Genomic DNA, 144179 nt, shown 5'->3' on the forward strand with positions numbered 1-144179 from the left:
TTTACTCTGGGGAGAACTGAATGCTGCCTCTGTACTAACTCTAGAGGGCATACATACCTTTGGTGTAGGGATGTATAGGAGAAACTGACTGAGGCTGCACCCAGTTGGGTACTGCTGTTAAACATAGTGTGAAAAGGGCTTTATTTTCTCCAAGGGCTAATGCTACATCCAGGATGTGCACACAGGCTAAAAAGCAGCTGCACTTACTTTCTTATCTCACTTTTCAATCCTGGACCTTGTCCAGGTTGAACAATAGTCACTTAGTTTGTCTATTTTCTGCCCACCAGAGACAATGGGAGTCAATATTAACAAAGTTACTCCATGTAGATCAAGGACAATTAACAAAAGCAGAAGAGGCCATGTTCAGGAAGCTCCCTTTGCAGAAAGACTGCAAAGACCCATTTACGGCTGGTCTGTCCCCTGCAAATGTCAGTCAGTTACAGCTTCAATACATCAGAAGCACTATATTCTCCTACCCACAGAGCCCACAATTAAAGATGGAACTAGGCAAAATGGTATGTGTGTGTTTTTTGGGGGGGGGGGGGGGTGGAATAATAAATACATTGACTTTGTGGCATGTAATAATAATTAACTCTTTTCAACCAAAGATGCATCCAAACACTTCACAGAGAAGGGGTAGGTATTATCATCTCCATTCCAGGGAGATGCAGAGATTGGGGTGGAAATTTTCACTGCTGCCTAAGAGATCTGGATTCCCAAGTGGCCAAATCCACTGTTCAGCTTTGAAAATCTCAGCCCCGGTGCCCAAAGGGAATGGCACTGCAGCAGGGCTGGAGGTCAGTGGGGGGGAACCTTGCTTGCCAGGCCTGGTACCTTGACTAAGGGTCCTGGTTTTGAAGCAAAGCCTCTGAATTTTAAAATCCGACTGCGACGAGGATCAACTTGCGCCTTGAAACATGCAACTTGCAAGAGTTTCAGCACAACCTGGGAAAGCCGCTTTGCACAGGCAGCCGGCGCTGCGATGGAATCCCGGGGCTGAGAAACAGCCCCCGGGAATGAAACTGCAAAGCTGGCCTGGTGCCAGTCTCTGGGAGCCCCCAGTGCTGTTCTCACGCTCTAACGGGGCGAGTAGGGTGACCCGACGTCCTGATTTTATAGGGACAGTCCTGATATTTGGGGCTTTGTCGTCTATAGGCGCCTATTCCCACCGCCCTCCCCCCCGGATTTTTCACATTTGCTATGTGGTCACCCTAGGGCGAGAGGAGCAGCCAGGCCCGAGCAGAGGCACCTGCATTCAGCCCCGGCGTCAGCCCGGACTCCCTGCAGGGCGGCGCACGGTACCGCTGCGGGCGGGGGCTGGCTGCACCGAGCGGCACGAGCCGCCAGCCTGGCCTTGAACGTCAGCGGGCGGGAGGCCCAGTTCCCAGGCTCGGTTTCTGCGGCAGCATCGCTGGGAGCCGGGCCCTCAAACCCCTCCTCCCTCTCTCCCTGCTTCCTGCCGTGCAAAGATGGCAACCGAGGGGCTGCACGAGAACGAGACCCTGGCGTCCCTGAAGAGCGAGGCGGAGAGCCTGAAGGGCCGGCTGGAGGAGGAGCGGGCCAAGCTGCACGATGTGGAGCGTGAGTCTGGGGAGGGGCGGGGGTGCAGCGCGGGCATCCCGGGGCGCGGTCGGGCCGAGCCGAGCCGAGCGGCGTCCCTAGCCCGGCGCAGGTGCTGGCTCCCGGGTTCCAGCCGGCCCGGCACGCGCTGCGCTGCGCTGCGCTGGTCCCGTGCCCCGCGTGCGGACAATGGGCAAGCGGCGTGAGCGTCCCTTGCACCCCGTTACTCGGCTGAGCGCGCGGGGCCTGAGCCAGTCCCCGGGCGGGAGGGGAAGCTGCTGCCGCGCCGCTGCCGCTGCCTGGTGGGTGCTGTGATTCAGAGCATCACTGGGGCTGACGCTCACGTTGGTCACGGTTGGTGGCGGCCGCCGCCGGAGTGAAATCCCGGGGGATGCACTGAGCCGGCATTTCATCCCGGCGGCGTGGCGCCAAAGGGGACCATTGCCCCCTTCAAAAACCCAAACCTGCCCTAGCGCTGCTTGAAAGCTTCCCAGCAATTCTGTTGGCAAGTCATCTACGTTAATCCAGTGTAACGTCCAGCTCCCTAGTGACTGCAGTGCAGGGACAAAGAAATGGTCCTGCATAATTTTACTCCATCCTCCCCTCTTACTCTGGTTAATACAAAATAATTTAAACTTGTTAACCTGAAATACAAGACGATATTATTATTATTATTATGAATAATAGTAATATTATTTATTATTTACTTCCCATTCCTCCTCCTCCTTTTTTTTTTTTAACAAATATTATAGGTATAAATTGCTACATTTTTCTTGTACTATAGGGTTGATTTTACCAGTAACTTTTGTAGGCATATTACAACTTTGTTCCTCCTGTCTTTGTTTTTGAAGTCGGTGTTGAAAGGGGATACAAACCCATATCTAGTGATTTATGTAATCACTGTTACTGTAGGGGAATGGCAGGAGTGAGTATATATAAATTTCAGATTGTTTAAAAAAAATACACCTGCTGCTTTTCTGTAGTAAATGAGGCATTTTCTTGCCTAAATTTGATTATCATAGGTTTTGTCAATGTCCTTTTAATAGGAATCATTGAATGGAGATGGCCTCCTTACAGAAACATTACCATAACTCAGTACGGTCTTGCAGTATAATTTCTACAGTATTAGCAATGAGGCCTTAATTCAGCAAAACACTTAAGTACGTGCTTAAAACCATCTCTATTTAACAAAGCATATGCTTAACTTTAACTGCGCATACTCTAACTGTAGGTCTCATGATGTTTGCGGAATATACTGCACATGTTTTTGTTCACTTCATAGATCTGTAAATAAATGTTTTCCTGAATTTTGTTTTATTAAGACGGTGTATTTGCCCAGGGTTTGATTTCCATGACAAAATCTGTGACTTTTAACATTTTTCCCATTTAAAAGTAATTATTTTCACCCTAGCGTGCCCACTACTGAGGAAAAACTCCTCCATTATTTTTATAGTTTTATTTTGGTGTTGAAGCTTCTGGTCTCTCTGTGCTTTTAAATTATTTCCAACAGCTATTTCTACTGGGGAAATAAATTAAATAACTTCCTTTTTTGAAATCTAAAATTATGACGGTCACTTTTTGCCATGACAAAATCACGATTTTTCCCATTTCTCCCGAAGACAAACTGCCTGCCTTAATAGCTTTTCTCTTCTTTGTTCAATTATATTTTGAACTGTAGCCTTGTGAAAAAAATGTGAACAAATATCTGAAGTCCTACCCTTTTATTTGACTTGCAGTCTGGAAAACTCTCATGGTTTATTGCACCATTTAAAGGTTCAGATTGAAAATATAAACAATTATTTTGTCTATTTGATTCATAGATTTTAAGGCCAGCAGGGACTGTTATAATCATCTAAACTGACATACCCGCTTTCCTCCCCCTCCCGCACCTCCCCTGCATAACAGGCCAAAGAACTTCACCCAGTAATTTCTGCGTCAAGCCCCATAACTTCTATTTAACTACAGCATACCTTATAGAAAGATATCTAGTCTTATTTTGAATATTATGGGCCCAATCCTTCACCTTTACTCACAGAGGCTACCTCTTGGGAATAGTCCTAGTCAGTGCAGTGGAGCTACTCACCTGAGTAAGGGTTGCAAGGTCAGGTCCCTAGTTTGCAATAGTGTTTTTACAAATATAAATATTTCAGAATTGTTATATGTCTATGAAGGCTGTAGGGATCTGTGTTCTAAGAGAGGTTTCAGAGTAGCAGCCATGTTAGTCTGTATTTGCAAAAAGAAAAGGAATACTTGTGGCACCTTAGAGACTAACAAATTTATTTGAGCATAAGCTTTAGTGAGCTACAGCTCACTTCATCGGATGCATTCAGTTCTAAGAGAGTTATTTATACTAAAACAGCCAGTTCTGCAGAACGTATGTTGCATTAACAGAAAGGAAACATTTAAGCTATTGGCAGTAAAAAGATTTGTTTTATTTGATAAATTCTGGACACAAGAATTTCAGCCTAGTCTTCCAGTTGCCATAACAATCTCCAGCATTAGTGTTTTGACTATGTTGTTTCAGGATCTCAGTAGATCATTTGATTGGCCTCACTTGATGAGAGGTGTGGGGGGAATGTAGTTTTTCAATGAGTTTAGTTGATACGTTTTGGAAAGGCTAGTTTGCTTCTAGCCCCTCATGAAGATCGTTCTATAATGGACGAATTGTCAGGAATAATGGGCGGCAATTTAGCTCACTTGCTATGTGAGGTTTAGTCTCTTATAGGGCAGTGTTTGTAGATAAGAGCATTATTTCTGGCACAGTCAACAAGGCTGATGTGTTCTGAAAGATGATTATTGAACAGCCAATCCATTAGAAATCAATTTCGGACTTAGAGAGGCAGAAATTGCTCCGCTGATTATGAGCCAAAGAGCCATCTTTGTAGGATACGGTTGCCCATCCTTTCGCTGTGACAGCCCTTCCTAGCTCGCATGCTTTCTCATCACTGCTTAAACACAGGACAAAGATTTTAGCTGCGAGTTTTGTGATGCAGGGATCTGTTTACATTCATATAATTGCAATTTAGGGTCTGAGCTACCCAACTTTCATCGATGGCGATTACAATTACCCAGAGCAATCACTCATCGCCACAGGGATTGAACTCAGAGCTCCAGATCCAAATCACTTGAACTAAAAGAGGAAAGTCCAGATACAAAAGTCCTCTGAAGTCAATGGGAGTCTTTCCACTGATTCCAGTGTGTTTAGATCAGGCGCTGTCTCTTCTAGCTGATCACAGTGGCTGATATGGGCAACCCACTAGCGACTAACACACACTGAAGCACTGGATCATTTCAGCATGTCTCTGGATCAGGCCCTTTTTGGTCTCCGGGGCCCGGGCACAAGGTTTTTACAGTACACCACCTCCTAGGCTGGAGTAGCAGCTTCATTCCTCCATACTCCTCCTTGTGAGGTGTTTTAAAGCTGGTAGAGCCACTAGAGCAGGGGTGGGCAAACTACAGGCTGCATCCAGTCTGCCAGCCATTTTAATCCATCCCTTAAGCTCTCGCTGGAGGAGCGGGGTCTGGGGCTTGCCCTGCTCCAGCGCTCTAGCCTCTGAACAGGGTCAGGGACCACTCCGTGTGGCTCCTGGAAGCAGCGGCATGTCCCCCCTATGGCTCCTATGCATAGGGGCAACCGGGGGTTCCACTCCACATGTTGCCCCTGCCCCAAATGCGGCCCCGCAGCTCCCATTGGCTGGAAACCATGGCCAATAGGAGCTGCACGGGTGGTGCCTGCAAACAGCCAGGCAGTTCGGCTGCACGCTGCCCCGTGATTCAGCATAGGACCAGAGTGGGGACATGCTGCTGTTTCTGGGAGCCGCTTGAGGTAAGCGCCACCCAGAGCCTGCACCCCTAAGCAACCCCACCCCCCCCCCACGCTCCAACCCCCTATCCCAGCCCTGATCCTCCTCCCGCCCTCCGAACCCCTCAATCCCAGCCTGGAGCACTCTCTGGCACCCCAAACCCCTCATTCCCAGCCCCACCCCAGAGCCCACACCTCCAGCTGGAACCCTCATCTGCCCTGCATCCCACCCTCCCCGCCCCAGTCTGGAGCCCCCTCCTGGACCCTGAACTCCTCATTTCTGGCCCCAGCTGGAGCCCTCACCCCCTCCAACACCCCAATCCCAATTTCGTGAGCATTCATAGCCTACCATACAACTTCCAGACCCAGATGTGGCCCTCAGGCCAAAAAGTTTGCCCATCCCTGTGGACAGATACGTCTCCTTCTGTTACTCTGGTTATATGGGGCCAACACAGAGTCCTGTTGCTCCTATGTGAAAGGAGACAGCATGCCTCTGCTGAGCCCTTCATAGAATGAACATCACAGGGTCAGAAACAAATTAGTGTTCTCAGCTGATGCCTCCCCTTCCCCCCTGACAGCCTCAGCGTGAGGCTTCAGGGGTGCAAGATGGCTTTGAACTGTGCCAGTTGCAGTGGGGTGGATTTCACACTGAGGTGCCTTTGCACGTTCATTTTTACGGCCATGTCCTGTTGGAAATCTAAGATTATTTATAGAAACAGCAGATGGAAACTCCGCTGAGAAATAACTTAAAACATGGTGAGAACTGGAGGATTTTACTTAGGATTCTTCACAATGAATAGAAACTGTTTCACAGAGTCATATGTTTTAGAAATAAACACTTGCACTTCACTTGACTGGTGTCTGGATAATAGCAAAGGCTTTGTTACACTGATGCAGGTTAATGTCGTAAGATATGATGCTATCACAAGAACTGCTCAGCCACTCAGCTCACACGGGCGCATAACGCCTGCAGTTGGCACACAGACTTCCCATGGCTGCCAGTGGGAATTCTGAGTGCAGATCAAACCTCTTAACAGACTGAAGTCCAGTACCTATAGCACCTTGAGGTCAGAGTTGCCACGTTAAAATGTCATCACATTGCTGGGACTGGAATTATTTAAAAAAAACAAAAACAAAAAAGACTTTTTATAATATTAAAAGCACTTTCTGAGGATTTTAGAACCACAACAATAATTTGAGACAAAACACTGCACTAAAAAGTGAGATCTCCAAAATCTGATGACATTGTACATTATTTTTCAAACCTTTTTAAAATTCTGAACAAACGTAAAAAGTCCTAAATAATGTAGTTGCATTTTTGTAAAATAAACACACACATATAACCCTCTCTTGCCAAACAAACAACACCTGGTATGGTAGATGGTTTGATCTGATGGCATTCTCTAAGGTCTCATCTGTTTCTAATAGCTATGCTTCAGTGAAGAATACTCTAGATGCGATAGTTAGATGTGCTTCAAGTGAATTTAGAGTCTGATCTTGCATTCACTCACCTGACTAACTACTCACCTGAATAGACTCATTGTGCTACCTGGAATTACTCATGTGGGTAAAGTGACTTACGGGCATTAAATGTTTATAGGCCCAGGGCTTTAATATGGAGCAAACGTTTGGTGATTCTCTTTATGGTTAATTCTCCACAGTTCATCAGGTGGCGGAACGTGTGGAAGCCCTAGGTCAGTTTGTGATGAAGACCAGGAGAACTCTGAAAGGCCATGGTAATAAAGTCCTCTGCATGGATTGGTGCAAAGATAAAAGACGAATTGTGAGCTCTTCCCAGGTGAGGAAATATGTAGGCACTATTCGAGGTCAGTGATATCCAGGCACAATTCTGATAGCTACACTGGATAACATTAATTGGAAATGAAATCTATGTTTTTAGTCTAAATGCTTTCATGATGCCTAAAGCATTCTTTTAACAAAATATTTGTTCAGAGAACACTAACCAGACTACTGAATAAAGAATATAATTCAGGTAAGCATCACCATGCCTATTGGAGGTGAGACCCTAAAGACCTCTCATCCATTTTTCATACAGAATTTCAGAGTACTTTAGCACATTACATATACAATATTACAGCAAGCTGGTTTGGGATTAGATGCACCTTATTCTCTCTGGACACTCAGTATGCAGCACTTCACCCCATCATTTGATTTAACATATGAAGAGAAAGAATTGGGATGGAGAGATCTGAAAACATTCTGATTCTACTAGAAAGGTCTCAGTGTGATCTGTGAACATGAAATCTTTCTGTGGTCTGGAAGATGGATGTGGCCTTAAAAAATAAACAACCTCACTTAGCCAGCTAGAACTATTACAAATATTTGGACATTTTGATAAACAGTCATTAAGTCTGTTTGAGATCAGTTTTATGTCACAAAGTTGTACAGGGGAATGGGGGAGGTATTGAGATAAAAGCCTTTCACTTGTAGGTCACTGGTTCACATTCAGAATGGTAATGGCTGGAACTTTTTACATCTGATGGCTGTTCATTGGCCTCTACGAAATGAGTTGCTGGTTTCAATCTACCACTTATAGGATAGAATAGGATATCTGCATCACAAACCACCATGAGAGTTACTGCTGTCTGGCACCATTCTTGGAGGTCTCAGCCAGGAGACCAAAGATTGAACATTTAGTAAGCTATTTTTTGAAGTAGTGAAGTATAAGTATGAAAGCAAAAGAGAGAGGCTTTATTCCACTTTAAAATATGTATCCTGAAAAAACCCACATCCAGTGATTCTGTGAACCAGTCTGGGGTTTCATATATTAGCACTGCGGACACACTGAGGTTTGTTTTCTGTTTGATGGCATGTAGATTGTTTCATTTTCCATTTTTTTTAAACTTCTATTTTAAGAAATTAATTAGCCCAGGGACAATAACAATAGCTGGTTGCAAACAAACAAACAATTCACTCTTCCCAGACTGGAATGCTAAAGGATATTATCCCAGCCAAAGGTAATTGGCATCAACACACATACCAGGTGATTATGTAGCACACTATTGATTGCATGTTCATTCTTGTTAGTAGGTTACTTAGGTGGGCAACTAAAGGTTAAGTAAGAGGAGTAGTAGAAAAAAGGGGAGCAGAGGAAGGGTAGAATGGAAAAAGAGGATAAGCAGAGTGATGGGAAGAGGAGATGTAACTGAGAGGATAATTATGAGCTAGGATAAGTTCATTTGCAGGAGAAAAGGAGAATAAAAATTCATCCAGGTGGTTGTTTCTTGAGAAGATGGTGATCTCCATGATAAGTGGTGAGGACAGCTCTTTCCATTCCCCTAAAGCAGGGATGGGCAAACTTTTTGGCCTGAGGGCCACATCAGGGTTGCAAAACTGTATGGAGGGCCAGGTAGGGAAGGCTGTGCCTCCCCAAACAGCCTGGCCCCCGCCCCCTATCCGCCCCCCCACATCCCACCCCCCTGCTCCCTGTCCCCTGACTGCCTCCCCCCCCCCGGGACCCTGCTCCCTATGCAACCCCCCCTGCTCCCTGTCCCCTGACTGCTCCAACCCCTATCCACATCCCCGCCCCTAACTGCCCCCCCCCGGGACCCCACTCCCTATCCAACCACCCCCTGTCCCGTGACTGCCCCCCCGAACCTCCTGCCCCTTATCCAACCCTGCTCCCTGCCCCCTTACCATGCAGCTCAGAGCAGCGGGAGTGGCGGGCCAGAGCACTGGTGGAACGGCGAGCTGAGGCTGTGGGGAAGGGGGACCGCAGGGAAGAGGCTGGGGGCGAGCCTCCCTGACTGGGAGCTGAAGGGCTGGGCAGGCTGTAGTTTGCCCACCTCTGTCTTAAAGGCTATATCTGCCCTGCGAGCTAGTGTCTGATTCCCCGACTCGCATACTCACGCTAGCGCTCATCGAGCTAGCGTGAGTATAAGTAGCAGTGTAGCCATGGTAGCATGGGTTGGGGCAGTGGAGGCCCGGCTGAGCTGTGTCAAGTACATACCCACCAGTTTCAGGCAGGTGTGTACTGGGAATGGGTAAGCCATGCCGCGGCTACCATTGCCTGTGCTACTGCGTTTACACTACTACTTATCCTCACACTAGCACTCATTGAGCTAGTGCAAGGAGGTGGGTAATACCTAGCTCATAGTGTAGACATTGCCAAAGAGGGAGGGTCTCGCTCTCTCTGTGGGCTAAGGAAAGGTCTGTTAAAGAGGGTCGTAAGTGCTAAGACTGATTTTTTTCAGAGGCACACTGGAACAAAGGGTATCAATCTCCATATAGGCCTTTTAGATTCCATTTGGCCATCAGTGTGAGGGGATGGTTCATTGTCATTTTGCATTTACAGAAATAACTAGCCTAATTAAGCAGAGTCTCTGATTCATAGCGCACTTCACTGTCACTAATAGCAATGTTGTAAAGGTGGTGACATATTGCCTGGGGAAATGGCATGTGGGACAGAAGTTAACAGCAGTGCTCTGGCTGGATCTCTGAAATACGGGAGTGAAAGTACACTTTGAAGCCCCCAATTTCTCTCTCCATTGTGTGTTGAATTTAGGATGGGAAGGTGATAGTGTGGGATTCCTTCACAACCAACAAGGTAAGTGGACTTCTGCAGTTTCTATATATAAAGCCAAATATGGCTGCACTGAGTGGATGTGCTAGAGATAGAAGTGGAAGCCCTTCCCCCTCTTTCTTTCTTCAGTGCACCAGAGCTCTTGGCACCACTGCCTGAGCACTAAGTGCTTGGCAGTGTAAGCTTCCCGCACTCTGCTCTCCAGCTGGAGTGTGAGCATGTCACTACTCTGGGCACTGGCTGGTGCAGAGCAGAGATGGCAAAGTGCAGGCTACACCTATGGAATATCCGTAGTGAGTGCCATGAGTAAGCATGTGCCCTGGCATAGTTTGACCCCTTGTGTTTTCTCCTGGCTTCTTTAGCCATAATGTCCCCAGATGTTCCTGCATGTCCCCCAGATGCTGCTCCCTCCCAGTGTGGCTCAGGTCTGCATAGCCTTAGCAGAAGCTATAGCTAATAAAGAGTGTCATTGGCATTATAAAAACAGGCCACTGTAACTTACCTTTGATCAAATGCTGCAATGACCATCCAAAATGCGGAGAGTTCTAAAGTGGCCCATGCAGGTGCCCAGCATCTTACACAATTGTCCTGGAATAATTCAGAACCAGTCACAAATTTGATTAGCTTTGTGTTGGGAAATAAGGCTAGAGGTACCGAAAAATGCATGACTTGGCAAATGTGGCTTGATTCTCATCCTCATACATCCTCTGGCTTTCACAATGAAAGTTGATCTTGAATTACAGCTTGATTCTGCACTGTTCAGGTTTAGGAGCAAAAATCTGTTAAACATGGGCATGGTCTCTCATCTGTTGTCTATTTTCATTAAATACAGTGAGGAGTCATGACAGCATTTGAGCGATTTCGGCCTCTGCGTGGTTATTTTAAAACCAATTAGTGACATGATAATGCACTCAGAAGTTGATACTTGAGTTGTAAGGAGAATATTATGTTTCAGGAACATGCAGTGACTATGCCATGTACCTGGGTGATGGCATGTGCATATGCCCCATCTGGATGTGCCATTGCTTGTGGGTAAGTAAAAACTCTTGCAACTTCTTGCGACTAGAAGTAAGTAAAAACTCTTGCAACTAGAGGTGACTTTGTGTCCCAAGAAATGTAACTTATGGAGCTGGGGGAAAATTTTAAAATGTTGGCTCTTCCCTTCCCCTCCCCCCCATTTCTTCAAGAATGCTTTAGAAAACAATTTGGAATCCTAGAGAAAAGACCTGATATTTAGTAGTTCTTGCAGAAAAAAGCAACTATCTAACTTAATCAGATGAGTATTATTTTTAAAAAATCTGTATATGTGGCCTTCTTTACCCATCACTGGAATTGTTTGACAGCTTAACAAATATTCACAATGATATCATTTGGATGCTATAAGCATTTAGGAAAGTGTTGCACCCAATGGGCCTGGTTCTGTCCCACGCTGGTTCACACGCGTGTAACTCCATTGACTTCAGTGGAGTTACTTCTGATTTGTACCGCAAGAGAGGAGAAATGGACCCAAAGTAGGGCCTGATCCAAAACCCCTTGGAATGAATGGGAGTCTTTCAGTGGATATTGGATTTGATCTATATTGGATCAGGTGCATTTTGCATGTTTTGATAACCTCATGACTTTGTTCATATGGAGCAGAAATCTCTCCTTGCTTCAAACTTCTGAAAATATCTTAGGACCTCATATTGCTGTTGGCCTATATAAGTAACATTCAAGTTTGAAGCACAGACAGCTAAAGAATTCTGTTCCATTGGAATAAAGTCACATAATAATCAAAACATGCAATATGGGCCTGATCCAATAAGCAATATGGTGTCAAAGGGAGTTTCACAGTATATGCAGATCAAGGGCATGTAGGGCCTTAAGACTGTATTAAGTTATGTGCAAATTTAGTACACAAAGAAATTGAACTGCTGCTTTTGTCAACTCATCATTAGATCATGAAACCTCAAATGTTAAATACTTTATTCCAGATAATTCTTTTTCAGCAACACAGTTAATATTTGCCCTGCCTATTTGCAAGTTATTTTGAAAGTATGATCTTTAAGCCATCAGTTGCTATATTTCTTTTTCCATAGAAGATGTGTCAAATTCAGTAAGTTGGATAAATGATAACATCATGAGAGTAATACTAAAAATGTAATTCAATAGAAAAATGGCAGTTTGACTTTATTCAAAAGATTAACTGCAAGGTTACTACTGTATCACTTGTCAATAAATGTTGGATGGACTGTGGTTCAGTAAAATGCAGTTTATTAATTAAATGCATATAATAAATACTAGGAACTAGGTCCTCAGTCCCACTTCCAGCTGTTCAAGCAGTACAAAATAGCCATACATTTTCCATAAAGAAGCAGCTGGGGATTCCCTTAGCATATGGGAATCCCAGGTGGTGTAATAGAATGGAAATCTATATTTATAAAGATTTGATGATGCAGAATTTTTAGTATATTTCACCCTTACGTTTGTTTCTCATCCCACTTTTTCTTGTTAATGTTTTCTCTGTTTTTTTTTTTTTGTTTTAAATTCTTAACTCTAGTGGCCTGGACAATAAGTGTTCTGTGTATCCACTGACATTTGATAAAAATGAAAATATGGCTGCAAAGAAGAAATCTGTTGCAATGCACACAAACTACCTGTCTGCCTGCAGCTTCACTAACTCAGACATGCAGGTAAATACATTCAGATACAGTATATAATACAAAGCCATGAGCTGGATTTATACTGCTGCTGCAGGGAGATGCAAAGTATTCTTCCTTGCACCAGAGATGGTCATTGTGCCTAGTGGGGTATTCACATTCTGTGCAAGGCAGTGGTTCCTGCTAAGAAGGACAGCGTCCATCTCTGCTGAAAGCTCCATAAAAGCTCTTGCTCAGAGGCTGTAAGTAAGGATCTGCTTATTCAGATTTTGTATATTTATAGATTTCATTTATAAATTTATATATATATATCCATCCATCCATTTTATATCTGGTGAGCTGAAACATAGAGAGACCAAGTAACTTGCCAAAGATCTCACAGGTATCCTATGGCAGAGTGGGGAATAAAACGCTTGTCTTCCGAGTGCCAATCTGGTGCCTTAATCACAAAACCATCCTTCCTATTTAATAAATAAATAAACCCCAGCTCCTGCAAGATCACAAGTCTATGTGGGCATGAAATAATCCAAGATAATCATCTATCCCATTCTGGTTTTAGAATGTAATTGATGTTATGCTTATCATATACTGTTGTAGCAAAATAAATGGGAAGAGGGGTTATTTTCATTGTTATGCAGGCTATGAAGTCTGAATAGAAAAGATATGATTGTTTCCTTAGCTCCAGATATTTACAGCTCTTCCTAAGGAAATATCAGCTAGGATTGCTTCTATTTCAGGACATGAGCTACCCAAGAGTGAGCTGTTGTTTGCCATTATGTGGTTTCAGTAATGATTCTGAGATGCTGATTCAAGTCTATTGCCATGGAAACAGAGGAAAGTCAAGGATCTACCCAGGGTGCTCTTGTGTACTTAATTGTGGCCTTACAATGCAGGAGTCCAGTACAATTAGGGTAGAGTAAACATGAAATCTAAATTAGGTGGAATGTTGTTTGTGAAATACAAAAATAGTGTTTTGCTTTCCTGCTTATACCTGTGTGAACCATGGCTTTTTATTTTTGTAGGTTTTTAGTATGCTCTTCATAATCAAGGAGTGAAAACAGCTGAGTTTTTCTTTTACGTTCATATAGAATACAATAGATATTCTAGATAGATATAGATACAATAGATATTATACTGAATAAATTACTATTTATTATTTGTGTAGCATCAACCATGTACGTAAGTGCTTTAGACAGAGAACTCTGAAGGAGCCCTGACCCAAAGAGCTTAGTCTAGCTATTCAAAGATATTGAGTTGGGGATCAATAGGTGTTTATGTTTTGAGTGATATTTTGTAGGGCCGTTTAAAATACAGCAGTGAAAAGAAGAGAGAAATCAGAAAATCCAGCTCAAGCTGGCCATGCAGCTCTCCTTTGGGATGCTGGTTGTTGTGAAATAGTCTCCATTTATGGTCTAATGACACTGGGATAAAATTTTAAAACAATTAGGCTATGGTGTAAAATGTGCATAAACAGTGCCAAGTTTTCCTCAACACTACTCTTTGGTTAAACATGAGTCATTTGGATGCACTGTGCAGCTCCTTTCCTCCTGGGACATATCTACAATGGACTTACTCCCAGCCATGGAATAACCCCAAACATGAGTGAAAGGCCTCATCCTGCCAGGAGCAGAGTGCCTTATGTTAATAACCAGGAAAGCTGCTCATCAGTTTGTGGGAGACACATAGCACCTTCGCAGGTGCTCTCCTGCAGCTGTGTGAAAACCATGTTGCCCCACTCCAAGCCAGCTGCACATACATTAGTAATATCAGTACTTGGGGATTCTCCAAGTATTTTACATGCAGAGGACAGACAGACAGATGGTAGAAGAGTTGGGAACTGAACTCAAGAACTCCTGAGTCACCGTCTCTTCCTCAAACACCTAGACATGCTCGCACCATTTAATGACTATGAAGCATTTCTAGTCCATTCCAGAGAAAGCAAAATTTTGGAGTCTTCTGTGAGCCCCAAAATATCCTCGCATTTCAGCCTTGGTTTCTATATCGTCTTAGCTAGCACATTTTTATTACTCCAAGGACAGGAATGAATGTGTTTTACCCAAAAGCCTGGTAAAATGCTGCATATTACCACAAGGTGGCAGATGAAGACACTTGATCCAGTGTTTTCAAACTTGCTGGAAGTCTAGAAGACTAAAACATAAGCAAAGTAGATCTTTCACTCAATGTTTTTGTATAAGAATAGTTTCAACTTGAGTTCATAATATTTCCAATCTAACCATGCTTATTATAAAATATAATGAAGAGCTTTGTGTTGAAAATGGATCACACCCTTAAAACTTCTGTCTGTCCCTCCCCCCTGCACATCCTTCTATGCTACTCATTTTGGGTATCAAAATGGGAAATGCTGATAATCTAGCAGATGACAATCTCAAACGTCTCAGCCTGAAAATGTAAATATTCCTCATAATACAAAAATGTATCGCCCTAAATGCAAAAATTACAGGTAATTTAGGATTCTATTCCAGACCCTCAATCACAAAATGTTAGCACATCTCCGCATGCAATGAAGACAGCAGGACTCAAAACAGACTGTCCTGCAATTTTTACAAACCTCTACATGCCCCTATATCTATGGAAGGGTAACCAAATCTGAGCTTTTGCCAAAAATAGTTTGTTTTTAATCCACGTGTAGCCTGGGAAATGATTCTATACTTGCATGATTATTTTTTCCCTTGCAGTGTGATTCATTTTGGCTTCCAATCACAGCTGGGTTCTCTAGCAATTGCTTCACTAAGGGAGAGCCACCTTAGCAATTAACTTGTGATCCTTGTGATTTCTTGTTCTGTGTACAGGACTGAACCATCAGATAACATTTCAGCATACAACATTTGTGATTGTATAAGAGCTGCTGATGGCCACAGGGAAGTTTTGTACAATTGAGGGTCTTCATCGGGATGAGAGTAGCTGTTGGCAATGTTCAGTCATTACATGTCCAAATCCAGTCACACAATGATTTAGGACATGCGATGGACTAGCCAAACAATTGTTGGTCTAAGGTCATGCACGCAAAAGATGTCACATTCAAATTAACTGTAATTTACACGTATTCTGTTGGCTCCAGACCTGGCTGTTTCAGGCAATAGAATAAGAGGAGCTTTAAAATCCACCAACTCTTCAGTTAATCCTTTTTGGATTCCAGTTTCATTAACGTGGACAGGGGCAGACATACCAATCTGGAGCTAAGAACTTCCTGGCAGAAATGGAAATACCAGCAGATCACAAGCTTATGATGCACTAATTGGTGTCCCCTCAAACAACTGAGAACAGAATTAAGTTAATATTTCTGTGTCTATCACAATATTTTGTTCCCCCTTCTCCATGCCCCCGCACTCTGCCACCTTCCTTTTGAGAAAACCATGCTGAGATCCACACTGGTTTACTGAATCTGATCTACTGCACATTAAGTTCAGTAGCATCTCAGAGTTAGAAACACCTTGGGAGTGAAGGTTGTTCACAACTCTGAACAAAATGTTATAGATTCATAGATACTAAGGTCAGAAGGGACCATTCTGATAATCTAGTCCGACCTCCTGCACAGCGCAGGCCACAGAATCTCACCCACCCACTCCTACAAAAAACCTCACCTATGTCTGAGCTATTGAAGTCCTTAAATCATGGTTTAAAGACTTCAAGGAGCAGAGAAGCCTCCCTCAAGTCACCCATGCCCAATGCTACAGAGGAAGGCGAAAAACCTCCAGAGCCTCTCCAATCTGCCCTGGAGGAAAATTCCTTCCCGACCCCAAATATGGCAATCAGCTAAACCCTGAGCATATGGGCAAGATTCACCAGCCAGATACCCAGGAAAGAATTTTCTGTAGTAACTCAGATCCCATCCATCTAATATCCCATCTCAGGGGATTAGTCCTATTTACCCTGAATATTTAAAGATCAGTTACTTACCAAAATCCCATTATCCCATCATACCATCTCCTCCATAAACTTATCGAGTAGAATCTTAAAACCAGATAGATCTTTTGCCCCCACTGCTTCCCTTGGAAGGCTATTCCAAAACTTCACTCCTCTGATGGTTAGAAACCTTCGTCTAATTTCAAGTCTAAACTTCCTGGTGGCCAGTTTATACCCATTTGTTCTTGTGTCCACATTGGTGCTGAGCTGAAATAATTCCTCTCCCTCTCCTGTATTTATCCCTCTGATATATTTATAGAGAGCAATCATATCTCCCCTCAACCTTCTTTTAGTTAGGCTAAAAGAGCCAAGCTCCTTAAGTCTCCTTTCATAAGACAAGTTTTCCATTCCTCGGATCATCCTAGTAGCCCTTCTCTGTACCTGCTCCAGTTTGACTTCATCCTTTTTAAACATGGGAGACCAGAACTGCACACAGTATTCTAGGTGAGGTCTCACCAGTGCCTTGTATAATGGTACTAAAACCTCCTTATCCCTACTAGAAATGCCTCTCCTGATGCATCCCAAAACTGCATTAGCTTTTTTCACAGCCATATCACATTGGCAGCTCATAGTCATCCTATGATCAACCAATACTCCAAGGTCCTTCTCCTCTTCCGTTACTTCTAATTGATGCGTCCCCAACTTATAACTAAAATTCTTGTTATTAATCCCTAAATGCATAACCTTACACTTCTCACTATTAAATTTCATCTTGTTACTATTACTCCAGTTTACAAGGTCATCCAGATCCTCCTGTATAATATCCCGATCCTTCTCTGAATTGGCAATACCTCCCAGCTTTGTATCATCTGCAAACTTTATTAGCACACTCCCACTTTTTGTGCCAAGGTCAGTAATAAAAAGATTAAATAAGATTGGTCCCAAAACCGGTCCCTGAGGAACTCCACTGGTAACCTCCCTCCAACCTGACAGTCCTCCTTTCAGTAGGACCCGTTGCAGTCTCCCCTTTAACCAATTCCTTATCCACCTTTTGATGTTCATATTGATCCCCATCTTCTCCAATTTAACTAATAATTCCCCATGTGGCACAGTATCAAATGCCTTACTGAAATCTAGGTAAACTAGATCCACTGCATTTCCTTTATCTAAAAGATCTGTTACTTTTTCAAAAAAGGAGATTAGGTTGGTTTGGCACGATCTACCTTTTGTAAAACCATGTTGTATTTTGTCCCATTTACCATTGACTTCAATGTCCTTAACTAATTTCTCCTTCAAAATTTTTTCCAGGACCTTGCATACTACAGATGTCAAACTAACTGGCCTGTAGTTACCCGGATCACTTTTTTTTTTTTTCCTTTCTTAAAAATAGGAACTATATTAGCAATTCTCCAATCATTCGGTACTACTCCTGAGTTTACAGATTCATTAAAAATTCTTGCTAATGGGCTTGCAATTTCAGGTGGCAATTCCTTTAATATTCTTGGATGAAGATTATCTGGGCCCCCCGATTTAGTCCCATTAAGCTGTTTGAGTTTCGCTTCTACCTCAGATATGGTAATATCTACCTCCATATCCTCATTCCCATTTGTCATGCTACCATTATCCCTAAGATCCTCTTTAGCCTTATTAAAGACTGAGGCAAAGTATTTGTTTAGATATTGGGCCATGCCTTGATTATCTTTAACCTCCACTCCATCCTCAGTGTTTAGCGGCCCCACTTCTTCTTCCTTAGTTTTCTTCTTATTTATATGGCTATAGAATCTTTTACTATTGGTTTTAATTCCCTTTGCAAGGTCCAACGTCTACTCGACTTTTAGCCTGTCTCACTTTATCCCTACATGTTCTGACCTCAATTAGGTAGCTTTCCTTGCTGATCTCTCCCATCTTCCACTCCCTGTATGCTTTCTGCTTCTTCTTAATCACCTCTCTAAGATGCTTGCTCATCCAGCTTGGTCTACAACTCCTTCCTATGAATTTTTTCCCCTTCCTTGGGATACAGGCTTCCGATAGCTTCTGCAGCTTTGATTTAAAGTAATCCCAGGCCTCCTCTACCTTTAGATCCATAAGTTTTTCAGTCCAATCCACTTCCCTAACTAATTTCCTTAATTTTTGAAAGTCAGCCCTTTTGAAATCAAAAACTCTAGTTATGGTTGTTCTTTCAAAAGTTTACAACTCAACATTGATTTAATACAGCTTTGAAACTTTACTATGCAGGAAAAAAAATGTAGTCCTCTTAATTTACCTTGTCAAATCTTTTTTTAAACTTTCCCCTTATTTTTTTAGTAGTTTACGTTTAACACAGCACTATACTGCATTTTGCCTTTTTTGTCTCTGCTGCTGTGGTGTGTGGTTGACTGATCAGTTTGTAATTTTGGTGTTTGTAACTCTGAGGTTCTATTGTAAAATCCAATTAATTGTGCGTGTGAAGCACAACGGTTTCTGAGTGAACCTGAGGCTTTTACGTGATGTTGTGCTGTTGCCCTTTCATTACCACCGTAGATCCTGACCGCCAGCGGAGATGGAACGTGTGCCCTCTGGGATGTTGAGAGTGGGCAGCTTCTGCAGAGTTTTCATGGGCATGGGGCTGATGTCTTGTGCCTGGATCTGGCTCCTTCTGAAACAGGAAATACGTTTGTGTCTGGGGTAAGTGGGATTTTTATTTTGTGATATAAAACCAAGGAATGAAGGATACGTAGGAAAATAGGAGGTTTGTGACGTTGTTTAAAGAGGAGGGTGGGATACATGTGGAGAGACCATACAGAGCAAGTAGTCCTGTCACTGTAAGCACACTTCTCAAGCTGGAGCAAATTAACACTCTTCCTGCAAGGTCAAACCCAAACCCCATCAGATTGAATGTAGTTCTGCAGCTAAAGTACTTACTTAGCAAATTCCACCCTACATTAAAATAATCCAGCACATGATCAAAAGCTTTCATTGGGAAAGGGAAAGACCAAGAGTTAAAGCAGTAAAAGTTCATAGAGCGGAAGGTAGTGTAGACCTTCCATAGATAGAATTCTGTTACGCTGCACATGGCTTTTCACACTTGCCTCCTTTTCTTCATCCTACTCGTTCCCTACCTGGATTCCTGATCATCAGGGGTACCAGAGCTCTGCTCAATGCACCTGGGTTGGGGAGTAAATGATGCATATGCCACCTTTTTGATAACCCCCTCCCCAGAAGCATGGAGGTAGCTGGGAGGCTGGTTTAGCATCAACACAAGTTAGATCATCCATAGGTATTGTAGAGATGTTGGGCCAGATCTTCACCCCTCACTAAGTGCCCTTTGTCCTTCAGCAGCACTAACAGCACATTCAGCTACTTTAAATAGGCCGTCAAGGATTTATATCACCTGCTCTCCCATCTCCTCAGCCTAGGGGATATCGGAGAAGGGATGGCAGAAATGGGACGGAAGCACACAGTACTTCACCCGATCCTTGGCTGGTTGCTAGGGGACTGCTCCGTCCAGCTGCACAACTGAGTTATGGTGGAGGCTGTTTTGACATCTCATGTCAGGCGGTATATCAGGGAGGCATAAAGATGTCTTAGGGATTGTCTTCACCCACTTCTTTAACTATGGAGTTGTCTTCACTGCAAAGTTAACTTGAATTATAACTTGAGTGTTGCTCCTAACTCAACTCCTGTTCTCACTCACAAACCCTTAACTCTAGTGTGATGGTGCTTTCAACACAAGTTGGCTGGTTCAGGGGGTACAGGCTACAGGTCAAACTAGCACAATTCATCAGCTGCTAATACGATTAGTCTATAGTGTAGATGCAGGCTTGCTCCATTTGAGTGCTGATCGTCTTCCAGTGCCCAGAAAGGACAAACAGGTTCTCTCGCAATTCTTTGAGAATCATAGAATCATAGAATATCAGGGTTGGAAGGGACCCCAGAAGGTCATCTAGTCCAACCCCCTGCTCAAAGCAGGACCAAGTCCCAGTTAAATCATCCTAGCCAGGGCTTTGTCAAGCCTGACCTTAAAAACCTCTAAGGAAGGAGATTCTACCACCTCCCTAGGTAACGCATTCCAGTGTTTCACCACCCTCTTAGTGAAAAAGTTTTTCCTAATATCCAATCTAAACCTCCCCCATTGCAACTTGAGACCATTACTCCTCGTTCTGTCATCTGCTACCATTGAGAACAGTCTAGAGCCATCCTCTTTGAAACCCCCTTTCAGGTAGTTGAAAGCAGCTATCAAATCCCCCCTCATTCTTCTCTTCTGCAGACTAAACAATCCCAGCTCCCTCAGCCTCTCCTCATAAGTCATGTGCTCTAGACCCCTAATCATCTTTGTTGCCCTTCGCTGTACTCTTTCCAATTTATCCACATCCTTCTTGTAGTGTGGGGCCCAAAACTGGACACAGTACTCCAGATGAGGCCTCACCAGTGTCGAATAGAGGGGAACGATCACGTCCCTCGATCTGCTCGCTATGCCCCTACTTATACATCCCAAAATGCCATTGGCCTTCTTGGCAACAAGGGCACACTGCTGACTCATATCCAGCTTCTCGTCCACTGTCACCCCTAGGTCCTTTTCCGCAGAACTGCTGCCGAGCCATTCGGTCCCTAGTCTGTAGCGGTGCATTGGATTCTTCCATCCTAAGTGCAGGACCCTGCACTTATCCTTATTGAACCTCATTAGATTTCTTTTGGCCCAATCTTCCAATTTGTCTAGGTCCTTCTGTATCCTATCCCTCCCCTCCAGCGTATCTACCACTCCTCCCAGTTTAGTATCATCCGCAAATTTGCTGAGAGTGCAATCCACACCATCCTCCAGATCATTTATGAAGATATTGAACAAAACGGGCCCCAGGACCGACCCCTGGGGCACTCCACTTGACACCGGCTGCCAACTAGACATGGAGCCATTGATCACTACCCGTTGAGCCCGACAATCTAGCCAGCTTTCTACCCACCTTATAGTGCATTCATCCAGCCCATACTTCCTTAACTTGCTGACAAGAATGCTGTGGGAGACCGTGTCAAAAGCTTTGCTAAAGTCAAGAAACAATACATCCACTGCTTTCCCTTCATCCACAGAACCAGTAATCTCATCATAAAAGGCGATTAGATTAGTCAGGCATGACCTTCCCTTGGTGAATCCATGCTGACTGTTCCTGATCACTTTCCTCTCCTCTAAGTGCTTCAGGATTGATTCTTTGAGGACCTGCTCCATGATTTTTCCAGGGACTGAGGTGAGGCTGACCGGCCTGTAGTTCCCAGGATCCTCCTTCTTCCCTTTTTTAAAGATGGGCACTACATTAGCCTTTTTCCAGTCATCCGGGACTTCCCCCGTTCGCCACGAGTTTTCAAAGATAATGGCCAAGGGCTCTGCAATCACAGCCGCCAATTCCCTCAGCACTCTCGGATGCAATTCGTCCGGCCCCATGGACTTGTGCACGTCCAGCTTTTCTAAATAGTCCCTAACCACCTCTATCTCTACAGAGGGCTGGCCATCTCTTCCCCATTTTGTGATGCCCAGCACAGCAGTCTGGGAGCTGACCTTGTTAGTGAAAACAGAGGCAAAAAAAGCATTGAGTACATTAGCTTTTTCCACATCCTCTGTCACTAGCTTGCCTCCCTCATTCAGTAAGGGGCCCACACTTTCCTTGGCTTTCTTCTTGTTGCCAACATACCTGAAGAAACCCTTCTTGTTACTCTTGACATCTCTTGCTAGCTGCAGCTCCAGGTGCGATTTGGCCCTCCTGATATCTTTCCTACATGCCCGAGCACTATTTTTATACTCTTCCCTGGTCATATGTCCAACCTTCCACTTCTTGTAAGCTTCTTTTTTATGTTTAAGATCCGCTAAGATTTCACCATTAAGCCAAGCTGGTCGCCTGCCATATTTACTATTCTTTCGACTCATCGGGATGGTTTGTCCCTGTAACCTCAACAGGGATTCCTTGAAATACAGCCAGCTCTCCTGGACTCCCTTCCCTTTCATGTTAGTCCCCCAGGGGATCCTGGCCATCTGTTCCCTGAGGGAGTCAAAGTCTGCTTTCCTGAAGTCCAGGGTCCGTATCCTGCTGCTTACCTTTCTTCCCTGCGTCAGGATCCTGAACTCAACCAACTCATGGTCACTGCCTCCCAGATTCCCATCCACTTTTGCTTCCCCCACTAATTCTACCCGGTTTGTGAGCAGCAGGTCAAGAAAAGCGCTCCCCCTAGTTGGCTCCCCTAGCACTTGCACCAGGAAATTGTCCCCTACGCTTTCCAAAAACTTCCTGGATTGTCTATGCACCGCTGTATTGCTCTCCCAGCAGATATCAGGAAAATTAAAGTCACCCATGAGAATCAGGGCATGCGATCTAGTAGCTTCCGTGAGTTGCCGGAAGAAAGCCTCATCCACCTCATCCCCCTGGTCCGGTGGTCTATAGCAGACTCCCACCATGACATCACTCTTGTTGCACACACTTCTAAACTTAATCCAGAGACACTCAGGTTTTTCCACAGTTTCGTACCGGAGCTCTGAGCAGTCATACTGCTCCCTTACATACAGTGCTACTCCCCCACCTTTTCTGCCCTGCCTGTCCTTCCTGAACAGTTTATAACCATCCATGACTGTACTCCAGTCATGTGAGTTATCCCACCAAGTCTCTGTTATTCCAATCACGTCATAATTCCTTGACATCACCAGGACCTCCAGTTCTCCCTGCTTGTTTCCAAGGCTTTGTGCATTTGTATATAAGCACTTGAGATAACCTGTTGATCGCCCCTCATTCCCAGTATGAGGCAGGAGCCCTCCCCTCACAGACATTCCTGCCTGTGCTTCCTCCCGGTATCCCGCTTTCCCACTTACCTCAGGGCTTTGGTCTCCTTCCCCCGGTGAACCTAGTTTAAAGCCCTCCTCACTAGGTTAGCCAGCCTGCTGGCAAAGATGTTCTTCCCTCTCTTCGTAAGATGGAGCCCGTCTCTGCCCAGCACTCCTCCTTCATGGAACACCATCCCATGGTCAAAGAATCCAAAGCCTTCTCTCCGACACCACCTGCGTAGCCATTCGTTGACCTCCACGATTCGACGGTCCCTACCCAGGCCTTTTCCTTCCACGGGGAGGATGGACGAGAACACCACTTGCGCCTCCAACTCCTTTATCCTTCTTCCCAGAGCCACGTAGTCCGCAGTGATCCGCTCAAGGTCATTCTTGGCAGTATCATTGGTGCCCACGTGGAGAAGCAGGAAGGGGTAGCGATCCGAGGGCTTGATGAGTCTCGGCAGTCTCTCCGTCACATCACGAATCTTAGCCCCTGGCAAGCAGCAGACTTCTCGGTTTTCCCGGTCAGGGCGGCAGATAGATGACTCAGTCCCCCGGAGGAGAGAGTCCCCGACCACCACCACCCGCCTTCTCCTCTTGGGAGTGGTGGTCGTGGAACCCCCAACCTCAGGACATCGCATCTCATGCCTCCCAACCAGCGGAGTCTCCTTCTGCTTTCTCCCCCCAGACATATCATCTGGTCCACTCTCCGCATTGGTACCTGTGGAGAGAACATGAAAGCGGTTAGTTACCTGTGTCTGTGTTACTGGAACCCGGACATTCCGCTTACCTCTTCTGAGAGAATGCCTAGAGCCATTAAGCTCACTGCAGTGCAGAGAACTACAGTATATGACTCCAGAAATCTTCATGCCACACATGAGAGTGTGCAGCCCCAGTGTGGACACAGCAGCTCAAATGTCATTTCACAGTGTGGCTGCTCTCATCTGAGCTAGTCTAACTCCAGTGGAGTAATTCAAGTGCCGGTAAATCAAGTTAACTCTGCAGTGAAGACATACCATATGTTAGTTTGACACTGGTATAGTTAAAGTGGTTAAGCTCACTGCAGTGCAGAGAACTACAGTATATGACTCCAGAAATCTTCATGCCACACATGAGAGTGTGCAGCCCCAGTGTGGACACAGCAGCTCAAATGTCATTTCACAGTGTGGCTGCTCTCATCTGAGCTAGTCTAACTCCAGTGGAGTAATTCAAGTGCCGGTAAATCAAGTTAACTCTGCAGTGAAGACATACCATATGTTAGTTTGACACTGGTATAGTTAAAGTGGTTCAGCCCCCTAGTGTGGGTGCAGTTATTTTGGTGTAAAGGTGCATACACTAGGATAGCTTTTCCCATAAATGTAAGGGATTAAGCTATGCCCATATAATCATATTTACATGGGGGCAACTGCATGCACAGGAAGGGTTGACCAGTTTTAACTATTGAGCTAAAAATCAGTCCCAGAATTGAAATAGTTACATCCGTACAAAAATAGTGTGTAGACCAGGCCTTAGAGTAACCTCTGCCTTTTTCTGCTGAAGTGTGCCCTCAGGATTGAACCCTTGGTTTCTGTACTCAACACCTGTTTAGTTCCATTAAAAATGAATAACCTGCTCCATGCAGGGATTTTGCCCCTTTAAAGAACCGATCTCCACCCAGAGGAATCAGTACAAGAACTGTGTATGTGAAGGACCAGGTTGCGCATTGTTCTTGCATCCCAAACTCCTATAGATGTCAGTGAGAGTGGTGGGCATGCAAGGAACGCAGGGCTGGGCCCTGAATGTGAGTGGGTTTTGAAATCCAAAATGTTCCCTTTCCAATGTAGTTCCTTCTCCGGGCTGAGGATTAATTATCTGGTGCTTTGGTACCAGAAGGAAAGTTCTTCCATTTAAATAATGGCATCATAAGTGAAGAATTGTGATTTAATTTCACAAGGGATTTGAAAGAGAGAGGAATGGCTCACGAGGAGACTGTTTAGTTAAACCAGCAATTATGTCTTCTTAAAAATAAATAATGCATATACTATAGCCTCCTGAGGAGGCATGCACTAACTACGCAGTAACGCATAGCAGGATTGGCCTATAATATGTTCACCACATGCTTCTGGTGACTATGGAGACCTGAACAGAAAGGCAGGCAGAGGGCCTCACGTGCTAAGTCTAGTTATTACCCTCTCTTTCTCATGTTACTGTTTTCATAGTTCTTTAAATATGGTTCCCCCCTCCTCCCAAAAAAATCTGATTTTTTTTTTCTTGTCACTGATTTGCAGATGTTTGTTTCTATTCTTATTTGTATTATTGTAGTGCCTAGAGACCCCACCTGAGATCAAGGCCTGATTATGCTAGGTTTGTACACGCATGCAGTAAGAAATGGTCCCTGGCCTGATGAGCTTAGGCTATGTCTATACTACAAGCTAGGGGTGTGCTTTCCAGCTGGCATACATATACTTATGCTAGTTCAAGTATAAACAGTAGGACAGCCGCTGCCTGGGTAGTGGCGGCAGAGCTTAGCCTTGCTGCGTATGTGAGTGGGTTTGTTCACTGCATGGCTAAACTGGCCCCCCTGCCTGCGCTATCTTGGCTACATCGCTATTTTTACACTATTTATACTAGCTGTTATCGAGCTAGTGCAAGTATGTGTACGTGAGCTGGGAATCACATCACTAGCTTGTAGTGTAGGTGTAGCCTAAGCCCGCAAGACCAACAAAAGCTGGAGAGGAAACAGAGGCAGAGAGAGGTGAAGTGACTTGTCCAAGGTCACACAATAGGTCAGTGGCGAAGACAAGACTCCCAAAAGAAGAACCAGTGTCTTCTCCATGAGACCATTGTGGGCCTGACCCTGTGAGGTGTTGAGCACCTCTTAGGAGTCGTTGGGTGATCTCAGTGAGAGTTGTGAGTGTAGTCAACCCATCCCAAGTCATGCTCTGCACCTTGCAACAGCAGGCCCCAGTTGGAAAATTCTTTACCCTCTTTTTCTTGCAGGTATGTTGAATACCAAACTAGCTATTAAGGACATGGCTTCAGAGCCATGGATGGAGCTATCCCTGGTTGAGATTATTGCAACTGTTTCATTTTCTAGTTAAGGTTATTTGAAGAATGCACCATAAAATTTTAAATATTAAGTAGTAATTTTTTATATCAAACATGTTAAGCGATGAGCGAGTCAGTTAAGGCATGGTGGGTATTGCAGAATACAGCTACAGAAACAGCATTAGGGCAGCAGCCTGGGGCACCAGAAAGTGATTTTTAGTGTTTGATGAGAAGGTGGCACTCAGCATGTACAGCCCTGGGCTATGGCTACTCGAGAGTTGATTTCCAGCCTGTCGCTGCTGCGCTGCATCTCCACCACTGGTAGCAACTGTAGGAGTGCTGGCAAGAAACGGCCATTGGAGATTCAAACATCATGTTGTGTAATCCTCTAATTTTGGCTGCCTCCATTTTGGAGCCTCTGCTATATAAACCTCTACGGCTTGATTGTTTTGGGATATTGACCTTTTGCAGCTCCCATTGAATTCAGCTGGAGGTGTGGGGTGCTCAGCAGCTCAGAAAATCAGGCCTTCTTGCAGAGGTGGGCAAACTTTGGGTTGGGGCATGGGGAGGAGCTCAGGGGTGCAGGTTCCAGGCAGCGCTTACCTCAAGCAGCTCCCAGAAGCAGTGGTACGTCACTTCTCTGGCTCCTACGCAAGGCGTGGCCTGGCGGCTCTGTGCACTGCCCCGTCCACAGGCACTACCCCTGCACCTCCCATTGATTGCAGTTCCCAGCCAATGAGAGCTGCAGGGGCGGCACTTGGGGCAGGGCAGCATGCAGAGCGCTGGTCCCTGACTGCTCCTATGCGTAGCAGCCAGAGGGGAGGGCCATGCCGCTGCTTCTGGGAGCTGTGTGGCGCAGCCCCAGACCCTGGTCCCCAGCTGGAGTGCTGGAAGGGGCCATGCCGCTGCTTATGGGAGCCATGTGGAGTGGCTCCCGAATCTGCTCCCCGGCTGGAGTGCTGCTTCCCTGCTTTCCCCTGGGTGCTCGACATCCCCCTACACCGGACCCCTGGCCCTGCCCCCACTCCACCCCTTCCATGTGACCCCTACCCCAAAGTCCCCACCCCCTCCCTGTCCCTATTCCAACCCCTTCCCCAGCCCCGCCTCTTCCCCTGAGCGCACCACCTTCCTGCTCTTCTCCTTCCCAGTACGCTGTCAAACTGGGGGGCAGGTGGAGGAGCAGGGACGTGGCGCACCCAGCGGGGAGGAGGAGGTGGTGAGGCAGGGGGGAGGGGAGCTTGGCTGTTAGTGGGGGCAGAGCACCCACTTATTTTTCCCCATGGGTGCTCCAGCCTCAGAGCACCCACTGATTCAACGCCTATGAACGGGGCATAGGCCCCAGACCCCACTCCCCAGCGGGAGCTCAAGGGCTGGATTAAAATTGCTGGTAGGCTGGATCCGGCCCATGGGCTGCAGTTTACCCACCCCTACCCTAGTGGTTTCTAAAACTGGGTGCCAAAACTTAGAAGCTACTTCTGAAAATCTGGACCCATGTGGTTTGCCAAAGGCCACGCAACGAGTCGGCATTAGAGCCAAGATTAGAACTCGGAAGGATCCTGACTTTCAGCACTCTGTTCAACCTATGAGTGCTATCCATATAAGAAACAGCAAACCCAATTTCTTATCTGCTGTAGCGCAGTGTAATTAGATAGTCTTGTGCTTCTTCTGATTATTAAACTACTGTTCACAACAAGAGAACATTTCCTGGGGAAGAAAGAAAGGAAATAAATAGGACAAAGGATGAAAAAGATAGAGAAGACAGTGGCTGAGTAGTTTAACTGAACTATTGTTTTGCAGCCTGTAATTCTCTAACAGCTCCTTTTACGTACTGCAAGGGGAGTATTCTACCTATCTATCTAATCATAATGTATTTATTTCAGAAAGTTTCAGAAACAACTGCAAGGTTCTTCTGTACAATCTCACTGCATGTATTTCTGCCAGACACCTATGGGTAAAGTTTCAGGGGTCTGTGGCCCAGTTTCTGTGCTACAACATTTACATGCATAACTGAATTGCAGGTGTAAATGAGTGCTGGTGCGGCCTCCTAATCAATTGCAGGTGCAAAACAGGCAGTAAAAGTGGTGCAAGTACTCAAATTTGTTCCTGCAAATCTTTGTGTGCTCATAAAAAGGCGGACCAAGTTTCAGGCTTTCTGAAAATATACCCTCAGTATCTGGAGCAGCTTTGCTAAAGTGTATCCTTTTAGGAGATGTGAGGTACAGAGCTTAATTGGAATTGAAAGGGGGTGTTTAAGTCTTATGTGGGATTGATTTCACCTGTGAGAATTGGTGTGTGTATAACTGGGGTAATTATTTCTCTTTTTAGGGGTGTGACAAGAAAGCTATGGTTTGGGACATGAGGTCTGGACAGTGTATCCAGTCATTCGAAACTCACGAATCAGATATCAATAGTGTCAGGTCAGTGCGTTTCTGGCCAAACACTTTTACAACAGTGTAATATTAAGCTACATGTTGTTTTTATTTCTGAAAGCCTACTTCATTTGACTAACACATCATTGTACTCTTCCCCCCCCCCCCCCGCACAGATACTACCCAAGTGGGGATGCTTTTGCCTCTGGCTCTGATGATGCCACAGTAAGTTTATTCAAGAATTTCATTTAGAAAAGATTTGTTAAGTCTCATATCATAAATCCCTACAAAGAATGGACCTAATTCACAGCTGACATGAAGTGATTTTATTAGACCCAAGTTGTTATTATGTGGATATAGGGAAATGCTTGCAGAATTCCTAGCTGGCCTTTGGAAGCTTTTGGTTGGGAGGATTTCTGGGTGAGATCTTCCAGCTTCATCCATGCTATCAGATGAGCAGCGTCACTATGGGAGGCATACAACGAGTTTCAAAAAGATTTTTAGGCAAATACTCAAACTCTCTCCATTAATCTGCCTGTAAAATTTGCAGTCACATCTGTTTACACAAGCAAACTAAATTTGTATGTGCTGCTATATGCTCCCCCGAGTTTTGTAGGTACATAAATAGAGTCCAGCTGAAAATTTTCCCTTAAAACCTTCAACTGACTTGCTGCCATTTTAAATTGTGCTCCATTCTTGGGAACTACTAGGAGGGCTAAACTCCTTCCCCTCTGTGGTTGCTCTATGATCTGGCCCAAATCCTCTGGTGAGGCCAGATGATAGAGCAGAAGTCACAAGTGGTTGTGCAAAGGTAGCTTTAAGCTGCTGCTCGGGCCAGTCTGTCAGCACTGTGTCAGTCTAATGTACTCTGGGCTGCAACAATCCTGAAGTCACCAAAACACAAGCAAAGTTTAGCTCTGCGCCAACCTTCTTCTGGAATATAGACTGTCCAACTTCCAAGTGTTCATGTGGAGACTAATTGATGCTGTATCAATATGTGTGTTTGCACTTCACTCAAATTTATGTTCTCACGTCAGAGAGAAATTCTTATAGGAACTAACATCAGCTTTACCCTCTGAAAAGTGGTGAACATATAACAGCCCCATCATGAGGCATCAGCAAAGACAGGATATGGGTTTTTAAGCACCAGCGCACAGTTCTCTATCCCTTGACGTAAGGGAGTAACTCCAGCAGCTAGTTGCATTAGTAGGCCTTTATTCTGTATTTAGTGGTGGATTCTATGACTCTTGAAGACTTCAGGGTAAGATTGGATGTTTTTGTGAAAGGTATGTTTTAGCCACACTCAAGTTAACAGCTCAATACAGGAGAAACTGGATGAAATTCTATGGCCTCCATTATGCAGAAGGCCAGACAAGATGATTTAATGGTTCCTTCTGACCTTCAAATCTATGGATAAGACCCTAGGAAAGGACATGGCACATTAAGTCAGTATATTACATGCAATATACTATTATCCCATAAAAATCCAGTTCTGCAACATGATCCTCGTACGCAGACCCCACTGAAGTCAATGGGTCTCCATATAGGTACAAAAGAATCAGAATCTGGGCTGAAATTTGTCAGACTTCAAAAGGGGATCTTCAGAAGGAATTTGGAGATATTTTCTGTTTGCTCAAGCATTGCCTTTAAGCTTGGGTGGAACGCAAAGTCCTACTGAAGTACTCAGACAATATAACAAATTTTGGGCCTAATCCAGAGCTGATTTAACTCAATGGAAACATTTCTATTTACTTCAATGGGTTGGGATCAGACATTTTGTGCGTTTTTCTGGACAAAATGCATGCTGTTTTTAGAAGCCAAAAGCTCTGTTATAAATTAATATATCTAGCTGAGAGTACAGGGTATCATACTGTAAGCATCTGCGTTGTGGAGGCAATGAAATGGAGAAATTCTCCATCATTAAAATTCATATGAGAACACACTCATTTTTCAAAAGTACCACAAACTATGGCAACTGTGCTATTAGTTTAAAAAAAAAATCTAATCAAATGTGTGTGAATTCCTCCAAACTAATAGAAGAATGGAAAATTCCATCTTCATACGTTGGGGGATGAAGGTGGGTCAGTTCCTCTCACTACTGGGTTTGTTTGTTTTTAAATTAGAAATAGCAAATTGCTGCTTTGAGAATGTTGAGAGCAGCACTGTACGACTTCTTCTGTCACCCAGAAAGAATGGATGGGGATGCTGTGGAACTGAGTGTCCTGACTGATTGATGGGCTGTCATAAATGTATGTTTATATAGGTGTTTTCTCACTTGGAGTGAACTGACCCATTTGTCAGAATTTTCTGACAGAATTATTCATTAGCTCATAGCGCCAGGAAACGCTGACTTCAAATACCTTGCAATTTATAACAGGTCTGTGAATAATATAGTCTCTGCTTTATGCACAGACTTGAATATCAGCCACATTTCATTAGTAAGACTTAATTTTAACAAACCTAGCTAGCCAGTGTTTGCTTAGACTTAACTTATTGAGGCAGGTTAGTTGAAATACAGTTTCAAAAACACATATGATTTCAGGGCTAAGTAAGTGCTGTTCTCCAGGCTGCTGAAATTTTTGGTCTGAATATAGAAGTTTCCATATTAAACAAGTTAAAACGTATTAGCAAATAAATGTACATGTGAAGCCAAAGACTGTAGGGCTGATTGGAAATTTTTCAGCAAAAGGTGTGGGGTTTTTTGTTTGGAAAATGCTGATTCTTCTACATCAAAACCGAAACGTTGTGTGGAAATGTATTGATTGTGGTTAAACTTCCGTTGGGAAGCTTTCTCAGCTCTAGGATGGAATTTTCTAGAATGTCCCTCTGTGGTTTCTTGTGAAAAATTGTGAAAGTTGCTTTTCATCCTGATGCAGAATGAAAACAAATTCTGAAAGCTTCCATTTTTGCGTGAAATGGAATTATTGTTTTCTGGCCAGCCCTAAAAGGCTGTACCTACTCTCCAATTGTAAACGCATCATGAAGCAGGAGGGCATATAGACTGTGGAAGAGCTGTATGTGGATACTCTGAATCCAGGAACCCACAGTTCCTCTCTGTGTCACCATGGAGAGATGATTTGAGGGATGGCCAGCAGATCGCTAAGTTGAGGCCAGTCAACCTTAGGTCATTTAGGTCACAATTTTCTACATGTCTAAACAGCCTGTGCAGTGGTCCCAGGTACTCTGATGGCCCATGGGCAGAAGAGCAGAAGCTGCACAGCCATTCCACATCATGCCCACAGGGTTGGAATTCCTGTCCCCTTTCTCATGCTTTGCACAGGGTGAGGGATTAGCAATTGGGTATAATCCTTAGTGATGAACGTATGTTGTTTTTGCTTTAATTCTAGTGTCGTTTATATGACCTTCGTGCAGATCGAGAAGTAGCAATTTATTCCAAAGAGAGCATCATTTTTGGAGCTTCTAGCGTGGATTTCTCTCTCAGTGGTGAGATTTGAATTTTGGGGGATATGTTGGTTTTTGCTGCGGCGAGGCATTTAGACAGGGATGCAGCTGAGGTTGTAATGTAATACTTTTTTCAGTTTAAATTGAGAATATTTGTTATTAGAAACAAGCTAAATTAAATATGGAGAGAAATTTTCCATCCATTAAAATATCTTTTCTTTGTAAAAGATTTTTTATTAAGTAATGTAATTGGTTATTTTTAAATTTTATCAACAAATAATATGCGGTTATGGGGTAAAATCCTGGCCCTATTGAAGTCAATGGGAGTTTTGCCATTAACTTCAGTGGGACCAGGACTTCACCCATCACTTTTAAATCCACCTCAAATGCAACTAGATATAGAATATTGGTCACTTTTTGTATTTAGGGTATACTATAAATGGTTCATAAAAGTTTAATAAATGATTAATAGATGTTATAAGCATGTTACAGACCTGAGTAGTATATGATATAGGTGGTTATAAGCACATGAGTAGAAGTTGCTGTAGGTGTATATAAGTTGCTGTATATAAGTCATAGTTGTGCTCAAGATATTGAACTGTTGGACTCTATATAACAAGCTATAATTGATTAACCATTTATTAAAACGTCTATTAATCACTTGGTAACCCTTTATAAACAATTTTATAAACATACCCAGAATGTGATCAGAATATTTTTGTCTGATATTAATTGTTAAAGTGCTATATTTGCCTTCAGTCTATATCCCCCTTTTGAATGAATCTTTCATCTGTAACATGTTTTTAATAAGTGCAATCATGGAATTTTTAATACTCTTTTAAATAAGAGGGCTCAAATACCATTACTTTTCAGTTGCAGAAGATGGCCTCTGCTGGTCAGCTATAACTGGCAATCAATATCCATGCAGAGCCACGATATTGACATGTTAAGTGTCATGTACTTACAAAGTAAAATACATTTTCTGTAGCAAAGCGGGCACCCAAAATCTGAGGCTGGACTTGCATGATTTTGCTTTGAAATGCATAAAGAGTAATTTAGTCCAATTTAGAAGGAACATATACACCTTTGTGTTGAAGCAACATCCTATATTGCCCATGAAAGTAGAGTGAGGATGGCCTCATATTTAAGGCATAGGATTGAGTATCAGGAGATCTGACTTCTGTTCCTGACTCTGCGTCAGACTTCTTACCAACACCTTTTGCTTCAGCCAGAAAACCCTCCTTCCTCTCCTTTCATTAACTGTTATTACTTAGAAGTTTAACCATTTAAGCCATTAATCTTCATAAATGTGATTGTTTGCAGGTCGCCTACTATTTGGTGGTTACAATGATTACACCATAAATGTATGGGATGTTCTGAAAGGGTCTCGTGTATCCATTCTGTTTGGTCATGAAAACAGAGTTAGCACCTTACGAGTTTCACCTGATGGAACTGCTTTCTGCTCAGGATCATGGGATCACACTCTACGAGTAAGGGATTTTTCTTGCCAAAAATACAGGGATTTCCATTGGTAAATTCATTATAGAAAATGTCCAGGGGATGGAATATGAAACCAGTTGTTTCCAAAGAAATTAAAGCCCCATGATATCATGGCTACTGCTGCAAACAATAGATAAGGCCTAAATATTTCCCCAGATCAAGAACATATTCACCATTAAAAGAAAGTGTTAGCAGAACATTATCACTAAACAATTAAACACTGGGAAATTATGAAATTATCAGTTAAAGTTACTGCTCCACCCTCAACTCTTTACCATTAACATAATTTACAAGTTCCAAGAAAAGAATTTGGCTCTCTTGCAAATTAACCAGGCTTTTGTAAATCTGTGTGTTTGTATGGAATATAAACTAAAATTCCCTAAAGAATTGTTTGACTTTTATCTCTACAGATCTGGGCATAAGGCACAATGCTGTTTTCAAGTACAAAAGAAGATTGAAACCTTGGGCTACCAAAAAAAAAAATTTCAATCTGCAAATGTGAAATGTCCTTTAGAAAGATGTAGCATTTCTATTGTAGTTTCCATGACTTATTGATGAGATGCAAATCAAAATAAAACAAAAACAAAAAACAAGCTAGGACAACTTGTTAGCCAGGAATTAATTCAGTATATTAGCTACACTATCAAATGTTATTGAAAACACAAATAAACACAACTAGATAGCAAAGATAATCTGCTTTTAACACATCGCAAACATCAATTTGTAGTAAAATAAAATGTTTTTGAGACTACCTTCTTTTATTAGAGATAGTTTAGATCATTCTAAAACCAGACTTTTCTCTGAAATCATCTGTATCATAGAATTTTGTAATCCCGTGCACATTATGTATTTATTATTTGCAAGAATTGATTTTTTTAAAGTAAATTTGCAAAAACCAGACACCTGATTTTATCTGGGAATCATCTATGACTTTTGAAACATTCCGTAGTACTACATTGAATTTTGATGTGAAAAGTTAAAAAGCAAATTTGCTTTCTGATACTTCACTTTATGATGGAGTCACAGATGATTCCACACTGGTGGTAATTAGGGAGCAAAGAATCTAATGTTGAAGATACTAGCTGTCATAAAAAGTATATTTTCTGGTTTAAAAAAAGTCATTTCAATCCCTGTTTGTTCTTGTATCCTTTTAGATGAAATTAACAATTTCATCTCTGTGACCTGAATTTAAAGAATTCAGTTAAACTTATAAAGATAAGCTACAAAGACAAGTAGTATAATTCATGGTTTATATAATCATAAGGCAATATTTTAACCAATAGTTTCATAGAAATTATTAATTGTATCACTTGGTGAATTAATTTTCTTTGAATTAGAGATACTACTTCTAAGCACTAATAATGATACTGATAATAAAATCTTTACAAGTCAGCCATACTCATTCTCTGGTCCGGGCTCTCATTTACATCAAGGCCACTTTATACCATTCTAGCTGTGGAAAGCAGCCTTAACATGCTATCAGGGCAATATATTTCAATGCTAAGGCCCCTTTACAATGTCAGAGCAGCATAAAGTGTCCTTAGTGTAAATGAGAATCAGACTCTCTGAGCTGAATTCCACCGTTTTTCCATTGACAAAGCTCCCACTGAAGGTAATAATATTTTATCCTAGTAGGACTGTAGGATCAGAACCTATATGGAAAATGCACAAAAGTGAAAACTGGGAACATTGTTTAAGGGCCCAATTGTGCCAACACTTGTTACAGCCATACTGCTTACTACAGTGAGTCAAGCCAATGGGACTCCTCATCCAACAATGTCTAGCAGCAAATGTTTGCACAGTCTGGCCCTATGGGTGAAAGTTGTCATGTAATATACAATGGCTGTGCCCATACATATCCAATTATATATCCAAAGCTGTAGCTGTGTTCATATACTGAAAACTATTAAGGACAGACTGAAGGACAGGGCCTTCTTTGCTCATACTGAATGGTACCTTACTGCTAAAATAGTCCCATTGAATTGGAAGGATGTATTTGAGGAGTAAGGTACTACTCATTGTGAGAGAGGGTAGTACAGTCAGGCTTTCAAAATGTAATAAATAAGGTATATCTCTGAAAAGATGAAAGGTAAATTTTATATTTAGATTCGGTCAAGAGTAAACAATTGGCTATTGGGGTTGGTAGTTCATAATTTCATCCAATTTAATAAGTGATTTTCTTTAAAAAAAATTGTGTAGTGTAATTGTACTAGAAACAAAGTCTCCTCATTCATGAAAACATATAGTTCCATAAATCCAGAACTAATTAATTTAGGACATTGACACAATCATTCACTTTACATGGAGAAGATCAGCCTTCACTCCTTGTTGAAATAGTTCACTTGTTCCTGCTTGGAAAAGTCCGCTCCAATGCTTTGCAATATTTGTGGCAAATTATCCCTGTAACAAATTGAATGCATTGTGGAAATTGTAATATGGCATCTGGAGCTCATTGTGCAATATTGAGTTACTACACTGTATGCATTTGTTCAAAAAATTAATATTGTTTAGATAATATTTATTGGTAAGACACTTGTTTTTGAACAGACTGCATTGTGTTGATACTTATGAATGGCCTAAATATAATAAATCATATTTTACATATTGAGAAAATGTGTATTTATAGTCCTCTTGCACTTAAGTTAGATGCTTTTGATTACACTATTGTTTCCACTCCTTGGCATATGCTCATGGTACCAAGGACTTTGCCCTGTAACTAACTGCTCATTTGTCCTATGAAGGACCTGATACAGTCAGAATCTGAATATGCTAGAAAGTATTTGTATCCCTTGCCATGTGGAAAGAGCCATGGTGAGCAAAGGCAATGCTGCGGAGACAGATCTCGCATGATATCTGCTAATTCCTCCATCCCTTCAGTAAGGAAAAAGGAGAGAACTGCTGGAGGATATTAGGTCCCAGAGGACTGCAAAAGGGCAAACATAGTACCTATCTTTAAAAAGGGAGACAGGACATGGGGTATTATAGACCAGTACCTGGAAGGACTCTGGAACAAATGATTAAACAATGAATCTGTGAGCACCTAGAAGATAATAGGAGTTAAAAGGAATAGCCAGCATGGATTTGTTAAGAAGAAAACATGGCAAACCAATCTAACTTCCTTCTTTGATGGGATTACTGGCCTAACCAATGGATGGGGGGGAGGGGAAGCAGTAGATGTGATATATCTTGATTTTTTTGTAAGGTTTTTGACACAATCCTACATGATAGTCTCATAAGCAAACTAAGGAAATGTGATCTAGATGAAATTAGTATAAGAGGAGTGCCCAATGGGCTGAAAGACTGTACTCAAAGACTAGTTAGCAATTTGCTGTCAAACCAGGATGATGTATTTAGTGGGATCCTGCAAGAGTCAGTCCTGGGTCCAGTACTATTCAATATTTTAATTAATAATTTGGATAATGGAGTGGAAAGTCTGCTTATAAAATTTGCAGATGGCACCAAGGTGGTAGGGATTACAAGCACTTTGGAGGACAGTATTAAAATTCAAAATTACTTTGACCAATTGGAGAATTTATCTGAGTTCAACAAGATGAAATTCAATAGAGAAACTGCAAACTACTTAGGAAGGAAAAATCAAATGCACAACTACAAAATGGGGAAACTGGCTAAGAGGAAGTACTGCTGAAAAGACTCTGGCAACTATAGTGGATCACAAATTGAATATGAGTCAACAATGTGATGCTGTTGTGAAAAAGTATATCATTTAATATATAGTATGTATTAGTATATAATTGTGTCTTTACTCTGCACTGGAGAGGCCTCAAATGGAGTACTGTGTCCAGTTCTGGGCACCACACTTTAGGAAAGATGTGGGCAAATTGGAGAGAGTCCAGAGCAGTGCAACAAAAATGATAAAAAGGTTTAGAAAAACTAACCAATGAGGAAAGGCTTAAAAAAAACCTGGGTATGTTTAGTCTTGAGACGAGAAGACTGGTGGGGAGGTGACCTGATAATAGTCTTGAAGTATGTTAAAGGCTATTCTAAAGAGGACTGTGATCAATTGTTTTGTATGTCCACTGAGGATAGAACAAGCAGTAATGAGCTTCATCTGCAGCAAGAGATTAGGTTAAATATTAGGAACAACTTTGTAACTATATATAATACTGCTTAGATCTGTAATAACGTAAGCTGAAGTATCCACCCATGGGGAGCAGTGGTAAATGAGATGCAATGCAGAGGGATTGAACCGACTGACCATAAACATGTTCAAAGTGCTGAGTATAAAAGGGAAGCTACATCAAGGGCCAATTCACTGTCAAACATGCACTGCTTCGTTCTGTTAAACAAAATTAATGTATAAACAGGAAGGGAGGAACAGGAACATGCTAGAGAAGTAGTTACTGGATATCTCTCTTGCCATGGGAAATGCCATAGAAAATTCCTGCTGGAAGATTTACAATTACAGGGAAAAGCTCTGATTTAAACAATTTTATACAGTTGCCCTAGTGAAAAGAAAAAGGTAACGTCCCAGGTTTCTTATCCAAAATTTAACTCATAAACCAAAGTTAAATTTCCCTGGTAAAAAATCAATTACCTTATATGGGGTTGTTGCACTGAGTTTGCCCTGGTGATGAACCCAGGAGAACGGGCCAGTTCTTGATAGTGATCTAACCACAACAAGCTGCAATCGGATTGATTCCAAATATCTATATTTTTAGACTATTTCTGAGTAGATTTGCTGTTCATAAAAAGTAATGTAGTCTTCAAGATAGAAGATTTCCCTTTCGCACAGGACAGGTACAGCAAAGACAGCAACATTAGCTGCCCTGTAATGGGTCTTGATCCTATTCTAAAGGGTTCATCTCTAGGAGTGAGAGGGTACTTCATCGCAGGGTACATCGCAGTTAGTTACTCTTATTGGCCTCTTTGCTGAGATTGACGCTTATCAACAATAGTGGTATTGGACATCTGGACTGCCACCAACTCCATTCTCATGAGCCACCAAAGAGCCAGCTATTTTGGTCATTACCAGCCTGGGCTGGAGTTGAACTCATGACCTCACAGTGAAAGGTACTGAATCCTCCTTCCAATCCTCCAGGAATCCAGTTGCTCTGATTTGAGCATTGGCTAATAAGAATACTTTTGTATATATTGAGTCTTCTCTGCCTCCCTCTCCCCATCCCCATATGCTGCACTGTATAGCCACTAACCCAATGCACTACGTTTATTTTAATCTTGCCTAAAAATAGATACTTGAAAAGCACCTCTGAATTTGGCCCAGCGGCTCTCATAAAAGAAATGACTCTGAGTTCTAAATTTTGTAGGAGCTTTAGCCACAAGCCCATGTAAAAGAAAATGTCATTGTGTTGTTTTGGTAAATGCAAAACCCAGCCAGCTGATTTGAGCATTGGCTAATAAGAATACTTTTGTATATATTGAGTCTTCTCTGCCTCCCTCTCCCCATCCCCATATGCTGCACTGTATAGCCACTAACCCAATGCACTACGTTTATTTTAATCTTGCCTAAAAATAGATACTTGAAAAGCACCTCTGAATTTGGCCCAGCGGCTTCATAAAAGAAATGACTCTGAGCTCTAAATTTTGTAGGAGCTTTAGCCACAAGCCCATGTAAAAGAAAATGTCATTGTGTTGTTTTGGTAAATGCAAAACCCAGCCAGCTGATTTGAGCATTGGCTAATAAGAATACTTTTGTATATATTGAGTCTTCTCTGCCTCCCTCTCCCCATCCCCATATGCTGCACTGTATAGCCACTAACCCAATGCACTACGTTTATTTTAATCTTGCCTAAAAATAGATACTTGAAAAGCACCTCTGAATTTGGCCCAGCGGCTCTCATAAAAGAAATGACTCTGAGCTCTAAATTTTGTAGGACCTTTAGCCACAAGCCCATGTAAAAGAAAATGTCATTTTGTTGTTTTGGTAAATGCAAAACCCAGCCAGCCAATATTCCCTTGTGCACCTGCAATTCCCATGGCTTAAATAGCAGTTTTGGCTGGGCAGGATTGGACCAGTAATGTTTTAATACGTGCCAGAATTTTATTGGTATATCTACAGATTCAAGCCTGGGCTTAACGGTACCACCCCGGATTATTTTTGTGAGACAATTGACCTATACAGTAAATACATCTGGATTGTCTGTGGATCTGGAAATAAATAACAGCCACTTGGAGATTTTCAACCATTAATTTGTTCATAATTCTGGAAACTGTTTTCATCTCCCACTTTTTTTAATGTAATAGTTTTTATCCTACAACTCACAGCTTGTTGACAACACCTGAATGCTTTGATATTTTATATCTTAAGTTGCATCTCTTGCCTCTTTTTTTAAGAGTAAATGCAATTAGTTTACATTGCACATGATTAATTTCACTCTGATATTTGTCTAAAAAGAATCCAGTATATTTTTTGGCATTTATAGGAGTCCAGGTGGATGCTGTGTATTTGGTGTGTTATTTTCCAAAGATGTCAGGCAGGTCAAGAATTTGTAAGTGCAATCACATCCGTTTGGCTTCTAATGAAGGAGAAATATGGAAATGGGTGTGTAACCACATGCAGCGGAAACCCTGTTGTTACCACAAAATTCATCCACATTTCTGAAGTGGATATGTATGTTATTTTTACAGGTCAAATCCTGCTCCCTTCAGTTTTCCTGGGAACAGGATCTGGCTTATAAATAACACTGAAGGTTCAGCAGTGGTGAATTGTGCCTAAGCATACTAATGAAAATATAAGCACCAAGAAACAATGAGCATGGATCCCCTCTTACTCTTGATTTACACGGAGATAAAGTGGGGGCTTGTCTACGCACAAAAACTGAACTGCTTTAACTATACTGGTTTCAAGGCCTGAGTGTGAATGTAGTACCAATATAGCTTATTCCTGTGCAGGAAAGGGAATGCCAATACAAGTGCATCCACCCTAGGGGTTATAATCATGGTAGTTAAAAAAAAAAAAATCACATCCCTAACTAACAAAGTTATACCAGTACAAAAACTGTGTGTACTGTCCTGAGAGAAGACTCTGGCTAGGCTGTTTTTATTAACATGGCAGGAAAGTTACCATGTTTTCTGCCTGATATTTTAGTTTAGAAATCATATTAATAGGACAGAGTATTGTAATAAGCACTGGAAAGGTCCCTTACTATGAGGTGCATGGCGAACATTTATCAAATACAAAGTCATCTCCCTGGCCCTCCCTAGTGCCCGGATACCCTCCTGCTCCACCCCTGGGCAGGACAGAGCCCCCTAGTGCCCGGGTACCCACCCTGGGGTAAAAGGTGGCCCCTAGTGCCTAGGTACCCACCTGCCCCATTCCCAGGGCAGGACACGGCCCCCTAGTGCCTGGGTACCTGCACCCGGGGCAGGATGCAGACTCCCAGATACCCTCCCACGCCCCGGGGCAGGATACAGCCCCCTAGTGCCCGGGTGGACGGCGGCCCCTTAGTGCCCAGGTACCCATCCGCCCCATTCTCCGGACATGGGCGCCCCAGTGCCGAGATCCTCTCCCGACCCGCACCCGGGGCCGGCCACGAACGCCTGGGGCCCAGGTACGCGCCGCCGGGCGGCAGCCGCAGGACGCGGCCCCTAGCGGCCGGCTGTGAGCTGCGGCCTGGCGGGCCGGGCCGGGCCGGGGCGGGGCGGACAATGCCGGGGACACGTGGGCGCGGCGGGGGCAGCGGCTTAGTCCGCGGCGGCGAGGCTGCAGGCTCAGCCATGCCGGGCTCGCTGAAGGAGCAGACGGCGCTGCTGCTGGGCGATTACTTCCAGCACCGCCTGGGGGACCCGGCGCTGCCGCCGCCGCCGCCGCCGCCCAGCCCCGCCGCCGAGACGCTGCGGCGGGCGGCCAGCGAGCTGGAGAGCCGGGAGCGGCCCTTCTTCCGCGCCTGCCGCCCGCTGGCCCTGGACGAGCGGCGGGAGCCGGCGGCGCTGCTGAGCCGGGTGGCGGAGCAGCTGGAGGCGGAGGGCGGCCTGAACTGGGGCCGGGTGCTGGCGCTGGTGGTGTTCGCGGGGAGCCTGGCGGCGGCGCTGGCCGAGCAGGGCAGCCGAGAGGAGGCGGGCCGCTTGGCCGAGGTGCTGGCCGCCTACCTGGCCGAGGAGAAGCGCGAGTGGCTGGAGGCGCACGGCGGCTGGGTAAGGCCGGGCCGGGCCGGTTTGCAGCGGCCGGGCTGGGGACCGTGTAGCCCACGGCACTGGAGCCGCGTGGTCGCGCCCTGGCCGGGGGCTGCCGCCCGCTGGGGGAGGCTCTGACCTGAGCCGGGTACTAACCATAGAAACTCTCCCATTCCGCTGCCCGCTGGAGAGCGCCCCTTTGGCGTGTGGGCCCCTTCCCCAGCGCAGCGCGCTCCGCTCCAAGGGCCTTCCCGGCGGGAGCAGCTGCCCCGCGCGCTCTGGGGTTCCGGGGGAGGGTGACTCGGTCTGCACGCAAGGCTGGGTATTTTTTCCATATATGGGAGCTATGCTGTCCCAGGCCCTGAGGAGGATGCTGTGGCCTGGAGCTTCCCTGACCCCGGTGCGATTCCCCGCTCCCAGTAGAATCCGAGACCCATGCGGTTAGAAGGGACCGCAAGGTCCTCTTGTGTAACCCGCTGCCGAGATGTAGGCGTTGTTGTTTAACCATCCCCTAGTGAAAGAGCTTCCTGACCTCCCTAGGCAGTCCATTTACCAAACCCCTTCTCCCTACCTTGAGGGGGAGAGGGGGCGCCTTTTGTTACTGATAGTCTGGCATATTGTAGTGTAGGGGCCTGCTATGCTTAGTTTCAAACAATGTTATCCAACTAGATCATCTCCCATACAGGCGAGTGGGGGACACTTCCTAGCACAGCTCTATTTAATGCAGACAGGATCTGGGATTTTCAGTCATGTGGGACAACTGATGTCAGGTAGTGCTCTGACAAGCCAGTGTTTGTGTCACTAGCATGGATGGGGTCACTCAGATAAATTTAACACCCATTGCAAGAAAGGACACTAGACACAGCATTGCACTACCTTGTACACACTAATAACTTAATTGTTATTTATCCATAGTGGATGCTCTAATATAGATGAGACTTTAGTAACACTAAAGTTCTTTCCGTGTCTCAGTGCTACTGCTGCTTCCACCAATGGTGAATTACAGCTTCCAAGCTTGTTTCTATAGATGCAGCGTTTGCTAGAATGAGTGTTGAATGCTACAGATCCAGCAGAACCAGGTTTCTGACACTAATTTTAAAATGCTGAAATGTCTTGTCAATGTGGCTGTGCATTATAGTATAGATGGCCACAGTGACCGATAAACTGTGGGATATTTAGAGAACTTGTCACTGTCTAGTCTCATAACTTAATTTGCTTATGCAAACTGGGAGAATGGAGTGTAAAACTTTGCTAACTAAATTCGTAAAATCTCCTGTTTCTTTGTATGGTATTCTTTGTAGTATACACTCTGTGGGTAAGGAGGTCAAGAGGGACAGGCAAACTGAAGTTGTATCTTGGCTAGCTGTGATGAAGCATTAAACAGATTAAAGTGTTGCCCAGTAGACTTGTTACCACTGGGAGTTAAACTGATGGAAGTTATCATGTAGACAAGATTTTGATATCTTTACTACCCTGTTGTTTTAACAGTGAAGTTGAAGCACCATTTAAATTGGTGTCTGGAATTGGTTTGCACTCTATAAACTATGCAATGCATGACATGAAGCCTTTGAAACAAGTATTTGGGCTAAAAATGAGACTCTGTTTATCACTTTAGCAGGACTTCATGGAGACCCTGGATCATAGTCACTGCTCAGGCTCTGCCTGTTTCCACCAGTAGAGATTAGATGATGGAACCCTATTAGTAGGATTGCAGCTGCACAAGCTGTTTGCTCTAATCCGGTTGGAGAGGAGTCAGGACGTATTTAGTATACTCAAGGTGTCTTATTTCAGGCAATTCAGTGGAGGAAGTGTTCCCAAAAGGTGGTCACACACAGTAGCACCACTTCATAATTATTGCTAAATGTGAAAAGATGCATCTAAATTCGTACAAACGTTGCAGTCTGAAACCCAGTCAGACTGTAAAACTAGGTTGGAACAGGGATTAGTTCACATATAATTTTTTTACCTAGGTTAGTTCCTTGCTGCCAAACGTTTTGCAACAAAATATAAATCTGCTACATGTTACTTTTTTTAATACAAGTCTGACACATGGAGACAAAATCCTGGTAGAGAAGATATAATGGAGGTGTTATGTTTCTTACATAAATTAAACTGGGTTGTTTCAAAATAGAACACCCAATGAAATTAAAAAGTAACAGGAAGCAATCTTGTGGAAGTCCATTGCTATGGAGTTGAATCTAAAACTTAGTAGGATTCAAAAATGGAATGCTTCATTTGATAAGAACATCCACTCCTACATTAGATAAGACTTTAAAAAGACTGCCCACCCTCATGCTTCAAGGCATAATTCAGCCACTAAATGATAGGGAAAATTTATTTCCTATCATCATTGGACTTTAATATTAAAATGTGATTACAATATATGGGTATATCTTCACAGAAGAGTTTGCCTGGGCTCTTTCTTGAGTGTTGTCCTCAACCCTCTCCAATCTGCACACAGACCCCTCAACTGAATTTGGTGGTGCTTTCAATCTAGGCTAGCTGATATAACTGGGGTGTGTGGGTTAGAGCCAAGATCTGCTTTTACTTGAGCTGGTAACCAACCCACTTTGCAGTTACTACACAGCCCAAGTGCTGATAGTTTCAGTTCCCTCCCACAATTCTTCCATGTGCCCAGGACAGACAAGTTCTCACAGTTCACTCAGCACAAAGAACCATGGGATATGTCCCCAGAATTCCTAGCAACAGACCTAGGAGAGTGCAGCACCAGCATCAACCTAGGAACTTGGTACCACTTTGTAATGCAGTTACTCGTATCCAAGCATTCAGATCTCCATTTTCAAATAAAACCTAGGAGAGGAACATCTGGGGTTTTTTTTTTCCCTTCAGGCAGAGAGTCTGCTGAAGTCTGATTATATACTGAATGAAAGAATTTGGGCAAGGGTTCCAAGAACATGTCATTTAGTCTCTCTGAATGTTAAGCAATCAACAAACTACATTTCAAAGCCACAATGTAGCTTTAAGTTATTTTTTTCTGTTAACATGCAAACAAGCTTGTGTGCAGTGTGAAGTACTCAAATGCTATGCCCTTCTTTCAATTAAGAGAAGACTCTGTTTGCCTTGTGTTTTAGCAGATACCTTAACCAACAAGTAACATACTAAGGATATGAGGGATATGAAATATGCTAGATGCACTTTCTAGAAGTGTGCTGACATGCTGTTGGGCTAGTCTTGTTTAAAGCTCTCAGAAATCAGTTAAGCAAACGCATTTTGACTTCTAATACCTTTGTATCAAATCCTGTCCTTATTAAGTCCATGAAAATCTTACTGTTGACTTCGCTGGGCCAAGGATTTGGCCCTAGGCTTAACCGAAAAGTAAAGTACAGATGTAGACCAGATTATTTTATTAAGTTCAGCAACACACTTCAAAGTAGGAACACCAAATATTTATAGTCCAGAATTTGCATGCAAGTCTTGAATTTCATTTGTATATCAAGTCACCACTAAGCTATATGCTTGATTCCTTTGAGGTACGCAGTGTTCCCCACTTGCTCCCAAAACTGTCATTGCATTGATGGGGCTCTCTGAGTAAATAATAATTAAAAAAAAAAAAATCTGATCAATTGTATTCCCAAAATCATTGTATATGACTCAAAGCACAGTTTTCTATTGTACTTGGAATACACATCTGGAGAACGGTCAAAATGATTGTGGAATACCAGGCATTTAGTTCAATTTCAGACATTTTAAAAAGAAAAGGAGTACTTGTGGCACCTTAGAGACTAACAAATTTATTAGAGCATGAGCTTTCGTGAGCTACAGCTCACTTCATCGGATGCATCCGATGAAGTGAGCTGTAGCTCACAAAAGCTTATGCTCTAATAAATTTTAGTCTCTAAGGTGCCACAAGTACTCCTTTTCTTTTTGCGAATACAGACTAACACGGCTGCTACTCTGAAACCTGAGACATTTTAAACAATCTCTTAAACATCATTTTAAATAGTACTGATCATTTGATGCTGGTACAAATAAGAATAAAATAAACTTTTCTAAGAGCCTTTGGCTTCATTATTTTGCCTTTTGGAAAAGTTAGTTGTGTGTTTTTTAAGTGATCACTTGCTCACCTGAATGCTAATTGAAATATGACTGTTGGCTAAAATGTAAACTATCATTTACCAAAAAATGCATTAACTGTTTGCACAAATTAAAGTGTAAAGAACAAAGTTCCGGAAGAAATTAAGAGCATAACTTGTTTACATAGATATCTGCCAAACAGAGTTCAAACATGACCATCTGGTGTTGTATTACTGCCACTCTTGATTATCATGAATAAAGATCTGGAAGAGCAGCTGCCAGCTTCATTCTGTCATAGGTCAACTCTGAATTGAGTTACTTGCAGACTTTCCAAGTAGCATGTGTAATCAGAATCGTGCATGGAACTGGGAGAAGGGGCCGCATTAAGACTTCTATCTCAAGTGGAAATTTCCATGCACTGTTTCAAATATTCTCCTAGGCGTGAATGAAGAAAAAATACAACCAGCTCTATTCAGAGACTTGCATAAAAAAGCAAAAATATATTAGTGAAATACTAAATGTCTCCATCTAGGAAGGTGGTTGTTGCACTGTAAACCATGTTTACAGATATCTGTCTTCTAGTAGTGAACAACTGAAATAACCAAAGCATGGTTGTTTTTACTTTACCCCAAGTAGACTCAAATTCTCACTTTCTTTTGCTTTTCTAGGATGGCTTCTGCCATTTCTTCAATGGACATGGCTCTCAACCAACTGACCAGAACAGTACCATAAGCAGTGCGATCATGGCAGCAGCAGGGTTTGGACTAGCAGGATTAGCTGTTCTCTTGGCTGTACGATAGGCTGATCCAGTGGAACTTGCAATGAAAAGTACTCAACAAACTGCCAATTAGATTTCAGTCTATTTTCTATAGGATTGACTCTTTAAGAAGATAGAAGTTTATATTTTTTAACTGGCTTGGAGAATTGTCTTACCACATCCTTGGCTATAAACTGCTTTACTTGCTACCCAGTAACAGCACAAATGAAAATGTGTACCTAAGCCACCATTTGTGCATGTACACGTTGCTTATCGGCTCTGACCATCCTCTGGACCTCTTTCTTTGAAAGATGTAATCTAAATATTGCCATAGTTCATTCATGTACTGTAACTTCAGAGTATTCAATGTTATGCTAGAATAAGCCGTGGCAGTCTTGCAACCAAACCCTTTGTTCAAGATATTTTGTTTAAATGGGAGTAACTTTAGAACACAACTTCAGCTATGCTGTAAGGTGAGCTAACACTAACTGTAATGTAATATGGTTTATAACTCCAAATGTGATGCACTGCACATAATACTGAGAGGCAATTCATTGGTTAGTCTAGAGCAATGAGTACCTATGTTGTAAAGAACATTATGGCTTAATATTAGGGAAATATGACTAAGAATAGTAGTCTACACTACAAATAGGTGAGGACTGATATAAAAGCAGAAATGGCTGCAAAATCTGTTCTTACTGAAAGGAATTTAACTATTGAAAACTTTAATTGGTATATTTGGAAATCCATTGAAGGCTGGAATTTCTCTGGATTTCCCTGTCAAAACCAGAATTTCCATATATCTTAATATATTTTTGAAGTATTTATCACTGTATAATACTTGTAGCCATGACATCTTTATTTTTGTTTGAAATTTCATTTTGAATACAGGTTCTCATGATCTCTCTAGTGTATATCAACCATTGTCTCCCTTGATCTAACAGTGTTAGTCTGTTGTCAACAAGCTGTGTATTTCTTTCTATTGTTTCTAGTAGCTTTTAACTTTCCTGGGTTACTTGTAGCTTGTACAATTTTACTGTGGTGACTTAATATGGTGAATAAATACTATTAAGTATTTTTATTTTAAAGAGTTAAATCTTCCTGGATTTATTCAGATGACCGGCATACCTGTTTGAAGCATGAACGTTAACCGTTTACCTGAATGCGTAACTTACCTCTACCTTTTTTTTGAGTGTTTTGACAGCAAACAAAAGGGAGCTTGTGGCTTTGCAGCAATGTGCAAATCTCTCTTAACAGTTCTATCTGTAACCACTTCCTGCAGCTCGGTTTAGTGAAGGGCCCTTAAGAACCACCCCCACCCCCATCTCTACAGACTAATATTTTTGCAAATAGAGTCTTAAGAAATAAATCAGTGACTGACTACATAGGTGGAAGGATTCAGAAGAATTGTAATTAAAAGTATTCTTCAATACTGGCCTGCATTGCAGCTAGCTATTTGTATTGTCCAGATTCCTGTGCTAAGAGGATAGAGCTCAATTAAGAACAGAAAATGAAAATTATGAAGAAGTGCTGGTAAGTCTTGCATGGAGGTAGAAGCTTATCATTCTTTCTTAAGAACCGTGATACTTCTATTAGGCACTACGTAGAGAGAGACCTGCATTAAAGACAGACCACTTATGTTCTACCCCTTATCTCCCTTTCCTCCCTACTTGGTGGGGTTTACAGTTTTTTAAACCCATCTAAAACTTTATTGGCTTAAATTCTTCAAGGCCTTAGGCTTAGCGTGTTTAAAATATCCCCCAGGCCCCATTCTGTAAAATGCTTGTGGAACTTTCAGGGTTTCTTAAATTGCACACTTATACAGATAAATACACAAATGGTTGCAAAGCACATACTACAAAGGGGTGGCTAATATGAGGCTGGGATGTCTGTCTGTCTGAGACCAGAGTATTGTGTAGCTGAAGACAAAATAAACAAACTGCTGTAATTTTCCTGTTATCCTCCCAGATGAATATACTCTTACCAGCATTTCACACACTGGGTAGTTGTCCCTCTGCCACCCTTGTTCCAAATATTATCTAACATCTCCTCAGTGCTCCCCTCCAAAAAACACAATCCTGTTGCTCCTGGAGTATTGTTTTGCTGTGCAAATGTGAACAAGATTCAAGGTGAAGTTTTGGTAGACATCAGTTAACTTAAAAACTAAGAAGTTGCAATGAACTATTGCAACTGCTCTACCCTTTGCTTCTCTGTTGTTAATGCCAAGGTGTTTGCGTAGGGGTGTAAATGAAGTAATAATGGGGAGAGCGGTTTCCCTGGTGCTACTCTCTCTGGTATTGAGACCCCTGCACTGTAATTTATATCTTATGTAGAACTCCATTGTGCTAATCATGAATAAAAATGCAGGGAAACTAACAAAAGACAATATTATTTATTCAGAGTTGGCAAGTTCCAGAGAGGATGGAGAGAATGTTATCTTCCCCTCAATGCTGTTCATTCAGAATAAAAATGTGTACTTGTTTTCTGTTGTCTAACCCTGCGAATTCAGTGTCAATGGGAGATTCAGGCCTTATTGTTCAAGGCACTGCATCTGCTTATTACAAGGTGTGGTCCCTTCCCTTGGTTCATAATTGAAATAGTTGCTCTATGTGTAAATCTGCCCATCGATCACCTTAAGAGACTTCCTCTGGGGGAGAGGAGTAGTTAGACTTGTGCCAAACCATGTTTATTGGTAACTGCAGTTGTAGTGCCCAAAACAGGTTACTTATCAGTAAGTGAGAATAACACAAGGAAATAATGGTGGTTTCCCAAAATCAGTCACCTGAGTACTTCCCTATGTTTTCTGTAACAGGAATATCATGTGATAGTGACAAAAAGGAATTAAAACTTTAGTTTCTCAAGTAGCTCTATATATACTCAGATTTTTTTGCTTGCAAAATAAGGTTAAATACGTATGGAAATGTGTATATCCTGGCTCCTATCCCTTTTGCTCATATTTCAAGTTGGGCAAAGATAAAATTGTCTCATTCCAGTATGCAGACCAGTGAAGGGTTGTCATTACCTGCCCTGCAACCTGGGCTCCCTCACCGTACTTTGCTGTTGAGTGGCCCAGGGTTGGAGTTACACAAAAAGTAGGCAGGTCATATCCTGAGTGTCTGTCTAGCTGCAGTCCTGGTCCAGCAACTCTGACCCTTGCAACCATAGTTACTACCTGCAGGGTGACCTCAACACACTCCCAATTACAAATTTTCATGTGTGTGTGTTCGTTCTGCACGGGCCTACCCTCTCCTGGACTGTTCAGATATTATAGATCCCTTTGCCCTGTAAGAGGTAAATATCCAACAACCTTCCAAACAGCTCAGTTTAAATACAGCACTGGATTAATTTTAACTATTAAAATTTATGTATACAAATATTTTTAAGTGAGTGCAAGGTATTAAAGTCCAAAATGGTTAAAAGAGAAATAAAGATAAAATTTTCTAAGACCTAAAACTTAGTTCAAGATAAAAACATTTTCACAGCAACATTCCTAACCAAATTTTCATGTCAGGATCCCTCCCAAAGTCAAAAGGCGTGTTTCTTTGTCTTAAGTAAAAAAGATAACCTAGGGTGTTTTTGCCCCTCACCCTCGGGGCTCCATACCCTGCCCCTGCCCCAAGCACCGGTTTTGCACTTCCATTGACCAGGAACCAATAAAGGAGCCAAACCTGCTTCTGCCCCATTCTGGGGCGCAGTATGGTGTCAGAACAAATAAGGACTAGCCTGCCTTAGCTGGGCAGCACCCCTGATGGGACTTTTAACGGCCCGGTCAGCAGAGCTGACCAGAGCTGCCATGACCCAGTGCCTTCCATTCCACGACCTAGTACTGGCTCGTGATCCACAGTTTGAAAACCACTAGGCTAGAGGCATCAGCTTGTCCTTCGTTCTGGAGAAACTAGTTTACCCCCGTTGCTGTCCCCCAGACCCTGTTTATTGCTTATATGTAAACTGAGATAAACACACACTTCTGTGTTTAGGCTAGATCTGTTTAACAACTTCTGCCTAGTTGGGCTTCATGGGTTTGAACATGTGCTAACAGCATCATATGGGGCAATTCATAACTTTACATGTAATATTGCTACGTACATTTCAGCATGATAGTATTGACCAGTGAGTTGTTTTTTTAAAATGATACCTCACAAGGCATATTTTGTACAAAGATTATTATAATAGTGTGTAGGGTGTGAATACAGAGATGCATTTGGTCACAAATATCTTGCACAAAATCTCATGAAATTCTTAATTTTAGATAAGGCAAGACACGCAGACAAAATCATAGAACTTATTTTGCTGATTGCAACAGTAGGGCAGTGGAGAAAAGTAGTAAATGTCTATTATGACCCAGAGTCTGAAAATATCCTTGAATGAAGCCACAACCAGCCTTCACACTAAATTTTTTTCCTTTTAGAAGTGAAGTGTGGCTGATGCTTTGATGTCAGTCTCGTGGAGTATTCTCCATGCACTGTGTTTCAGCACAAAGGATGTTTGTTTATTTGCTGCTAATCCATAGGGGAGTCAAAGGCAAAAATATGAGTTGAGAGCTAGGAAAATGGATATTATTTTGTTTAATCCTACTAGAGCAGCAGAGCTTTGGTGAAGAAGTAGTCAAAGAACAAAAGATGTAATGTGAATATCATTTGGAGGACTATTTTCTTATTACCAAGGTACTGAGAAAGAGAGTACATAGCTATTCTCTTTGCACTACACAGTGCTGTTTTCTCTTTACAACAGCAGCATTGTATAATATAACAAGACTTAATTAGGGACAAAACTTGGGTAGTATAAATCAATGTGGTTCCATCAGCTTCAACTGAGGAGTTGATTCTTAGTTTTAGTCTAAGCATTCACATTGTTTTGTTTTTTAAAGCCAGGGATGAAACAGTGCAGACTAATTGATTAAATCAACTGATGTTTCATGCTCCCTGTTTGCCATCAAAAAATAAAAGGAAGCAAAACCTTGCCTAAAAAAACCCCACACACTTCTCTAAGAAAGGAATGGTAAGTTGATGCTCTCAATAGTAAGCACTCAGATATAACATTCAGGTTTATTTTATGATAAGTGCTTCAGAAATAACAAAGACCCTCATCCCATAAACACTTAACACATCTGTAACTTTGTTCTTATAAATTGACCTAACTGACTTCAGTGGAACTACTCATGAGTATAGTTACACACCTGCTTTAGTGTTTGTAGAATCAGGGCTGTAAATAATACCTGAAATATTTATATTTTTGCTATTAGGATTAACATATGGTAACTGTCATGTAATCCATCTGGAGCACAAACCTACAGACGCTATGAACGGTAACTCATGTAATCCAACTGGAGCACAAACTTGCAGATACTGTGAACAATCAGTTTTTCACAGTGTCTATAGGCATGTGCAAGATTTTGTCATGGGAAAATGTTCTCTTATTCCTATTCTGCTAAAACAAATATACCTCCTTAAACTTCACACCCGGTGAGCAGACACACTGAAGTCAATGGACATACCTCGTGTATGTAAAGTTAAGCACTTATAGGAACCCAGCATGTATCCTACTGAACTGAAACTGAGGTCCATCTAGTCTAGAATCCTGTCTCAGACATTAACCAACACCAGATGCTCCAAGGAAGATGTTAGAACTCCTCACGAGGTAGATATGAGATAATCTGCCCCCCCACATTAGATCTCATCGTGATCTCTAAGAGTTAGATTGGTTTTAGCTCTGAATCATGATATTTAATATCCCTTCCAAAAACCTTTAGCATTTGTTATTAGAATTCTGGATATTCTTGATATCTATATAGAAGTCCAATCCCCTTTTTTATTCTTGCTAAATTTCTTGGCTTCAGTATGCTGTGGCAATGAGTTCTATAGTCTAATTGTGTGGTGGTGTTGTTTTTAAAATCAGCTTTGAATTTGCCACTTTTTAATAAGGTACGTAAGTCTTTGCAGGATTGGGACTGTGGATGGCTGACTTAGAGCTGCACAAAGGAAGCCAATTGAATCACACAGCAAAAAGAAATCTTACTGTGCTATAAACCACTGGAACTATGCTAAATATTCTGGACTGCCATCTAACTATTTTTACATATATACAGACAGCTCCATTAACAGAGTCTTCTATTTTAAATGTATTCCCACCATGGGTTGCTGTTATAGGGCCCAATCCTGTTCCCATTGAAGAATGAGTCATGTCTTTGACTTCAGGGACAGGATAGACACATGGGTAAGAATAATTAAAAAGAGAAATACTCAGGGCTTGTCTACACTTACAGGGTGATCGATGCATGAAGACCTGCTAAATCGACCACAAATCACTCTTCCATCGACTCCTGTACTCCATCTGAACAAGAAGCGCAAGGAGAGTCGATAGGAGAGCATCTCCCATCGACAGAGTGTAGTGTGGATCCCACGGTAAGTAGATCTAAGTACATCAACTTCAGCTACGTTATTCATGTAGCAGAAGTTGCATAACTTAGATTGATCTTCCACCCCCCCCCCCCCCCATAGTGTAGACCAGGCCTCAAAATGTCTGGAGACCTTTCAACACTATATAAGTTTGAAAACATAGGGTAATTTTTATCAGATTACAAAACTTGTGAATGTAACCCCTTTATCCAAGGTGAACAAAAGGAAAGGGGACAAACAAATGACTAAATGGACAAGAAAAATAGTCTGAAACATCACATTTATTTGATGTTGTTTTTAAATTTTCTCTTCCTTTTTCTTACGTTCCAGTCATCTTAGATGATGAAAATAAACTAGCATGGGTTTCACTTTTTCCAGCATGTTTCTAGACTGTTTCACTCTGACAATCTCACACACCACAAAAATGCTATTGTGCTGGGCTAGCACACATTGATGGGAAAGGTCTAAATCCTAACCCAAAATGTAATCCTTGACTTACTGTTAGAGTTCATGAAGATGTTTCTATTAATACCAAATCTTATAAAACTTTTTTTAATATAAAAGAAAACCTTTATTTTAGGCTTTAACTAGCTGTGTGTGTCATATAAATCCCTTTCAAAATGGTGGGGGGGTGGTTTTGGTTGTATTTCAATCATGATTATATTGAAGTCAAATCCGTTCTCTCAAAAATTCTTTTTAGAGTGAAACAATTAGAGTATCCCTCTTGTGAGAGAGTTCCCTGCCTGGGCCCAGTCTAGCTTGCTTTATTCAAATTAGCGAGAGTTTGACCCTCTGTGTTTGTATTTCTTTATTTTCATTGACATTCTTTCTGGTCTTCAAGTTGTCCATTTGTACCCATGTAATTTATGCTCTTATTTCCTGCACTATATCATGTAACCACCATTAGTGGATTGGCTAGCTTGTGGTTTCTGGCTTTTCACCCATTTTAGGTCGTTTTTGAAGTGCATGATCTATTTGCATTGGTTAGGAAATAACCCATTTTAAAAGGGGGGGGGGTTCAGTGAGGGATTGTGCCTAGTATGAGAATCATATAATTTCCTGTAGTAAGTGACTCGGCATTGGAAATTGGAAAGGCATATTTTAAGAGAACCACTGTAAGTACTGTAGACAACTTTTGTTCTCCTCTGCATTTCAACCCTCTAATGATTCTATGTTGACAACTCACTTTGGAGAATTCCTGTGTTTGATTGGACATGCTTTTTTTTTTCTGGACATGGGAGGTGCTTTCAATTGTAAGTCTAGATATAGTGAGTATTGGACGAACTCCATACCCCCATACCCCTTATACGTACTGCTATTTTGATGCTGTCTCCTTTTAAATGTGGTGTGATATCTATGTTAGCCTGTGGGGTCTGAATGGGGTAGGGATGGACCAAATCCTCCACAGGGGTAAATCAGCAGACAGTAGTTTCATTGAAATTCAACTCCACCAATTTACACCAATGGAGGATTTGGTATGGGGTGTGTGTGTGTGTTGCTGTACATAGTACTCCACATTCTGATTGAAAGGCTATGTTTCTTGCAAATGTAGCTGTTTTAATTTTCTATTAAATAGTAGTAGTTAGTGTGCTTTACTTCTTCAAAGTACTGTACAAACAAAAAAGTGTCACCTGCAACATTTTTGTTGGCTTCTTTGTAGTTGCCATTTTCATGTTAAGAAATTAGTTGGCTGGATGATTTCTAAATTTTAGCTGGTCCTTTCCTAAAGATTATCCTGAAAGAATCCCCGCATATTTTAATGACTAGGAACAATGAATTGACACTTACAAACATGTACAGAACTTTTCTTCTTGAGTTTGAAAAGCATCTTACAAATGTGGTAAGTATCGTCATGTCCATTTTCAGATGGGGAAACTGAAGCACGGATTGGTTAAGCGACCCTACCCAAGATCAAACAGCTAGAGGTTGCAGAGCTGGGAATACAACCACCATCTCATTGATTCCCAGTGCAGTGCCCTAGCCTCTGGACCATGCTAAAGTGCAGTGTCTCTATGTTCACAAAGAACAAGGAAGTTCCACTGTGGCATGCTGGATGCTCATTGTTCAGGATGAGATGCGCTCCTTCCTACACAAGCCCTGAGAAAGTGGGTTTTGGGTGGTGATTGGGGATGAAATACATCTCCCATCATGTGGTCAGGCCTCAGAGTAGCAGTTCATGGGCTGGAAGAATGGTTACTACCATTCTGCACGCTTATGTGCCGATTTCTCGGCTTCTAGATATGCCTTCCCTGTAGCTCATCTTGGTAGCCACAAGCAGTTGGAATGCCATTAGTGTCTTTCCCTAGAGCAACACCCTGCCCCACAGCCATTTCAGCTCAAGGGCTGGCCTTTGGGCCTGTTCCTACTTGTAGTTTGCCATAACCTGAGTTTGGTCCCTAAAATAATGTGCAAAGGATCCATGTTCACTCAGGCTGTCTAATCCAGCAGGGACTCCTGAGGGGTTGGCTGATGGTAGGGGAGGGAGATCTAGTTATATTTTCTGGCCAATAGGGATTGACCGTTTTGGTATGTTCCTTTTGAATTCTTGCAGAGATTCGTGTTTGATATGCATTTTCTGAGTATAGAATAAGGCCCGGGGGCCGCATCCGGCCCTTCAGATGTTTTAATCCCGCCCTCGAGCTCCTGCCAGGGAGCAATGTCGAGGGCTTGCCCTGCTCCGCGCAGCTCCCACAAGCAGCAGCATGTCCCCCGTCCAGCTCCTACACGTAGGGGCAGCCAGGGGATTCCGCACGCTGCTCCTGCCCCAAGCACCGCCCCTGCAGCTCCCACTGGCCAGGAATCACGGCCAATGGGAGTTGCGGGGCGGCGCCTGCAGATGGGGCCAGAGGGGGGACATGCCACTGCTTCCAGGAGCTGCTTGAGGTAAGCGCCACCCACAGCCTGCATCCCGGACCCCCCCTATGCCCAAACCCCCTGCCCCAGCCCTGATCCCCCTCCTGCCTTCCAAACACCTCGGTTCCAGCCCAGAGCACCCTCCTGCATCCCCAATCCCTCATGCCCAGGCCCACTCCAGAGCCCACACGCCCAGCTGGAGCCTCACCCCCTCCTGCACTCCAATCCCTAATTTCGTGAGCATTAATGGCGTGCCATACAAATTCCATACCCAGATGTGGCCCTTGGGCCAAAAAGTTTGCCCACCGCTGGAATAAGGGTACCAGAAAGTGTAACCATCCAGAGACAAAAGTGAAACCGCTCAGTTTGTGCATTGTCTGCGCCAAAGCGAAGTGCAAACAGATGACAGTGAAGAGTTAATTACATGTTTGAAAAGTAAGATGTTCAGTGACACAGGTAAGAGCATTTGCCTTTATAAAATATAGTGACTGCACAACCAACCTCTTAGTTCAGATGAGGCTCTAGCTAACAGTCAAGAAAAATTTTCCTGCAAGCTTTAGGTTAAAGTGGTTACTTCAGGTGAGCATTTCCCACTGGAAAGTGGACTATTGCATGATCATGCAAGGCACTGTGCATACCTCCTGGGAGGTGATCAGCACTTTCAATGCAAACTGATCACCTCCCAAGAGGTGCTCAGTAACTTGCAAGTTGGGTATTTTTACTGTACGGGTTCCAATCCTGCTCTCATTGAAGTTCCTGGCTAAACTCTTGCTGACTTCACTGGGAGGTAGCAGGTTTGGGCCTCATGATTTTTAACCAGACTGTGTCCATTTTAAATGCACAATGGCTAAGTAGTGGTTCTCAAACTTTTTTGGGGGGGGACCACATGAAAATTGCTGAGGATCTCGGCGGACCACTTAGTGATCTTTCCAAATGTTGTTTGTACCGTTAGCTAACTGTTGTAAAGTGCTTTGGATAAAAATGCTATACATAAAAAACCCCCGTAATAATAATCATTTTTTGTTCTACAAATAAAAACACACAACTCATATTTTAATATCAGTAGTCTTACCTTTCTAATGTGATGGATGTGCCCTCTCTTCCCTGCCGTGGCAGCCCCTGAGCTGGGGCTGGGAAGGAGGGGGGTCCTTCCCTCTCTCTCCCCCATTGCGGCAGCACCCAAGGTGTGGCTGGGAAGGAGGACCATCTCTTCCCAGTAGCCGCAGCCCTGGACCTGGGGAAAGTCACTGTTTTCTCTGGCCAGCGCAGCCCTGCATGTCCCAAATCCACCCCCCCTTCTCACCCCACTGCCCCCTCCCTGCTTCTCTTTATTCCCCCCAAGGTCACCACCTCACCTTACATGTGCATCTTGTTCAGGGTCCAGGTACCTAATTAGTGGAACCATGCCTGCACGGCTCCACTAATTAGGTAGGTTGCCCTTCATTCTTTTGTGTGCAGCCATCCAGGCACACACCTTAGAGGGAACTATCCACAGACCAACAGTGAATGGACCTCACAGTTGGTCCGCAGTTTGAGAATCTCTGGGCTAAGGAATTCATGTATTGATTTCATCCTTAGCTCACCCCAATATCTGTAGGCATTGCAAATCATGTTCCACTCTGGGCATCTAACAACAGTACTTTGTGCACCTATATAAGCTGCAATACCTAACTGTTGCAGAATTGGGTGACTTATGGGTGAGTCCAACTGCAATTCTGCCTCCCTAGCCTTTTTGTGGGTCTAAGCCAGACTCTTAATGTTGTTTTAACATATCACAGCTTCTGGTGTAGAAGTATGATACCCTCGGGCAACCATTCTGCAGATCAGGGGTGAAATCCTGGCCTCACTGAAGTCAATGGCAAAACTCCCACTGATGTCAATGGGGACAGGGTTTCACCCCAGATTTCCTACTGAAGTCAGTGTAATTGTTGCATATGGAAGGACTGCAAGATAATTGTATGTCCTAATTCTGTAACCCTTATTCGCTTATGACCAGCTGTTCCTTCTGCAGTCTCCTATCACAAATAGAAATTCTAACATGAGTAAGTGCTACTCAGTGTAAAAGGTAAATTATCTGGCTCTTGGCTAGGAAGCATAAGAGACTACATCAGTCCACAAATGTGCCCCTAAATCATTCTCTTTTATATTTCAATTGAATGTTGACCATTTTTCTGATGTTTTCACCCTGATTTTAAAAAAAATCAAAAACGTTTCCTGCAAAATCCTTTTAAAATATCAGCATAAAACAGCCTAAAATCAAACAAAAGTATGGAAATTTCACAGGCTTCATATTTATAGTCCCCTAAATCTCACATACCTTGTAGTACTCCCCATAAAATACTATCTGCCTTGCTAATAATATATGTATTTATCAATGTTTCCAGTAGGCTTTATTAATGTAAGATGTTTCATGGCGGGAAGAGGTTAATCATGTGAATAAATAGGTCAAAAGATTACGTGAAACAAGAAACTCAACACCAATTATTCTACCATCTGTGCTAAATTTGATCCGGTGTTATATATGGATTCCAGTAATCATCCATCTCCCATTGTTGCCACATGCATTGGTGGGACACTTTGAACTCCCAGAAGTTGGCACTGAAGAGCTGGACAGGCTTTGTCTTGGTAACAGGAACTGTCCTTTAGAAGTGCATGAAGTAGCTCTGACTTGGCAACTGGGTGGGAGTTACTCAGCTATCAATCAGTGCAATGGAACTGTAACTGAAAATCCACTCGAGCAACTTCTGAGAAAGACACAAACTTCCAAATGATTGTAGCACAAATACAGCAACTGCCTTGGGGCTGTTGTAATGTGTGACGGTTGGAACAGCACGCCAGTATTCATTCAGCCGGCCCAGGATTGCTGGCACGTCCAGCCATGCCCTCCCCACTCCTGGCACACCCCCAGGACCCCCACAACATTGGTGGCTGGGGGAGGCAGGAGCAAGTGGTGTACAGCTGACATGTCAGCTTTGTGCAAGGGATCCCTCTATGCAAGGGGAATCCCCAGACAGTTGTTTAAGCCAGGTTTCCAGAGTCAGGGCCAGGATCTGGCCCTGTGCCTGGACATTGAGGGTATTATACTGAGATGGAAAGTTCTCTGCTTTTCTTGAAAAGAGAAAAGGAGTACTTGTGGCACCTTAGAGACTAACAAATTTATTAGAGCATAAGCTTTCGTGAGCTACAGCTACAGCTCACTTCATCGGATGCATTACTTTTCTTGAGGAACCCTAAGTATTCCCTGATCCCACTCACAAGGGTCCCTATCTTGGTAACCATCCATGCAGCTGAGGAGGACTTTGGGCTCTCTTGGAGATGTTACTTTAGACTGCAGTGAGCCACGCTCAGCCCTGGTGTAAGTGGGCTTCATTGAGTTATGTCCAATAATGCCAACACTGAATATGGCTGAGGGAGCAGATGTTCCCTCTGCAGCATTCATAGCTGCGGAGGAGAGACTGGGAACAGAATGTGACCTCAGTTACTGTCACTGCTTCTTTAGCAAATCTCTGTTTTGCTCAAGGTCCAGCAACTAAGTCTAGAGACTCCAGAACAATTTTTTTTAACTGTATCCTAGCCTCGCCTGAATGTGTTGACTTGAGCTGATCAGAAAATCTTCTCTTTTCCTCCTATAGGACATTTTAACTTTTTGTTGAGAAATTAAAAATTTATGAGGCGAGCAGACACTTTCCATCAAATGTTTTGTTTAATCAAAAAACCCAGTTTTTCATTTAAAGAAATAAAAAAGGGTTCAGTGGAAAGTTTTTCAGTAGCCCTCGTCTTGACCTTCGGGACTCTCTGTGAGGCCTGCCTGGTTAGGGAGGGCTGAGACAGTGGGGGCAGGGTGCTTTGAAGGGGAGCTTTCAGGATAGGAGATTTTGAATAGTAATATGCTTATTGTCTGGTGGTGGGTGGGAGAGAGAAATGTGCTGCGGTTCTGGATTTGTAATATTGTCACTTAAGTAAAGGCCAGAATGCCTAGAGCCTCTGTTGGGGGATTATTTTATGTTGCTTTAACATAGAAATAAATAAGATATTTTTGTGTCTATTTTCCTCCTTATACTTTAAAACTTGCATTTTTTTTTTCAGAAAAGAGTTCTACATATAATTAACCATCAGGGGGTGGTAGGCAGGGTCTCTGATGATACTCATGTATTAGTTGTTACTGCCATCAGGACTACTCTACATCAACCCATTGAGCACCCTGGGCCATAAAATTGTGTGCCCCCACACTCCTAAAAGCACTCAGTGGGCACAAAGTAATTTGATAGTGAGTGTGCTGAGATTTTTTTTTCTTCCAATGTGTCTCTTAGATCAAGTAGCTTTTGTAATACGCAACCAGGAAGGCTCATATTATAGCAGCATCTGGAGGCTCCAACTGAGTTCAAGGCCCAGTTATGTGGGGCATTGTACATACTCACGGTAAGACACAGAGAATCTACAGTTGAAGGCGTCAATCCTGCTATGGACTGTGTGGACAGATCTTTGTGCCCATGGAGAATCTCACTGGAGCACATCCTTGTGGAGATACCACACTGTGACTTATGGTCCTTGACCTTCCAATAGATAATGTTAACTGACTTCACTTTCTCCTGGCACTGAGGTGTCCGTGGATCCCATGCTCTGCCAGCTTTCCAAAGATGATGTTGGTATTGCAGACTTCACCTTGGAATCATGGTCCTTGCTAGTCTCATGCCAGAAATCCACCAGAGCTTTGGACTCAGCCCCTGGCCAGCTGGCAACCTGCTAAGCCAATATCTTCCTGGCTGCCCCTTTTACACAGAAAGAGCTGTGCAGAACTGCAAACATTGCTACTGGAAGCCAGATATGAATGTGGGGTTTGAAAGCTGAACTGGCCTGTATGAATTGGTAGGTTATCTCTGGCCCAGAAACAAGGAATAGGTGGACAGCAAGAAAAGACTGTCCGGGGGAATTGTGGGAAGGCACCAGTGGACTAGTGACACTGAAAAGTTGTGTTGCAGTGATAGCCAGCATCCACTGTGGTCATAGGAGTAGCTGACGATTGTGCTCACTCCGGCTTTAGCCTCTACCCCCAGCCATGCTAACCGACTCATGGTACTAGCCTCACAGTACGAGTGAAGGGATTTTGAGTGTGGATGGAGGTTGAGTTAACAGGAACAACTCAAGCTATAACGTGAGTGAATTTGGCAGTGAAGACAAGCCAAACGGGGCTCATTGTAGGCAAGGGGACTGTCCTTGTTGTGTGTATTGCAGGACCAGGGGCTAAACACACGAGACAGACTAAAGGTGGGAGAAAGAAGTCTCTTTTTATCCCCATTTGGCAGGTGGAGAGCTGAGGCCCAGAGAGAGGTTTCATGACTTGCCCAGGGTCACAAAGGAAGTCTCTGGCAGAGCCAGGGATTGAGCCCAGACCTCCCGAGTCTCATTCCAGGGCTTACCCACAAGACATCCTCTCTTCAGTAATCAGCTACATATTAACTATCATCCGAACAGACACAGGAGCCCTTGTCTGCAGCAACTAGTTCTTAACATTCCTTTTCTGCTAAAACAAACCCTCCAATGCCTCCAAAATCACAGTGCTCTAGGCCTGGGTCTCACGGCCCTACTGGTTAATACAGCTCTGACTGCTATGGAGTAGTTCAAAAGCCCCAGTGTGCTGTACATTCCAGCAGTGAATTCCTTTCATGAGCAAAACAATGTTGACCCCGACTTGCCTGTATTTGATTTCTGCCTTCATTTTTGTTCTCGGTCTGCTTTTGCTCAGCCGTTGGAGTGTCACATTTTTGCTCAGGAATGTGCCCTTGGCCTCCAGATTATGCACAGACAAAACACTGCTGCCAGCATCTTAGTTTTTCATGAATTTAATCACTGAAAAATGCATTCAAGACGAATGTGGGGGCCTAGTGGGAGCCTTGTGCGCTGGCATATCAGAATAGCCTGATTGCCTGTACCAGGCTCACTCTCCCTGAGCTCAGAGTTCTGCAGGCAACCCACTCAGCACCTGAGAGGGTGGGAAGATATCCACTCCCATCCCCATCAATATCTGTATGTCCTTCTGTCAAACAATTCCACAACACATTCCAGGGAAATCACAATGGAGCCATTAGGATTAAACAGAGCTGTAATACATGTAACTGAAACACGCTGTCCTTCCCTGGATTTGCATGAGCCTGTCCATAGTGCATTGCTTAGTAAAATAAATAGCAAACAAAGGGAATAATTGCATATTATGGATGGAGAATGGCCCACACTCAACCCTCAGAAACATACACCCATAAACCTTGGGAAAGAGCTCAACTGTAGCCAAACTTTCATAGACTGATGCTATCAAGCCCAAAACAAACTCCTGAATCTGAACTTCCCCTAACTTTGGGAACATTTGGCTCTAGCTCTGAACTTTGCAGCTTGGCCTCTTTTCTAATTATGGACTTGGATGTTGTTGTTGTCGTCATCATGGGAAGGGGTCTTACTCTGATTTCCTTTTTTTCATATTCCTGATTAAACTTTTTACTGGCAGGAGCAACAGCTACCTTATTGCCCTCTATTGATGTTTCTTCTTTCTGATTATGCTATTGAGAAGCACCTGGAAGGGAGGGGATGCGGGGGACATTCACCCCAGTGCAGAGGGCCACATCAGTTCCATTTAAGTTCTGTTTCAATGGTTTATGTGGGATGTTAAGTGTCACATAGGCCAGGGGCTGGTACTCTGCACAGGAGTGCAGCTCCCCTGTCCCAGCAAATCACTTCCAGTGAACTGATGGTTTGAATGTTTGCCTTCTCTTCTGCCTGACTAGTTTGTGATTTTCAATACTTGAAATTATTTGCTGAATAATTTTAGGGAGTAAATCTTGGTCTGTACATTTTACATGAGCAGTTTGTTGTGAGTGTTAATATTTGAAACAGGAAATTCAAGCTGTGCTGGTTACATGTGACGAGGCACATGGGTCACATAATACTGTTTCTGTCTCGTAATTGGAGGAGTGTAAGCTTGCTGGCCTGCACTGCTTTAAGTAAAGCTGTTTCCTAACATTATTCTGGTGCAATCGTATGTGTCAACAGTCTTATTTAGGCATAAACATGGCTAAAAGTCAATTTAGCTAAATGTAATAACAATCAGACGTTAGCCACTTGATTCCAAAATAAAGGCAAGTCTACAAAAGTAAGTCAACCTAACTTATGTCAACATACAGCCACCACAGTAATTGAATCGGTTTTTCATGTCCACGCTACGCTCCTTGTGTCAGCAGTGTGCGTCCGCACCAGCAGCACTGGGCTCTGATTTAACTGCCAGTGTGGGGCATTGTGGGATGGTTTCTGAAAGGCAGCAACAGTCAATATAAGCTATGCAGTATCTGCACTGACACTGCATTGACCTAACTACATCGGCTTAAGCACTATGCCTCTTGGGTGGAGTTATTAAGCCGGTGTAGTGCGCAAGAAACATTGAGAGCTACATTTTAGTGTAGATGCTTACAGAGTTAGGGCAACGTACGGCTAACTCTGTAGTGTAGACCAGGCCCAAGTGTCTACACACAGACTTGCACTGAAATACCTAAACTGAATTTAATTCATGCCTTTTGCTACTTGGGTGCATATCTATATGTTAGACCAGCCCTTAGTTTCAGGTTTTTGTCATTAATACACACATTTATGAATTGAAAATATGCTTTCCATGACTAGCCTGCTGAATTTTACTTTTTCCATGAAGATTCCTACCTGAAATGTTTGCTAGAATATTCTCAGGAGGTGATCACAGAATATGCAGAAAGATGGGTCAGATCCCCAGCTGGTGTAAATCAGTGTAGCTCTACTGAAGTGATTCGAATTATGCTGATTTACGCTATCTGAAGAGCTGGCCTGGTATTTGCACTGTTTACTCCAGTGTATTTTCTAGGTTGAATAGTAAATGTTAAGGAAAATGAAGGCAGCTTTTTGAGGACTTTGTCAACAAAACAGCTTCAAGAAAGCAATAGTAATTCAGAGGGCCTTCTTGCCAGCAGATCCATCTATTTCATGGAGTGACAGGGAATTTAATACATTTCTACTGTAGATGAGTTTGTGCCAATATCCTACTACGGTTATGGAGTATTTAGCATTGGTAAAAATCCTAATTAAATGTGTTACTGTAAACAGAATGCAAAAGAGGGCTAAGTCCAATGAATTTTGCCTACAGTGATTAACCAAAGTCAACAAATTTCATTTATTAAGAACCAGTAAAAGGAGGGGTAAGAGGTGGTGGTGGCTCAGATGGAAAAGGCCTTATTGTTTTAGTCAAATAGTTTGGTTGCCCTTGAATAGGGGATTCAACAGCTAGATGGAAATTTACCAGGTGTGAGAGAGACAAAAATAAAATGTGGTTATGAAAAAACAGCAGGTGTTCCACGCAACCAGCAGGTAGAAGTTAAAAGAATGTATGAGAATGTGTCTCTACATGCCACTCCCCAACCACACTCCTGGTGGGTTCTCTTAAAACAAAAACCCCAAAGAGGCTCTTTTGCGGTCTGTAAGCTTTCTCCCACATTTAGAACAAACCAGCACCTATTCTCAAGTACCTAAGTAGGATCCAGTAGTGCACAATAAATATGAATGACCTGTGGGCAAAAACTCATTTTGTGTCTTTGCAATGTTTGCTGACCTTGGAGAAAGGCAGTATGTGTAGTGGGGAGAGCAGGAGACTAGGAATTGTGTCTGTTGGATCCCATTCTCAGCCCTTTTGGTGACTTGTTGAGTGACCCTGCAGTCTCACTTAATCTGTGCCTGCCTCAAGCCATCTACAGTAGGGGAAAAGGTGTTCCTTAAAACAGTTTGGAACACCTTGAGTCTGCAAAGCCTCTAGAACCTCCTATATCCACAGATGAGAGCAATCCCATATGCAACAGCCATAAAAAGTGACTAGAACCAGATTGATTTACTAGTTCCAAATAAACTATCTAACCAGTTGAGCCCTTTTCCTATGGGAGAGGTAATATGGTTTCATGGCTTGGACATTGGATTGGAAGTTAGGAGATCTGGGGTGAAATCTTGGCCACATTGAAGTCAATAGTAAAATTCCCATTGACTTCAATGGGGACAGGATTTCACCCCGAGGCTCTATTCCTTGCTCTGCCACTGACCTGCTGTGTGACCTGGGCAAGTGACTTAACCTCTTGGTGCCTCTGTTTCCCCTCCCACCCATTGTCTGTCTTGTCTATTTAGACTGCAAGATCTTTGGTGTTGGGACTGGCTCTTACTCTATGTCCTGTACTGCTCCTAAAGCCCCTGTCTTGGCTCAGGTCTCTGGACACGAGTAATACAAATAACAATAAAGTTTGTAAATTGTTTGAGCATTGATCCTGATTTCTCCTGTTCACCGAAGAGCATATGAGAACAATTTTCAGCCTTTGAATTGTTCTTGAATTGCTCACTTCAACAATTCACTTTCCACGATGTGGGTTTGGTCCCCTACTCACATGATATTGCTCCTGCTTCTGGATTGAATGACTAATAAATGACCAACAGCGGCTAACACACTTCCAGTATGAATTTTCGTTGAATAATAGTTCTTGCTAAAACTGGTGAAATTTTCCTGCTACAAGAGGAAGAATTCCGCAATGCTAAGCTGGTGTGGAGTGGGCGGAGAGGGACCCTGCAGAATTGGAAGCTGAGGAATGAAGCTGCTGGAGCAATGTCTAGAAACGAGTTGGATGGAGCTTCAACTTAGGGCTAACTCAGGAGAGAAAACTCTGAGGTGATTGGCATGAAGTCCCATGGCAAATCTATGTGGATATCTATGTGTGTATCTGTCATTTTTCCATATTTTGTCATGTTAATATTTTTTCCTCAATAGCATAGGCTTGATCCTGTGTGTTGTCAGGCACCACCTGTGGCATGATGAGTGATGTTAATTGAGACTTCTCAGCACTTTGCAGGACCAGGCTCTCTTTGATTAATTGCTATCCATCCTCAGCTTTGCAAATCACCTGCAAAGACCCACAGAGTCACAACTGCAAGGGATAGTGGCTTAGTTTTATTCAGCTTGTCATTCTGGCTGCACTCTCTGATTGGGAGAAAGAATATAGGTGATGCTGTTACAAGTTAAAATAAGTTTTGGGGGGGCAGGGAGGAGTATGGATCCCCTTCCTCTACCAAAGAAGGCAAAGCTCTACCTCTGTCCCCTTGCTGGGGTAAGCAGCTCTCTCCCATGGCTCCCCTTCTCCTTGGGGCAGGAAAAGCTCCCCTCCTCTTTCAATCTATTTTAACCAGCTGTTATTATCAATAAGATGTTACTTATCCTTGTTATCTTTCTGGGGAAACTAAGACACAGACTGATGTTGCTTCAGGTCACACAGGAAATCAGTTGCAGAGTTGGGAAGAGAACCCAAGTCATCTGACATAGCCATTCTATCCATACTCTATGTGTAATACAATTTGCTAATAGCAATATTTTTCTTGGAATGTTCTAAACCAAGTATTCTTTACCCTAGTGACTGGAACAGCTGGCCACCAGCAATGCCAACATACCACAGCTATGCCGGGCATAATCCTGCAACCCTTACTCATGTAAGTAGTGCCACTGAAGAAATTCTTGCATAGATAAGGATTTTCAGGGTAAGGACCACATGCATCCAATGAAGTGAGCTGTAGCTCACAAAAGCTTATGCTCAAATAAATTTGTTAGTCTCTAAGGTGCCACAAGTACTCCTTTTCTTTTTTGCGAATACAGACTAATACGGCTGCTACTCTGAAGTAGGTGTGTATTATATAGAAGTGGCATGACCCCACTCACAACTGAAGGACCCTTTAACTCGAGGGATATTTGTGCCCCTGGTATACATTTACTTGCAGTTAGGTATATTCAAGCGAGTAAGCAACTTTCCATCCTGGGGATCCTAATGGGTGAAAGCATAAGTGGTGATCATTGTAGGAGGTGGATGTACAGGAAGTGACTTGAGTACCTTGTGAAAGGTAAACAAGACTTCAGCCTCCTCCAAAGAAGAAATTGCAGCATGTATTGAATCAGGTAAATCATGCTTTTTAAAATATCTAGCTTTGCATTTAGCTGCCCCTAACTGTTTATCCAAGTGGCTGGCGCTGTCCCAGTCTCTCTGGTAAGTGACCTTTCCTAATTTTTTTCTTTTTAAGTTGACATTTAAGAAGGGGGAAAAGTCACAGGCACAAGTTACCTTTTTACAGCGATAAAGCCGCACCAATCAACAAAGCCAGGAAAGTCTAGCTGGAGTCAACCCCCCCTTTCTATGCCTTTCACAGTGGAATTTGTAAAGACAAAGTGTTAGCTTTAATTTCCTGGTTTGCTAGTTTTGCATCCCAACATGGGCTGGCCTATGGGAAGCTTCTCTGTTTCCTGTTAGCTTGAATTACTGATTGGTTACATGGAAAGGTAGGGTTCAGGCGGCTGCTGTGCATCTCTCTGGGAAAAGGCTCCTGAAAGTAATTAAGTAAAGAAGGGCAGCTGCTGGCAGCTGGAGGCACTCAGGCTGTTAGCTCATTACTGAAAACCAAATGCTGAAGAGCCTTAAATCTTCCTTGAAGGGACTCTAAAGTTGGGCAGAAAGGCAGAGCTCCATGCTTATTTTGAAAAGGCCTTAGACAGCTGTGGTAAATATTTTAGTGTAAACTCAGGAGGGGAGTAAGATTAATTCTTATGCTTCTCAGCCTCAGAACTAGACAGACATAATTCCCCAGCTTCAGATACTTGTGCTACTCTTTTCCCACATACGTTTATTTAAGAAACGTGGCCTTGGTCTCATGGCCACCTTCCAGGCCAGCCTTAGGCATGCGTGAAATGTGAGATCACACAGGGCCCAGTTGTCAACGTGCACCCAATATCTCCCCTACTAATGGGCCCACCACAGTCCTTCCCCTTGAAAGTTAATCTGTGGAGCTTATCCTCTAAATTCTCAGGTGCCAAGTGTATCCCCACTTTCTGGTAGCTGGTCAGACCCTTCAGAGAGCAACAAGCACTGTACAGAAATGAGAAGTGCTCTGAATCCCCCACCTTCTGCATCCCTCCCTCTAATGAAAAACCTCCATGCTTTAACCCAGCTGCCAAACCCTCCCATTCCCAGATGTGCTCTCTGGGATGTGGCCATCTGCCTGAGTCCCTGCTGTGCATCTCACTGTGCAAAACACCCCCACAACCCACCCCTCAAGGGCTGGCCCCACATGTTTTGCTCATATTTGTGTTGTTTTGCTGCAGATGGAGAGTGGAATCACAAACAGCAGCTGGATTGATGTGTGAGACTCTCCCTCCCTCAATTCCCCCTCCCCCATCCTTTGCTTCTTTCTCCCCTTCTCTCCCCTTTGTATTAAAACAAGAGATGGGAGCCCCACGGGGCCCCCATATCTGAACTCCTGCATTTTGAACCCTGGGATCCAGATCTGAACTTCGCAACTTGGCCCCATCAGTGATTTCATAACCAAGGCTTAAAACTGAAGCCAAATACAAGCTAATTCAAAAGTAACAACCTGGAGCTGATTTGCCTGGGAGTTGAGGCTAAGGGCCTGGGTGAAGAGCTGGGGTTAAATTTATGCAGGCCTATTTAAAAAGCATAGATGTTTGAGCCAAGTTTTTTATTGTGCTAGGGGCTCTGTATGCAGCTTGTGCCTTTAGAATTGAATTTTGTCACTTTGGATTGAACTCTTCGCACAAAATGTGCACAAGTGTGGGGGGTGTTTTTGTTTTTGTACATTTGGTCTTGTGTGCAAAACTTGCCTGCTCCAGATGAAAGTGTCAATTGATCCATGTCCTATCTTGTTTTCTCTGCTAAGCACAATAGGGGATTGTGTCAGAAAAGACATTCGCTAGCCGGATACCAGAACCTAAGGATCTGAAATTGTATTTGTCTAGATTATGTGTACTAAAGAGCTAGGAGGCTATATAGAAGAGTACGTCAGTGTTTCAAACAATGCTTTGTTACCATGCATATCCATGTCACACAGTGGGAGGGAGAGTAGTTCCTGGTATAGCCATGGAATTTGATTACTGTCAGCAAATTTTCTTAAAGTGACTTGTGTATCAACTTTATAATGGTATGTGGCAACTAGTCATTGCTTCCTCAAGTGGTGTACGTCACCCTCATTTTACCTTTACTGGAACACTCCTTATTCCATTTTTTCCCAAGATGAACACTTCTTAAGCTAGTCCAATTGTGGAACAGAACAGGACAATTTCTTTAGGACAACAATTATGTTATACTTACGTAGCATCATTTTCCCTGGAGGATACAGAAACTCTTCACAAACTAAATTCAATTTATAGCTCATAGATCATCTAGTATGGTGTAAAACGGGGTGGGCAAAATTTTTGGTGCGAGGGCGACCCCTGGATGGAAATTGTATGGCGGGCCATGAATGCTCACAAAACTGGGGGTTGGGTGCGGGAGAGGGTGAGGGCTCTGGCTGGGAGTGTGGGCTCTGGGGTGGGGCCAGAAATGAAGAGTTCAGGGTGTGGGAGGCTACTCCGGGCTGGGACCAAGGGTTTCGGAGGGCAGGAGGGGGATCAGGGCTGGGGTAGGGGGTTGGGGCTTGGGAGGGTGTCGGGTGCAGGCTTTGGGCGGCGCTTACCTCAAGCAGCTCCCGGAAGCAGCAGCATGTCCCCCCTCTGGCTCCTACATGGAGGCATGGCCAGGTGGCTCTATGCGCTGCCCTGTCCACAGGTGCTGCGGGAGTAGCGCTTGGGGTGGGGACAGCATGCAGAGCCACCTGGCTGCCCCTATGCATAGGAGCTGGAGGGGGGACATGCCACTGCTTCCAGGAGCCATGCGGAGCGGGGCAAGCCCCTGACCCCATTCCCTGACTGGAGCGGGACAATTCCCGGATCCCACTCCCCGGCGGGAGCTCAAGGGCAGAATTAAAACATCTGGAGTTCCAGATGCGGCCCCCAGGCCGTAGTTTGCCCACCCCGGTGTAAAATCTCTGTAACGAACATGGAAATACTCCCATCTCTGGAAAGGACTTGGAGGGAGTATGGCTGAGCCCCTCATTGATCTTCATGGGGAAGCAGGCTACTCCAGTTCTCCCAGCCTGTGCAGTCATTTCAGGCTAAGCCCACTCCCTTCCCACATGAGCAACAGATCTCTTCTGGCAGCTGGGGGTCTGCCTAGAGCCCACTTCTGTCTGTGGCAGTGGAGCCATGATGTTCTTCCAGTCCTGCTGCTAGTGCAGGTTTTACTTCATTCTGGAACTGAGCACTTGGTGCACTCTGGGGCATGTCCAGGGTGAAAGTGAGCCGGTACAGGCCTGTACTGCGTACCGGTAAGAAGTCCCTGCCCCTTTTGCCTCCCCCGTTGGCGGCCCTGTTGGTAGGGTCCGTACCAGCTGGACCGCCAACGGGGGTGGGGGGAAACGGGCAGCAACGTTAAAGGGCTGCTGCGGCAAAAGACTGTCCTTGGCAGCACTTTAACGTCTCTGCCTCTTCCTCGTCGGCAGCCCAGCCGGTATGGACCCTAGCAGCAGGGCCACCAACAGGGGAGGCAAAAGGGGCAATGATGTTAAAGTGCTGCCCCAGCAGTGCTTTAAGAACTGTCCTTTGCCACGGCAGCACTTTAACGTTGCTGTGCGCCCCCCCCGCTTCCTCCCCCCGCCACCATTAGCGGCCCTGCTGGTAAGGACCCTACCAGCAGGGCCACCGATGGGGGAGAGTGGGTGCAAAAGGGGCAGTTATGTTAAAGTGCTGCTGCAGCAAAGGGCCCTGCTTTAACATCATTGCCCCTTTTGTGTCCCCCCCCCCGGCTGCCGACGGGGGGCAAAGGGAGCAGCTGCCCTGGGGCTGGCAATTTAAAAGGGTCCAGGGCTCTGGCTACCGGTGCTGCTACTGTGGCAGCAGCTGAAACCTTGGGCCCTTTAAATCTCCACTGGAGCCCTGGGCAGTGCGGGCCAGGCAGCCTGGAAGGGCTGGCTGGGGGACGCTGACCCCCAGCCATGGCCCTTCCACCTGAGGCCCTGCGCCTTCCTGGGACCAGAGCTGGCCCCGGCCCTGTACCGGTAAGTGTCTGGAGTTACTTTCACCCCTGGGCATGTCAGACCCAGAGTAAGAGAAATTTCCACAGCTGATGAGTGTGACGATACTGATGGATTTTGGAGGAGATTGGGTTTATGTTGCTGACCCTACCAAAGACTCTGTAGGGAGCCCATCCATAAGGGTATGTCTATACTGTAATCACAAAGCTTGATTCCACTTGTGTAGACAAACCTAAACTACCTTTAATCTAGCTAGCTCGAGTAATGGAGCAGTGTAGCTGTGGCAGTACAGGCTTCAGTATGGGCTAGTCACCTATGCAATTATCCAGGGTTCCAACTGGGTTTGTGCAAACCGTGATGAAGCCTGGGCTGCCATGACGTCGCTGCTACTAGCATCCGAGGTAGCTTGGGTCTGTCTAAACAATCTGCAATTACACTTGTGATTGCAGTGTAGACATTCCCTAACACTAAGAATACTAACAAGAAATGCCCAAGCTATTATGCTGGGAGAGTGATATCTTGGGGTGGGGGGCGGGGCGGGGCGGGCTGGTATTGAAAGAGACACTATTCATAAATTATGGCAATTCCTAGGCCTTCTCTACATGGAATCTCTGCTTTATTTTTAATGCTCAGACTGTCATATTTAATATTTAGTTTAGATGAGCTTGTGTTGTTTAGATTCTTGGAAGTTGCAAGGCCAGTGCACTAATCCACTGCAGAGGGCTGTATGTTTGTAGACTTCCTGTCCACCTTCCGAGAATGTCAGCATTGGAGAGTGTGTTGCTATTTTAATCCCAGGAATTTCAGTATAGGATTTCACTTGTTTTGAGCATGATAACCTTTCTCATCACAATGAGCCTACTGGACAAGACGGACGGGTGTAGCACGCTTCCTGTGTACTCGCGTGAAACCCATTCAAACTGCTCTACATGGAAAAAATGAGAAGTGAGTTTAAAAATATCAACTCAATTGTTAATGGCTCCTGGAGAGAAGGGGTGGGGAGAGATCTGTAACCTACACAGAGTACTCAGATACAATAGGGGAACATGTTTTCACCAGGAAAATGTCCAGTGGAAATAATGCAGTGATGGGAAAAGCTTACTAAGTTTCACTAGTCTTTTCTTCTTCCCCTCTGCACTATATGCCTCTGAGCTGGAGGCTGGGGTGTGGAATTGGCTTCTTTTTAGCCCTGGGTTTTAGGACTTTCAGCCACAGTCTCCATCCCCTCCTGTACCAATATATGGGGTGGGGAGGGAGCCAAGTGAGAGACAGTCGCAAAACGTATCATGAAAAGTCTGCACGTGGCAAACGGTGCTCTGCTAGCCCTGAGAAAATGGACTTTTTGGTGGCCCAGACATGGAAACTACTACACAGCTTGCCAGCCCTTTGTGGGAATGGGACTGTCTGCCCCTACAGTTACAGAGGGTAATGAGATGACAGGGAGAAGGGGTGAGAGTTTGAAATGGATTTTGTGGTGGGGTGTAGAAAGATGGTGATTGTGGTGATCCTCTCCTGCCCCCCAACCCTCCACAAACAAAATAACATGGATGTGGGGCTCTGACAGTCCTAAAACAGCTCTGCCTTTTCCAACAAATAATCACATTTATTGGGTATTTCTAATTCAGTTATTTCTACCCTTTTGAGCCCTTTCTCTGTACGGTTTCTCAGCTCTTGTTCCCCTTTACCTAGGGTCAGGAGCTGAGTGAGACAAACCTACCATGGGGCTCGTTTTTGATTTTCAAGTCATTAAAGAGCTCCTGACAGAGCCATATTGACCTCTTACTATTCTCTTTCCCTCACCTCAGGATAGTTTGCAATTGTGCCTTCAGTATCGTCTCCTTGAGAAACTTCCAGCTCTCCCCAGCTCCTTTATCCCTTAGATTTCCTCCCAAAGGGACTTTACCTACCAGTTCTCGAGTGTGCTGAAATCGGCTTTTTTGAAGCCCACTGTCCTTATTCTGCTGCTCTCACTCCTTCCTTGCCTGGGAACCATGGATTCTATCGTTTCATGGCTGCTTTCACCCCAGTTGCCTTCCACCTTCAGATTCACTACCAATTCCTCTAGTTTAAAATGGCTGTTCCCCGGTTACTTCCTCCGCTTTGTGAAACAAAAAGCTGCCCCAATACAGTCCAAGAACTATTGGAAATTTTGTGTTTTGCCATATTACTTTTCCAACAGATGTCTGAGTAGTTAAGGTCCCTCAGGTGTTCTGGATATTTCTGCTATTTGTTGTAGAAATGCCTCATCCCCCTCATCTTCCTGATTTGGTAGTCAAGAGAAGCCACTACTCTACCATGAGGTCACTCTTATTTTTTCGCCCTTTTATCTTTACCCAGACGCTTTCAACTGGTCTGGCTCCCAGACATCAGAACAAGTGTCTATACTTTTTGATGTATAATGCAACACCTCTTCTCTTTTATTCCCTGCCTGTACTTCCTGAACAAGCTATACCCCTCTATGGCAATATTCCAGATTTATCCCATCACGTTTCTGTGATGATAGTTAAGTCATAATTTAGCTTATGTACTGATACTTCTAGTTCTTCCTATTTATTCCCCCTATGCCTTACATTTGTGTATAAATCTCTAAGATGTTGAGCAGATTTGCCCATTGATTTCCCTCTGACCCTATTGTAATTTTCTGTGTCCCCCTAAACATCTAGTTAAAGTTGCCTTGTTTATGCTTACATGTGGGCTTTTGTCACATGCCCCCTTGGAACCTAATTCAAAGCCTTCCTCGTTAGGTTGGTGAGTCAGTGCACAAAGATGCTTTTCTCCTTCTTGGACCCTATCTCTTCCCAGATTCCTGGAATGGCATCTGAAGCCCTTTCATTGATGCAGCCATGAATTCATCTCCAGGATGCATGTGTCCCTGACCGGTCCTTTATCCTCGCTCCCAGAGCCCTGTGGTCCCTGCTGATCTGCTCAGGGTCCTACCTGGCAGTATTGTTTGAGCCCATGTCGATGAGCTACATGGGGTAGTGGTCAGAGGGAAGGATGGGTCTCGGCAACCTTTCCATAACATCTTGGATGTGGGCCCCAAGAAGGCAGCACAGTTCCCAGGACATCATGTCAGGTTGGCAGATGGATACCTCAGTCCTCCACAGAAGAGAGTCCCTGACTATCAGCACCCTATGCTGCCTCCTCTTGGGTGCAATAGCTGTGAGCCTCCTAGCCTTGGGGACAGCTGCCTCCTCCTTCTCAGTCATTGGGGTCTGCTCTTTACCACCTGTTTCCATTACAGCGTACTGGTTGATCACAATGGGTGGGGGACCTGGATGGGTGGGTGGAGCACTATCTACTGCCCGAGGTGGCTAGCAGCCAGTTCTCCTGCCCATAGTGCAGCCAGTTCTCCTTGTTTCTCTGGGGTCGCTGTAGTTGTGTGTGTGGGCCACAGCCATGCAAAGTGCAAATCAACATTTGTGGACCTCGGACTGGGAAGGCCCCCCTACTGCAGCTGACATTCATTCTAATTGTAAATTATCTGTAATGCAAGTCTACAACCCCCTAATACCCATAAGTTCTATTGGTAGGCCTGAAGTATGACAAAGGAGATAAGCATAATTTTCCCCCTTTTACAGATGCAGAAACTAAGGCACAGGGTAGTGAAGTGATTTGTCCAAGGTCACTCAGCAAACCAGTGACAGAGCACAGAATAGAATCCAGGTCTCCTGGGTCCCAGTCCAGTGATCTGTCCTTTGGGCCATGCTTCCTGCTGGAGTATTGCTTGTGTCCAGCCCTGTAATAGGTGTGTGCTTCAGTACCAGAGCGATGGGATGGGATAGGAGAATGGGATCCACCACCAACCATTGCAGAATGGGACCACAGGAGTGTAACTCACTCAGATTAAACACTATATGGGTCATTGCTTATTTCCACTTTGAGTATTTTTAAGTATTCTAGACTGTCGAAAATTAGAAAGCAGTTGTTGAACTTTCAGTCCTGAACTCTAAAAGACCCGTCTACAGGAAAGTTGAAAACAAGCTGTTACAAATGAGGGAGGATTCCAGATCTGGATAATTTGCTGAGATTTCAAAGTCTAAAAGGAGAACAGAACTTCACCATATGAGAAGCTAAGCCCCAAATGAAATCTCAAGTCCCTTGTTCAATCGGTGTGGAGCTGACAGCACGTGCTTTTCTTATACCTAATTTTATTGTGTTGGCAGAAGTCAGATATGGGTGTGGGAAGAACACCGGTATCCCCATATTAAGAAGCTTTTCCCTTCCTCTTTTCCTTGGGCAGCCTCTATTTGTCTGATGTGTTTTGTATGACAATATTTTAATTATACTCTTATAATTTATTACAAATCATTTTAAAGGACCTTGAGTGCCTTGACCATAGAGGAGAGAAAGTTTTATAAAATAAAATCATCATCATTTTTTTTCAGATGTTACCAGAAGAAATGCTGATTAAAGGTGCCTTTTGTTCAGTACATGATTTGAAAGGTGACTCTAAAACCTGCCCTTGTCATTCATGAAACTAAAGCCTGTTTATAAAACAATGACTGAGGGATTCTATTTATTGTTGCGCTTACATTATGTTCAGAACTGCTAGAAATGCAAATCCAAAATGTAACTCCTCTGTGTGCAGTTTGCTTTAATTAGAATGAAATCCTGATGAATCATGAGTTCTGCCTGCCTCTGAGATGCAGAATCCAGCTTTGGCAGCAAACATCCAGGTACAGCAAGTACTAATTGTTGTACTAGTTGTACTTGCCATCTGCTGCAAAGACTTGTTTTTTGTCCTGGAGTCACATGCTAGCTTGTGATCTGATCATGAGCTGCAAAGGATAACCTTCCAATATTTATTTTTTGCATCTGGAGTTTTAAAGGCAGAGCAAAAGAAGGAAAGCAGAAAAAACCTGGCACTTGCCTATTTTAGTTAGTTTTGCTTAAAAAAAATCTTCTCTCCCTCTTCTTGCCCCCCCCCGGCCCTTTGCTGCACTTTGGATAGTGGGAGGAGGCCACTAATAGCTATTGGGAACAAGCAGTGGGCCATGGTTAATTGCGTTTAAAAGATAAAATGTGCTCGAAAACCTGGAGAGGTTTGGGTTCAAATGTAGTGGGTGGCCATACCATTCAGGAGAGCTGCAGAAATTGACCTCCTCCTTCCACTTGCTCCCTAGGAATAGAGTTCTGGCCTCCCTGATCTTCTGGGCCAGCTGCAAGGAGAAGCCAGCAATGAAGTCATAGCTACTGGCCAAAGAGGAGAAGAGAGAGAGATCAGCTCAATTTGGAGCAGACAGTATTCCAAACCTTGCTTTGTTCATGTTTCAGAGGCAGACACCAAGGCAGAACCTCAGAATGGGGGAGAAGCCAGGCAAACACTGCCTGCCATTCTCTGGAGTGAGCTGACCCTTGCTGGCCAGGGTGATACAGCACCAGTGGAGGTGAGTTAAACCCATTTTCCACTTGCATTTCCATTTAGCTGTTTGCTGCAGCTTTGCTCATGAAAGCACAAAATGAATGAAACCCCACTAGAAGTTACCACCCATTTCACTGAAATGGAATTGTCCCAGCCCAGCAGCATGCAGGGAACATTCTGCTCTCACTGACCCATAACTGCGTAGTTATCATCAGATAGGCAGTTCCCTAACTCTTGGCGTCTGACTTTGCAATGATCTTACAGCATGCAAGCTCCTGCACCCTGATGGGCTACACTGCCTACCAGCCAGCCAGAATAAGGAGGAGTTGCGTGCTCACCACAGTTATTCCTCAATAACCATACTGTGCCCATACAAATAGTTCTGCTTTGACAGGCTCCTTTGCTCAGAATGATCACACTGTCTGCCAGCAACACAGCCACCTCCCTCGCCCCTCAGATGACCAGGCGCACACCCAGAGTGCACCCAGAAAGGAAGGTGAAAATACCTGAAAGCAAAAGATAGGGCTTTTCTTGTGTCATTCGCTCTTTGCACAATAAACGTGATGTGAAGGAGCCACGCAGGTACAGTGGAGTTCAAATAACACCGTTTACTGAATACTTGCTCTGTGCAAGGTCTATCTACATGTACATGCTGGTTGGGTTCTGGCAGCTTCTAAAACGTAGAACACAGTGAGCACTACTAGAGGGCTCACAAGCTTTTTAAAAGGATAGTTTCTATTCCTACACACTGCAGCTGTGCAAAGGACCCAGCTTAAAATGTCTTCCTTCAGGCTCAGTGTGTTGAAATCAATGGGCAGTTTGCTACTGATATTGGAGCAGACTCAAGCTCTTAGAATCACAGAATATCAGGGTTGGAAGAGACCTCAGGAGGTCACCTAGTCCTACCCCTGCTCAAAGCAGGACCAACCCCAACTGAATCATCCCAGCCAGGGCTTTGTCAAAAATCTCTAAGGATAGAGATTCCACCACCTCCCTAGGTAACCCATTCCAGTGCTTCACTACCCTCCTAGTGAAATAGTGAAATATCCAACCTAGAGCTCCCCCATTGTAACTTGAGACCATTGTTCCTTGTCTTGTCATCTGCCACCACTGAGAACAGCTGAGCTCCATCATCTTTGGAACCCCCCTTCAGGTAGTTGAAAGCTGCTATCAAATCCCCCCTCATTCTTCTCTTCTGCAGACTAAACAAGCCCAGTTCCCTAAGTCTCTCCTCGTAAGTCATGTGCCCCAGCCCCCTGATCATTTTCATTGCCCTCCGCTGGACTGTCTCCAATTTGTCCACATCCTTTCTGTAGTGGGGGGCCCAAAACTGAATGCAATACTCCAGATGTGGCCTCACCAGTGCTGAATAGAGGGGAATAATCACTTCCCTCAATCTGCTGGCAGTGCTCCTACTAATGCAGCCCAAAAAGCTGTTAGCCTTCTTGGCAAAAAGGGCATGCTGCTGACTCATATCCAGCTTCTCATCCACTTTAATCACCAGTCCTTTTCTGCAGAACTGCCACTTAGCCAGTTGGTCCCCAGCCTGTAGCAGTGCATGGGATTCTTCCATCCTAAGTGCAGGACTCTGCACTTGTCCTTGTTGAACCTCATCAGATTTCTTTTGGCCCAATCCTCCAATTTGTCTAAGTCACTCTGGACCCTATCCCTACCCTCCAGCATATTTACCTCTCCCCACAGCTTAGTGTCATCTGTGAACTTGTTGAGGATGCAATCCATCCCATCATCCAGATCATTAACAAAAATGTTGAACAAAACCGGCCCCAGGACCGACCTCTGGGGTATTCCGCTTGATACTGGCTGCCAACTAGACATTGAGCCATTGATCGCTATCCGTTGAGCCTGACAATCTAGCCAGCTTTCTATCCACCTTATAGTCCATTCATCCAATCCATCCTTTTTTAACTTGCTGGTACTGTGGGAGACCGTATCAAAAGCTTTGCTAAAGTCAAGATATATCATGTCCACTGCTTTCCCCATATACACAGAGCCAGTTATCTCATCATAGAAGGCAATCAGGTTGGTCAGGCATGAGTTGCCCTTGGTGAATCCATGTTGACTGTTCCTGATCACCTTTCTCTCCTCCAAGTGCTTCAAAATGGTTTTCTTGAGGACCTGCTCCATGAATTTTCCAGGGACTGAAGTGAGGCTGACCGGTCTGTAGTTCTCTGGGTTCTCCTTCTTCTCTTTTTAAAAGATGGGCCTATATTTGCCTTTTTCCAATCTTTGGGGACCTCCCCTGATCGCCACGAGTTTTCAAACATAATGGCCAATGGCTCTGCCATCACATCAGCCAATTCCCTCAGCACCCTCAGATGCATTAGATCTGGACCCATGGACTTGTGCATGTCCAGCCTTTCTAAATAGTCCTTAAACTGTTCTTTCACCACTGAGGGCTGCTCACCTCCTCCCCATACTGTGTTGCCCAGGTCAGCAGTGTGGGAGCTGACCTTGTCTGTGAAGACCAAGGCAAAAAAAGCATTGAGTACTTCAGCTTTTTCCACATCATTTGTAACTAGGTTGCCTCCCCCATTCATTAAGGGTCCCACACTTTCCCTGACCTTTTTTTTTTTTTTGTTGCTAACATACCTGAAGAAACCCTTTTTGTTACCCTTCACATCCCTTGCTAGCTGCAACTCCAGTTGTGATTTGGCCTTCCTGGTTACACCCCTGCATGCTCGAGCAATATTTTTATACTCCTCACTAGTCGTCTGTCCAAGTTTCCACTTCTTGTAAGCTTCCTTTTTGTGTTTAAGCTCACCGAAGATTTCACTGTTAAGCCATGCTGTTCCTGCCGTATTTGCTATTCTTTCTGCACATCGGGATGGTTTGTTCCTGCGCCCTCAATAAGGCTTCTTTTAAAATACAGCCAGCTTTCCTGGACTCCTTTCCCCCTCATATTAGCCTCTCAGGGGATCCTGCCCATCAGTTCCCTAAGGAAGTCAAAGTCTTCTTTTCTGAAGTCCAGGGTCCGCATTTTGCTACTCTCCTTTCCTCCTTTTGTGAGGATCCTGAACTCAACCATCTCATGGTCACTGCTGCCCAGGTTACCACCCACTTCTACTTCCCCTACCAATTCTTCCTTGTTTGTAAGCAGCAGGTCAAGAGGAGAAGGGCCCCTGGTTGGTTCCTCCATTAGTTGCACCAGGAAGTTGTCCCCAACCCTCTCCAAAAACTTCCTGGATTGTCTGTGTACTGCTGTATTGCTCTCCCAGCAGATATCAGGGTGACTGAAGTCCCCCATTAGAACCATGACCTGTGTTCTGGAAACTTCAGTTAATTGTCTGAAGAAAGCCTCATCTACCTCATCCTCCTGGTCTGGTGGTCTATAGCACATGCCTACCACGACATCACCCTTGTTGCTCTCGCTTTTAAACTTAACCAAAGACTCTCAACAGGCTTTTCTGCAGTTTCATGTTGGAGCTCTGAGCTATCATACTGCTCTCCTATCATACAGTGCAGCTCCTCCACCTTTCTCCCCTGCCTGTCCTTCCTGAACAGTTTATACCCATCCATGACAGTGGTCCAGCCATGTGAGCTATCCCACTAAGTCTCTGTTATTCAAATCACATCAATGTTCCTTGATTGTGCCAGGACTTCCAATTCTTCCTGCTTGTTTCCCAGGCTTCTTGTGTTCGTGTACAGGCATCTAAGATAACTAACCAATTGCCCTGCTTTCTCAGTATGAATCAGGAGGCTCCCCATGTTGCATCCTCCTTCTTGTGTTTCCTCCCAGTATCCCGCTTCCCCACTTAGGTCACCGTCCCCCAGCGAACCTAGTTTAAAGCCCTCCTCACTAGGTTAGCCAGCCTGCCTGCAAAGATACTCTCCCCTCTCTTCTTTAGGTGGATCCCATCTCTTCCTAGCAATCCTCCTTGCTCTCCCCTGAACCCCGCAGTGCTCTCAAAGGGCCGCCAAGGCTCCCTGCCCTGCTAGCTCTTGGATGTGAGGGTATTCCCTGTGCAGAGCCACTCCTTCAGCAAAATCGATGGAAGCCAGGTGGGGAGAGGCTGGCAAGGTGGTGGGGAGGAGGCAAGCTGCTAAGTATGGTGAAGGTGATTGTGGGATGTCTGCACAGGCAGACGGGAGCGAAAGGGTTCGTGTGTGCACCTCCGCATAGGTGTACAGAGCCGGACCAATAGTTTCTTTCCTCTTTAATTTAAAATGTGAATATTTTAATTAAAACTTTCAGTATAGTAACAATTTTGAGCTTAATAATCTCCTTATCCCATTAATGAGGCATGTGGGTTATTTGCTAGATGCACTTCAGGACATGGCTGCAACAGAATAAACCGGAATCCCCCTTAAATAAAATTCCCCTGAAATAAAAAGGGGATTTTATTTAATTCCTTCACTTTTCTGCTTTGATTCCGTTCTACCAACTTCCCCCTCCCCCAGCTCAAAAACCCCCAGCCCAAAAAGCCTCTAACAATTTGAGAACGTAAATTCTCTCTCATGAGTGAGAGAACAGAGCATGTAGTTCATGCTGTATGTCACTCCATGTTGAACCCTGTCATGCCTTGCCTCCCCAAGGCAGACTTCTATGTTTAAAAGTGCAGTTCACAGAGCACAGGGCACATACCGGGGACAGTTTAGTGTGAAAAGCAAGCATACAAAGAGAGACTGGTCCAAGATAGGCTGAAAATCTGGCCATGAATATTTCTGGAACTAAATAATTTCCATCAGGAACATAAACTACAGTGACTGTCATAATCCCTGTGTGAGCCAGGTTTAAAAAAACACTCCTCAGGAAACAGATATTCTTGCAGTTAAGCAAATGGGTAAGCGTGAGGCTCTGCAGTGTATTTCTCCTCCATGGACCATACTGACACCCAGGCAATTTATATGTAGCAAAATTATCTTTTTTTGGTCCATTACTGGTCACTGAGTGATAGAGAAAGCAGAAGCTAGATGTTTCTATGAATGTGGATTATTTCTCAGAAATCAACTAGTGAAGGCAATTATCTGTCTAACATGCTTTGACAAGTCCTGCCACAGCCATCACCACAGCTATTTCTGCGTTCAAAGCAAAGAGCCTGCTGCAAGGCTTTCCAGTAAAATGTGCACTCGGGTCCAGATTAGAAACAGGCCAGTGGAGGCCAGCAATTAGACGGCTGAATCTCCTCTGCCGAGGAGGGGAAAACATACATGGGGTTGTGTAAACATCAGCTAGTCCCTCAGTAAGTGCTGCATTGTAGCTCTGCAGAGTGAGGAGGAGCTGGAATGGCAGAGGCGTGTCCTGTGGTGTACTTTCTCCTCCTGCCAGCCCTCCTTAGCTCTGGCACAGAGCACAGCTGGGTCACACGCGTTCTTTCGAATTTGGGACTGCAGTGTGAAAATGGACTAACCCTGAGCACTGGCAGTAGAGAAGATGAAGGGTTAGTTACTAAACGGATGTAAATAATTGCACTGTTTTTCACTGCTATGGCAACTTCTAGCAGAAGATCTTTTGCTTTTGAAAGAAAGGGCCAGCTGCTCCCCCTGAATCCATGTGCAGAGGGAAGCTTCCATCCATGTTTCTCCTCCTCTAGCGGGTAAGAGGTGGGCCTAGCGCCATCCCTTGCTTCATGGCATTGGGCCTAGCACAATGGAGTCCTGGTCCATGACTAGAGCTCCTAGGTCCTATTGTAAAACAAATACATAGAATCATAGCATATCCGAGTTGGAAGGGACCTCAGGAGATCATCTAATCCAACCCCCTGCTCAAAGCAGGCACAATCCCCAATTGTTTTTGCCCCGATCTCTAAATGGCCCTCTCAAGGATTGAACTCACAACCCTGGGTTTAGCAGGCCAATGCTCAAACCACTGAGTAACAATGATAATTAACAGTTCTCTCCATGGGGCTGGGTATTCACGTGTGGAGAGGAGTAAGACTTGGTCCCCTCCTCAGCAGCACCTGCTCAGAAGTTTGCAATGGGTTTGTTTGCCTGTATGGGTATAACGTATAGGCAGCAGCTGAAATGACTCAGTCCACTGCAATCCATGACAATCCACTGAAAGGCTTAGGGAAAAGGTCACATCCCTCTCATAGCGCGGCTTCAGCCTGGCTAGAGGAGCAGACATCACTGCATTGGTTTATATTTCACTCTTCAATTGAAGTTTCTCTTCCACAAGCATGAGGGTGAGAGACCTAATTCCTGTTGTTGATTTGTTTTTAAATGACATCTTAGATTCCAGAGCACAAAAGGGCAGCCTCAGTTCACTGGCCCATCATAAATCAACCCAATTCGCCTCCACTCCCTTGCCATGGCTCTGGCTCAGAGGACAGAGTGTCACTTACTGAGTCACCAGCATAATCCCTTGGTATTCCTTGGAAGTCTCCTGTATGTGTACTGATGCATCTGAACCCTGGTTTAGCTTGTGAGAGACTTTTGTGCAGGGTGGGATGTCTAGAGGCCATACAGTGAAGGGGTGCTCAGTCTGGCTGAATGAAACGAGGGGCTATGGTCTTGCAGGTTTGGTCAGTGGTGATATATGGGCACTTCTGACAATGTGAGGGATTTTTTTTTAAATTGGCATGAAAATTTTGTTGATTGATAGTTTGGGGGCTGGAGTGTGCTTTTGGTTACATGGGTCCATGGAAAAAGCATCCATGTAACAGAGCAGATTTGATCCCTTAAATCAAAGATAGGTGATGAAAAACATATAAAAGACATTAAAACGCATTTAACACAATTCAGCCTTTTAGATTTAAATTGGTTTAATAGTTTACATTTATAGAGTAAAAGAAAAAAGTAATTTTTCTCTCTTTAGTAAGTAGAGCATTGGAGATTTTGAGTGTTTGGATGAGTTTTTAAAATGTTGTTTAAGCCCCAAATTGGATATTTCTTACTGTCATGTGGAGTTGCCACTGGAGTGAACTAATACCAATCTATGCACCACCATAACCAGATAGCAAGCTCTGATGTGACTCCCAAAAGTACCACTTTCCAAAAGCAAGTACTCCTGCCAACAACACGGTAGCATCAGATTAGATCAGGTTAGATCAGTGGTTCCCAAACTTTTTCTGCCGCTTGTGCAGGGAAAGACCCTGGCGGGCCGGGCCGGTTTGTTTACCTGCCGCATCTGCAGGTTCGGCCGATCTCGGCTCCCAGTGGCCACAGTTCACTGCTGCAGGCCAATGGGAGCTGCTGGAAGCAGTGCGGGCTGAGGGACGTACTGGCCGCCACTTTCTCAGATTCTCAGCCCTTTGCAAGGTTGAGCCATAAGAAAGCACGCTTAGGTTTTAAAATGACCTAACAAAGCCAATTTAGAGAGGGGTTTGGTTCAGTTGCTCAGATGGGTGTAGATCGGAAGTAGCCCTCTTAAAGCCCCAAGAGTTACACTGGTTTAAAACTGGTGTGAGTGGAGGGAGAGCCAGGCCCAGTGTGTGTACCTGATGCTTTTTTGGAAACCAGGCTTTCAACTGAACACACCCACTGGCTGAACTGCTTGACATTTGGCTTGCAGCCCTTTTCCGACATCTGTTGTTAAAATCCTTGGCTGGAGGGCACCTTACAAATTAAAAGCGATTAGCAGTAAACACCACAGCTTATGATAGGCAGAGCTCTTTATTTCAGAATATATACTTTTTAACACAATTACCTTGCGCAGTGCAGCGTGGCCAGTGAACAGGACACTGGAATGTGACTGGCGTGCCTAGGTTGTATTCCTGGCTCTGCTACTGGCCTGCTGGGTGACCCTGGCTGAGTTGTTTCATCGCTCTGTGCCCTGGTCTCCCCAGCTGTAAAGTGGAGCTAATGATCCGGTGTTCCCTTGTGAAGCACTTTGAGGGCTGCAGATGACAAGAGCGGCAGAAGAGCTATTTATTAGTAGTATTAGCAATAATTCTTTCCTTTGTTTTTATTTTCCTTGTGTTGTCAATTTTCAACCATTGCAAAGAAGCCTGAGTGGAGAGAGGGCACTGGGGCCATCAGAACAGAGACAGGCAAGGCTAATAATTACCACAGAGGGAAGCGACCATGGAAGCTATAAATCTGAATTGTACTTATGCCTGAGGAAGTAAATATATCTATTGGCCTTTGACTGCAGTCTGGGTAAGTGCCTTTGAAAAATCGATGGTTTTAGAAAGAGCACCTCTTAATGGAAATAGAAACTTCCTGCATGTTAGAACCAAGAAGTAACAAGCAGCAGTTTGTAAATTTTCACCATCTGAATGTAAAGTAACTCCATTGGCATCCATTAGCTTTTAGATATATGGCAGATTTTGTACACTATAGCAGGCAGTGCTTTCCAGATGACTTTGATATGCTAGGCCTGAACTGCTTTTTTTACTGTAGGCACAAGGTCAAACTAGTGAGTTGAGTCATGAAAAAATGGCATGGCCTCTCTGTGATTTAGCAATGATTAATTATTCATATAAAGGCTGTTGTTTCAGGCAGTGACATACTCATGCCTGGGAATAAGGAACTGAGAGTGATGTAATCACTGACTGAAAGAGTGAATATAGAGCCTTTGAATTCAATACCCAGCCAGCTACCAAGGACCCCCTTGCACTAGACAAATACCAGCTTGTTTACTGGGATCGTCGCAATTTGATTTTTGCTTATTTCTTCTCACCTACTCACATTAGAAATGGAGGTCTTGGCAAAAAAGCACTTATTGAACTCTTGAGGAGAAAAATCCTTTAGTACAGGATGATTTTTTTAAATGAACCGTGGTTGGTCTGAGAAGAATGTCCTTTGAAAAGTATATCCATGTAAAAGGGGGTGTCGTTTTAGCGATTTCTAGTCTCCTTGGAGGGGATGGTCTTGTGTGTGGTACTATGTATATGGTACTCCCTGCAGTCACTAAAGCAAATTCAGTGCAAGAAAGGTTTACAGGATTGGGTCCTAACTTTGGTTTTAATTAACAAGTGAGTTTTAATTAATCTTCCAGGGTAACCCACGGTATTAATCACAAGTAAATTTTTGTTTATGGTTACTTCATCTTCTTCCAATGGAATGGGACTATGTAGACGTACCAGTCTCAAGCAGAATTCCCATCAATTTTCCATGGAAGAGTTCTGTTTCAAAACAGATGCCATAATATAGCCCATCAGTCTTTATTTTCAGATAGTCTTCAAATACACTGCTCAATGATTACCTGGGAACAGGTAATCCCAATCAACTGTAATTTGATGTGGGGGGCAAGGTTGTAATCTGCAGGATTTGCTGAGTATCACAGAAGATCCTAGATATAAATCATGGGTGGAAGCAAAGGAGAATAATCCTAATTTTTGAATGGAAAAATATTAATGACCCTTTCTGAAGCATTTGTTAAATAAGGAGTTTAAGACAACTTCCTTCTGGGTGCTTTTATCTTGTGACTATGACTAAATGCATCATGCTGTCACCAAAATTTCTTCTGCTGCGTTTACAGATTTTACAGACAGCTTTCTTGCTGAGTTAGTATGTTTGCCGGAAACTCATTTATATGTATTTCAGTAACAGAAAGCTGACTGGATTTTGGCAGAAAACAAAGATTCCTCCTCGCTGGCTGCCTTTTTACTATTGATGTGGATTATTTTTAATGTCATCTCTCATTTCAAAGGAAATACATAGTCTCTTTTGGTTACCAGATAATGTCAACCAGGAGGCAAGGCATCTGGAATTGCTTTGTTGCAAGAACAGTCTTTTGGTTAAAGAGAGTCAGGCCTAAAGCGTCCTCAAGACCCATGTCACTAATGGTGATGAACGCAACCAGCAATGGGGTGACTAGAGAAACTCACTGACAAACTGGGTATTTTTCAGACTTCCCTTTCACTTTTCTCTTTGTAATGTATATTTTCGGACTTTCCGGCTTGATTTTGTAAATGCTGACTGGTTGCTGATCTAGCCATATGGCTGAGCAGACAAGGGAAGTATAAATTGTGTATCATTCTTAGTCTCCTATTTAGTTAATCAAGGGAAAATCCAGAATTCCTGTTTGAATGACATCATTTACATGGTGGTTCTGTAGGCTAGCAGTGTTACATAATCACCTTTCTCTTCCCTTTTTTGCTTCATATTTCAAGCTCAATAATACACCTGAAACCAGCAGGTATGTACTCAGCAGGGCTCAGACATGCTTCCACTGCCACTACTTGTGCTACTGCAGTTAGGCTGCTATTCATATGCACACTAGCTTGATGAGAGCTAGCATGAGTCTGTGTACATAAGCAGGGGAATCACAGCCCTAGCTCTTCATGTAGATGTAGCCTCAGTCCCACTTACTGCTGTGTAAGGGAGTGTAAAGTGGTTTAAGAAACATGCTGAGAATTTGGAAATCAATTAAAGTAGGCGACGCCCTTCTTTAATCTAGATCTTCACACAACCCTTCTTAGTTTCCTTTCTTGCCATTCCCCTAAGCCCTCTGATATGACCTCAAATCATCTTAGGCCTGATTTACACATCAAATTTTGCTAGCATAGCTATGTAGGCTAGGAGAGTTTAAAAAAAAAATCATGTACCCCAGCCAACCCCTGTCAGCTGTCAGCATAACTAATATTGTTCAAGGAGGTTGTTTTACTATGCCAGCAGAACTCTGCCTTCTGTTGTGTCTACACTGGCGGTATGCTGGCAAAACTATGCCAGCACAGGCTATGTGGTGTAGACATGGATTTAGACTTCTTTATGTACTCAGATACCATAAAGGTAAGCACAATATAAGAACCTGAATAGAATTTAGACTTCTTTATCCTCAGATTCAGCAGGCCTGATTTTGAGCTCAGTTACAAAGTTTCAACATTGGTGAAACTCCATTGGCTTCAATGGAATTATCCTAATTTACATGAGTGTCAGATAAATCAGAAAGAGGGCGTAATGTCAGTATTCAGAGATAATGCGCAAAGGTGACTGTAAGTCTAAGTGAGTCTAGAGATGAAGTTGCATTGATATGCAATACATGCTGATAGGATCAGAAGACTGGGTACATTATACCAATTTACTGTCCTTTTGGTTCACTTAGACTCACCTCTGAAGTTGTCTCACAGGCCTCCTCCCCTACCTAATTGCACCCTGTGAGAACAGTGGAAAGTACATGTTCAGCACTACCCCAGAGTTACCCTGACCTGTTATTTTCTAGGAAAGTATCAAAGAGCACTAAGTGAATGAGTCCCAGGACAGGAGAAAGCAGCACTCCTCAAGATGCAAAAAGTTTTTAACTTATGTATTTTAAGTAAATAAAGTGGCAGCACCAAAGAGACACCCATCAATATAATGTCTCACACACAGACCTCCATGTACCCGTGCCTGTTTTCCAATGCTGAGGGCCCAGTCCAACTCTCAATAAACACGAATATAAATTTGGAGTAACTCTCCTGACTTCAGTGGTGTCACTCTGGGTGAAAATGGAATTGAACCCAAGAAGCTACATTCAACCCTTGGGGTGTAAGTTGGTGCAAGTTATGGCAAGGTTTCAGTCTGGGCCTACCTGAGATCAAGGAGAGTCTACTTCATCAGAAGGGTTCATTGGGAAATGTTTGAGTTAGCCCATGACCATCGGTTTTACAAGTCAGCTCTATCACAAGCAAAGACTGAGATGAAAATACATCTGAGATGGCTTGATTCGCTCTTAAGTAGGAAAAAAAATGGAAAAGCACCCAAAAAGGATTCCCAGTCTGAACTAAAGGCCCTGGGACAGGGGACCCTTGATGTTGAAATATGAACGATGTGCAGAGTAAGAAAAGCTATGCTGATGTTCATGGAAGACTCAACTTTCTGAATACAAATGATCTTCTCTTCTTTCTGGAAGTATACAACAGATTACAGTGGGCAGGATTGTGCCCTTACATATACCCTGTGCCCTTACATATGCCCACTGGCTTTAATGGGGTTGCATGGGGCAAAAGTAAAGGCAGAACTTTGGTTTCTTTATCTTTACAGCTTGTCATCTCTCCATCATCGCTGATTATACATAGCACCAGCATGGCCATAGAAGGAAAGAGAGGCACAATTAGAAAGAAATCCTAGTTATGTGCTCCCAAATTACCTATTAAAACCAGGTCAGGACGGTTTTCTTGTTTGTTCTCCACATGGAAAATAAGTAACGAGAGTGAATCCAGTAATCAGGAACTGTGTCCTGCAGCCCACTATTGTTAGCTTACTGGTCTTATTATTCTTTTCTTTTGGATATATGGCAATGCTGTAGGACTGAAATTCACCCCTGTGCAGAAGACCAGCCCCAGGCCTACACACTGCTTCAGGCCTCGGAGATTAGGGCCTTAATGGAGCACAGAGCTTATACAGGAGTGAATGTCATCCTAACTCAGGGTTTCCTAAAGTGTGGGAAGGGCTGCCCCATTGGGCAAGAAGTTACAAAGGTGCAGAAAATGTGTAAATGACAGTGCATAGGCAGATTTTAACAACACACAGTGGGTGGAGGTTGGGGGTGTGTGTCATTTTCATTTCCTGGAAAGGGTGCTCAGCTTCCAAAGTTTGGGAAATGTCCAGAGCAAAGACTTTGGCTGTTTACGTGTGTGAGACAGGCAAACAGCAACCATCACCTGAGACATTTAGCACAATTCTGGCTAGCTTGGCTGAGTAAGGGGACTTCCTCATTTTATAGTGCATGGAATCCACCTTGCACCTTGATCTAATTTACCTGTGCCATGCTCAGATACTATAGTGGAGGGGGCTAGAGAAAAGCAATAGACAAATAAAGGGCCCTGCTCTTGAGTCTTTGCTATGGTACTGGGCATAAATCACAAACAGAGTTCCGGGCTCAGTTAAACCACGTCATTTGAATTCAATGGGGTTTAAAATGGCATGGTATATGGCTCAGATTATTCAGCCAACCATTCTGCTACATGATTACCTCTATTCAACTCTTGGGTCAGTATAGATATTGTAAACCTGGTCTGTGGGACTGGGTGTTTCAAAGCCTGTGCTTAAGCATCCACACTGCACTGTAAACCTGGGCTTACAACTGCTGGACCCGGGTCTCTCAGCCATGCTAACACGTCCATACTGCACTATGCAGATCTTCTGACCTGGCTCCGCAGCTTGAGCTGCATCCCTACCAGGTGCTTAGTGACCCACATCAGGCTGATTTGTTTGGACAGAAGAGGGGCTGAAGCTCAAACCTGAGTGAGAGCCTGTGTGTGTGTGTGTGTGTGTGCGCGCGCAGATTAGGCATACCCCAAGTTAGCTGGCCCTAAATTAGAGAAACCCAGCAACAAAAGATCCTACAGCACTTTGAAAATATATATATATAGTTTGATTGGATAGGGTTGATTGCACTAGTGAAATGCATGTGCCTCTGGGGTACAAAGTGACTGATGATTAGTAGACAAAATGTGAAGAATACACCGTCCAGTTGGAACCCCAGGGCAAATTGCAAGTATAATTCTCCAAATGGAATTTGTCCAGCTGAGTACTCAGAGTAGATAAGATATTGCCATTCTGGAAGACCAACCCTATCACATTTGTTTTTCACAACACCAAGATGAGTTATTGGAGCACTGGAGGTTGCAAGCCCAGAAAGCCTGCTGAATTTTGTTTGCCTTAGATTGTTGATTCAAACAGATACAGGGGGATACTGAAATGTGAACTCTTTGTAATTTTCCATAATCTTATCTGAAGACATCAAAGTGACCTAGATATTCATCAGGTGGTTACACTAAAAGCCACAAAAATAATTTAACAGCATTACTTTATGAAGTTGCAGCCTTGGGGGAGCAATGCGAGTTTCCTGGGTGTTGTGGGTGACCCCATTTGTCAAGAAGGGGCAGCAAAGAAAACTGAGTGCTCCACTCACCCCTTTTGAAAAGCTAAAGAGATGTCATCAATTTACCATTCACCCTTCTGCCTAAACATTTTTTACCCACTATTGTTACAAGGAACATCTAAGACTGCTACACTGAAAGAGATTTGAGGAGAAAAAAGTATTTTTCTCAATCTTTTTCAGTTTTCTTCCTTTGTACACGAGACAGCATTTCGCATGTAGTCAATTTCATGGTTTCCCCTGTGTTGTTACTGTTTTTTTTTTGCTCTAGTTTGTGTGGGTTTTTTGCAGGGCTAAACAGTGAAACATTTTAAAAATAGGAAAATGTGTTTGTAAATCCACAAAAGTTGGCAGGGCGAGACGGGGTGGGGCTAGCATCTGCACCTGTTTTTAGTTTGTTTCTTCAAAATGATTAGCTTTCAGCTTGAGAGTCTCTCTTTAAAATAATGGAAATATTCTAAAAAGGCAAATTTTCTGTTATATGCAGTTTAAAGACTTCTTACTGAAAGTGAACTTAGAGAAAAATCTCATCCCAAGTTGCCTCTTCGAACCCCTACTTACTGGCTGGAAGTGCATGGAAGGGTTGATCAAGATATTATTCTAGACCTTAAAAACTGCTGATCTGGCCAAAAACTGAACAAAAATGGTACAATGGAAGCAGGACATGCAAATTCAGCTCACAGAGAACTTGAAGGGAAAATTATACATGCTGGAAGCTACAGATGAGTCCATCCTAAATAACAACATGAGACAGACATATGTGGAGTTCCTAGGAGCTTTGCATCTCTTTCACTATAACACCGGCTGCACTCAAGTGTAGAGCTCCAACTCCTGCCAGGAGATACCATCTTTGTGCTGGTCCATCTGCGCTTGTCCTTAGATGGCCCTGATTTGGAATGTAGTTTGTGAGACTTTTAGGACCACTTTCAAAGTTCCTGAGACACACAACTTTGTCATCGGGATATAAAACTGGATCCACCAGTGTCCAGACCTGCTGGAAGAAAGTACTGCACTTTAATTAGTCCTCACCAAATAATGTATTTTGTGCATATGTCGTGGACTAGTAAACTTCCTTGAGTGACAGGTTTCCTTTCCAATATGTTACATGACAATTATCAGGTGCTATTTGCTTTTTGTCATTCATGTTTTTATACAGTCCTGAAAAGCCAAGAATGAGCTATCTCTTTTTTAAAGCTACGAGCAGTTTTAAAGATATGTGCAGATAAGATTATGGCAGAAGAGAGACATGGCCACCCAGGTGTAAGCTAGCATGAGTTAAAGCCATCTGCCGTACAGATGTGTGCTGCAGTTGTCGTACAATGACCTACTGGAAGCTCAGATTGTGATTATATCACATTTTGCTTAGCTACAATTTAAATGAGAACAAGAATTATAGCAATGGTTCCATTAAAAATAGTTCAGACTTTTCAGGTGTCCCCAGACCTACAAATGTGGTTTTAGTTTATCTGATTGTAAAAGACTTTACATATAGGCCGATAATTGATCACACCACCTATAATAGTTTGTTTGGTTGGAGCAGCTGACTAGATTGTGCTGTTACCTGTTGGACATTTTGAAGCTTCAGCTCAGGCTGACAAATCCTTGCAGGAAGAGCGGTGGTCAATACCACTCTGATCACACAAGCCCTTTGGGTAGTTTTCATACATTTTTCCTCCCCAGAAAATATAAGCTTCTCCATGCACTTTAGCAAGACAATGACCCACAAGCCTGGGGGTGGAATAACGTCACTGCTGTAAGGCCCTATGAAATCTTAAAGCTTTTACCTAATTATTTAATCAGGAAACACACGGGGGGGTGGGACTAAGAACAAACCCTAACGATTCCTACTATGTGATTTCATAGATTATAACACTGGAAAGGACCTCCTGCATAACACATGCTACAGGACTTGCCCAAATTAATTCCTGTTTGAGCTACAGCATATCTTTTAGAAAATCATCTGATCTTGGTTTTAAAATGTCGAGTGATGGAAAATCCACCACAGATCTTGGTAAGTTGTTCCAATGGTTAATTACTCTTATTGTTAAAAAGTTTGCACTTTATTTCTAGTCTAAATTTGTCCAGTTTCAGCTTCCAATCATTGGGGCTTGTTATACCTGTCAGCTAGGTTGAAGAGCCCTCTATTATCAAATTTTTGTTCCCTGTGTAGGTACTTATAGACTATAATGAAGTTACCCTTTAAGCTTCTCCTTGATTAAGCTAAATAGACTGAACTCCTTGATTCTTTCACAATAGGGTATGTTTTCTAATCCTTTAATCATTCTTGGGGTTCTTCTCTGAACCCTTGCTAATTTTTCAACATCCTTCTTGAAGTGTGAACATCAGAACTGGACAATGTGTTCCAGTTGCGATCACACCAGTGCCAAATATATAGGTAATATGACCTCCTTCTACATTCAAGATTTTGCTGTTATTACATCCAAGAGTTGAATGAGCTTGTTTGGCCCTCCCAATCTTTGTGTCATTTGCAAACTTCATCAGAAATGATTTTGTTTTCTTCAGGTCAGTGATAAAAATGTTAAATAGCATAGGACCAAGAACTGATCCCAGTGGGACCCCACTACAAACATACTTGCTCAGTGATGATTCTCCATTTATAATTGTATTTTGAGACCTATCAGTTAGCCAGTTTTTATTCAATTGAATGTGTGCCATGTTGGTTTTGAATCATTCTCATTTCTTAATCAAAATGTCATGTGGTAACAAGTCAAATACCTTGCAGAAGTCTATTAGTATTACCTGTATCAACAAAATTTGTCATCTCATTTAAAAAGAAGATAGCAGGCTAGTTTGACAAGATCTATTTTCCATAAATCTGTGGTGATTGGCATTAATTATATTACCCTCCATTAATTCTTTATTAATCTAGTCCTGTATCAGCTGTTCCATTACTTAGCCCAGGACTGACATCAGACTGACTGGCCTATAATTATCTGGGTCACCCCATTTACCTTTTTTAAATATTGGCACAACATTAGCTTTCTTCAAATCCTGTGGAACTTCCCATGTTCCAAGACATTGAAAATCAACATTAACTGTTGAGCAAGCTCCTCAGACAACTTTTTAAAAAGTTTTGGATGAAAATTATCAAGACCTGCTGATTTGAAAATATCTGACATTAGTCACTGCTTCTTAACATCCTCCTGAGTGACTTTTGTAATGGAAAGCATTTCATCATCATATGAGGAGGGCTGGAACAATTTTGTATAATGGGGTTTGCTGAGAGTCATTGAACCAAACTGTAAACCCTGTATATAATGAAAACCACTTCAAGCCAAGGGGTGCGGCCGCACCTCCAGCATCCTTTGTTCCAGCACCTATGCATATGATATGACTATACTATCTGGCTTTTTCCCAATCACAGAACCAAAATATTTATTGTACACTTCTGCCTTATCTGCATTATTATGACAATTTTTCCCTTTCCATCTAGTAACAGACCAATACCATTGTTAGGATTCCTTGTGTTCTTAAAATATATTAACGGCTCCTTATTGTCCCTAATTCTGCTGGCCACAGCTTTCTCCTTGTGTTATTTTACTTTACTTGTCAATTTTCTACAATTCCTAGCTTCTAATTTATATTCATTATTATCAACTTTCCCTTTTTTTTTATTTGTTATATATTGTGTTTATTTTTTATAGTTGCTTTCACTTCCCTTTGAGCCAGGTTTTTTTTTTAACCAGTGTAGTTCTCTTTCTTGATTTTGAGAGTGTGGCTTTTGGGGCATCTAATAAAATGTTCTAACTCAGTTTCCAGTTATCATTCACATTTTTCTGTTTAAATTCAGCCCGTCACATCAGTTCTTCTAATTTCTCAAAGCTATTTTAGACTGGTGCTCTGTGTGGTTAAAAGTCAAGCAATGATGGCTTTAAAATCACAGAATTGGCTTTAACAAATGTAGGAAGAGTGTATGATTGCTTTACCAGGGATCGGCAACCTTTGGCACATGGTCTATCAGGGAAAGCCGCTGGCAGGCCGGGACGCTTTGTTTACTTGCAGCGTCCGCAGGTTCGGCGGATTGCGGCTCCCACTGGCTGCAGTTCGCCGCTCCAGGCCAATGGGGGCTGCAGGAAGCAGCGTAGGCCAAGGGATGTGCTGGCCACCGCTTCCCACAGCCCCCATTGGCCTGGAATGGCGAACTGTGGGAGCTGTGATCGGCCGAATCTGCGGATGCTGCAGGTAAACAAACCATCCCGGCCTGCCAGTGGCTTTTTCTGATGGGCCACATGCCGAAGGTTGCCGAGCCCTGGTTTATACACACCTTACCTGATGCCATTTCCCATGACAAGGTGTAATCAGTAAATCATGTGCATGATAATTATACTGCAGGCTAAAGTATTCATTTTGTATCTCACTGGACAGGTAGTTGCAGGGTATTTGTGCATTTCTATTGTTGTACCTTTCCTTTCTTTACAACAATTTATGATACATTGTTCTCAGCTCACAGGAGTTGCTGGAAAATCTGATCTTGATTGTTTCCACAAAAAGAAGAAAAAGGAAGAAAGGCAGTGAGAGAAAACTCCACTCACTAAACACTTAGGGAAAGTGTGAAGTAAATAAACTACTTTCTTGTTAAGAAATTTGCATTACTTGCTTGTCATTGGAAATGGTCAGATTGAACCAAAGCCGCTTTTAACCTCTCCTGATCCTAAACTGTTGCTTAGCATAGGGTGAGTCCAGATCAGTTCAACAGGAGAAATTCTTTTCACTGGACAACTAGACATGAAAATCCATAACTCCAATTGACTTCAATGAGATATGTGGCTAGCTGCCAGGTCTCAGGATCAGGCCCATGATAGATACAAGTTCATCTACAGATACCTTAGAACAGCAGTTCTCAAGCAGGGGGTCCGTGGCCCCCTGGGGATCCACGAGCCCTTTCGGGGGGGGGTGATGACCGCTGCCGCTGAAATCAGTCCCCTGAGCCCCAGCACCCCCCATGAGCCTTAGGGCTCCCCCATGGGGCTGAAGCTGGGAGCTTTGTGGGGCTGAAACCCTGAGCCCCCAAACTCCCCTGCAGCTGGGAGCAGTGCGGGGCTGAAACAGAAATAGAAGTCAAACTACACCTTTGCCCCAGAGTCCCACCCCTGGTCTGGAGGGCTCATCTTCCCCCTACCCCGCTGGGCCCTGGAGTTTTTCTAGCATGTTGAGGGGGGACCTCAGAAAGAAAAGGTTGAGAATGTCTGCCTTAGAATACATATTTCTTTGTGTACAATGTTCTTAAAGTATTTGAACAACAACTATTAAACTGTTTTGTCAGTTTCACTGACTACGGTCTGTCTGCTGATGTGGGGTTTGAATCAGAGTTCATTCTGCAGGTTATTATAGTACAAAGATGGGAGCAAAGATTGAGTGAGACAGGAAAGCAAAAGGCCTTACCTAATGTGAACAGTCTGGAGTCAGAATGGGAAAACAGCTTAGCAAGCCTAGTCAAGTATCAGCCTTACCATTTGCTCTGACATCATTCATTCCAGCCTGGTTTACAAGATCAAAGAACATGTGCCTTAAAGAAGCAGGACTCAGTACAAAACGCAGACAGTAAACACAAGTGCATGTGGGCTAGTGTGCATGCACCTGGCTGTCTGACATATCTGCCCCTCCCCCAGTGGAAATCCACTGCTTTCTGTGGAGTTACTCCTGATTTACAAGGGTGGGAGATCAGAATCAAGCCCTTTGAATTGCACAGGGAAAGTAAGGAAAAAAATCTTTCATTTGAACAATATCACATTTCTTCTTGTCAAACAGATTCATGATACATGCTCTGCTCTGTCATGTGGGATTGAAAAAAACCACTCCTGGCAGATGGTTCTTTTTTCCTTCAGAAAAATTATACAAGGTCATAAAGTACTTGGGGTGGGGGGAGTTTTTTCAGTCGCTTAGAGGCACGTGACTATTAAATCATCCCCTAGTACTCCAAACTATTTTACCAGAGCTAATAATGTTAATATGTGTGGCTAAAACACTAGACTTTGGGGTTATTTCAGTGTGTGCTTGTGCAATTTAAAACAAGATGCTAGCATTTTAGACGATGTTCCACCAAAGGTAAAATTCAGTGTCACACTGGCAAGATGTGAAACGCTAGAGGAAAAGAAAAGACAAGACATGTAAAAGAGATGAAAGTGTGAGTTAATATTCTTCCAGTCAGGCAATCCAGTCCGGAGGGTAAGGCACAAGAATAAGCATCAGGAGACCTGATTTCTATCCCCACCTCTGCTGTGTAACTTTGGCTAGTTCTTTAACCTCTCCATGGCTTGGGTTTTCCAGCTGTAAAGTGGGGATAATGATACATACATAAAGCATTTGGGGCCAGAGAAGGAATAAGAATGACCCTAGAGCCTGGTGGATAGGGCCCTCATCTGAAACACCTGGGTCTAAACCTGCACCAATGAATAGTTAAATATTTTATCTGTGGGGCAGATAAGTAGTAGTCATCCCATCAAGCAGATGAGCAAGCTGAAGCACCAGGGGTTTGAAGCCACTCTCTCCTACACTTCTTGACCACAGAGCACATGGCGTGCTGCTAATCCTGGGCAACACAGAGATCTCTGGAGGAACCATTTCAGCCAGTGTATTTTAGAGTAGCCCTTAGGTTGCTCTAATTTAAAACAGGGGCCATTTTGATGGGGGAGCGGAAAGCTGGCTCCCCTCGTGCTCTCCACAGCTGTACTGAGTCCAAACCAGCAGCCCCTATGTATTTAAGGGCTTTACAGTCTGGTTAGGAAAAACTGCTGACTGACTCAGAAGAAAAGGCTGTAGAATTAAATGGCAACGGCTATCAATCAACATCTGTTGTGGTGCTCAGAGGCTTCTAGACAGTTTTGTCACTACCTTTCTTTCATCTGGTATAAGCCTGAGCCCTTGGGAACATGGGGTTGGTAGCTGTATTAACTAAGAATGCAAGCAGTGACTGAGGTGCTTCAGTGCTCCAACACCCAGTGAGTTCATCCAAAAATAACAATCACATGTGGAGGTCATAAAATGAAAAGACCTCTCACGCTGACGGAGATAAGCTGGCATGAGGGACTGCGCAATACATCTTCTACCAGGCTTGTTTCTTTCCTTGATGAATGTTACTGCTATTTCCTTATCTCTGATGGAACAAGAGCTGCATTCAGACCTCAGGGATATATTAGACAAGGGTCTAACTGCCACACTCTTACCATGGCCTGGCTTCAGGAGGTGGGGGCCTTGGGATGAGGAAAGGGAGGAGCAGGGGGGCAGGGGCCCATGGCAGGGGGGGATGTGGGGCCACTGTTCCCTCTAATTTTTTGTGTTCATGTGCGGAATGAATTTTGTTACGTGCACCAATATGGCGGGGGGGGGGAGTGATGTGTGACACAGCACCTTCATATTGGTGCACATAACAAAATTCATGTGGGGGGGGCCGAGGGGTTGGGAGGGGGCTCAGGGCTGGGTGGGTAAGGGCTCTGAAAAGGGGTGAAAACTGTTGGGTGGGGACGGGGGATGAGGAGGTGTGGGAGGGGGCGCAGGGCAGGGAAAGAGGATTGGGGTGTGAGCTCTGGGGTGGGGCCAGGGATGAGGGGCTTGAGGTGCAGGCTGCCCTGGGGCTGCGGTGGGGTGAGAGGACTCCCCCTAGCTCTCTCTCGCCACAGCAGCTCGGGGCCGGGGGAGAATTGCCTTGCTCTGGCAGGGCTGGGCTGGGCTGGGCTGAGGAAGGGGCAAGTCCATGGCCGGTCAGCAGCACCTCTCCCCGCTGCAGCAGGTCTGTGCTTTGGCTGGTGGGGAGAGGCATCTCTCCCCCTCCACAGCCCTGAGTCCCTGCATGGGGCTTAATAGGCAGCTGCACAGCCTTTAGGACCCCAATCTGTCTTAATCTGCCTCTGAATCCAGGTGCCCCTGACTTTCAGAGAACACAGAGCCAGATCCTCACTTCAGTGGAGTGATGCCAGTTTACATCAGCTGAAGATGTTTCCTCAGTTTATAAACTCTTAGCTGGTCAAAAAGTCTGGGCCTGAGTTTATGGGCACACACGCTTTAATGTTACTGTTAATTTTACACATCCAGAGAGAGGGAGATGGAGATGAAACCTTTCAACGTGGAATAAAATGCTAATCACCAGTTGAATTCTTCAGTCTCTGGAATTATGTATTCCAAGAGGAATGGCATCTCAGCGAACACTTCACATGTGCAAACACTTCAAATGGAAGAGCACCTGGGTCAATCATCTTCAGCTAGAACAGTGTCTTGGTCAAACTCATTAGCTGGAGGGCCTTTTGCTAAAACTAGATGTTCATCAACTGGTTGAGAGAATAAAGCATCATCCTGGGGAATTACATCACAACTACCTCCCTTACAAAGAGAGAGCAAAGTCATCAGAGTCCCAGGGAAAGGGAACATATTTAAAAATAGTGAACAAATATGCAGAACAAATCTCAGAAAAAAAAATATATATATGCAGTAGACATACCTGACTATATAGTAAGAGACTTAACAGTAAGAAGTGTACTATAAAAATACGCTAGTGAGTCTTACTAGAGTTAAAGTAGTATGTGCGTTGCCTCTTGGATAGGCCCTGCAAATCTGGAGGAATTTAATGAAAGTTAAATTAGCAGACAATCAAATATTTTCCAACAAGTACTTCCTTATAATGCCACAACCTGCTTTACACAAGCATCATGTTGCGAGAGAGCAGTAGTTCCAGAAATGCCATGACAGCACCAGTGATTTGGCACTTCCACCACCGCTAGGGCTCACCTTAGGCACAGTGACAGGTTTCAGAGTAGCAGCCGTGTTAGTCTGTATTCGCAAAAAGAAAAGCAGTATTTGTGGCACCTTAGAGACTAACAAATTTATTAGAGCATAAGCTTTCGTGAGCTACAGCTCACTTCATCGGATGCATTTGGTGGAAAAAACAGAGGAGAGATTTATATACACACACAGAGAACATGAAACAATGGGTTTATCATACACACTGTAAGGAGAGTGATCACTTAAGATAAACCATCACCAGCAGCGGGGGGAGGGGGGAAAGGAGGAAAACCTTTCATGGTGACAAGCAAGGTAGGCTAATTCCAGCAGTTAACAAGCATATCAGAGGAACAGTGGGGGGGAGAAATAACATGGGGAAATAGTTTTACTTTGTGTAATGACTCATCCATTCCCAGTCTCTATTCAAGCCTAAGTTAATTGTATCCAGTTTGCAAATTAATTCCAATTCAGCAGTCTCTCGTTGGAGTCTGTTTTTGAAGCTTTTTTGTTGAAGTATAGCCACTCTTAGGTCTGTGATCGAGTGACCAGAGAGATTGAAGTGTTCTCCAACTGGTTTTTGAATGTTATAATTCTTGACGTCTGATTTGTGTCCATTCATTCTTTTACGTAGAGACTGTCCAGTTTGGCCAATGTACATGGCAGAGGGGCATTGCTGGCACATGATGGCATATATCACATTGGTAGATGCGCAGGTGAAGGAGCCTCTGATAGTGTGGCTGATGTGATTAGGCCCTATGATGGTACCCCCTGACTAGATATGTGGACAGAGTTGGCAATGGGCTTTGTTGCAAGGATAGGTTCCTGGGTTAGTGGTTCTGTTGTGTGGTGTGTGGTTGCTGGTGAGTATTTGCTTCAGATTGGGGGGCTGTCTGTAAGCAAGGACTGGCCTGTCTCCCAAGATCTGTGAGAGTAATGGGTCGTCCTTCAGGATAGGTTGTAGATCCTTGATGATGCGTTGGAGAGGTTTTAATTGGGGGCTGAAGGTGATGGCTAGTGGTGTTCTGTTATTTTCTTAGTTGGGCACAGTTAGTTAGTTAGTTAGTTAGTTAGGCACAGTGAGTAACATGGACACCTGCAAGCAGCCTCATGTGAATTAGGGTGGCAGAACTGCCATCCCACCTTCTGCTGTGATCCTATCAGATATCACCAGTCAGGCTGTGTCAGATTGTGGACAATAGACCTCAAAGGAAGTCTTGGAGGAAGCTGTGCAGGTGATAACAACAGGTAGCACTGTTTCCTCGACATCCGTACTGAATCAGCACTGTTAGGGATGATCTGCTGGTGGAGGTGCTAGAGATAAAACCCAGGCTCTGGCTGCTTGTGGTCATATAGCCAGTGGTGCAATTCATAAGAATAGGGGGATTAGTACTGATGTCCTGGCCAAATTCAGATTTGGGTAAATATGTTTCATGCACACAGCGTCATAGGACCACTCACTGTGTCCTTTATTCCCATGGAGTTCATGGAAATTACACAGGTACAGCCAAAGGATAATAGATGGTGTTTGATCCTATGTAAGGGCTGCACTGACTGTTGTAACTCTGGTGGAGGTAGCATTTTATTGCAATTGTTTACAACTTCATTTTCTTTCTAGAAAGATGATGCCTGACGATTATTGACCATTCATTCAATGTGTGCTGCACTTGGCATTTCCTAGCTGCTGTTTAAAAACTATGCTGAATTATTACGCGAAACCCTGGTGGTTAGTTAACCCATGCTGCATTTTTATACAGTGGTAATGGCCGGACCAGCTCACTTCACCTATGCTGGAGCCTTATAAAGTTATACATAGCTACACATGCTTAGCCTTGATGAAACTTGGTCTGCAAGGTCCAGGCTTCTGCATCTGTGCTACTTGCACGGAAAGAAGCCTGAGATGCAAAGGTCAAAGCTGTTTGCACTGAATGGGTGCAAATGATTGTCACCACAGGAGCGCTAGGTGTATTTGTGGAGAAGGGACTTGGTTACAATACCTGAAGAAACATTTAACCAATTCACATGACAGGGTTCACCTTACAGATTGCTGATGCAGTCCCATTTATGTTTAACTTCACATATAAAGAATTAGAGATAGTCTGTCATGAAACTAGGGTGACCAGGGACACCCTGTAACAAAGGCAGAAGCATGATTTGGTGGTGAGAGCCGGGGGTCTAGAAGTCAGTAGAGCTGGGTTCCAAACCAGTGGATCACTGTGATTTAATCTCCCTTTGCCTCATGGCTGTCTACAGTGGAGACTGCAGTCAGGACTCAATTACAGCACCGTGGTTTCCTGATACAAGGTACGCATGCTTTGGTCTTGCGGATGAGGCCTAACCATGAGCCAGCCTGTGGAGCCTTAACTCTGTGGCAGCTTTCCATGGGGTTCAGTCCACTCTCAAGAGAAAAGGTGGCTGACCCCATCCCTTTGAGATACACATGCATCAGATCCGTCCATGCTCTAATCCCAGGGAGGCCATATCCCTGATCAGCGTTACAGCCCTGCTTTACGGCCACACCATGAACAGGGAGAAGAGTTAAAACAGTTTCATTCCAACTACACGGCGAGACCAAACCATGCTGATGGACGGCCAGGCTGTAACCTAGTCTGTTGACACAATACAGTGCTGCCAACTGTTGTGAGTTCATCACAAAGCCAGCTCCTGGAGTCAAGTGACTATGTAAAAAAATCCCATCTCTCAAATGGGGGAAGATATTTCACAGGGGTGTTGTGAGTCTTCAGCACTTTGTAGGGGCGGGAGACATGCAGTGCTATTGGCACCTATATTGGCAGGAAAAGCATTTCTAAGGAGAGGCCCTACCACACAACACAGTCTGTTACTGACACTCTGTTGTGTTTAGTACTTAATGGGATGGGTTTCTGCAAGGCTGGCATAGTAAAGCTGAACATTAAGGGCCTATCTGATTGCACTTGTGTGAGAGCTCCACTTAGGAGTTGGGCTTTAGGGTCATGTAACTGAATAAGGATACATTTAGGTTAGATTCCCCCTCCCCAAGATTTTTGACTTTGTCTATTATTCCAGTTTCAGGGTTTTTGAGTCTCTACACTGGGAAGTTAGATTTATGTGACTGTTAACACTTGATGTTATTGTAATTGGCACCATTTGCAAAGAAATCCAGTGCTATGATTTGTATTGTGTTTTAAATTATAAAGTCTACATCCAACCATGCAAGCCTTTGGTGCTGATCTTGCTAAATTAGCCAGTTCTCACCCTGCTATCTGAAACTTTGTTTTCAGTAGCCACTGTTTGAAGTACTTGACTAGATCATTACATACAGTGGCACCTTAGAGACTAACAAATTTGTTAGTCTCTAAGGTGCCACAAGTACTCCTTTTCTTTTTGCGAATACAGACTAACATGGCTGCTACTCTGAAACATTACATACAGTGTAAGCAATCCTATCTTCTAACTCTGCCCTGACACAATCATTAATAAATGAACATAGGACTTATCATTAAAGTGCATCTTTTCTGTTCCCATTGGAATATGTCACCCTGCTCATCAGTTGTATGGCAGCACAATTAAATGATTAGTATATTTCATTTCAGTGCTTATAGAGACAATTCAAGGAGGTGCTTAATGGTAGATTATTAAGATTTTAAACACCTAGGCTGTTATTTCAAATTCTCAGGGCTGATTAGCCTTTTATTCATTGTTCTGTACTATCTACTGTGCATGGGGCTTTGGATGAGATCTTAAAAACCTAGGTCTTGGCTGCTCTGCAATGTAACACATTTCTGGCTGGATAAGTAGAAGAAGAAAAATCCCTCTTTCTAGGCACTTCTGCCCTCATGTGGTAGATCAGGATGATGCCACTACAAGAGGCAGATGTTTGAGGTACACAACATAACTAACTTAATGGCCTGGCTGTTAACATGCATACAGAATGCATTCTTAATTCTGCATGGTGAATTTTATATTTGTTTCTATAGATTGAGTCAGTGTCCTTTCCCAGCTCCAATGTTCTTAATGATAAGATCTGAAACCCAACTGTTCATCTTTTTCATCCTCCATTGACTAGCTATTGGAACCCAGCAGTAGATGGAATTAACTATAAAGGTGGAACCAGCAAAACACTTTGAGGTTGATTCTCTTCTCACTCACACTATTTATCTTTGTGTAACTCCCCTGATTTCAGTGGGTTACTTCTAATGTTTACGGTGTATATTTTAACATGTGATATTGACAATTTGTGTTTTAACAGTTACAAAGCTTTGACTTTTTGAATCATAGTATCCACGGTCATTAATAATTATTGTGGTAAATCCCCACACACAATGTCTGGCCTGCCCCATAATTTCCTGAAACTGTGAATATATGTATAAACTTACACCGATAATTTTACACAACTGTAAAAAATGTAATTGATAAAAATCTAAAAAAGCTTTAAAATAAACATTGATATTAACTTTCAAAATGATGAAGAATCAAATTCTGCCAACCCTAAATATTTGCTTGCAACAATACAATTTTTTGGCCACCAACAGGTGTCACTGTTGGCTGAAATAATCTTTCAAAGACTGCTGGGGTTAGAGGTTATTATAACTATACAGCAAGCGTACACCTATGATTAACAAGCAGCTACAGGCCAAATCCTGCTGCCATTGAGATCAATAGGAGCTCGCCTTTTCTTTCAATGGGAGCAGATTTTGCCTCTACATTTAAACAATGTGAAGGGTGTGACACAAACATACAAAAATGTGTTAATCTCTATGGTGCCACAAGTACTCCTTTTCTTTATACAAAGCCAGGAACTTCAAACTGAGGCTGACACTGTGCCTTTCACTCAGGTTATCATGGGAAAAGGGCCTAATAACCTCAGATAAATCCAGCACAAGAGATTTCTAATACCATTCCCTGCCTAGGAGTGAACTGTTTCCTGTTGGAACCTTACATATCTGTTTCATTTTTAAGGTTACAGACTATGTTGGTTTGTAGCACTAAAGTAGGGGGGGGGATATTAAGAGGAGATTTAAAAAGAATGGGGGGGAACCATGCAGCGAAGGGAAGGCTCGATCTGGACAGGTGCAGAGTGCTGTCACCTCCCATTGAAGGTGCTCAGTAACCCATGGGTGAAGGGTCCTGCTCAGAGCAGGCGCTCAGTATGTGGGCTCATTCAGCTAGCAGTCATTGTGGCTTTTGCTTGAATAAAGACTCAGGTTTTCAGGAGTAGCTCTACAGATATTATTTGTTGAAGAGTTGGAGCAGTGTTGGGGTGCAATCCTACATTTCTTGTGCATCCAAAGAGGGCTGCAGCCATCATTCCAGTCTCTTGAGTAAATAATGGAGTCTTATGTCACTCAGTTATTTCAAAATTCACAACTGTAATCAGCCTTTCAGGGTAATGACAGTCACCATGGGTCAGAACGTGATCCCCTTACTCACAATGCATAGCTCTTCATTCCGCATGGACATCAATGGGATGACTGAGGTGCCAGGTGATATGCAGCAGGGGGAAGGGCAGCACAATCTAGCCAGGAGCTAATGTTAAAATTATATAATACACAGGTTGAGAAAAGAGTGTCTGTACATCTGGGTATAGTGCTTAGATTATCCACAAATATAAAGTTAGTTTAAAAACTCATAAGGTACATATAAAGAAAAGGAGTACTTGTGGCACCTTAGAGACTAACAAATTTATTTGAGTATAACCTTTTGTGAGCTACAGCTCACTAAGCTCACGAAAGCTTATGCTCAAATAAATTTGTTAGTCTCTAAGGTGCCACAAGTACTCCTTTTCTTTTTGCGAATACAAACTAACACGGCTGCTACTCTAAAAAGATACATATAGTACATAATCTGTTTTCCACCTTGGTTAATAAGACTGTGGTCTAAGGAGATGCAGTAGTACCAAATTATTTTCCATCTTCAATGAACAGTTTTAAACTGGAATACCTTCATGACACCCACACTCTTCACGTTATGAATAGAGCTGGGCAATATTTTTTCGGTGAATAGTGAATTTGCTAAGAATGCATTTTGGGAGGCACTGAAACTATTTGTGTATTTGGGTCAAACTGCGAGGGTCTGGTCCTTTAGTAAATGTGGTAAGAATTTGCTGGGGCAGAGCAGAGGTCAGGAGGAATTGGAGAAGACAGAAGTTAGAGGTAAATAAAAGTGCTGCAAAGAGGGTGGAGCATGGAGCAGAGTAGTGTCTACATTTGGCCAATGGGATCTTCCAGAGGGGTGGATGTGCTCAGAGGGGAAAGAAACCAAGAGGGAATCAGATCAGAGCAGGTGAGGACAGAAAGAAAGATAACATTAAGAGAAAGGAGAACAGTCTGGTTGCATCAGGAGCTCAGAGGCTGGGACAAGGCACTGACATTAGGGCAGCATGAGGAGGAAAAAGCCCAAGCCTTAACAAACAAACAACACTGTTGTCAGCTGTCATATAAAGATACTTTCCGTCTTTTCTTTCCCTGCTGGGTGTCAGTGTTTAACCCAGCACTTTCAAAGGCAATGCTTCTTAACATTACAACATCTAAATTGGGGCATCCACTGGTAAACCAGATGGACAAAATATACCTGGACCCAGGGCAACTGTCTGTAACACTGTGCTGTAGTGTGATGCAAAGAATCACTGCAAGAAAGTACTGCTGTAACATATCTTCTTCCTATAAATGAAAGAAAGGTCAAGCCTAAAACCTTCCAGTCACTCTGGCTAATATACCTGGACCCAGGGCAACTGTCTGTAACACTGTGCTGCAGTGTGATGCAAAGAATCACTGCAAGAAAGTACTGCTGTAACATATCTTCTTCCTGTTAATGAAAGAAAGGTCAAGCCCAAAACCTTCCAGTCACTCTGGCTAATATGCCTCTCCTGAGAAATTACTAATCTTTATGCAGCTTGACCTTTCTCAATATAGAAGTTCAGCAAATTACAAAGCTCCACTCTAATTATTAACCCTGAAAGACCAGAGATTACTCAGTGTGTACAGTGCAAATTCAAGCTGAGCATGACACACAAAGTTCAGATGCTGAGACAAACTTTCCCAAAGGTCCAGGGTGCAGCCTGTCTCTGTCTACTGTGCCCCCTCCCCGTCCCAAATCCAGCCATCTCTATACAAAAATGGAAAAGTTTCCACTGGTGATTAAACTGTCTCACTCTTCCAGCCAGGAGTGAAAGTAACTTAAGAGACTTACCCGTACACAGGGCTGGGGTCCTGGGGGGGTGAGGGGGGAGGGGTGCTCAACCAGAAGGGGGTGGTGCCTCATCCAGAAGGGGTGGGGCCTTTAAATCCCCAGGCCCTTTGAATCATGATTTAAAGGGTCCGGGGCTCTGGCTGCAGTAGCAGTGGCTGGGAGCCCAGGGCCCTTTAAATCCCCAGGGCAGAGCCCCATGGAGCAATAGCTGCGGTGGTGGCCAGGAGCCCCAGGGCTCTGGCGGGGATTTAAAGGGCCTGGGACTCCCAGCCACCGCTACTGCAGCTGGAGCCCTGGGCCCTTTAAATTGCCACTGGAGCCCTGCTGCCGCTACCCCAGGGCTCCAGCAGCAGGGCTCTGGTGGCAATTTAAAGGGACAGGGACTCAGGATGCTGCTGGGAGCCCCAGGGACCTTTCAAATTGCCGGCCTGGGGAAGCTGCCCCCTGCCGGTACGGTCGGCTGTGTACGGCGCTTGCCGGTATGCCGTACCAGACAGTACAGGCTTACTTTCACCTCTGCTTCCAGCTCTAGTTGCTTTTCAGCTAAAAACCAGCTTCCTTGGCAGCCATTTTTATGTGATATCTATATCCCTGTGAGCACCTCACATAGAAGGCCTTGCCTTCCAACCATGACTACAGGTCTGATCTAATGTATGCGGAATTCACTGGAGAGACCACTGCTGACCTCAATGAGCTTTGGCTTACACCCCCGTTGTATATGTGGCATGGAGGTCCCTTTTTGCGTGTAGTCATTACAAGCTTTTGTTCTAGCTTATAGGCAGAAATTAAACAAGCTTGGAAGTCAAAGCATTGATGCAGCACAGCTCAGTTTGAAATTGTTTTTCTCTTTAACATGTTCCCACTCAGCCACATTGTCAGAAGTGGCCACCAGCTGTGGGTACCTCAGAGTTTGGGTACCCAACCTGAGCTGCCAAAAGTCTGGTTTGCAGGGCTGCAGCTGAACCAAGCTCCCAGTGACTTTGGTTGGGTTCAGCTATTGGCCTCATGAGACATCACTCTTCCTCTCCATGAAAGACCTGTGTGGTCTTCCTGAAAAAAGAGGGGCTAATATTCCTCTTGGTTGCCTACATTCACTATATTGGCCATATCAAGTTCTCACAGTTAGGCCTGGTATAGTAAATGTACAAAAACAAGACAACTCTTTTTTAAACATTTAGACTATTTTATAAATACCAGTAAAAGGCAAAAATTCCTTTTTCATATAGTTCAAATCACTGGCCTACTAGGTGATCTTGGGCAAGTAACTTCCATCCCTGAGCCTGTTTCCCCATCTGTAAAATGGGACTAAAACTACTGACTTGCTCTTTGAGCTCTAAATGATAAAACACACTATATGAGTCAGATATTTATAATTATTATTAAATGGCTTGCAGCATTTAAATAAGACTTTGACAGGCACTGAAATAGATGAACTACACAGACATCTCCAAAATATACAATCAACTCAATTGGTATAGAATCATAGGACTGGAAAGGACCTTGACAGGCCTTCTAGTCCAATGCCCTACACTCAAGACAGGACTAAGTATTATCTAGACCATCCCTGACAGGTGTTTGTCTAACCTGCTATTAAAATCTCCAATGACGGAGATTCCACAACCTCCCTAAGCAAGTTATTCCAGGGCTTAACCACACGGACAGTTAGGAAGTTTTTCCTAATGTCCAACCTAAACCGCCCTTGCTGCAATTTAGGCCCATTGCTTCTTGTCCTATCCTCAGTGGTTAAGAAGAACAATTTTTCTCCCTCCTTCTTGTAACAACCTTTTATGTGCTTGAAAACTGTTATCATGTCCCCTCTCAGTCATCTCATCTCCAGACTAACAAACCCATTTATTTTTTTATTGAATGGGCATAACCAGTGCCCTTGATGTAAGATGGTTGTAAGAAGCCATTAAGTTCCTTTATGGAACCAGGTAGCCGAAGTAAGAGCTTGCATCCAAAACACAGGCATATGTCATGACCAAAACGAGGCACGTGTGCACAGTGGGGTTTTGCTGGGGATAGTTTTAGTAGGTGGGAGGAATGGGGGAGGGAGAGAGAGAGAGAGAGAGAGACTGAAGCAGAGGGAAACACCATAGAGACAGACAGAGAGGGAGCAGAAATTCAAGGACACACCTACAGAAGCAGTGGTAGTATGGCTCTGACAATGAACTAAGAGAGAGTGAGTTTCTGGGCTGCATGCTGACTAGAAAAAGAACTTGGACCCGTGAGCAAAGATACTGTCTCTTGTTTGATTCCTGCTGCATTCAGGGAAATGGGACTGTGAATATTTTTTGTAAATAAATAGGGTTGCATCAAATGTTCTTGACTCAGTCACCAGTTTGTGCTCCTGACTGGAACAAAGCACACAACATGAATTTTTAGCTAACTGCTTGAGTTAAAAAGGGTAACAATACTATAGAGAACACATCCGTACTGGCAGGTGAATGGACAAAGTGACCTGAGAGTGCTTTTTCATTTCTAATTCATATGATCCCCAGGAAATTATACTAATCACTGAACATATCTCCTGGACAAGGAGTTTGCTCTCTTATAGGCAGGAGGTCTGCATCAAAAATGAATTTTCCCCAGGAATTCATTAAAACAACCTGATTCAGCAATCAATCAATCATGATTAGGCCAGATCCTCAGGTAGTGTACATCAGCATGGCTTACTAAGTCAATGGAGATGACTACCAAGTCAACGAGAATCTGGTTCTAAAAGTTTACTTCAGTTTCTAGGTAACAATGTTTCTGCAGAGTTCCCTTCTAAAGGGTCATCTGAAGTTTCAGATTTTTCTAAGCATTTGAAAGCTGGGGCATGTCACCCGATGAAAGGCAGTATTGAAAATTCCATGTGAACATTTTATGAGCCATGACCATGTGCAAAGCAAGTCCGCAAACAATTTTCACATGCTAGAAGGAATAATGCGAAGGATACAATTAATGCACTGTTTCTCCCAGTGACAGAATTCTGAGACAAATCCCTCAAGCCTAAGGAGTGTGACTCACTGGACTGATTTAAAGGTTTCAGAAAGCTCTTAAATTGTGCTGAATAGTGAATACATTGCTTCTCCTTTGATGGGATTTAATTTTAATGCAACTCATTAGCCCTAATGGTGGAAGTCCTGAACCAGCTGGTGCCAAAGGATTAATTTAAATCAAAATTCCCTCAGGTATAGAATCACAGAACAAGAAATGGAGGTGGCTTAGTGAAGTGTGCACATTAACTCCGTCTCACCTGAAATGCCATTTTACTCTCCTGCTGGGAATTCAGACTAATAGTCTCAGTTTAGGCCTTACTGGCCAACACACAGAATAAAATCCAAGCCCCACTGAAGCTGATGGCCAAATGTGTGTTGTTTTCATTGCGGCCATGATTTCACTCTTGGAGCCTAATCCTGCTGTTTACACAGAGACCTCTCATGGAAATCAATGAAAGCTCTACGCCAGGAGAACTTGAGAGTGAGAATGATCCTGCAGGGAAAATCCTAGGAACAGGAAAATTCAGGAGAAAGTTCAGGCTGAGGGGTTTTGGTTTGTTTTTGCTGTTATTTAAATTAACAATAAAGGCAAACTCCATGAAGAGAGTAAGTTTGGACAAATCCAGTGTCTGTATGTGTGTGCTTTGTTAGGAAAAGTTTGGGAATGCCACCCATTTACAGAAGCATAACTTCAACGGATCTGCATCAAGGTGTGCAATGTGGAAAACAAGATACAATGCAGCTCCTAAATTTCACAATGAAGAGCCTTCTGGCTTGACACTGCCTGAATTTGTCCATCCTAAATGGGCATCCTGGACACAGCCATCCTAGATCAAAGTCCTTGGGGCACCTGGCACATCTAAGATCTCTGAAGGCGAGGTCTCTATTTTTCCCTTCCAGGGGGTGAGGGGCAAGGGCAGAACAGGGTAATTGTATGTTTGCTTCTGGTTTACCGTGCCCCATGGTAACTTAAAGGCCCACAGGTACGTGCAATACAATTCTTTGTTAATTATGCCTACTCTCCTCTTTTTTCAGAGTAGCAGCCGTGTTAGTCTGTATTCGCAAAAAGAAAAGGAGTACTTGTGGCACCTTAGAGACTAACAAATTTATTAGAGCATAAGCTTTCGTGAGCTACAGCTCACTTCATCGGATGCATTTGGTGGAAAAAACAGAGGAGAGATTTATATACACACACACAGAGAACATGAAACAATGGGTTTATCATACACACTGTAAGGAGAGTGATCACTTAAGAAGAAAAGGAGTACGTGTGGCACCTTAGAGACTAACAAATTTATTAGAGCATAAGCTTTCGTGAGCTACAGCTCACTTCATCGGATGCATTTGGTGGAAAAAGCAGAGGAGAGATTTATATACACACACACACAGAGAACATGAAACAATGGGTTTATCATACACACTGTAAGGAGAGTGATCACTTAAGATGAGCCATCACCAGCAGCAGGGGGGGGAAGGAGGAAAACCTTTCATGGTGACAAGCAGGTAGGCTAATTCCAGCAGTTAACAAGAATATCAGAGGAACAGTGGGGGGTGGGGTGGGAGGGAGAAATACCATGGGGAAATAGTTTTACTTTGTGTAATGACTCATCCATTCCCAGTCTCTATTCAAGCCTAAGTTAACTGTAGCTCACGAAAGCTTATGCTCTAATAAATTTGTTAGTCTCTAAGGTGCCACACGTACTCCTTTTCTTTTTGCGAATACAGACTAACACGGCTGCTACTCTGAAACCTGTGATCACTTAAGATAAGCCATCACCAACAGCAGGGGGGGGGAAGGAGGAAAACCTTTCATGGTGACAAGCAGGTAGGCTAATTCCAGCAGTTAACAAGAATATCAGAGGAACAGTGGGGGGTGGGGTGGGAGGGAGAAATACCATGGGGAAATAGTTTTACTTTGTGTAATGACTCATCCATTCCCAGTCTCTATTCAAGCCTAAGTTAATTGTATCCAGTTTGCAAATTAATTCCAATTCAGCAGTCTCTCGTTGGAGTCTGTTTTTGAAGCTTTTTTGTTGAAGTATAGCCACTCTTAGGTCTGTGATCGAGTGACCAGAGAGATTGAAGTGTTCTCCAACTGGTTTTTGAATGTTATAATTCTTGACGTCTGATTTGTGTCCATTCATTCTTTTACGTAGAGACTGTCCAGTTTGGCCAATGTACATGGCAGAGGGGCATTGCTGGCACATGATGGCATATATCACATTGGTAGATGCGCAGGTGAACGAGCCTCTGATAGTGTGGCTGATGTGATTAGGCCCTATGACGGTATCCCCTGAATAGATATGTGGACAGAGTTGGCAACGGGCTTTGTTGCAAGGATAGGTTCCTGGGTTAGTGGTTCTGTTGTGTGGTGTGTGGTTGCTGGTGAGTATTTGCTTCAGATTGGGGGGCTGTCTGTAAGCAAGGACTGGTCTGTCTCCCAAGATCTGAGAGAGCGATGGCTCGTCCTTCAGGATAGGTTGTAGATCCTTGATGATGCGTTGGAGAGGTTTTAGTTGGGGGCTGAAGGTGATGGCTAGTGGCGTTCTGTTGTTTTCTTTGTTGGGCCTGTCCTGTAGTAGGTGACTTCTGGGTACTCTTCTGGCTCTGTCAATCTGTTTCTTCACTTCAGCAGGTGGGTATTGTAGTTGTAGGAATGCATGATAGAGATCTTGTAGGTGTTTGTCTCTGTCTGAGGGGTTGGAGCAAATGCGGTTATATCGTAGTGCTTGGCTGTAGACAATGGATCGAGTGGTATGATCTGGATGAAAGCTAGAGGCATGTAGGTAGGAATAGCGGTCAGTAGGTTTCCGATATAGGGTGGTGTTTATGTGACCATCGCTTATTAGCACCGTAGTGTCCAGGAAGTCACATTTGGTGACAATGTATACCTTCAAATCAGCGGCACTACGATGGGTACCCGCATGGCCCCACAGTATGCCAACATTTTTACGGCTGACTTAGAACAACGCTTCCTCAGCTCTCGTCCCCTAATGCCCCTACTCTATTTGCGCTACATTGATGACATCTTCATCATCTGGACCCATGGAAAAGAAGCTCTTGAGGAATTCCACCATGATTTCAACAATTTCCATCCCACCATCAACCTCAGCCTGGATCAGTCCACACAAGAGATCCACTTCCTGGACACTACGGTGCTAATAAGCGATGGTCACATAAACACCACCCTATATCGGAAACCTACTGACCGCTATTCCTACCTACATGCCTCTAGCTTTCATCCAGATCATACCACTCGATCCATTGTCTACAGCCAAGCGCTACGATATAACCGCATTTGCTCCAACCCCTCAGACAGAGACAAACACCTACAAGATCTCTATCATGCATTCCTACAACTACAATACCCACCTGCTGAAGTGAAGAAACAGATTGACAGAGCCAGAAGAGTACCCAGAAGTCACCTACTACAGGACAGGCCCAACAAAGAAAACAACAGAACGCCACTAGCCATCACCTTCAGCCCCCAACTAAAACCTCTCCAACACATCATCAAGGATCTACAACCTATCCTGAAGGACGAGCCATCGCTCTCTCAGATCTTGGGAGACAGACCAGTCCTTGCTTACAGACAGCCCCCCAATCTGAAGCAAATACTCACCAGCAACCACACACCACACAACAGAACCACTAACCCAGGAACCTATCCTTGCAACAAAGCCCGTTGCCAACTCTGTCCACATATCTATTCAGGGGATACTGTCATAGGGCCTAATCACATCAGCCACACTATCAGAGGCTCGTTCACCTGCGCATCTACCAATGTGATATATGCCATCATGTGCCAGCAATGCCCCTCTGCCATGTACATTGGCCAAACTGGACAGTCTCTACGTAAAAGAATGAATGGACACAAATCAGACGTCAAGAATTATAACATTCAAAAACCAGTTGGAGAACACTTCAATCTCTCTGGTCACTCGATTACAGATCTGAGAGTGGCTATCCTTCAACAAAAAAACTTCAAAAACAGACTCCAACGAGAGACTACTGAATTGGAATTAATTTGCAAACTGGATACAATTAACTTAGGCTTGAATAGAGACTGGGAATGGATGAGTCATTACACAAAGTAAAACTATTTCCCCACGGTATTTCTCCCTCCCACCCCACCCCCCACTGTTCCTCTGATATTCTTGTTAACTGCTGGAATTAGCCTACCTGCTTGTCACCATGAAAGGTTTTCCTCCTTCCCCCCCCTGCTGTTGGTGATGGCTTATCTTAAGTGATCACTCTCCTTACAGTGTGTATGATAAACCCATTGTTTCATGTTCTCTGTGTGTGTGTATATAAATCTCCCCACTGTTTTTTCCACCAAATGCATCCGATGAAGTGAGCTGTAGCTCACGAAAGCTTATGCTCTAATAAATTTGTTAGTCTCTAAGGTGCCACAAGTACTCCTTTTCTTTTTACTCTCCTCTTGTGTTTTAGGTCTGAATAAATAATATAAAACACAAAGCAAGGAATAATTTGAACAGGAAATTAACTCCTGGGACTATCCAACAGTACTGAAAGATTAGTTGACTGGAGTATCTCATGGTCAAGAGTGCAAAGTGAGCCGGTTCTGTGCTCCTTTACACTAGTGCAAATCCAAAGCTCATTGGGTATGATTGCCCTCTGCCTTTCATGGTTATTTACACCAGTGCAAAGTGGGTGTAAATGCTACCATTCCCACTTGGTAGTAATTTATACCCACTTTGCACTGGTGTAAACAATTACACATGGTGTAGCGCAACGGAGAATCAGGCTCAGTGACATCAGTGGTGTTACTCCAGATTTGCACTGGTGTGGCTAAGATCACAATCTGGCCAATTAGTATTGACAGAATCTATTGTATATTTGTTATGTTCCTTCTGATTTTATGTACATAAAGGGCAAGACAATAAACTGGCTATGTGTACAGTAATCCGCTTTAGTGCTCTATCCCTCACTTACCCGGATATCATGCTAATGGGAAAAACAGGGGTAGATGGTTGGGGTGCAATGTTTTTGGCTACTGTGTCTTTTAAACCAATGATAAATTGTGATTCCTTGTTAGGTCACTAGGTGGTATATGATGGAGTTATAGGGGAAATTCCAACAAAGCTATAGGCTTTTTGCTCAACCCAGCTGTTTGGCAGTTCACAAGGGCTGAAGCATTAGTCACCACGACCATGAAATAAACCATGAAATGATCTGCGGGTGCAGGATCAAGCTCAAACATTTTAGTTGCAAATATTAAGGGGGATTTGCAGCTGAGCTGGCTCCCAGTATCCCTGTCTGTGGGCACCAGTCTGAGTAGCAATACCTCTAATTATCTGATTGGTGCCTGCAACTGGCTAGTCACAGACAGATTTGCTCCCATGGTTTCATTGTGGGGATAAAGTCTGTGGGCACAACCTGTGTCTGCCCCAGGGAGACCACCCTTCAGCACACATGGATGAATATTTCCATCCTGTTTTCTGTATGCAGGTAATTGCACCTGCAAATCAGCCACACACCCCTTTGTTTTCCTCTCACACAGGGATGTGAATTCCAAACCAGGGCCAGCTTGCCTGTCTATTACGCTGTGTTTGCACAGTGCCTAGCACAATGGGGCCGTGATCTTGGCTGGCCCTAGGCACTACCATAAGAAACATGATTCATTAATTAATTATCCTACATGTGGAAATTTACTGGCCAGCACCTGTAATAGGTGCAAAAATGTTGATTGGAATTAAACACTATTTTCAGTGAAATTTCACAGTTTATTCCGCTGATAAATGTTTCTTAAACGCTGAACATTCAGCATTCGGGTTGGGGGGGAGTGTAAATTCTCCTTTAAGATGGGAGGGGGCTCTGGTCAGGGTGAGCACTATGCATCGGATATGTAGTGACTGTATTGCAGTGAAGGAAGGTAAGAAGGAGGGTTAATTCATTTCCAGCTATCTCCATTTTGCCAGCCTGCTCTCCTGGACACCGCAAAAGGTAAGTCAGCCCGTTTGTTATTTTAGTCCGGAGCCGTTCCAGCTCAAGACCGATTGGGTAGAATGGTCTGGTAACGCAGCTGGGCAGGCGCATACGTGCAGAGCTGCGGCGTTGCGGCTGTACCGATGCAGCTGCGCCGCTGCAGCGCAGGTGGTGAAGACGCTCTATGCTGACGAGCGAGAGCTCTCCCCTTGGCAAAATAACACCACCTCCGCGAGTGGCAGAAGGTACGTCCCGGGGAGAAGCTCTCCTGCCAACACAGCGCTTATGTCAGGGTAACTTGTGTCACTGTGGGGGAGTTTACTCCCACCCCTGAGCGACATAAGTTGCGCCCACACAGCCTGGAGTGTAGCGATAGCCTGGTCTTTATGCCGAGATCAACTTGGTGCAACGCCATCTAATATTTTTACATTTGAACGTAGCGTTCTTTGTCCTGTGCGCTCGGCAGAGTTCAGACCCAAGCCCCTACCAAAGTGCACGCGTCACTGGGTTAGCTGAGCACAGCTCAGCCGCCTTTGCCTTACAGACCTTTATAGCCACAGGGTGCGTGCCAACATAAACGCGTGCAGGAGCCCCAGGAAGCACTAGCTGTTGTAATACCACATTATTCTATGTGAATAGCATGTTGGCTTTAAAGCTTGAGGAACAACCTCACTGGGAGGTTCAAACGTCCGAGTTCACTTGCATGACGCGCGCTGGCAGATGCCCCTTACGTGTCATCAACTGCTACAGCAGCTTCTCCCTGGATGCGACTCAGCGGCCATTCTATTCGGTGAGAGAGGGGGCGGCTGCTTAGTTACAAAAATAAGCCCCTCAGGAAACAGAAAAATGATCGTGTGACTTATGAATTAGCTAACACAGCACAAACTGAGACTTTTACAATTCTAAATTCACTGTGGGTGAATAGTCATGCATTTAAGCTGAACATTGGCTTTTCCAAGCTGTCTGTGCTAGCTAAGCTCCACCACACCCTTAAATATCTGCGGAAAGTGAACACCAATGGGCGCTGCTGGAAGCTCAGCTGAACAGAAATTCACTTTGTAATTCAAATGAATATTTGCCAAATATTTTCCCACACCATTCACTCAGCTCTGTACAGCAGATTTGCTATTTCACCTATAGCACATCACATAAAATGTCTGAGGTACATTGTATGAAGGGCAATATAGACATAAAGTGCATTTCATTACTTAATGAGCTCAAACCCTATTAAAACAGACACAGGCAGGGCTCTGAGAAATTTTCTTCTCCTAAAATTATTCGCCTTTGCCTTACCAAGCACTGACATGTATCCAGGCCTTCAGACCACATGTTGCCACATTTCCAGAGGTAATTATTGTTGATTCTTACTGCAAGAGAAACATGCAATTCAATCCTCTTGCAGAGTTTATCCCTAAGCAGGGGTCACCTCCCTGGGCAGCTCTTTTGTTTTCAGCAGAGATGTGCATTTCTGAACCCTTGCTATCAGTCCTTCCCAGGCACTAAATGTGGATTGCATAGTACTGTCAGAACACATTGTTACAAAGTGCTGTGCATTCCAAACCATACATTAAAGATCTCAAAGCACCCTTTCATTTTGTGCATGCAAACATTTGCATCCACATTTATACACACAAAAGTAGGAGTCCACTTACCTGTTTTGTGCTTGCAGATGCCTGTTTGTGGACGCCACAAATGCAAATGCAAACACATGTATGTGCAATGTGGCTGACACAAAATTGAAGTCCACAACACGAAATTCTGCCCTAGTAGGAAACAACAAAAATATTGGGAAAAGTTCTCGGTAACATACAGGGTTATTTATTTGTGATGATCAGATTGCACAACACCCTTGAGAGAAAGGAAGACAGAGAGGTCTGCAAGGGAAAGAGATATTTGAAAATTTTGGTTTTCCACATTTAAAATGAATGGAGCACAGAGTCTTCTAAGAGCAGTAAACCGCTGTGACAAGTAGCACTGCCGATCACTAAGAATTTGGAGAACTGTGGCAGCTTCCCTTGTTAAATTTGACTCACCTGTATCTATAATTGCCAATGGTGCCATGTAATTTGTATCATGGGATGGGGTGGGATTGGACAGGATTCAATACTGTATGTGTGATTCATCAGTAGTGTCTGGTCACCACCTGGAAGGTGGTGTTTAACCTAATCACCCAAAGATAGCCTGAACTCTGCCATTACTCCCTAATCACATCAGCCACACTATCAGAGGCTCGTTCACCTGCGCATCTACCAATGTGGTATATGCCATCATGTGCCAGCAATGCCCCTCTGCCATGTACATTGGTCAAACTGGACAGTCTCTACATAAAAGAATAAATGGAGACAAATCAGATGTCAAGAATTATAACATTCAAAAACCAGTCGGAGAACACTTCAATCTCTCCGATCACTCGATTACAGATCTGAGAGTGGCTATCCTTCAACAAAAAAACTTCAAAAACAGACTCCAACGAGAGACTACTGAATTGGAATTAATTTGCAAACTGGATACAATTAACTTAGGCTTGAATAGAGACTGGGAATGGATGAGTCAATACACAAAGTAAAACTATTTCCCCATGTTATTTCTCCCCCCCATCCCACCCTCCACTGTTCCTCAGATGTTCTTGTTAACTGCTGGAAATGGCCTACCTTGCTTGTCACCATGAAAGGTTTTCCTCCTTTCCCCCCCCGCTGCTGGTGATGGCTTATCTTAAGTGATCACTCTCCTTACAGTATGTATGATAAAACCCATTGTTTCATGTTCTCTGTGTGTGTATATAAATCTCCCCACTGTATTTTCCACCAAATGCATCCGATGAAGTGAGCTATAGCTCACGAAAGCTTATGCTCAAATAAATTTGTTAGTCTCTAAGGTGCCACAAGTACTCCTTTTCTTTTTACGAAAACAGACTAAGATGGCTGCTACTCTGAAATACTCCCTTCTGACACATCTTTAACATTATTGTGCAAAGACAAGGGCCTGATTCCAAATTCACTGAAGTCAATGGAGCTACAGCAATGTAAAACTGATGTAAGAGAGAAGAGAATTAAGCTGTCTAAATCTTTCATGCCATGCATGAGTATAGCTCCTATTAACATTAATCAGAATTACAGGGGAATATGTTATTTGAATCAACCCTCCTAATGGAACCGCTGGAAGACTGGCTGTCATTATTGATAATGCTCTGAATGTAAAGCCTCCAGAATGTTTTGCTGATTTAAGACTTGCTCTTGAGAGGTGCAAAGCACTCTCGATTCTTGCCAGGTTTTGGGTGCCCAGCACTTCTCCAGAGACAACCAGCACATTGTAGGATTGAGGTAGCAAGAGTTTCTTGCAATGGCACCTTAGTGCTGCTTAGATGCCAGATGGGAGGTTGCTATCTAAAGAAACAAATGCAATATTGAGACTCATTACAGATAATGACGACTTACCACGAAAGCCATGGAATTGTGTCAAACTACGAAAATATGGGGAAAATAGACAAAGGATGAACTATTGGAACTGGATGAAAATTCTCCCCTGCATCCAAGGACTGTTTTTTTGGGTAACCCTCCTAAAGACAACTCTACCTTCAGACATTTCTGCATAAATTTTTGTCTTGTGCACTTTTCTGTATCCAGCAAGATCCCTATGCTATTTGAATGGATCTCAGAAATTTCACACTGTGACGTCAGTGAAGAACTGGTTTGCAGCCTGAGAACTAATCAGACTTCTAAGAGATTTGGAATCCTTAGCTAGATGCTGTGTTTTGAAGAGACTAGTGCCTTCATTATAGTTCCTCTGGGCACAATCGTGCAACTACTTATACAAGTACGTCATTTTACTTGAGGGCGTAAAATCAAACATGTGTGCAAGAATTTGTAGGATGAGAGCCTATGTTTGTAAAACTGAGGCTTTCCTAGATATAGCAAGGATCCCTGTGATAATCCTCACACGCTCATTTAAAAAACGAAAAGAAGTGGATGCTTTGGTCTTGTGCTTTAAATTCACAGACATATTTCTGAGTTTCTCCTCTCTCCTTCACTAGCCCTATTTAGATCACATATAATTAAGCAAAAGGGACACCCAAGACCATGGTGTTATCATGATTAATATCCTGAAAAAATAGGCATGGGGCTTTTGATTTTGTGGGCACAGGTCCATAAAGAAACCATTTATTTCAATAAAGCACAGCTGTAATATGACTATAGGAAGTGTCTGTGCTTTTAAAAGAGAAGTGTAAAATGATATTCAGCTGATCAGTCACTTCAAATTCCATGTAATGGCTATATCAGCAGAGAGCGTGGGCTCATGGTTACAGTAGAGAAATGCTGTTAGGCGTTGGAGAGGCTGAATTAGGTAAGGCTTGCAAAGTACTTAATAATACATAAATAATAATAATATTGTGCACCTTCCATCTGAGGCTTTCAAAACCCTGCATTACAAACAGCTGATTATGTCTCTAACATCCCCACAACTTACATAAACATTATTATCCCCATTTGGAAACTGAGGAACAGTGAAGACAAGTGACTTGCCCGAGATAGTTACTAGTCAGTGTTAGAGCTGGCCTGGAATCCTGGTCTCTCGAAACTGAGTTCTTTGTTCTAACCATAAGACCATACTGACTCTTTATTATAGATGTGCCCAACTTCTGATTCATATTCATTTCTTACACAAATACTGACCATTTGCAGGCAGCTCTATTTGAGCTCAGTTATGAAACTGAGCTGAAGGATGAATACAGACACTGAAATGGCTCACCCCATGCGGCTGTAAAATCATAGCTACATTGGCACATTATTGAACCTGCAGACTTATCACAAGTCATTACTCTCCAATGTGCACAAGGATGCTCTATAGCACAATCTCCATGGGTGGCAGAAATGTCTTCCTGGTTCCAGACCTCCTTTCCCAAAGTCCCACTCCATGCTACCCCTTCTCAGTGCAAGACAACTCCGCCCACATCCTCTGCTTCTTCTTGCCATCCCTCCCTGGCGCAAAACCCCCCACCCATTGGCTCCCAGCTTCCTTCCACTACTCCTTCCCCACGCTAAAGTTCTCCCAATCCCCATCACTCATCTTTATGTTCCAACTCAGTGTTTGTCAAGTACTGCAGTAAAATATTCAGTGCACACCCAAAAAGCTGGCCTTTTCACCTCCTAGCTGAGATTCTTGGATGAAAGGAGCTACGGGAGGAGGGTAAATTCTTATGAGAAGTATTTGCAGCTTGGCGCCAACAGCAAATATGTCGTGCTCTCTCCCTGTAAAATCAAGGGGCTGCTTGTTTTATCAGCACTAAACTCACCCTGGGTTTAGTGACACTCACCACATCTAAAGGTGGAAACCTTCACCTCCTAATCCATCCTACCACAAATGCAGCAATATTAAATGCCATCACTCCTGGAAGAAGAGGTGCCAAACACATACAATTACTGTGAGGACCCAAGAAAGCAAAAGCAGTAGACATGCAGCTGTATTGAGAGGGACATGAACAGCATGGTGAAGCACTGGTGGGTGTTGCACTATTTTCCTCCATTGTTTGGATCTATGCACTAAAAGGCCTGCTAGCATCACTGTCCTGAGGGGAACACCGGATGAGATAATGCTGACAGGGTTAGGGTGGGCAATATTATGGAGAGGGATCTTCCCTATGGCCTTGAACACTGGGATTCCCAGGAGCTGTGGCACTTGTCCACCACACTGTACCACATACCCAAAGTAAGGGGGTGATGGCACCATGTAATGGGCACTTCTGTGCATCTGGGTCCCCGTCCCTCACACAAGCGGAGAGGACAATCCAGGCCAAAGAGAAGATTTTGTTTTCTCTAGTCTGTTAACCTACTTTAGCAGATGACTCTGCAGTGCCGTTAACCTACTTGCAGCCTGCAGTTCATTAACATGGCAACTGTGTAAAGTACTGTGCTCCCAAGTCCCTCAACTCCTTCCACTCAGCTTGCAAAGACAGGTTTTAATATAGATTTATAATATCTTGGATACTCAGCCCAACAGTGCTGCCTTTGTTGTCTGAAGTAATGTTCGTTCAGACCCAGTGCCTCACAGCCTGCCAAGCATTTCAGCTTTCAATACCAGACATGCAAACTCTGAGCTAGAATAGCCTTCAGCTGTTATAGACCATTTAACCTTCCATGCTACTAGTATACAGGGCAGCAGCTAACGAAGTATCTAATCTAAAATGTGCATGTGAATTCAGTGACTTTTTTTTACTGCCTATGATGAAAAGAAGAGCTGTATATCACTTGACTAGAGCTAGATACAGGACACACAAAAGCAAGGCAAGCTTCCTCACAGCATTAGCCAGTCCCTGACCTCTCATGCTTTTCTATTCCAGTTTCATGATCCTCTGAGCAATCATGCCAATTGTGTGGGAGGGCAATACAAACCAATCTGCAATACCTATTGGCCTGAGACTAGCAGCTAAGGTGCAATCCAGATTTGAAATCAGGAGCCAATTCACAGGGACACTTCGCCTTTAGGCAGTATAAATAGGGAAATAAACTAAAACAAGTTAATGGGCAGGTAACGCCCTAAATTTCCTCAGAGAAACTTGTAGGGCTTGTTGTACATAGATAGAGTTTTACTTATAAAGAGATGAGTATTATGATACTTCACTAAATGAATGACTTGACACCCCAAACTGATAGATGCCAAGTGAACATTTAAAAGAATGATTTAGAAATACAATGGCCCTGATCCTCAGGGCTGCAAGGACCAGTTAGATGTGCCAGCTGGTAACAGCCCCCAGTACCAGTTGAGGACTGCTGGAGCAACAGCAGTGTCCTGGCCACACTCCTCCCTGGCACCCCCATGTCAGAGGGACTACATTCTGTGCCAGCTAAAGGTTCCCCCATGCTAGGGTAAACCCCAGCTGCCCAATTAGGCCATAGGCCCAGGATCTGGCACTATATGTCTATTTTTTATGGGTTTGTTTGTATTTCATAGAAGTATTTTAATAAGTACGTACACATGTAAATATTCATGTAAATGCCTTGTCCAGCATTGCTCTACATGGGTAGGTGGCAACACAGGGGTGAAATATTCAACATTGGTAGGCACCCCGGAGTTACATGCAGTGTTTTTAGATGCAGTTACATAACTGGGACCAAATCCTGCCTGTTCTATTCAGACAAAGCTCTCTTTGACCATGCCTGGCAAGTAAGGGAGTAAGAAAAGTAGGATCCAGCCCCGGCTACAGTAGTGCAGGATACAGATATCCCTTCAGCACAGCAAATGACATCTGGCTGGCTATTGTTTAGTATAGATTTTGCCTAAGGATGTTGTTGTTTGTCTTTGTTTTGCTGTAAGCAGAACATTAGCTAAGGCACCAAACTGGTCCTGAGCTGCCTAGGGCAAGCTATGATCTGTTAGGTATCCCTAAGTTTCTCACATTTTGTAGAGCCACATTGTAATATCAAGGTTTTCTCTTGTGGCAATACATTTCTTGAATGGCTGTTATTGATTTTCTGAATAACTCTCTTTGTAGGAAGAAAAGGAGTACTTGTGGCACCTTAGAGACTAACAAATTTATTAGAGCATAAGCTTTCGTGAGCTACAGCTCACTTCATCGGATGCATTTGGTGGAAAAAACAGAGGAGAGATTTATATATACACACACACAGAGAACATGAAACAATGGGTTTATCATACACACTGTAAGGAGAGTGATCAGTTAAGATAAGCCATCACCAGCAGTGGGGGGGGGGGGGAAAGGAGGAAAACGACAAGAAACCTCTCTTTGTAGGGTTAGGCTGGGTTTTTAATCAAATGTTGAGCGAGAGGTTTTCTGCAAGTCTTCATGTATGTATGTGGGTGGTGAATTACATGCCCATATCCTCTTCAGCAGAGGATGAGGCTCTAAAGAGTCATTTAATTGATGATAACTGGACAGTAGAAGCAGCATGTGATTACTTTTCATCAGAAGTTTCTCCATGCTGGGGAGGAGGCAGAGTCTGTAATGTACTTCTGTACCAAATATGGACTGGCAACATAGCTTGTGTTCATCATAAGATCCTTTAACTCTCTGCCAGGCATAGATGAGGTTAGTGTAAATACAGTATTTTACACTGTTCAGCCACTAGGTGACACTGTGTATGAAACAGTTTAACAGTCCATTACATCTTCCTTTAAGTTATACATTTCTACCCTTTACAATATTTACATTATTGCACTGTCTTTGAGGGTCAGGACAAATCAGTGTACTAAGCGTCTCTGAATCTTGCTGGCTTTCTCATTACGTGACCTGAATGCATAACTTAGTCATCTGGCTAGCCATTAGTTGCAACAACTGACTGTGGTTGGCTTGAAATCCTTGAGACTTCTTCTGTTCTGTATCTGCCATCTGTAGAGTTTGCTCTGTTGATTGTGCTTTCTGAGGACCAAATTGTAAATGTAGACAATTTCTGTGGAACTCTCCATTGTTGGTCTATATCATGTATGATCTGGGTGCTGAATTATTTTTTCTGTATGACAGCTGGAGTTGTCCATTCTTTTGCTCCATCCAATTTGACATGAACAAAGTCACCAGGTTCTAAATCTGACATCTCACATCCAGCTGAGTGACATCTGTTGTAAAAGTGTTCATAAGCTCTTTTAGCCTCTTTATCTGATTTGGCTACTTTCTTCATGTCTGACCACTGTGGAAATAGGTTCTTTTCCAAAGTTGGAACAGTAGTTCTGAGTTGTCTTCCCATCATAGCTGTACTGGACAATATCCAAAAGCCACTATTGGTGTTGATCTGAAATTCAAAAGAGCAAGGAATGGATCTCCCTTTTATAGATTTTCTTGTCTGTCTGTACAGCTCTCTGACCATCCCTATTCACTCGTGGGTAATGTGGGCTGCTAATAATATGATCAAAATCATATTTATTCAGAATGACTTAATTTTGCTGCAGTGAATTGTAGTCCGTTGTCTATCATTCATTTTGGAATACTGAAGTGAGCAAAAATGCACTTCAGTTTCTCAATAACACTGCAACATGTTATGTCTTTCAAGTACATTATTTCTATATACCTGGAAAAATAGTCCATAATAACCAGGTAAGGATGTCCTCTGAATTTGCATACATCTGCAGCTAGTCTCTTCCAAGGTATGTCTGCTAGAGGTGTTATCAAAAATTCTTTGTGTTGAGTTCATCTGTTAGTTCTGCAATGTTCACATGCAGATACTATGTTCTCTGTCCTGGCTGATGCCTGGCTACCATTCTGACTGGCTGGCCTATTCCTGGCATTTAGTTCATCCTTGGTGTCCTTCATGGATGAGGTTTAGGATTTCTCCTCTCATTTCATTTCATTTGGAATTACAATGTAATTACCTTTAATCATGAGTCCATACGACTTGTTTAATTGTACATGTACCACAAAGTAGTAGTCTCTTGTCACTTCCTTGGTATCCTTTAGATACTTGGGCCAGCCACTCTTAATGTAACTTAGAACTTCCTGAAGGTGCATGTCTGTCAAGGTTATTTATTGTAACTGGAGTACAGGACTGTCCCTAGCTATTTTGCTACCCTACGCAGCCCCCCTGTGAGGGGGCTGTGTGGGGCCCCAGGCCTCTGTGGGCAAGGTGGGGGAGGGGGTTGGCCACTTCTTGCGGGAAGTGAATTGACCTGGCCCCAGCCTGCTCCGCTCCCATGGCTCCCAGCTGGGCCGCCGGTGAGTGCTGGGGGAGTGGTTCTCCCCTCCCCCCAAGCCTGGGAGCCAGGTCAGTCCACTTCCCACAGGAAGTGGCCAGCCCCCCCAGGCTGCTCCACTCCCTTGGCTCCCAGGCTTGGGGGGAGTGGGGAATTGCCCCCCAGCACTCGCCGGCAGCGCGGCTGGGAGCCAGGGGAGTGGAGCAGGCTGTGGCCGGGTTGCTCCACTTACCACGCCCTGAGTGCGGGGTCAGGCTTGGCTGCAATCTTCAGGGGAGTGGGGGCGGAGCTGGGGCGGGAAGAGGCGGGGGCCTGGGGAAGAGCCAGAGCAGGAGCTGAAGCAGCATGCAGCTGCGCAGGGCACCAGGAAATTTGGTGCCCTAAATTTCCTGGTGCCCTATACAGCTGCGTGCTTTGCATATGAGTAAGGATGGCCCTGCTGGAGTAAGTCTCTTTTCTGACACTGCTCTGTACGTGTCTACAGCATTCATGTGTGCTTTTATGTCATCTTTGAACTCACAGATAGTTGAGTGTGATGCTGGGCTCCATTTTCCCCAGGAACATATTAAGCAATTGGTTTAAATTGCATTAACCATAGCAATGGACGTTGGCATCTCAGTTGTGCTTAAGCCATGCCTTTTCCACTGATGTGGCTTACAAGCAGTTTATGGCCTGTTATCACTGTAAATTAATCTAGTTCATGTTGTATAGGTGATGCCTAATATCCAGAAATAAACTAAATGGTTAAATTGATGACAATCTAATCCTTTACAAATAAAAACTGGGCACATAAATAAAATACAATGGTGTAAAGAGAAGCATATTGAATTTTAAGGGCTGATTTTCAGTGATGGCTTCTTTTATGGGCGGTCAGGGGGAATAACTGCCCTTGAAGGTTTGCTTCTCTTATGAACTCTGGGTGTGAATATTAGGAATTAGACATCTAGCATATGTGATTAATATATTTTTGTGGGTGAAAAACAGCCACCACAAAATTAGAGGCTAGGCTGACATCCTGCTAAATACCAGGCTCTAAAAATCACCAGACCCTTCAAACTATTTTTTATAAATGATTGCTAGAGCCCTACCACATTCATGGTCATGAAAAATACATTCCAGACCGTGAAATCTGGTCTCCCCCTTGAAATCTGATCTTTTGTGTACTTTTATCCTATACTATACAGATTTCATTGGGGAGACCTCAAATTTTACCCAAAAGGGAGGTGCAGGAAGGGTCACAAGATTATTTTAGGGGGTTACAGCATTGATACCTTTAATTCTGTGCTGCCTTCAGAGTTGGGTGGCAAGAGAGTGGTGGCTGCTGGCCAGGTGCCCAGCTCTGAAGGCAGCGCCCCACCAGCAGCAGGGCAAAAATAAGGGTGGCAATACCATACCATGCCACCCGTACCTCTGCGCTACTGCTGGCGGTGGCGCTGCCTTCAGAGCGGGGCTCCTGGCCAGCTGCTGCTGCTTTCCAGCTGCCCAACTCTGAAGGCAGTGCCGCGGCCAGCAGCAGCACAGAAGTAAGGGTGGCAATACTGCAACCTCCCTACAATAAACCTTGCGACACCCCACAAAATACCCTTTTGGGCCCAGACCCCTACAGTTACAACACCATGAAATTTCAGATTTAAATATCTGAAATCATAAAATTTACTATTTTTACAAATCTATGACTATGAAATTGACCAAAATGGACTGTGAATTTGGTAGGGCCCTAACGATTGCATACCCAGGAATTAGGGCTGTCAAATAACTGCCATTAATGCCTGCAATTAACGCACAGCACAATTAATGCGTTAATTTTTTTTTTAACGCACGTTAATCACAGACCCTCTGGGCAGGAGGGCAGCTCGGAAAAGCCTGTCTGGTCAGAAGCAGTAACACAAACCGCCACCAGAGGGCGGGAAGAGATGAGGCCACAGAAAATAACTTAAAAAGAAAAGGAGTACTTGTGGCACCTTAGAGACTAACAAATTTATTAGAGCATAAGCTTTCGTGAGCTACAGCTCACTTCATCGGTAGCTCACGAAAGCTTATGCTCTAATAAATTTGTTAGTCTCTAAGGTGCCACAAGTACTCCTTTTCTTTTTGCGAATACAGACTAACACGGCTGCTACTCTGAAAGAAAATAACTTAGTTCTCATCCCGGCCTTTTTAAAGTAAAAAAGGAGTGCCCCCCACCCCCACCCCTCAGGGCTCACTCGAACCGCCCTCCCCATGTGCCTCCCGGGTCTGGGCCTGACCCCCCAAACCCCGTGCCACCTTCCCCATGTCTCCCAGGTCTGGCGTCGCCCTCCCCATGTGCCTCCCGGGTCTGGGCCTGACCCCCCAAACCCCATGCCGCCCTCCCCATGTCTCCCAGGTCTGGGGTCACCCTCCCCATGTGCCTCCCAAGTCTGGGCCTGACCCCCCAAACCCCATGCCGCCCTCCCCATGTCTCCCAGGTCTGGGGTCGCCCTCCCCATGTGCCTCCCAAGTCTGGGCCTGAGCCCCCAAACCCCGTGCTGCCCTCCCCATGTCTCCCATGTCTGGGGTCGCCCTCCCCATGTGCCTCCCAGATCTGGGCCTGACCCCCCCAAACCCCGTGCCGCCCTCCCCATATCTCCCAGGTCTGGGGTCGCCCTCCCCATGTGCCTCCCGGGTCTGGGCCTGACCCCCCAAATCCCGTGCCGTCCTCCCCATGTCTCCCAGGTCTGGGGTCACCCTCCCCATGTGCCTCCCAGGTCTGGGCCTGACCCCCCAAACCCCGTGCCGCCCTCCCCATGTCTCCCAGGTCTGGCATCGCCCTCCCCATGTGCCTCCCGGGTCTGGGCCTGACCCCCCAAACCCCATGCCGCCCTCCCCATGTCTCCCATGTCTGGGGTCACCCTCCCCATGTGCCTCCCAAGTCTGGGCCTGACCCCCCAAACCCCGTGCCGCCCTCCCCATGTCTCCCAGGTCTGGGGTCGCCCTCCCCATGTGCCTCCCAAGTCTGGACCTGACCCCCACACACACCCCATGATGCCCGCATTATGGGCAGATCCCCATGCTGCCTGCGGCTGGGGCTGGGGCTTGGCCTCCTCCCCTCCGAGCTCCACACTGCCCATATTGGGGTCTCCCCCTCCGAGCCCTGTGCTGCCCACAGCTGGGGCCAGGGATTTCCCTACACCCCCCCTGAATTTCCCCAACACCCCCCCCCCAGTTTTGTGAACTAGTTTCATGAGGTGTTCCCAATTTAGTGGTTGTTTGGAAAATCTGAATTGAAATTGGAACATTAATACACACTTTAAAAGCGTATAAAGTGTATGATAAAATACGTGTATCTGAAAAAGTATAATAGGTTTGAAAAGTATGAGCATAGACTAGCTTCCTTATACAGCTGTTGTTTTTTATGACAATGTCAGTGCATTCATTTTGGTGATGTTGGCCAACCTAATAATTTAAAACTATGATTTGTAAGCAAAGTCTAAATGAGCTCTCTCTGACAGCTAATGATGAGTTGGGGGCTGGGGGGGAAAGGCTTCAGGACCAGAGTGTATTTACATTCAGACCTAATCTACCTAGGTATCCAGCAAACAGATCTGTGTTGCCCAAGTGATAGATTTTGGCTGGGGTTGGGTTACAAATCACTTGAAGGCGGGGGTGGGGGTGGGGGTAATGAAATGTTGTTATTCTTATTGTATGAGTAAAGGGCAGTAGAACTGTACTTAGCTTGTGCTGATTGAGGGCATCAAGAGAGAGGGTGGGGACAGGTGTTTTGCTTGATGGTCTGCCTGAGTCACAAGTACTATTTGACCTGCCCCTCTCCTCTGTTTAAAGACAGAGCTGATCAGACTCCCTAGATAGTCTTTTGTTTTGTTAAGTGACCACTACAGCTGAAATCACTGATAATCTGGTCTATGTGCTCAGATCTGCTGTGGGACAGTGTTTCTGTGGAAGAGATGGCTCAGTCTGCATTAGCAGTGAGATTCCCCCACTGAGAGCTCAGCTGAAATCACTGAGAGCTGGGTGGAACCTCAAGAGACCAGCTCGCCGAGGTCACACTGGCAGGCGGCAGCAGAAGGTGATGGCACAGGGTCATTGGCAACAGAGTGATGGAGTGAACGGTGGCACAATGAACAACAGTGGCCAGAGTGAACAGCGAGCAGCTGGAGGAATGGGCAAGGTGCCTTCTTGCCCCTCCCCCCAGCTGGGAGGTGAACTCATGCGAAAGCACCTCTGAACTCTGAGTCTCCACTGACCAAGGACAAAACCAGTGAGTGTTAATAAGGCTGTTAAGAGTGCTGGAGACACAACACAGTTCATGCGAACAAACATAGCTGTGGCATCATACTTTCTATTTAAGCAAGAGATACCACACACTACAAACTGGAGGCCAATGTTAAGTGCATTGTCACTTGTTCGGAACCAGTGTTCAACTTCAGGATGAACAAGACCAGCAAATGCTCACTATCTTTCTGCAAGAAACTCAACTGACTGGCTAGAAGCATGTGGTGCAACAGTGAAAGACTCAACAGTTGAAAAAGTGAAGAACTCTCTCATCACATTCAAAAATTTGCATATGTGGCTAATGAATGCACCAATGTAAATAGGCATCAAGTATTAAGTCATTGTGTATGTTATCTTGATGTCAGTGGTAGGCCAGTAGATGCATTTCTAGATGTTCAAGTTATAGAAGATACACCGGCTGCATCTGTGACAACCCACATCTTAGAAGAGTTAAATGCTTGTCAGTTGGACCCCAAAGAGATGGCTTCTTGTGCATCTGATGGAGCTGAAAACTCCTCTGGAAGACATGGTGGAATACAAGCTTTGCTCAGAGAAAAGTATAACCCTAATCTCTCCTATACACACTGCAGAGGCCATCTACTCCAACTAGCGCTAGTACGAGCTGCAGACTCTTCAAAAGACATTTTAAAAGCTATAAATTTAATGTCTTCATTATATTATTTTTTCAGCAAGAGTCCAAAAAGACTGAATGTCTTGGAAAATATAGACGATACACTGGGAATGAAGTTCAAATTAGTCCAACCTGGGAAAATCCTCTGGCTTTCTCATGAGCGATCCTTGGCTGTTGTCTTAAAATTACTCCAGCCGTTATTACTGGGTTTGGAAAGTATCTACCAAAATGGGATGGATCTAAGTAGTGAGGCTGGTGGATTACTTTTGCTATTATGTTCAGAGAAGACTATTGCTCTCTCTTGTAAGTCTACTGTTGAAACCACTTGGAAACCATTAAACAATACCATCCAGGCATCTGCTACAACAGTAGTAGATCTTTGTCCAACAATAGAAGCTACATTTGGATAAATCAGAAAGCTATCCATTGAAAAAGTGCTGGAAGAAGGAAAGACTTCAGTCCAGAAGTTGACTAATGAAGGTATTTATATTGAATCCTTAAGTGAAGAGGACAAGAAGTGTTTGTTAAGACTACTAAAAAAAGTACACAGACTCGATTCTTAAAAATCGACAACAGCGACTTCTAGATTCTACTCAACCTCTGTGTAGCTTTTACAGATCCCTGTCTTATAAAACATTGACAGTTGAGTGGAGTGAGGCACTACCAGCAACGGGGCTGCCATGTGCTCAGGAAAGAATAGAGAATTTGAACACAGAGTGGATTATCATACAACGAATTTAATGAAGATTTGACTTCAACTTATTTATCATCACTAGTGGCTCGACCTGATCTTTATGCTATGTTTCCTGGGATGAAAGAAGTCAGAATTCATCTCTTGCTACTCCCAGTCACAACAGCTAGAGTTGAGCGTTCTTTTTCATCATTGAATAGAATTTTGTGTTTTTGAAAGAAGTCGCCTTCTGCCAGATCATGTGAATGAACTAATGAGCATATCAGTTGAAGGAACAGAAGTACTGGACACATGAGAAGCCACCAAAGATGAACGCATTGCATTCAAGAAGTTCATTAACAGAGTTGTGCAAAATTATAACAAGAAACCAAGAAGGATCTAGATGTAGTGTTTCATAGAAGGCTTGAGTAGCCAGCTTTAATTTGTGTGATGATTCTAAAACAGGAGTTAAATCTAATAAAATAGTTTATGAAACATTTTACAGGTTTTTACTATAGTGCCATACAGGCCACATTCACCCTCACGGGCTCACCTCTCATCGCCCCTGATTTTCTACCCCCCTGTAAATTCAAACACCCCCCTCATTTCAATTCCTGGGGAAAACACTGGCTGGGGCTGACCCCTCTGCCCCCGCCCCCGCCACCCAGGGCTGGGACTGACCCCCATCCTGAGCTCAGGGACTGAACCCTATCTCCGAGCCCCATGCCGCCCAGGGTTGGGGCTGACCTCATCCCCAGAGCTCTGTGCCACCTGCAGCTCAGGCTAATTCTTCCCCCTTCCTGCCTTGCTGCCCATGGTTGGGACTGACCCTCACCCCTCAGCCCCAAGCCGTCTGAAGCTGGGGCTGACCCCCTACCCGAGCCCTATTCTGCCCACAGCTGGGGCTGGACCCCCCCACAGCTCCGCACTACCCAGGGCTGGGGCTCAGTCCCCCCCACCCCCAGTCCTGTGCCACTCACAGCTGAGGCTGATCTCCCCCAGCTCCGCACCTCCCCTGGCTGAGGCTGATCTCCCCCACCCCCCAGCTCCGCGCTGCCCATCTGCTCAGCTGATCCTCTCCCCCCCCCCACCTGCCAGCTCTGTGCCGCCCAAGGGTCAGTTCTGAAGCCAGTACAGCCCCGCCAGCAGCAAATTTCTCCACTTTCTTGCGTGCGGGCAGTGCTGCCTTCAGCTGATCCCCAGGCGGCCACCACCGCTCTCTGCTCTGCCTTGCAGCCAGGACAAATGCCCAGTTTTGGTGAAGAAGTAGGGATGGCCGGGACAGAGTGAGACGTATCGGCACCCTAGCCAGCCCGGGCCCTATTGCTCCTGGTCAGCCCCTCACTCCCAGGACCAATCCCCCCGCGTCATGCCCCATTTCCCTTAGCTGGCCACTCCCTCCGGGGGTACCCCATAGAGAACATGGGCCTGGCGAGCTCAGCCTCTCTATGCCTGCAGTATGAAGAGTCCCTGAGGTAAAACCCACCCTCCCGTGCAAACAAGGGCTCGCTCAGCGGAAGGGAGCCCATCTAGCTCCAGAAAAGGAGGCGAGCCTAGCGAGCCCAGTACCAGAACCCAGCCTTCCAGAAGCAGCAGCAGCAAGACACCTCCCTCACCCTCCTCCTGCACAAGCTATTGCTTGTTCCTCCCCATTGTCACCCCCGTCCACCCCGAGCCTCCTCCCGCGCAAGTTCTTGCTTACTTCCCCCCTCTCTTGTCCTTCCCCAACACTGAATGTTTGTTTGGCTGAACAAGAAGTAGGACTGAGTGGATGTGGAGGCTGTAAAGTTTAAACTTTGGTTTATTGTTAAGTGGAGTTATTCTTTTTTACAAAAAGAAAAAGGAGTACTTGTGGCACCTTAGAGACTAACAAATTTATTTGAGCATAAGCTTTCGTGAGCTATGGCTCACTTCAGGAATGCATTCGGTGGAAAATACAGTGGGGGGATTTATATACACACACACAGAGAACATGAAACAATGGGTGTTACCATACACACTGTAAGGAGAGTGATCACTTAAGATGAGCTATTACCAGGAGGGGGGGAGGAGGAAAACCTTTTATGGTGATAATCAAGGTGGGCCATTTCCAGCAGTTAACAAGAACATCTGAGGAACAGTGGGGGGTAGAAATAACATGTGGAAATAGTTTCACTTTGTGTAATGACCCATCCATTCCCAGTCTCTATTCAAGCCTAAGTTAATTGTATCCAGTTTGCAAATTAATTCCAATTCAGCAGACGCTCATTGGAGTCTGTTTTTGAAGTTTTTTTGTTGAAGGATAGCCACTCTCAGATCTGTAATCGAGTGACCGGAGAGATTGAAGTGTTCTCCGACTGGTTTTTGAATGTTAGGATTCTTGACGTCTGATTTGTGTCCATTTATTCTTTTATGTAGAGACTGTCCAGTTTGACCAATGTACATGGCAGAGGGGCATTGCTGGCACATGATGGCATATATCACATTGGTCGATGCACAGGTGAATGAGCCTCCGATAGTGTGGCTGATGTGATTAGGCCCTATGATGGTGGCCCCTGAATAGATATGTGGACAGAGTTGGCAACAGGCTTTGTTGCAAGGATAGGTTCCTGGGTTAGTGGTTCTGTTGTGTGGTATGTGGCTGCTGGTGAGTATTTGCTTCAGGTTGGGGGGCTGTCTGTAAGCAAGGACTGGCCTGTCTTCCAAGATCTGTGAGAGTGATGGGTCATCCTTCAGGATAGGTTGTAGATCCTTGATGATGCGTTGGAGAGGTTTTAGTTGCGGGCTGAAGGCGATTGCTAGTGGCCTTTGTTATTTTCTTTGTTGGGCCTGTCCTGTAGTAGGTGACTTCTGGGTACTCTTCTGGCTCTGTCAATCTGTTTCTTCACTTCAGCAGGTGGGTATTGTAGTTGTAAGAATGCATGATAGAGATCTTGTAGGTGTTGGTCTCTGTCTGAGGGGTTGGAGCAAATGCGGTTATATCGTAGAGCTTGGCTGTAGACAATGGATCGTGTGGTGCGATCTGGATGAAAGCTAGAGACATGTAGGTAGGAATAGCGGTCAGTAGGTTTCCGATATAGGGTGGTGTTTATGTGACCAAATCAGACATCAAGAATTATAACATTCAAAAACCAGTCGGAGAACACTTCAATCTCTCTGGTCACTCGATTACAGATCTGAGTGTGGCTATCCTCCAACAAAAAAACCTTCAAAAACAGACTCTAAGGAGCGACTGCTGAATTGGAATTAATTTGCAAAATGGATACAATTAACTTAGGCTTGAATAGAGACTGTGTAATGACCTATCCACTCCCAAAGTAAAACTATTTCCCCATGTCATTTCTCCCCCCACTGTTCCTCAGATGTTCTTGTTAACTGCTGGAAATGGCCCACATTGATTATCACCATAAAAGGTTTTCCTCCTTTCTCCCCCCCACCTTCCTGCTGGTAATAGCTCATCTTAAAGTGATCACTCTCCTTACAGTGTGTACGATAAAACCCATTGTTTCATGTTCTCTCTCTCTGTGTATCTCCCCACTGTATTTTCCACCGAATGCATCCAATGAAGTGAGCCGTAGCTCACGAAAGCTTATGCTCAAATAAATGTGTTAGTCTCTAAGGTGCCACAAGTACTCCTTTTCTTTTTGCGAATACAGACTAACATGGCTGCTACTCTGAAACCTATAGTTGTATCAGTACAAGCCCTTGCATGAAAGCAGTTATACTTGTATAAAGGTGCTTCATACCAGTATAGCTTATTCCGTGTATCATATAGGAATGAGTTATACCAGGATAAGCACATTTGCACTAGTATGACTGTGCCCACACTCGGGGGAGGAGGAAGAGGTTGTGCCAGTAAAGCTATACAACTTTGTGAGTACACATGGTCTAGCACAATTGCTAAAAAATTGACCTCTTAATCCTAAGGGTTTGAATGCTGATTCTCCACCTGCACAGTGTGGGGACTTCCCGTCCGAGCTTTCATTGCTGTTGGGAGACTGCTTGTTCTGAGTGTATGGCTGTATCAGTAGGAAATAGAGAAGCTGTTTTATACGGTCCCTTATAAACAAAGCATAGCATTCATTCTATGTTTTGCCAAAGAACATTAAGCCGATTTGTCTTGGGTAGAGTTGCATAATAGAGTACTAGAATTAGAACAGTGAGTTTAAGTAAAAGTCAGCAGATTGCAACCTCAGACCTTTGTAATAGCCTAGCAAAGGATTCTTGTTTATTTCAGCAGGTTAAACTCATTAGTTTCAGCCAGAGATGTCTCAGGCTGTGCTCTCTGCCACATTGTCCCAGGCTATATTGTGGCAGCAGCAGCTGAGAATATGAAGATACCACAGTATCAGAAATGAGAGTCTCATGGGCACAATTGTGTGAAATGACTTTGGGGAAGTGTGAGGTGATGAAACCAGTCTGTGTCTGTGCTCTAAGTACAGTGGCAAAAGGTGATAAAGGATAAGGTAAGAAGTAGACAGGCACCAGTCAAATTTGGGGCTCCGAGTTTGTTAAGGGGTGAGATTAGAAATTGCTGCTGTTCTGTTGCCCATTTCAAAAACAACAAAGCACTCTGGGCCAATTCACCACAGCCAGCATGCAACAATGGCAATATTCTGGGTCTGGTGTTCCTATGCTTTGCACCTTGCATAGTCACGTATACCAACATAAAGTTAAACACCTGCTTAAGTGCTTTGCTGGCTCCAGGGCTATTTGGCTACACGAGTTTATGCAATATGAAGCATATGGGCCCAAAGGAAGTTGGAAGCATGATATTACTTCTTCCAAGGCACTTCTGAGGTAGGTGGGATCCCCATTTTAAATAGAGGCACTGTTGCACAGAGAGGTGAAATGCAAGATCTCTCAGTGAGTCAGTGGAACAGCCAGGGCTGAAGACAGGAGCAGCTGTGTGACATTGCGAAAAAAAATGTTTAACAAACACCCAAGTCAAATTGTCCAGAACTTTGTTCTGCCTATATTGCTGAAATTTTGTGATTTTGAGAAAATGTTGTAAAAAGATGTTACTTTGGCTTGAAAACCATATGAAATTGTGAAGTCTCATGCCTCACCATGCACCAGAGGTGTGCACCAACACCTTGATGTCAGGGCCTATTGCTATATGGACTCCACCCCAGCAGGCACGAATAAGGTAAGTTTGTGTAAAGCATGCACTGCTCCCTTTGTGGATCTGTTTCATATCAGTAAGGGTTTTACAAAGGAAATTTATTGTGCAACTCTTTCACAGGCTGACTTTTTAAGGGCGAAACATAATACCAAAGACAGAAGAGTTTGCTTATAAACGGCTGTACAGTCTCTCCAACTCCTTGGTCCAGGTGTAAATAGTCAGATAAATTAGGCTTTTTTGATCCAGGTCTTTCCATAGCATTCTAGAGAGCATTTTCCATTAGTGGAAGTGAGCATAATATAGACACGGATGAATGGTTCATTTCCATGCAAACAGACTTTTATTAAATATCAGATTTGGAACACAGCCTAAAGCCAAAAAGGCAAAGGTCACCTTTGGCAACCAGTGTTTAAAGGTCATAAATAAAATTAGGTTTTGGCATGTTCACCTTTTGTGACTGGCAAAAGCCACTCAGATTGTGTGTCTTCCACGAGGCCTGTAATAAAAGGAAAGCAACATTATCCAGAGAAATGACAGGCCCTACAGGACACAATGTGAGCTGCTGACAGTTCTAGCTATCACAATAAAAAAACATATTATTGAATCACCAAAAGAAAATCTTCTAGATAGGACTAGAAAAGCATTTATTTATTAGAGAATTTTAATTGGTCGCAGAGGTAAATCTTATTGCTTCATTGCAAAAATATACTTTGAATTAAATATGCATTCTTGGGGTACGTCTACACTTAAAATATGCTGCAGCAACTCAGGGGCAGTACTACAGCTGCACTGGATGTAGCGCTTCAGTATAGACACTACCTACGGTGACAGGAGGGGTTCTCCCATCTGCATAGACAATCTACCTCCCTGAAATGTGGTAGAATTCTTCTGTTGACCTAGCACTGTCTACAATAGAGGTTAGGCTGGCTTAACTACCCATCTCACAGATGTGGATTTTTCACACCCATGAGCAATACAGTTCAGCCAACTTAATTATCTAGTGTAGGACAGGCCTTGTATCAGATCTGTATTAGACATGTATCTGTCACTTAAAATGTTTAGTTCTCAGAAACTCTCAGGAAGAATAAATGTTTGTTATGATGTATGCTGTAACTGTTGTGCAAGTTCTTGCCAAAAATGTTTTATAAACATGACAGCTGTAACTTGGCAACCATTGGTTAATGCACAGCAGAGAATCTCTCACAGATAGTTGTCAACGGACTTATTAACATCTACCACTATGGCTCTTGAATGAATATGTAAACAAGAAAACAGGCTCTGAGACTTTACTCAAGGGAAAATTTGACAGAGCCGGACATCAAAGAGATAGCAATCACAGGAAAAGAGAGGTATATTTTATGCTTTGAACACACTTTGGAAAGACATGATTACTGTATGCTTGAAAACAAACAAATCTTGTTACCAGATTCTAACATGTTCAAAACTCCTTTCTGTCATTGCAAATTGGTTACAATTAGTGAAAGCGATTATCACATGTGGAAAGGTTTGCATCACATTTCATATAGAACCTGAAAAGTTCTGCTTTGAGTCTCAGGAAGATTTTAAAGCAGAGAGAAGACAGCCTATATGTTTGCATGTCTTTATATGCTGTATACACAACCTCAAGTGTATTGGCAGAATGTAGGGTTCTAGTTTTTAGCTTTCTAATGAGTTGATACAATGACACTATTTATTTAAGAGGCAAAGTTTCTACCATTAAATAAACCTAAGTGATTGGGTTTTCAGCATTCAGACATTCATCCTGGAGGATCAGTTGTACAAACAATACAAATTATGGGCCTGATTCTGCCACCATTTCTTATTCTGAGTAGCCGCCTCCTCCATGAAAGGTCCCACTAGTTTCAGGGGGATTACTTGCAGGCTAAGATATTGCTCAGTGGGAGAGCTGGCTCACAATTAGCTCAGTGATGCTGCTGGGAGTACTCACATGTATAAGGTGTATTTCTTGTGTACAGTAGAGCATCAACTAGCACTGAAAGTGGCAGCCAACAAGTGAAAAGCCCGCTGCACTGGGGCAATTTGGCCAAGGACCCAGGAATAAACCCCTTCTTGTAAGAAAATTGCCACAGAACACCGACTGTCCATGCAGGTCTAATAGGGCCTCAGTTTTCAAAGTGGCACCTGAAAGACATGCAAACAGTAAATTGGATGGAACTCATCTCTTCTACCCTGGGAGAATAGGCGAAATCACACAGGGTCATATCATGCTCTCCCACAGAAAAAATTGCAGGTAGGGATTCTAGGTCAGGGCAAAGAAAATTTCCCTCCATATTCTGCCCACTCAGGCCTTGGCTGAGACTGTTCACCTGCAGGCCAATTGTGAGGGCAATTCCTGACATGGCTACCTGCCAGCTGGACAGCACAGACTGAGAGAATGCAGAATGCACTGCAGCACACAGGAGCAATATGTGTATCAGAAAAAATTAACAGCCTTTTCCTGCAGACAGAGAGGAGGAACAGCCGAGGAGCAGCAACACCCCTCCTGGAGAGGAGTGTGGTCCTGGGCTGTGCACAGATAATCTTCCTAGAGCAGCAGCAAGTCTGGCTGGCATCACCTGCTGCTGCGACAGAGGAGAGTCAGCACATGACAAGTCATCAGGCAGAGGACATCACAGCAGCAGCACAGTGAAGGGAGCATGAGAGGAATCCTGAGTACCAAGGGAGGGGGAGAAAGGGCAAAGGAAAAGGACTATGGGGGAGGAGAAAAATGGGGCCCAGAGACCAGTGTGGCAGAGAAACAGGGGTGGGGGACTGGAGAGGGTGAGAGAAGAGGGAAGGAAAACAAGACAGAGACAGGGGTGGATGGGTGCGTGGTAGAATCCCTGACAAGATGCAAAGGCAGGTACCATAATTCATGCAGCAAGAGAAGTAACTGGTGCTCTCCCTAACCCTTTCCAGCATGACTGCTCCAGCCTGGGGAGGTTGTACTACACAGACAAGCATCAAACACCAGCTGTGTGGAGTTGAGGGAGATTTGCCAATGGAAAAGAGTGAAACAGGAAGAGGAAAAAAGCCTCTGTCTGGACTTTGAATATTCTGGAGGAAATTAAGATAAAAATAATAAAGTAAATGCTTTTCTTTTCTTTACTCAATAATGCTCTCTGGGCTGGGCATTTCCTGTTAGTTAATGAGCCAAGCCAGACATTAGCTGCGAGGAAATGCCCAACCCAGTGGTCATTATTGCGACATGAAATCATTAAAAGAAAACATTACCTTGAAAAGTGAAAAGTTGCCAACCATCCATTGTTCTCTTTACAGTACTGGGTCTTTTCCTAACTGTCAAAAGGTACTACAGTAACCAATAGGAAATCAGGAGTTCAGACTCCACATTCCACTGGATTTATAATTACTATTAAAATTGATTAATTTAGTGAACCATTTATTTCTACTCTAGATCCCCCTTCTCTCCTCAGGATACCTATTCTTGCAGTTGTATCACATTTCAACAGACAAATATGTCTTTAGATAATTATACAAATATACCTTCAAATAATCTATAAATATATGTAAATAAAAACTTGCAATAATCTTAAATCACTACCATGCTCCTAGGGAACAGACTTATAGATGCTGCTCTTATTTTTATGGCCACAGATTTCTTAAATGATGAGCCCATTAGACAAGTATCAATATATGTTTACATAAGAGAAAAAACACTTTGTATAAGACTGTTCTGCCTTCAAATCATTTATACTTAGAATAACTATTCATATTGAGAACATAAGAAAACATGTTTAGCAAGATCCCTTTTAAATCCTTTGGTTTTAAGTTTGTTTAAAAAAATAGTACATTCAAACTATGTTCTAGAAGCAAATCCTTAATATATTCTCTATGTCTGGTTGCTGTAAGCCTTTTGACTCCATCCAAAAATACAGGGACAAGAAAAGAATGCTTAGCTAGAGGGCAATTCTAAACTGCTTTACGTTACTTTCATGTTCTGAGCTTTTCATTTGCAATGCTCTGGATGCTTTGCCAACATACCAGAGATTGCCAGGCAGTATTGAAGTACAGGATGAACTTCTTAAAAGTATGTAGTATTACAACAGTTGGAAATGTTACTGAGATTGCTCAGATAACATATAGACCAAAATCTATTGTACATTTGGAAAGCTGCTGCCTGAAACAGGTATTATTTACCAGTCAAAGGACAACTAAAGAAAGGAGCCGATTTACGTCTTCATTTACTTAACACATCAATATTTTTGGCAAATAAATTCTTCCCCAAATCCCCAAGAAGCCCTATGACTAAGCAAAAGAAGGTGAAATGTGAAATAAAATTATGTATCTTCACCAAAGTCAGTTGCGTTACTTTGGATTTACATCAGAGGAAATCAGGTTCTGGCCTGTATCGCAATTCTATAACAGTTCAAAAAAGACTCACTTCCAGCCACACTCAAGAAAAAAAAAAACTGTTTTATAACATGGCTGAGGCTCTTCTGTGTTGTATCACACTGTCCCATCATAGTAAAAGCTGTGATTTACATGGACCCATCACCTACATTGTGCTTTTATAACAACATTTCTCAGGAAAATATCCTTGTCCACCCCAGTCAGAGAAACTTTGATGGAAGCTGTTAGCAACAAGGGGTTCTTAAAAACCATTTTTGCAAGCATATTTCCAACCACAAAGTGTCCAGGGTTCATTCTGTATTATTTCCATTATTCCAGGGTATAAGAACTGCATTTAATGACTCTTAATATGCTAGGCTCAGGCTACCTGCCTGCCTGCAACCAGACCCCTGAGGCTGGGTGGGACAGAGAGATGCTCCCCACCCCCTTGCACACCAGAGAGAGGGCTCACACTGGCTCTGATGCTGTGAGGAAAGCAGCGAGCTCACTGCCTACCCCACTGGGACAGCAAGGGCAGCACTGAGCACAGTGGGAGCTGAAACCCCAGCTGAGTGCGGGATAACAGGCAGGGCAGGGGATCTGTTGGGAGTGGCAAGGTGCTTGGTAAGGAAAGTTTGGATGAGCCTAGGCAGCCTTGTGAGCGGATGGCTTTGTCTAGTCAGCAGGGTGGAAAGGCGAGGAGAGTGGAAGATGAGTGTCCCTGTACCTTACCTGTTAGCTGGGTGGTGAATTGTGACAGTGAAGGAAATGTGCCTGTGTCTGTCAGGGGTATTGACTTGCCTGTGGAGGGAACTACCCCAGTCTCCAAGCAGGTTTCAGAGTAGCAGCCGTGTTAGTCTGTATTCGCAAAAAGAAAAGGAGTACTTGTGGCACCTTAGAGACTAACAAATTTATTAGAGCATAAGCTTTCGTGAGCTACAGCTCACTTCATCGGATGCATTTGGTGGAAAAAACAGAGGAGAGATTTATATACACACACACAGAGAACATGAAACAATGGGTTTATTATACACACTGTAAGGAGAGTGATCACTTAAGATAAGCCATCACCAACAGCAGGGGGGGGAAAGGAGGAAAACCTTTCATGGTGACAAGCAGGTAGGCTAATTCCAGCAGTTAACAAGAATATCAGAGGAACAGTGGGGGGTGGGGTGGGAGGGAGAAATACCATGGGGAAATAGTTTTACTTTGTGTAATGACTCATCCATTCCCAGTCTCTATTCAAGCCTAAGTTAATTGTATCCAGTTTGCAAATTAATTCCAATTCAGCAGTCTCTCGTTGGAGTCTGTTTTTGAAGCTTTTTTGTTGAAGTATAGCCACTCTTAGGTCTGTGATCGAGTGACCAGAGAGATTGAAGTGTTCTCCAACTGGTTTTTGAATGTTATAATTCTTGACGTCTGATTTGTGTCCATTCATTCTTTTACGTAGAGACTGTCCAGTTTGGCCAATGTACATGGCAGAGGGGCATTGCTGGCACATGATGGCATATATCACATTGGTAGATGCGCAGGTGAACGAGCCTCTGATAGTGTGGCTGATGTGATTAGGCCCTATGATGGTATCCCCTGAATAGATATGTGGACAGAGTTGGCAACGGGCTTTGTTGCAAGGATAGGTTCCTGGGTTAGTGGTTCTGTTGTGTGGTGTGTGGTTGCTGGTGAGTATTTGCTTCAGATTGGGGGGCTGTCTGTAAGCAAGGACTGGTCTGTCTCCCAAGATCTGAGAGAGCGATGGCTCGTCCTTCAGGATAGGTTGTAGATCCTTGATGATGCGTTGGAGGGGTTTTAGTTGGGGGCTGAAGGTGATGGCTAGTGGCGTTCTGTTGTTTTCTTTGTTGGGCCTGTCCTGTAGTAGGTGACTTCTGGGTACTCTTCTGGCTCTGTCAATCTGTTTCTTCACTTCAGCAGGTGGGTACTGTAGTTGTAGGAATGCATGATAGAGATCTTGTAGGTGTTTGTCTCTGTCTGAGGGGTTGGAGCAAATGCGGTTGTATCGTAGCGCTTGGCTGTAGACAATGGATCGAGTGGTATGATCTGGATGAAAGCTAGAGGCATGTAGGTAGGAATAGCGGTCAGTAGGTTTCCGATATAGGGTGGTGTTTATGTGACCATCGCTTATTAGCACCGTAGTGTCCAGGAAGTGGATCTCTTGTGTGGACTGGTCCAGGCTGAGGTTGATGGTGGGATGGAAATTGTTGAAATCATGGTGGAATTCCTCAAGAGCTTCTTTTCCATGGGTCCAGATGATGAAGATGTCATCAATGTAGCGCAAGTAGAGTAGGGGCATTAGGGAACGAGAGCTGAGGAAGCGTTGTTCTAAGTCAGCCATAAAAATGTTGGCATACTGTGGGGCCATGCGGGTACCCATCGCAGTGCCGCTGATTTGAAGGTATACATTGTCACCAAATGTGAAATAGTTATGGGTCAGGACAAAGTCACAAAGTTCTGCCACCAGGTTAGCCGTGACAGTATCGGGGATACTGTTCCTGACGGCTTGTAGTCCATCTTTGTGTGGAATGTTGGTGTAGAGGGCTTCTACATCCATAGTGGCTAGGATGGTGTTTTTAGGAAGATCACCAATGGACTGTAGTTTCCTCAGGAAATCGGTGGTGTCTCGAAGATAGCTGGGAGTGCTGGTAACGAAGGGCCTGAGGAGGGAGTCTACATAGCCAGACAATCCTGCTGTCAGGGTGCCAATGCCTGAGATGATGGGGCGTCCAGGATTTCCAGGTTTATGGATCTTGGGTAGCAGATAGAATACCCCAGGTCCTGGCTCCAGGGGTGTGTCTGTGCGGATTTGTTCTTGTGCTTTTTCAGGGAGTTTCTTGAGCAAATGCTGTAGTTTCTTTTGGTAACTCTCAGTGGGATCAGAGGGTAATGGCTTGTAGAAAGTGGTGTTGGAGAGCTGCCTAGTAGCCTCCTGTTCATACTCTGACCTATTCATGATGACGACAGCACCTCCTTTGTCAGCCTTTTTGATTATGATGTCAGAGTTGTTTCTGAGGCTGTGGATGGCACTGTGTTCTGCATGGCTGAGGTTATGGGGTAAGCGATGCTGCTTTTCCACAATTTCAGCTCGTGCACGTCGGCGGAAGCAGTCTATGTAGAAATCCAGGCTGCTAGTCTCCAAGCAGTTGTCTGTGAACAGCCTTGTGTGCTGGGACAAGGGGAATGAGATCCCAAGCTGTGTGTCTGTTAAAGGAGAAAGTGTGTCTGGCTCTTCTTTGTCTGTGGAGCAGACAGAAGGGGTCTTTCAGCCTGTGATGGCTGAGAATAGTGCAGTTGTCTCAGAGTTGGTTCTGGATTCAGCTAAAGCCCAGGAAGGGAATGGCCCTAAGTTTGTGTCTGCTAGGGAGAATGGCCCTGTAACTAGGTCACATCCACATTGTGCTAGGCACTGTACAAACAGAACAAAAAGATGGCCCTTGCCCCAAGGAGCTTAGAATGAGAAAGGGGCGGGTTGGTTCAATATGTTCTTTCTAATGTCCATCATTAAGATAATGGAAAAAAAAATTAATAAAATCAGATTCACTGATTTTTTTTCACCTCTCTTATTATTAAGACCCAAAGTAGACCTTGAGTTCCTTTATAGTTCTCCAGCTTGTAACTAAAAGCAAGGCAATAAATCACTTCAATTTTGTAACCATTGACCAAAGAAAAGAAACAGACCAGCAGTTGTCTACAGCAAAGTCCTGGACAGAGGTCTAGTAGTGTCACAAAGAAAATAGTGAGCAATCTTGGTAAACACCGCTATGAAAGTACTCATTCACTTGGGTTCTGGCACAGTCACAGAAAGGTGTCAGTTTCAAGAAGGATGGGTGCTGGCAGTCTGCTCTGCTAAAATGTCAGTATCCACCGGGACTTTAGTTATTAAACTTCCTCTTCCTCAGACACACAGCGAGAATGCCAGTATTTTCATATTTTTCTCTTTTTCTTTGCTGCTTTAGCATCAGCATGTTCCCAGTCCTCTGTCTAGCAGCTTAGTGCAGAAACAAAGACACAAAGCCTAAAAGGCACATTTCCTCTCTCTAAATGGGTCTCGGGGCATTTGGTTATGGCAGAGGCAGCAGGTTGCCTAACTCACTTAAACAGTGCATTCCAAACAAAACTCCCTCAACGTTACCATGCTCCGGTTGGTACTATAAGTTGTCTGGGATGGTGAATAATGTTCTGGCTGCATACATACATGGATGCTGACACAGTAGCACCAATACACTAACAATTCTTGCTCCTGAGCCTTGAACATAACTGGCTAAAGAGACCACTGTCATATTAATCATAGAATCATAGAACTGGAAGGGACCTTGAGAGGTCATCTAGTCCAGTCCCCTGCACTCAAGGCAGGACTAAGTATTATCTAGACCATTCCTGGCAGGTGTTTGTCTAACCTTCTCTTAAAAAGCCTCAATGATGGAGATTCCACAAACTCCCTAGGCAATTTATTCCGGTGCTTAACCACCCTGACAGGAAGTTTTTCCCAATGTCCAACCTAAACTGTCCTTGCTACGATTTAAACCCATTGCTTCTTGTCCTATCCTCAGAGATTAAGAACAACAATTTTTCTCCCTCTTCCTTATAACAACAATGTACTTGAAAACTATTATGTCCCCTCTCAGACTTCTCTTCTCCAGAATAAACAAACCCAATTTTTTCAATCTTCCCTCACAGGTCATGTTTTCTAGACCTTTAATCATTTTTGTTGCTCTTTTTCTAGACTTTCTCCAATTTGTCCACATCTTTCCTGAAACGTGGCACCCAGAACTGGACACAATACTCCAGTTGAGGCCTAATCAACACGGAGTAGAGCGGAAGAATTATTTCTCATGTCTTGCTTACAACATTCCTGCTAATACATCCCAGAATGATGTTTGCTTTCCCCCCCCCCCCCATAGCATAACACTGTTGACTCATATTTAGCTTGGATCCACTATGACCGCCATATCCTAATCCTTAGGAAACATGCTAGTTTCCAGGGGAGAAATACCTGGAATCTAGCTGCCTTCACCGGAGACATAGGGGGTACAAATGTATGTAATTATTGGGGCTGCCCAGTACACCACACCTCTAGTG

General features: G+C 43.9%; 2 protein-coding genes and 2 long non-coding RNA genes across 4 annotated transcripts in view; 3 read left to right on the forward strand and 1 right to left on the reverse strand.

The window, feature by feature from the left end:
* Positions 1–1009: 1009 nt before the first annotated feature.
* Positions 1010–36089, forward strand: GNB5 (G protein subunit beta 5). Its single transcript, XM_038420338.2, has 11 exons — positions 1010–1581; positions 7024–7160; positions 9888–9929; positions 10861–10937; positions 12445–12577; positions 18929–19072; positions 28536–28627; positions 28756–28804; positions 31927–32023; positions 33305–33471; positions 33892–36089. The coding sequence occupies exons 1-11, from the start codon at positions 1470–1472 to the stop codon at positions 33901–33903; spliced, it is 1062 nt and encodes a 353-aa protein (XP_038276266.1). The 5' UTR covers positions 1010–1469; the 3' UTR covers positions 33904–36089.
* A 5035-nt stretch (positions 36090–41124) lies between these two features.
* BCL2L10 (BCL2 like 10) lies at positions 41125–47452 on the forward strand. Its single transcript, XM_038420696.2, has 2 exons — positions 41125–41593; positions 46276–47452. The coding sequence occupies exons 1-2, from the start codon at positions 41177–41179 to the stop codon at positions 46405–46407; spliced, it is 549 nt and encodes a 182-aa protein (XP_038276624.1). The 5' UTR covers positions 41125–41176; the 3' UTR covers positions 46408–47452.
* Positions 47453–51726: 4274 nt separating this feature from the next.
* On the forward strand, positions 51727–94223 carry LOC119862042. Its single transcript, XR_006274964.1, has 9 exons — positions 51727–52765; positions 66055–66130; positions 74938–74995; positions 75141–75228; positions 75676–75939; positions 83818–83972; positions 85496–85656; positions 86980–91630; positions 94084–94223. It is a non-coding gene; the product is annotated as an uncharacterized LOC119862042 (long non-coding RNA).
* Positions 94224–135059: 40836 nt separating this feature from the next.
* The window catches only part of LOC119862332, a 23668-nt gene continuing 14548 nt past the window's right edge, over positions 135060–144179 (reverse strand). The window contains exons 5-6 of the long non-coding RNA XR_006274731.1: positions 136687–136880; positions 135060–135234 (exon numbers count right to left, since the gene is read on the reverse strand). This is a non-coding gene — a long non-coding RNA (uncharacterized LOC119862332). The remainder of the gene's footprint in view (positions 135235–136686; positions 136881–144179) is intronic.

This window comes from Dermochelys coriacea, chromosome 10 (genome assembly GCF_009764565.3).
Source record: "Dermochelys coriacea isolate rDerCor1 chromosome 10, rDerCor1.pri.v4, whole genome shotgun sequence".
NCBI lineage: Eukaryota > Metazoa > Chordata > Testudines > Dermochelyidae > Dermochelys > Dermochelys coriacea.

Bases quoted from the DNA above. Each gene is read 5' to 3' on its own strand.
- GNB5 (XM_038420338.2), top strand. From the start codon at position 1,470: ATGGCAACCGAGGGGCTGCACGAGAACGAGACCCTGGCGTCCCTGAAG. The intron at 10,938-12,444 runs GTAAGTAAAAAC...TCTTAACTCTAG, and splicing joins GGATGTGCCATTGCTTGTGG to TGGCCTGGACAATAAGTGTT. The intron at 28,628-28,755 runs GTCAGTGCGTTT...CCCCCCGCACAG, and splicing joins TCAGATATCAATAGTGTCAG to ATACTACCCAAGTGGGGATG.
- BCL2L10 (XM_038420696.2), top strand. From the start codon at position 41,177: ATGCCGGGCTCGCTGAAGGAGCAGACGGCGCTGCTGCTGGGCGATTAC. The intron at 41,594-46,275 runs GTAAGGCCGGGC...TTGCTTTTCTAG, and splicing joins TGGAGGCGCACGGCGGCTGG to GATGGCTTCTGCCATTTCTT.